This window comes from Lampris incognitus, chromosome 1, assembly GCF_029633865.1.
Source record: "Lampris incognitus isolate fLamInc1 chromosome 1, fLamInc1.hap2, whole genome shotgun sequence".
NCBI classification, from domain to species: domain Eukaryota; kingdom Metazoa; phylum Chordata; class Actinopteri; order Lampriformes; family Lampridae; genus Lampris; species Lampris incognitus.
The window spans coordinates 9792109-9912294 of NC_079211.1; the positions used below are offsets into that span (position 1 = coordinate 9792109).

Below are 120186 nucleotides of genomic sequence, written 5' to 3' on the forward strand. Positions count from 1 at the left end.
TAACTTAGAGGCCTGCTTGGCTACTGTGAAAAACTGGGTGTCACTTAACTTTCTGCTTTTAAATTCAGATAAAACCGGGATGCTGGTCATTGACCCTGCTAGACACAGACACCAATTTGATCAAGTAACGATAACAATTGACAACTCTGTGGTTTCACAAAGTGTGGCAGCCAAAACTCTTGGTGTTACGTTTGATCCCAGCCTTTCCTTTGATAAGCACATTAAAGAAATCACCAAGACTGCCTTTTTTCACTTACGTAACATAGCTAAAATTCGGTCTTTTCTCTCCATGGCTGACGCAGAGACTAATACATGCACTTGTTTCATCCAGACTTGATCACTGTAATGTTCTGTTCTGTTCTCAGGTCTGCCACATTCTAGTACTAAAGGTCTTCAGATGGTTCAGAATGCTGCTGCTAGAATCCTAACTAAAACTAGGAAATTTGACCATATTACACCAATTCTTGCCTCTCTTCATTGGCTTCCTATCCATGTTAGATCAAAATACAAGGTGCTTCTGCTGACTTATAAAAACCAAAATGGGCTTGCCCCATCTTACCTGTTTGATCTCCTTAAACCTTACATGCCATCTCGAGCTCTTCGTTCTCAAAATACAGGGCTCCTGTGTGTACCCAAAGTTAAAAAGAAGTCAGCTGGTGGCGGCAGGGCCTTTTCCTATCGGGCTCCATTGTTGTGGGATAACCTGCCTGCTGCCATCAGACAATCAGAGTCTGTTGAGTCCTTTAAATCCAAACTTAAAACTCATCTTTTTGCCTTAGCTTACAATTAGTTGCCTTTAAGTTGGGTGCTTCACAACCTGTACTGGATGGCGGGCTGGTTTTCTGTCTCAATGAATTTACCAACCACTGTTCTGCCGACGAGATTATCGAGTATAGACTACAGAGTATAGATTACAGACTAGTTGATGACTTAATTGATTATGACTAATGACTATTGCAAACTGTTCTCTTCTCTAACATGTCTTTTCTCTGTCTCTGAATTATGTATTCTCCTTTCTCTTTTTCTGTGTTTGAATGGTGTCATGTGAGTCTCTCTTGCATGCACGTGCAGTCGGTTCTCATCCCAGGTCTCCGTGGTGATGGTGGTCGCCATTTGGATGCTGCCTGCCCTTCCACTCCTCACATAAGTTTTTCTTTTATTATATGATGATGCTGGTCGCGTGGCTTGGGTCCCGGACTGCTCCGTTGGCATGTGGACACTGCTTGGCATCCTGTGCATCATGTTCTTCATAAATTTTATGTCCATTATAATTCTGTTATCCTCTTTCAATGTTGTGTTGTGTAAATTGCGTGAACACAACATCCATTGCACGCTGTCCGTCTTGGGAGAGAGATCCCTCCTCTGTTGCTCTCCCTGGGGTTTCTTCCTATTTTTTCTCCCTGTTAAAGGGTTTTATTAAGGAGTTGTTCCTTATCCGATGAGAGGGTCTAAGGACAGGATGTTGTGTTGCTGTTAAGCCCACTGAGGCACACTTGTAATTTGTGATATTGGGCTATACAAATAACATTGATTTGATTCTGAATGTGATACATGTGTTTATTTGTTGACAATCTGAATGTGATACATGTGTTCATTTGTTGACATTCTGAATGTGATACATGTGTTTATTTGTTGACATTCTGAATGTGATACATGTGTTTATTTGTTGACATTCTGAATGTGATACATGTGTTTATTTGTTGACATTCTGAATGTGATACATGTGTTTATTTGTTGACATTCTGAATGTGATACATGTGTTTATTTGTTGACATTCTGAATGTGATACATGTGTAAATTTGTTGACAATCTGAATGTGATACATGTGTTTATTTGTTGACATTCTGAATGTGATACGTGTGTTTCTGGGAGATCTGACAAAAGAGACAACAGTTTTTTACTTTAAAGGATTTTTACCAACACAATCCTGACACCGTTGTTTTTGTTTCATGACTACCGTAATTTGTATATTTGTGGTAACATTTTGGTCTTAAATACACCGGCATCAAAAAGCATAAAAATGCGTCCGGGTGGCGTGGCGGTCTATTCCATTGCCTACCAACACGGGGATCTCCGGTTCAAGTCCCCATGTTACCTCCTGCTTGGTCGGGCATCCCTACAGACACAACTGGCCGGATGTGGGTATGTGGCGTGGTAGTTGCCCTAGCGCCTCCTATGGTTGGTTGGGGCGCCTGTTCAGGGGGCAGGTGGAACTGGGGGAAACAGTTTGATCCTCCCATGTGCTACGCCCCCTGGTGAAACTCCTCACTGTCAGGGGAAAAGAAGCGGCTGGCGACTCCACATGTATCGGAGGAGGCATGTGGTAGCCTGCAGCCCTCCCCGGATCGGCAGAGAGGGTGGAGCAGTGACCGGGACGGCTTGGAAGAGTGGAGTAATTGGCCAAGTGCAATTCGGAGAAGGGGGGGTGGGGCATAAAAATTGATGTTTGTTTGGTTGTAAATGTTCAGGATTGTGGCTTTACAGGACTGCAGGGAACTGGACTGAAAAGACACCAGGTCCAGTAGGTTGTAAAGGGGTGGAGACAACACGTTTAGCTTATTATGCATTGTTACTTTACACTTTGCTGTTGGTTAAGCTAAAGCTCATCCAGCTGTTAACCTTAGACCTCAACTCCAGAGTTCAGCACCTCCTCTTCCTTTTCCTCCTCTCCCATCAGAACTACATCTCGTCCTCCGACAGGCCCAGAGAGGAGAGGGCCAGCCGGTTGAGGTCCAGGCCAAGGTAGAGGCGGCTCAGAGAACAGAGGATGCCCAGGCCGGAGAACCCGACCAGAGTCCAGAGGACCTGAGCAGAGAAGTACATGGGGCCGAGACTGGAGGAGGAGGAGACAGACAGACAGACAGAGGATGAAAGACAGGGTCAGGAATCAGGACCACTTTATTTGTCGAAACGAAGTATAATTTCCCCCAGCCCACAGCAGTGCAACACAACGACAAAAACACATATCCAAAACCTGCAAGAACTACAAGAACGCATATATCCAAACCAACACATACATCCAAATGAAACAAAAATCCCTGTCCAAGGGAACGAACGCCAGCCAGGATGACTGCCAGAACTGCCGGTCTGCATGGGCTAGCAGTTAGCTTAGCCTGCCCCGCTTCCGCGTCCTGTCAGACCGCCCTCAGTGTTACCTCCTCGGGCACAGCTCCAGACAGGGCCGTGGTCCCTGGGCCCACAGGACGCAACAGACCAAGCTCTCCCAGCCATCAAATGAAGACAAAACTTAAACGCAGACGTGGACAAAGACACTGCATGGACGGTACTGGGTGAGGCCGCTACAAACGTGAATTCGCACCGCCATCTTCCCACACCAGAAGTGGAATGATCCAGGTTATGGTGATGCAAAGATTGAGAGACTGTTGATATTTAAAAAAAGAAAAAGAAAAGAAAAAAGAGAGAGACAAAGACAGAGATGGAGAGGGACATGCAGAAACACAGACAGACAAACAGACGGATTCATACCGACTCTGTGATGACTGACAGTACCCTCTGAAGTAGAGGTAGCGTCCATATAAATACAGAAGGCCACAGAATGAGGACAGGCCTGGTGAAAGAACCGAGATTCAGTCCATTTAGAAAATAGTGACTCAGCATTCGAAAACAAACTCTCTGTTAAAGCAAAGTTCTGCTGCTGTTCATGATGACTCGTGTTTGCAGATCCAGTACCTTGGCTGAAGAAGAGGCCGGCTAGCCACAGCACGGTGATGAAGAGGGGGAAGTACTCGGAACAGTTTGCTCTGAACACAACAGCAGAAAAATACATAGTACGATAGTTCACATTTGATAACTTGATAACTGTTTTCATAAAGAAATTCAGAAATAAGCAATGACTAAGATTTTGAAAAACATACATACATCAGGTGTGTCCAAACGTCTGACTAGTACTGTATGTGTATACAGTGTGGGTAGCATAGTGGTCTATTCCGTTGCCTACCAACACGGGGCTCGCCAATTCAAATCCCTGTCTTACCTCCGGCTTGGTCAGGCGTCCCTACAGACACAATTGTCCGTGTCTGTGGGTGGGAAGCCAGATGTGGGCATGTGTCCTGGTCACTGCACTAGCACCTCCTCTGGTCAGTCGGGGCGCCTGTTCAGGGGGAAGGGGAACTGGAGGGAATAGCGTGATCCTCCCACCCGCTCCTCCCACCAGATGCAGCAGACCAGGCTCCCCCCAGCCGATCAAATGCCAGCTCTCCCAGCCAGACACCTTCGACACACCTCTCCATGCTCCACACGACGACAACAAAATCACAGTCAACGCCGGGCAAGACCGCCGCCAGACCGCCCTCGGTGTTGTCAGAATTGCTGGTCTGCATCGGCTAGCAATTAGCTTAGCCTGCCCCGCTTCCACGTCCTGTCAGACTGCCCTCTGTGTTTCCTCTTCAGGCGCAGCTCCAGGCAGGCTGGTGGTCTCTGGGCCCACAGGACGCAGCAGACCAAGCTCTCCCGTTAGATCCAGCGCCAGCTCTCCCAGCCATCAAACTTAGATGCAGATGCGGACAAAGACACTGCATGGACGGTACTGGGTGAGGCCGCCGCAAACGTGAATTTTTGCCGCCATCTTCCCACAACGGAAGCAGAAAATATTATATACACAGTATAGAAAAGTACACGACCCTAGTGGTTGAAGATGAATGAATGAATAGAAAAGCACACTACACAACAAAACACAACAATATAAGGTGCATATGTGTGCATCTTAATGATGTTTTGGGCTTTCCTTTTGCAGCGAGTGGTGTAAATATTATGAAGTTGTGGTAGTTCCATACCAATGATTGTTGCTGCTGACTTTACAGTCCTTTGAAGCAGTCTGCAGTCCTGAGCTGTCAGGTTGCCAAACCACACTGTGATACAGCCTGTCAACACACTCTCCATGGTACTGCCATAAAAGTTCTCAAGAGTTTTGGGTTGAGTACCCCGTTGTCATGCTGAAAGGTGAAATCCCTCTTCATCTTCGGATTTCTAGCAGATGCCTGAAGGTTTTGCGCCGATATCGACTGGTATTTGAAACTATTCATAATTCCCCCCCACCCTGACTAAAGCCCAGGCTACGGCTGAAGAAAAGCAGCCCCAGAGCCCGATGCTGCCTCCACCATGCTTCACCCTGGGTCTGGTGTTCTTCCGGTGTTCTTCTGGTGGTGTGCTGTGTTGTTTTTGAGCCAAACAGAACTTCTGGAATTACGGCCAAAAAGTCCAACCTTGGTCTCATCAGACAATAACACATATTTCCACATGGTTTTGGGAGACTGGGTGCATCTTTTTGCAAAATTTAGCCAGGCTTGGACGTTTTTTTACTTTTCCTGTGACAAGGCTTCCATCTTGCCATCCTACCCCATAGCCCAGACATATGAAGAATACAGGAGATTGGTGCCACATGTCATTATGTGGATTGACAAGACCATACCGGCTCGGTTGAGGCTCACCACCGGATCGGTCGAGGCCCGAGTTAACAACCACCGCCTTTGGTGCTGTGCCCTCGCAGGGTACCGATGGAAACTATAAAATCCACCGTGGCGACGCCAGGAACAGGGAACAAGCTGAAAGAAGAAGTTGTCACATGTAGGGAACGACCAGGACTTGCCAGAAATCCTCTTGGCAGCGTCCCTGACCAGTTTTCTCCTCATCTTCTCATCAGTTTTGGAGGGAGGTCCTGTTGCTGGTGATGTCCCAGTTGTGCCAGATTTTCTCCACTTGTTTATGGTTGTCTTCACTGTGTTCCATGGTATATCTAGTGCCTTGGAAATTATTTTGTACCCCTCTCCTTTCAACAACGAGAACATATATTTTCATTCTCACACACACATACACACATACATACATACACACACACACACACACACACACACACACACACACACACACACACACACACACACACACACACACACACATATGTGTGAGGTAAAATATATGAATATGAGAATAAAAATGTGTGGGTGTAAGAATGAAAATTAATTAATTTGAGAGTGAAAATATATGTGAGTATAAGGAGAATGTATTATGATGTGAGAGGGCAGGAATATATTATGACTTGTATGGCCCCCCGTATTATCCAAATATCCATCCATCCATCCATTATCCAAACCGCTTATCCTGCTCTCAGGGTCGCGGGGATGCTGGAGCCTATCCCAGCAGTCATTGGGCAGCAGGCGGGGAGACACCCTGGACAGGCTGCCAGGCTATCATAGGGCCCACCCCACCCACCCCACCCCACCCCACCCCACACACACACACACACACACACATTCACACCTTTTAGCATGGCCGAGTCAACTGACCTACATGTCTTTGGACTGTGGGAGGAAACCCACACAGACACGGGGAAAACATGCAAACTCCACACAGAGGACGACCCGGGACAGCCCCTAAGGTTGGACAACCCCGGGACTCGAACCCAGGACCTTCTTGCTGTGAAGTGACCACGCTAACCACTGCACCACCATGTAAAAACATGCTAATCATTTTGTTATTTTGAATAAGGAGAGTGATTTACGAGGTTTGATTTGAAAGAAGGGTTCAACCATAGTGGAAGATCAAATCTAAACCATCTTTTTCTATTAACAGGGCGGCACAGTGGCCCAGTGGTTACTGTTGTCGCCTCAGAGCAAGAAGGTCCGGGGTTCGAACCCGGGGTTGTCCAAACTTGGGGGTCGTCCTCTGCGTGGGGTTTGCACGTTCTCCCCGTGTCCGTGGCGGGGTTCCTCCGGGTGCTCCGGTTTCCTCCCACAGTCCAAAGACATGCATGTTAAGGTTAATACCCCTGTCTGTGCCCCTGAGCAAGGCAATGGAAAGAAGAACTGGAGTTGGTCCCCGGATGCTGCAGCTGCCCCCTGCTCCTAGCTGCACAGATCACAGCTAGGATGGGTTAATCTGCAGTCACTGAATTTCCCCAAGGGGATTAATGAAGGAAACTTAATTAATTCATAATTTTTTGAGCACTGGTTTGGTTTCTTCATTCACACATATAACAAAATTATAAAAAATACAATATATAATTTGAAAAGGAACGTGAAGGAGAGTTGCCTATAAAAAAACAACCCAGGGGCTTGGAAAGCAGCATTCTCCAGGCAGCGTACTGCAGGAAACAATTGCAGCAATGTGGTGCGCACAATTTGTGTGTCTCTATCAATAATTCCAGACATAGCACGAGACGGAGACACAGTTCAGCACAGCGCCCGACAACAATGCATCCCATCAACCCCCATGTTGCTGCAGTACAATGAATCAGTCATAGTCACAAGACACACACACATACACACACATCAAGAACACTCATTCATGATACATGCAAGTATACACAACACTATCGTTAACAGGCTAAAAACATACACTCGTGTGATATCGCTTAGAGTTTTCATAAGACAAGACAGATAAAGGAGGAAATAAACACAAATGGTCTGGCGGCCTGTCCAGGGTGTCTCCCCGCCTGCCGCCCAGTGACTGCTGGGATAGGCTCCAGCATCCTGCGACCCCGATTGGGATAACTGGCTTGGATAATGGATGGATATGTATATATATATATATATATATATTGGGCGGCAGGCGGGCCGCCAGAGGAGGCACTAGTGCAGTGACCAGGACACATACCCACATCCGGCTTCCCACCCGCAGACACAGCCAATTGTGTGTGTAGGGACGGCCGACCAAGCCGGAGATAACAGGGGGGATTCGAACCGCTGACCCCCATGTTGGTAGGCAACGGAACAGCCTGCCACGCCACCCGGACGCCCGAGATCACACACAAAACCGACAGTAATGGGTGCTTCTGTGTCAGTCGCCTCCCCGGCCCCTGAACAAAAGACGCTGGATGAACCTGAGTTTTGCAAATTCATTTTCCTTCATAGTGAAGCTCTTCTACCAGCTTGTTCCATCATATCTGCTTGTTAGACAGAACAATGCTGCTTCAGACTACAGGAGCCATATACCTGCCTTATTTTTAAACTACTGTGAAGATGTCAACGTTGTGTAACATGTCGTCTTGCCGGAGAGAGTTCAAGTTGACTGACACCATCGACACAAACAACAACCCGGACACTGGTTTGCATGATTGTGAGGTTCGTGAACTGAGCTATTGTCTTCAATATGGTAATGATGATGCTGAAGTATGAAGACGACATTTGTTTGCATGCAAATCTTCACAGTGCAGCTTTTCCAAGTCGGTCAGTGTAATGTTAACAAGTACAATATGCTTTTATCAGCCTGGACGGACAGAGAAGCAGGACTGCATGCAGAGACTTACTGAGCTCTGTAGACTCTCTCAAACTCTGCAGGTCCGGAGGTGGAGGGTGGCGCCACGGAGAACTTTCTCCTCGCAGAGATCACTTGGAGCGAGAAGTAGGCTGGAGTGCATATACACCAACACACATAAATGTATACACACATACTTATATGAATACACTTGTGCACACAAACGCATGCAACGCACCGATGCATTTCTCAAACTAAAGGCAAAGTGCAGCTATCAATAATCAGCGACTCCTCACTTTTGTCCGTAGCATATCATTGCAGATCTATAGCACGTCTACCCCACTCTCTCTCTCTCTCACACAAACACACACATGCACACAAAAGACATCTGCCACCTCCATAAAAGTTCTATTACTGCAGGTATACAACAGATCTCTAGCACATCTGATCAGAAGCCCCCCCCCCACACACACACACCCCTCACCTTGCTCCAGAACCCCGAGGAGAGAGACCGCCGCCAAGCAAACGGAGTGCTCCAGCATCTCTGTGTCAGGGTGGAGCATTTTTAAACACACACACACATGGGCACACCCACACCCACACACTACAGACCAGCATGTACGAGGTGTTCACAGGATAACTGACGTCACTATGACTTATAGGCAACAGAACGCCGCGGCTCTGGGAAATTATTAATCAACGTCTCCGTAAAAGGTCAGGACGGAATACAACACGGACCCCGCTCCAAGTTTAAGTACGAGTCGTTTTGTTCCATCCCTCCTGCGATGTGGGTCGACCCATAAAAAGGGTTAATGAACATGAAAAACAGAAAACGGAGAGGGAGGAGTCAAATCGGCTGGAACGCTATTAATTTTCTCCTGATAAGACAGGTTAAAATGACAGGCTGAGACCTACACGAGACAACAGACAGCCTTGCCGTTAACCGTTGAAGCAGGCCAGCATGTGTCAGACTGCCAGACGTGTCGCGTATGCAGAGACTGGTTAGAACGAGCTACGGGCTCTTCGGGTGAGACATTCAATAGCTTTATATTTCAATTTCCAGTTTCTATGCAGTTTTATAATCCCGTAGCACCACCCCGCAACCCCCATTTAATCTCTTGTAGAGACTGGAAACTCAGACGCCCTCGCAGCACACAGGCCGCCGTGCCACTTTGTGCCCACATCTGGCACATTTAGGCGGATGAAAGGCCGTGTGTTATGAATTACGGCCTACGCGGCCTTAAGAGAGGGTGTGTAGGCCGCAGTTCTCAGCTACACTCTCTCACACTATTTAGCCCCGTGACGGCCCGGCGGCCTGTCCAGGGTGTCTCCCCGCCTGCCGCCCAGTGACTGCTGGGATAGGCTCCAGCATCCCCGCGACCCTCAGTAAAGATAAGTGGTTTGGATAATGGATGGATGGATGGATGCTCATTTTCGTCGCAGCGAAGAGATCAGTAAAGAACAATTTAACTTCACTTGCTAAAAAAAAACCAATTAGTCCGAAGTATTTCTATTCTGAGAAGTGTAATTTTGAAAGCAAACGATAAAAATGAAAACGTGACTAGATGACCAAACAAGCATTTTCACACCGATCTGCTCCCACCACCTCAACGAGAGGCAGGACGGGATACAGGAACACATCACAGAGGACACGGCCAGTATAAAGTATAAAGACGTAGCCTTTGCAGAAGACGACATGCAGTCCAATTATAGTAAGAAAAATAATAAAAAGTGAATCTGTTTAAAGTTCCAAAGTCTACTTTTTTATGCTCGTAGTCCTCCGAGGAGGCCGAGCGTGGGGAGTTAGTCGGGTCAACATGTTAACTATGAATCAACTGTCAGCTTGGTGTTGTGTAGAACTGGATTAAGCGCACACACGCACACACGACAGAGGCCGCACCAGTTTCTAGAGAACTATATTTACATAATACTCTTGTTTTACAGAGAACCATATCAAAAGTATAAAATACTTACAAAAACTCCATTGCCATATATAAAAAATAACATCTATCTTCTCCAGGACATTAGGAAAGGCATACATACAAAAAAATAGATTTATAGACATTTACACAGATCCCCATTCACAACAGTCAGGCCCAAAAGAAACAAAAACAAAAACAAAACAACATAAAACATCTTCTAGTGGCTGGTAGCCAAAGCAGGGCCGTAGATTGGCAGCTAAGGAACAGGAGGGAAATATGAAACCAACCCCAAGCCATCTTATAATAATAATGCATTATTTATATATAAAAAAACATATTTGTAAAATACAAACGCATACGGTCCGGTTGATGTGACCAGCTCCTCAGAGAGTTCAGTAGACAGGAGGAGCTGCTCATCATTTAGACTAACAGAGGGCTGAGGGGTTTGGGGCCCTGCGTGGCCTCCTTACTGTTCCGCCGGCAGCCAGAGATGGAAGGAACAGGTAACCAGTGACAAACACAATTCATATAAACTTTATGAGGGCTACAGCTTCATCGCCACCACGCTGGCTGAGACTCGTGATTAAAAGAAAAGTGGCGGGTGTCCGGGTGGCGTAGCGGTCTACTCCCTTGCCTACTGACACAGGGATCGTCGGTTCGAATCCCCGTGTTACCTCCGGCTTGGTCAGGCATCTCTACAGACGCAATCGGCCGTGTGTTCGGGAGGGAAGCCGGATGTGGGTGTGTGTCCTAGTCGCTGCACTAGCGCCTCCTCTGGTCGGTCGGGGCGCCAGTTCAGGGAGGAGGGGGAACGGGGGGGGATAGCGTGATCCTCCCGCGTGCTACGACCCCCCTGGTGAAACTCCTGTCAGGTGAAAAGAAGCGGCTGGCGACTCCACATGTACTGGAGGAGACATGTGGTAGTGTGCAGCCCTCCCCGGATCAGCAGAGGGGGTGGAGCAGCGACCGGGATGGCTAAGAAAATAGGGTCATTGGTCAAGTACAATTGGGGGGGGGGGGGGGTAAAAGAAAAGTAAAACGTGGAGGAAATCGTTTCTGATCCTTCAACAACCACATAGTGTTGTTCAAAGAAGGTTGGATCAGTTCATCCGGACACAGCGTTTACTGACAGGAACGTTTCACCACCCAGCTCAGTGACCTGTTCGGTCTGAACCGGCTGCTGCAGGTGTCCCACCCTCATGAACCATATAGTCGCATAACGACCGAAACCAACCACCAGTTTCCTATGCAAATAAGGGCGTGGCCATTAACTAGTGTTTCTCAACCCAGTCCTCAAGGAGCCCCTATCCTGCAGATTTTCATTGTAACCCTGCATAGGTATTTCTGCTTGTAATTACTCGACCAATCATCTCGCAGCACTTAATTATGCAAGGTGTGCAACATCTGACAAAATTCATTGCTGATTGGTTGAATAACTACAAACAGGTACCTACTCAGGATTGCAAAGAAAATCTGCAGGATAGGGGGTCCTTGAGGACTGGGTTGAGAAACACTGAACTAGAGCATCAACGGCCATGTGTACTATTCACCAGAGGACTTGGGGTTGAACATGTGAATGGTGCCGTTTCCACGGCAACGTTGTCAACATAAACTAGCAAAACCGCTTCCTGCGGGAAACCCTGACGTCACGGTTCCACTTCGTAGCGGCGGGTCGCAGAGTCGTCTTCGTGCCGTCACCTCTGCTGAGTTTATCAACCCTCCTCCGGCGGAGTGTAGCTTTGCTGCTAAATGATCCGTTTTCGGGCGTACACTCGCCATCGTCCGTTTACGCGCAGCTGAGGAGAAAGCGTTTGTGCGCATGCGCGTGGTGTTACTGGGGGTCCACCGGAAGAGCTCGCTACTACAAAGGTTCACCGCCGACCACTGGCCTGGCGCGCGTACTACAGCGTTGTTTTGCGGATCTGTGCGCATGCGGATCGTATCCAAAACGATGTCGTCTGAACGCAAAACTTTCTGAAAACGCAAAGGAAAACTTTTCCGGTTTTAGCAAGAGCCCCCCCCCCCCCAGTTCAGGGATGGTCGTTCCCTCTTCACATAGATGGCCTCTTTGACTCCCCGTTCAAACCAGTGATCCTCCCTATTAAGGATGTGCACATCCCCATCCCTGAAAGAGCAGCCACCGGCCTGTAGATGGTGTAGACTGTGGAGTCCTGGCCTGACATGTTGGCTCTTCCGGGTTGTGCCATCCTCTTGACCAGCGTCTGCTTAGTTTCCCCAGTGTGCAAGTCACGGCAATCCTCCTGGCACTGGGAATGGCACAACATTGACAGGGAGGAACACTGGTTTGAACGGGGAGTCAAAGAGGCCATCTATGTGAAGAGGGAACGACCATCCTCTAACGGGGGGGTGTGGTGGGGGTCTAAGAGTACATCGGTCACCATCTTAAAATGCTGTGATTGCAAACATTCCCAAATCCTCTGTGAATAGTACACATGGCCATTGAAACTCCTAGTTCAGTGGTGGCTAACCATGTGCCATGGAGAGCCACATGTATGGAGGTTTCCGTTCCAGCTGAACTCCACACCAGGTGTTTTCACTGATACATGCTTCCTCTTTGGTTGAGGGGTTGCTAATCAGTGAAATCACCTGGTGTGGAGTCCGGCTGGAATGAAAGCCTGCATGGTACTCCATGGCACATGGTTAGCCACCCCTGCTCTAGTTAAACGGTCACACCTATATTTGCTCATGAAACTGGTCATTGGTTTCGGTCACTAGGCACCTGTATTGTACTGTATTGTTTATAAGGGTGGGGATACCTGCAGTCAGTTTACACTGAAGATGTCGCTTAGATGAGTGACGAAACATATCTTTCAATAAACGTATCCGGATGAACGAATTCAACCTCCGTGGATTTTCTTAACTGGATCACATTGTGTTGATTATTTTCTTTAATGCTATCTGGCAATCTTGTCATTTACGACCAAGTTGAGAAGACTGCCATCTTGTTTGGGAGAGCTGTCTGTCTGCACGCTCACCAACAATTCCTCTATTGTTTTCCTGCAGCCCTCCATTAGCACAGCTTTCACCACAGTAACAAGCACGCTGCTCACATTTGCATACGAGGACACAACGGCAAACAAAACCAGTTTGAAGACAGGGGGCAAACACCCCCCTCCCCACCCCCCAACTGTTGAAAGACATGTGCGTGTCTCTGTATGCTAGCACTTCCTGGATGTGTGTATTAGCAGTCTGTTTGTGGATTGGATCTCTGATAATTGGCCCAGTTAAGGAAGAAAACTAGTGACTGATGTGGGGTAGGAACTGTAAAACACCATTAAACGTTTATTATTAATTTCATATAAAATGAAAATGATTTTCTTTATGTTAGAGTCGCTTAAGATTCTGTGTCAAAACTAGTCACTTGCCTCTAAACACAAACATGTCCCTCTCAATTTACCCAATCCGAATCCCATGTAATGCTCGCCTCTTAGGGAAAAAAACCAAAAACAAACAAACAAATTAACAGGATTGTACCAACAGTCAATCAACGTGGTTTTCCGATAGCCAGCCTTAGGTGGCGTTATGAGGGCAGGTAAGTGGTTTAAAATGTGTTTTTAGTTGACTTCTTGTCTTATCACATGGACTCAACTGTAGATATTTTCTCCAATCATCAGCAACACCTCTTACTACATACATCTCCATACTCTTGGACACATCACAGAGTCCTCAGACGAAGCTAGCTCACCCCTACCTTTGTGTCAGCTCGTGGCCTGCAGTGGATTGTTAGCTCGTTGCATCTTTCCCTGCATCACCATCATCATCTCACATGATCAGGAAATGAACTCTAGATCCACCAGCCACTATGACTGTTGCAACCCACCTAGATGTTTATAGCAGAATGCTGGTTGGTTACCTGTTTTAAGTCAGACTGACTTCCAGACAAACATTTAGCAGCTAGTGTTTGGTGGTGATTATTCCCGTCTCTGTAGCTTCCTAAGAAACCCACAATTCTGACCAGTGTCTGGATGTAGGCTCTATCAGCCAAACTAAAAGCCTTACAGAAATTTCATTTTCAGGATGACCTCTTCAGAAAACAGACTGTAGCCCTATGTCCTCATGTCCAGCCCTTCAGTTGCACATGTTCTTCCACACAGATGGGACAGCAATGTGCTCAGTGGTGGCTGGCTAGCAGCTCATCCAGGTCGTCCATCCACTCCTGGGTACTCTGACCCTTTAGCAGGGAGTCCACAAGGTCACTCTCCCCAGGGAAGCTTGGGAGACCCCCACTCCCCGATGCCGTGCTGTAGGCAAACGACAACTGTTGTTGTTGCTGCTGCTGCTGACTCGTAGGTCGACTGACCTGGTAACCTTGGTTACACTGCATTCCCTGGCGACTGTTGTTCTGTGGTTGCCCGAACCCTGCCAGCTCAGGGTGGACCGCCTGGTTCTGGGCAGCTTGCTGCTGCTGTGTCTGCTGCTGGTTGGCTAATGTTTGGCCCAGGGCCTGGGGGTTAGCTGGTGCCCTCTGCTGAGCGGCAGCCATGTTGGCTTGCATCAACTGCTGCCCAGGATTCATGGCCCCCATTGGACGGCTGCCAGGGTTGGCAGCAAAGGGTGCTGTGCCTGGGGGCAGCTTGGGCATGCGGGGCTGCTGCATGTGGAAGGGGTTGGAGGGGTTGGAGAAGGCATTGGGGGGAAGACCTCCATTAGAGGAGGGGGGCTGGTTGTTCAGGGCCTGCTGCATGCTTTGCTGCTGCTGCTGCCAGGCCTGGCTCTGGGTACTCTGCATCCCCCCAGGCAGGGCACTGGGAATGGAACTGGGCATGTTAGCTCCAATGTTATTGGCCATGTTTCCAGGCAGCCGAGCGGCGGCCAGCTGTTGCTGCTTCAGCATGGCGGCATTGGGCTGGTTCTTCAGGTGCTGTTGCTGCGCCAGCAGATTGTGTCTGTAGGTGGCACTCATGGGGCCTAGTGTCTGTCTCTGCATGTTGCCCTGCTGAGAGGGGTGAGGAGGGTGATTGGGATGGGAGGGGTGCATGTTCATGTTGTTGAAGAGGACCTGCTGGACATCCATCCCTGCTCCACCTCCACAGGACGGAAGGCTCATCTCAGCCTGGCTGGCCACCGGGGGCGGAACCACACCACCAGAAGGCCCGCTCCCCTGACCCATGTTCATTCCCATCATGCCTTGGTTCTGAGAGAACATGCGCTGGGCTCCAGGTGCGGGGCCTCCCATGGAGCCCACATTGCCCATTGACTGAGAAGAGGCTGTGAAAGTAAACAAGATAAAGCACATCACAAAACAAGAATCAGTGAATTTCCAACAAGAAAAATTTATTAAAACTCAGGGATTTGACAGATACTGAAATTCCAGTTTTTTGATAATTATTCTCCATGATTTGAGAAAAAAAATATCCTGTTATATTCTGGGCTTCTTGAATCCATATCTGGGACATTATGAATAAAAGAAAACATTTTAATATCGTTGAAACACTGATATTCTAAGTCAATAGCCTGGTGAAGGTAAAATATAAACTGAACACAAGCAGAGTTGTGATCAGCCTTTCGTGGGAACAGGGAGAACTCACAAACCCAAACAGTTTTACCCAGAAACTCCTCGGGACTGCACCACTAGTTTGCCTTTCAAATCAGCGGTGAGGAACATTTACACTGAGGGGTGGCAGGTCCTCATTTAGTCCCTGATGAACAATAAACAGCTTGTTCTTAGCAGCATCACAACAACCGCCTGGTTCATAGCCAGTCCAAAGACAGCAGAGACCCAGAGTGAGAGCTACCCCCTTCTGACCTACGGCGACCGATGGGTTTGGTGTCGATGAACAGGTTTTGGTCTGTGGTCTAAGGGTTTAGAACTACAAACTGTCTTTGGGTAAAAGCAAAGCATGGTCACACAGAGGTCAGCAGTGTCTAAAATGAAACAACCTACGACGCTGCAATGTCTCTACAGGGATGAGTGAAGTCGATGTCATTTCATCTCAAGCTACTTCAATAGTGAAATGTGGCAAGTGTTTTGTTTCACCTGACAGTTTCACTTTTCACCTGACAGTTTCACTGATATGAGGGTCACTGTCAAAGAAAATCAGCCCCCATCACACTTGCTTGTTTCAGTGGTGACATTGGACACTTCACTAAATCTCACCAACCAGGTTGAACCACTCTTGGATGCTTAATCTCACTGGCATATGAATGCCCGAGTCCCTGGGCCCCCATGTGGCTGGCAGTGATGCTGAGACTTAGACTCACATCTTGGCCATCATTGTTAGGAGAGTGAGATAGTTTTCAGAATTTCAAAAGTCCTGTGGCTCCTTTACTTTTAAGCTTTTTAGCTTCTCTCTGGCCCACTCTCTCTCTCCTCGGAGTAAAAGAAGTGTCACTTATTTGGTTAATTCCTACTCTGCTCAATGACCTGGTACTGTTGACCTGACGCGAAGATGTCTTTACCAATCAACTGATGAGGGAGAACTGATTTTTTTTCTTCTTTTTGGATTTCCCCCCCTTTTTCTCCCCAGTTGCACTTGGCCAATTACCCCACTCTTCCGCGCCGTCCCGGTCGCTGCTCCACCCCCTCTGCTGGTCCGGGGAGGCCTGCAGACTACAACATGCCTCCTCCGATACATGTGGCGTCGCCAGCCACTTCTTTTCACCTGACAGTGAGGAGTTTCGCCAGGGAGACGTAGCGCATGGGAGGATTACGCTATTCCCCCCAGTTCCCCCTCCCCCCTGAAGAGGCGCCCTGACCAACCAGAGGAGGCGCTAGTGCAGCGACCAGGACACATACCCACATCCGGCTTCCCACTTGCAGACATGGCCAATTGTGTCTGTAGGGACGCCCGACCAAGCCGGACGTAACACAGGGATTCGAACCAGCGATCCCCATGTTGGTAGGCAACACAATAGACCACTACACTAACCGGACGCCCTAGAACTGGTTTTCTGATGTGACAAGGAGTGCTACTTTACAACAGACCAGACCTGGCACCAACAGCTTCAACAAATGATTCTTCGTGTTAAGTTTAATCCCATGAGCGAGGGTAAAATAACAAAAGCTGTCAATCGGAAAACTAGGTTAAATTTACTCCATAGGGCTACATTTTTTAGAACATTACTCAGTTTTTGTCCTGTATGGAGATTCCCAAACATCTGGCTCCTATGGAAGGTTAAAACAAATGACAACACCTATTTGGAGATTGTATGTGACTCAAGGCGCCATCCATGTCTTTACCTCATCAATCTGAAACGTTTTACAAACAATGTGATGTTATTATTATTCATCTGTTTTCTGTGTACTGTGATTGTCCCCCTTGACCTCTTTAGTGTTGGTTACTTATAGTGTTGGTGATCGAAACACTTAAGCTGTCATTGTGAGTCCGTCTGGTTAAGAGGGTGTCGGGTCATACCGGGGAACTGGTTGAGCTGCTGTTGAAAGTGGTTCTGGTTTGTTGGCTGACCCGGCTGGTCCTGGTACTGAGGAGGAGGACGGGTCAGATGTCTCTGCAACTGCTGGTCCTGCTGCTGCCGCTGCTTCTCCTGAACCCACCAACAGCGAGGCAGACGGACACATAAAGACAAAGACACAAATGGGACAGAAAGAGAGAGAGGGAGACAAAGAGAGACAGAATGCGGTAAAGGCAGAGAGACAGACAGAGATACACAGACAACCACACAGACAAAGACAAAACAAAAGAAGAGATTATAAGAGTTATAGTGGCTGGTACCAGTTAAAAAGAAAACAATTTAATTATGTAGGTTAATGGCGCCCTCTAGTTTGCCAGTTGAGAACTGAAGAGTAAGAAGGAAAGTGAGGACTGATTTGAGACAGGGCCAGAAGACTAGCTAACCCAAGCAGGTCTCAGAATTTTACTAGCCAAAAAAATTTACAATATTGCTGGAACTCCAAATGATGGCTGGTTACATGCTGAAGTGGTAGTTACAGCAGACTAAGCTGCCACATATACAAAACATTTAGCAGCATTACGGCTTGGGGTCATTTTTACCCAATTTCCCCTCGGGGATGAATAAAGTACTTGGATTCTGATTTTCTGCAAGTTACGAACGGCTAGTACGTTTTTAATCATCTGTCTGCCTGCCTGGGCTGGTTGTTTGTAGAACGACCCTGACGTTTAGCTGTGGATTATAAGAGTTGGTGTTTTACGTGTTGATATAATGGTAAGTATTTCTGCTACGTTTCAGATTGATGTCAGACAATGTTTTCTTCCTCTACTAAGCAGGGCTGTGACTAAATGAACATGACAGCTGGACAAAAGTGATGGGATATTTATGCAAAGTTTAGTCCCCGCAAATGTTTCTATTGTTCCCCGAGACATCTTGTAACCAAGCCGTGCTACCCAAAGAACTTTCTAGCAATGATACGACCATACTGAATCACTGAGGACATTTACATACAAACCAATACCCCGATTACTGGGAGTGATAGTTCAACGCAATATTTTGATTAAAACTTTTACATGGATGGATTAAAAAGAAAAAAAATAATCGCTATTTCTCTAATACCCAATTATACATGCTTTTTCATTCGCCTGCTTTATGTAAGCAATTGCTAACATGACATGCTCATCATATAATTGTCCAGAAACAAATTTCCCTCCTTCCATTTTTTTCTCTCCCCAATTGCACTTGGCCAATCACCCTGCTCTCCGAGCCATCCCGGTCTCTGCTCCACCCCCTCTGCCGATCCGGGGAGGGCTGCAGTCTACCACATGCCTCCGCCGATACATGTGGAGTCGCCAGCCGCTTCTTTTCACCCGACAGCGAGGAGTTTCGCCAGGGGGACGTAGCGTGTGGGAGGATCACGCTACTCCCCCCAGCTCCCCCCTCCCCCCAAACAGGTGCTCCGACCAACCAGAGGAGGCGCTAGTGCAACGACCAGGATACATATCCACGTCCGGCTTCCCACCCGCAGACACGACCAATTGTGTCTGCAGGCATACCCAACCAAGCTGGAGGTAACATGGGGATTCGAACCGGCGATCCCTCCATTTTAATACTTGCATTCTACAAACGTTCCAGAGCATTGCGTCTGGTGACTTTCCACGTATATGGTTTCCAAAAGACAGATCAACTGATCAACAAAATGAAAGACTGAGGGAAAACCTAGACACCTGAATTGTGATGCACTTACTCTGATTTTGAATTTAGCTCAATAGATATTCAGGTAAAGGTGTCTACACAGTTGTTTCTAAAAGAAAAAAGCCTTTATTTGTTTGTGATCGGATTAGTTTGCATGTAAGGGTACCTACTGAGAGCTGACCCCGACAGGCGTTAACACAATTCAATGGGGCGGGTTCTGTACCTGTTCAACCATCATCTGCTGTCTCTGACCAAGCAGGTACTGTTTCTGCTGCTCCAGCATCTGCAGCTGCTGCTGATGTTGTTGTTGTTGCTGATGCTGCTGTTGTTGATGCTGCTGCTGTTGTTTCAGTGCTGCAGCCACAGCTGCCTGGCTGCTCAGGTAAGCTGCATTTACATGATTACCTGCCATGGCGTTGGCCCCTGGCTGGGTCGCCATGGCGTTGCCTCCAGGCTGGGAAGCTATGGCATTGGCTTGGCCTGGGCCGTGTGGCGGGGCAGAGTACGCGTTCTGCTCCTGCAGGAAGTTGATAAGGAAATAATTATGATGTAGTTCATGTGTTTTTCCAGCAGGGAGCATGGTAGCTGGAATGAGGAGGGACTGGTCAGCATTTTGGTCCTTTAAAACAGGAAATAAAAATGTTGACAAAGGAGGGAGAAAAAGAAATACTGTCAAAGCTTTCAGCAGATCTAAGTGTTTATTAAGAAACTCGACATGGACCTCCCATTGCTATAGAAGGAGTCTCCTAGAGACCCGGTGCTCAATCATTTTAACAAATAGCAAAAACAAAAAATCATCTTCAACAGTTATTAAAATGGCAAGGTTAGCAAAGTTCGTTCAGATGACTCAGCACACTAACATAACAGCCTCTTCTCTCCGAGAGACTGACTGGTGAACGCATCGAAGAGGACGAGGAGTCAGGTTTCAATTATTTTACACTCAACTCAGTTATCTTACACACATCCTCCATTTTAAACATGCTTGCCTCACCAGCAAACCACCTATCCACAGGAAGGCCCGACTATGTTAGGACTCTGACAAGGTCAGGGGGGAGGAGGAGATGGGAGGGAGGGAGGAAGGAGGAGGGGGAGGGAGGGAGGAAGCGCGGGGGGGGGGGTTGGGGGTAGCAGGAGAGGAACAGAGTGTCCCTTCTCGCGAGAGAGGAAAAACCCATGAGGGTTAGCAATAGAAACAGCTATATTTAAATAGAGACAAGGGGGGTGGTGGAGGGGGGGGCTGCATAAAAATACACTTACCAGGACAGCTGTGTATGCATGTGTGTAAGAGAGAGAGAGAGAGAGTAGAGAAGGAAAGACAGAGGAAGTGTGTACGAGTGTGTGAGAGAAAAAGACTGAGTATGAGAGAAAGGGGTAGAAAGTTAAGAACAGCAGAGAGAAAGAGAGAGAGCAGAGTGGGGAAGCAGGAGAAACAGCAAGAGATGGGTAGAGAGAAAGAGCAGACAGATAAAGAGAGAGAGAGAGAGAGAGAGAGAGAGAGAGAGAGAGAGAGAGAGAGAGAGAGAGAGAGAGAGAGAGAGAGAGAGAGAGAGAGAGAGAAAAGACAGAAACAGAGAGGGAGTGTGCACCATGGAAGCAGAGAGGGAGAGGAGGTGGGTGAATGAAAGACTGCTTTGTCACTGTCTCCCCCGAACTACCTCAACCCCCACAACCCTGTGAGCCCACACGCCAACTCCTTAGCAACCAGCTGCTTGACCCAGACACACGCATGCGTGCGTGTGCACGCACGCGCACACACACACACACACACACACGAGATCGCTGAGAGCAGGGCCTGTGCCAGACGTGCAGAGCAGCGAGCTCGACAAGACAGTGGACTAAAACACGGCAGAACAAAAGGCCTCCATACAGCAGCCACTGGGCCCTTTTGGACTGGTTCTGCCCAAATTAACCCCAGATCTGGAGGGGAACGCTGCACACTGAGCATCGGAGACGTTCAACCCAACAGCCAACAGCAGTCCATTGGACGTAGGCCTACTTTATGTTAACAGTAGCAACCTGTAAATTCCACTACTTGTATTTGCTACTATTCTGTGCGACTTACTGTCATGCAATTGTAGCCTTTTTTTAAAAAAAAAACAAACAGTGCAGCAGTTGTTTTAAAACTGTCTCGGTACTTTTTTTGTTTAAAAACACTGATGCATCTTTTAAAACTGTTTTATGGTATTTATCATTACTTTGTTGACATTAAATGTTACTTGTATGTCATTTTAAGCTGCTCCATGTACTACCTTTAAATGCAATGTGGTTTTATGTGCAATGACAATAAAGGACCTATCTATCTATCTATATCTATCCATCCATCCATCCAATACCTGTAAGTTGTCCTGACCTCTATGGCCCAGAGTTGTGAATAACAGCAAATCAAACCAAGACAAACAAATTCAAACAGAAAGGTAGGACACACAGCTCATTTGTCAAAATCTGGCATTTCAAATTCCTTCAGTGGATATATTTCACTGGGACTGCTGTATTTAAGGAGGACTGCGAATTTGGGCCAGGTATTTTGAGGGTGGGGCATCAGACAACAAAAAAAATACTCAGCCATTCCAGCGCCAGTGTTTTTGAACGCAGAAATCTGGTCATCAGTCATTTATACTGCTTAAATCTCGACAACCCAGCAACCATAAATGATATTCATTAGTCATACTGCGTGTCAGGAAAACTGAAATATTACACATAGCACCTTTAATCCTACATCCTACCCATCCCATGTGCTTCACAGCTGTGGCCTCTCTCTTTTTCAGTTGTTTGTGATTTTGGCCGTCATTCTGGTGGCACGGAGCTCATCTGACATACGTTCCGGACTATAAAAGCTGGGAGAAGCAGGAAACACCAACCAGAACTGTAGCTTGTTCGGGCATAAGTGTTGGATCAGGGAGCAGCAGGTACATTTCACTGATGTGCCGACTTCAAATCGTGATCAGCTCTGCCCTCTCTCAATCTACCCTGTTAACAGTGAAGTCTAAGTTTCTCCATCCCCCCCCCCCCAGTTAAAATAAATTCTCTCTTCCGATGTAAAAATCAGACTTAACTTCCAACTAACGCCTCGCACTTGACCGAAAATGAGATCTCCCTCTCTCTCGCCATTTTGAAACTGGTTATGCCAGCAGGAGCTAGAGGACTCTTATTGTTCACCATTGTTTAGGTGGGTCACCGAAGTCCCTCATGCTCCAGTAGCAGAGTGTGTGCGTGTGTGTCTGTGTGTGTGCGCGTGCCTCAGGGAGACCGTTTTGTTGTGCTACTCCACTGTTCTTTCTGAGCTTTCTCTCTAGCTGTGTGTGTGTGTGTGTGTGTGTGTGTACTCAGTCTGGTCCTGGAATGTTCTTAAATTGTGAAAGCAGTGCTGTTTGCTGAAGGTGGTGAGAAGCCATGGTTGTTCCTTGTAGTTGCTAAATGAGGCTAACGCTAACTCCTGCAGCTTCTGCGTTTCCAGAAAGGCTAACCATTTAGCAGACTTTAAGTCAACAGCACAAGATTCATTTCCTCACTCGATTTAAAAACCTGGCGATTAGGCTTTGAATTATAAACAGCAAAATTCTTGTTGGGAGATGAGGGAACATAAGAATTGCTTTTAAAGGGTACAGGGCGATGGCTAAAATTAAAATCTCAATTTCTTCATTAATTTGATTACGCTTATTAATCACAATTTTAGGAAAAGATTAACCTTTTAGTTACTTTTGTTCTCGTATGTCAACATTTTGTCCATCTTCAACTCCAGTGGAGTGTGGCGATATGCAATTGCTGCGTGATTACTAAACATCTCAGTAGTTATGAAAACCTTAAAGCCTCTGGAAATTTGGCTTGAAATAGTAAAAATGCATATAAGTTGAGCATCTCATTAAGCATCCACAAAAATCTGAGTGAAAACAAATGTTCACAACTATTAGAAAACCTAAATCAAAAAACGGCTCATTTTGCTGTTCAGACCATTTCTCAAGACTGTTGTAGGCATGGCAGACATTTTGATTGACATCTCCCTCATTTTGATTGACATCTCCCTTCGCATCTCCCTTCACCCGAAAATCGGCCCGGCGTGCATGTAAGCAACCTCTTTTCTAGTCTGGACCTTGATCCCAACTGGGCTCGCACGGGTCCCCCCTGCTCCGGCGGCGCTACTAACGGCGTCAGTCGACGTGCACTCTGAGGGCAGCTGGGGTCCCCCTTCCAGTGCTTTCCGGGCTTGGTCCCCAAACAAAACTCTCGGAACCATGAACTCAAGTGCAGTGCGGGTTGACTCCGGGTTCCCGACTCGCCCCTCTCCTCTGGGGGAGGCGGCAGGGGGTTTAATGCCTCCCCGCGTTACGGCCCCTCCCAGAGCACGCTAGCTAACTGCAAAAGGCAAAGTAGAGGCGAGCTGGCTCCACGTCATTTGTTCCCACCCACTTGATGTGGATTTTTTAATGATTGGTTTGCAGAATTGCGTAACGTTTGTAATAAATACCCAAGCATAACCACACCCAATTTAAACCCAATATCAGGAAAGCTCACAAAAACTTAAATGACAATATTTCGAATTTGTATCGAAACTAATTTCTAATACTTTTTAGATGCTCACTGTTATGTACATAAGATCCTAAACTACATAGTTAGAAGGCTATTGTGGATTTAGGTTTTCAGTGGCTTCAACTATACAAGTCTAAACACAGTTACTTCTGCAGCCCAACTATATTACATATCTGGCACTCTAATACACATCTGTGGCGGATCTGATCACAAGTTAAAGTCCCATCACCATATGCAAATGTTAGCACTTGTTAATGGGATGGTAAACACACTGGATGTGGAGTGGAGTTGGTCGCTAACGTTAAACAGATGTTAACCGGAGTCTGAGGTGTTAACGGTCCCCTCCGTTTAATTAAATGTTGTCGGTTAACAAGCCAGGAAGCCGTTTTACAACAATCAGACAAACGCAGCTAAGATAATGATTTACTAATTTAAAGGAACAACTCCACAACATAATGCCCGCCACTGTGATGTGCAGAAAAATAAGGTTTTGTGTCCCCCCTCAGATCCTAACAATTCAGTAGGAAAGTGTAACATGACTGTGACCTTTGATTTGTTGTTTGTAATACCCGTCACCCAGGAAGTGACGCCTGCCCTTCCGTTGGTCTCAATGTTAAATTTACTGATATAAAGTATCAGCCATGTTATCTAAAATGGCTATTCTTCCTATTTTTTTCCCCTTTATTTTTTTTATTTTTTTAGGGAGTTGTTCCTTAGCCGATGCAACGGTCTAAGGACAGGATGTTGTGTTGCTGTAAAGCCCCTTGAGGCAAATCGTGACATTGGGCTATAACAAACAAAATTGACTTGACTTAAAATGTAATTATAATATTTGTGTTATATTTCACAGTGAGGCGTTTCTATGAGTTTTGTGTGTGGAAGGTGTGTTACCTGTGCGTGAGGCAGGTGTGGTCTGAAAGGCAGACCAGCCTTCTGCTTCATCTGTTGATGTCTAATAAGAGAGAGCAGGGCTGCCTTGTTCTGGCTTTGGGCATTCGGAGGCCCCCTTGGTGGTCCAGGCCCTGGTCCCCCAGCCTCAAAGTGGGACAGGGGTTTGGTGTTGTTATAGTTGAGTATGGAAGAAGGCGCTTGAGTTCCTGCTGAGGGTGGATGACTGAGAGGGGCCCCTGGACCCGGGTGGCTCAGCATGCTCGTGTGGCTTTGCATGTAACCCCCGGTCCCAGCCTTAGGCGAACCTTTGTTGGGTTGTCCAGATATCAGTAGCTGCTTGGGTGCATTTGGGTTGAAGTCCTGGGGGTAGAGGGAGGGGCTGCTGGGTTTGTCCATACCAAAGGCACCCCCTAGTGGGCTCTGGGAAGGGTTGGCAGTCTGGGGCCAAGATGGAGGGTGTGGGTGGAACTTAGCTGCCTGCTGCTGCTGTTGTTGTTGTTGTTTCTGCTGCAGCTGGTTGTGGATCTGTTGAGCTCTCTGCTGCTGGGCAGCCAGCTGCTGGAGCTGTTGGGCAGGAGAAAGGTCTTTGGAGACTTGGGGGCCAGGGGGGAGGAGGTGGTTGGGAGGCTGGAGCTGCCTAGAGGGAGGTGCCTGCTGAGGCTGCGGATGAGCAGGGGAAGAGGCAGAGGTGGCAGCCACAGGGGAGCTAGTGGGGAGAGGAGGAGGACCTGAGGAGGTGGGCCTGACATGGGGAGAAGCAGTGCGAGAGTCCTGCTCGAAGGCAGCCGAGGCCGGGGAGAATTCGGCCTTAATGTTGGCGAGATCAGGAGGAAGGAGGCTCTGAGAGGATTGGCTGGGAGGCACCTGGTGACTACCACCCCCACCTGCTCCAGAGGAGCTAACCACCCCACTGCCCCCAGCCCCACCGCCTGGGTTGGAGGCCAGGTCAGGAGAATCCTTACGGTCCTCAAAGCCGTCATTGAGGATGTCCTGGATGTCCTCATAGGCAACAGAGCGATTCAGCTCCTCCATCAGTTCTGTCCACTCCTGTTCATTCAGGTTGAGGTCAGGGAAAAGGCTGTTATTGGGTCCGCCCCCTGGGGGGAGCATGCAGGGGAGGATGTCATCAGGCTCCTGCTTCATCTCCTTCAGCCTGAACTCCTGCTCGGCAACCCCGCATTCCCCCCCAGGAGCGTGGTTGCCATTGGACACCAGGGAGTCCCCAATCCCGTGCTTGGACTCCAAGGGAGAATTGGGGGATAAGCTGCGATTGGCTGAACCGTTGTCCAGACAGGCCTTCTTGGTGGGGGGGAAGCCATCAGTGAAGCCGTTTACCTGCTCTCTGCCCAGTGGGGAGCTGGCACTCTCCAATTTCCTCTTCACAGTCTCCTGCAACTAGAGGGACAACAGTGACTTATTAGTCAGTTGTTACATTACAGCAAATCATTATTGCACCCAATTTCAGCCAGATAGGACCAGTCATTACTTTAACAACTGCAGCCCCAACCACACTACTAGCATGTCCCTGAGCAAGGGACTGAAACTCATTTCAGCTCCAGGGGTGCCATTCTGCTCCTGACCTTTGAGAAGGGGGACAATAGAAAATACTTAAATCAAATAAAAACACACACAAAAAAAAAAAAAAAAAAATTGAAACATAATAAAAAAAAAGAGATGAAGACAGGGAGATGCAAGCTACAGTTTTAGTGATCTCTAATGTTCCAGTAACAGTTTCAAAATCACCTCCAAAGGCAATGTATATTACATTTAAACTTTTCTATTTGGGGATGGGACATAGGAAAAGCTGCTAGATTTCCAGCAGCTCTCCTTAGGACTTGAAGCGGTTGCCTTCAATAGTACTCAGCTCGCAACGCACTTATGACGCAGACAAAGGCCTTCCTTATGCAAGCCGCCAGATCTGTGTCCTGCCTGCAGGCTACATCCCAGCACCCAGGCTGGACACATTACTGATCTTGTGATGTGAGCAGATCTCAGTCCTGAAGCGTGGGCCAGCATTGAGGAGCAGACTGACTCCATATCAGCCCCTAGCAATAAAATGGATAAAAAAGTAGAGCCCGCATAGCTGGGATTTTTTTTTTAACCAGCAACTGCGGTCTTTCAAAGTCTGAGTACGCAGGTGAATCCAAACAAAAGTTCAAATCACTTACTATTTCCATGCTTCAGCCATTGAGAATGGATGATGATGGTGGGGTGAGGGTTAAAGAGGGACTTTTAAAACCTGAAGATAGCTGAAATGTGAATTGTGTTGAATGGGGTGCATCTTAAGGATGGTGCTCATCTTTTTTCCCAGTCCATTTTTTTCTGCTCCAATACGCCGTCAAGGCCCTTTTAAAACATTCGGAACAGTTTAGCTAGCTTGAGTTGGTTTCAGATGTGTGGCCATTTTAATTTGGTGGGCAGTGGGACCTGAGTGAAATATCTAGCTTATGGTCAATGTAGATAGTGTAAGGCAGGGCTTATTGTACAGAGGGAAAGGTCATTCACATTTGCCAGTGTGAACAGACAAACCAAATGAAGATAATCACTTAAAATGTGATAATTGTTGACTTGGGAGAAGTTTGTATTCATCTTTCCTTCTCTGAAGCAGCCTAATCCTGACGAACAAGTATGACTAACGCCTATTTTCCACCAAACCAAGTGACTGACTGCCTTTTATCTTTGTAGAGCCAAGTTAAGTGTGTTATCCATCCTAGTGGGTCATAAAGACTTACACCGAGTCAATAAAAAAGTTACTGTGTCTAAATGGCTCGCATCCTTTGGAAGGCCCTGGAATGTCTGGCATTTGGGAAGGCTTTCAATCCAGAGTTCTATACAGTATCAGAGAAAAACACTAACTTGGGCCATTCTGGTTGGGAATAGAGACCTGAACCGAGGCAGTGTGAGGGCGACGCTCTATTCACTGAGCTACACAGAAGGCAGAACCCCAAATTCTGACAGGCTTAGTGTCATACTCTATTAAGCTGTCTTACAAGCCTTTTTAAATTGCTTAATGTTATTTAGCAGTAATCGCTTATTATACTGATGACATTTAACTACACCTAGCTTAAATCTGAACAGATTTAAACTGAACTTCAATCTGAATTTACATCTAAATCCATATTTAGTTAACACTCTCATCCATGGTTTGTATGACATTAAGGTGTAGATGTCTATCAATTAAATTAATAATAAAGACAAAAGATATATTTTACTGGAAAATTTAAAAAAAAGTCTCTCGCATCAGCTTTTGATCCATTAGGCCAATGGCATAATAGAGCCATTGTATTTAAGATAACACTTCATTATGGGCAATTTGGCAATTTTTCACCCTAGACGATATCTAATTATTTTTAGTTGTTGTGCCCGATCAGACTGATAATGAGAAAACAATAGTATCATTATTATCCTAACTACCACTGCTACAATTACTACATTATTATAGGCAAGAACAGGGTGGAATGAGTCTGAGGAGAGCTGACTGGGTGTGAACCTCTGACTGTGCGGTGGCAATCTGCACATGGATCGTTTATTCATGCCTGGTATACCTTCAGAACAATAACCCCCATCACACGTGCACACTCACACACAGCCTGTGTTTGATCTCGCTATAATCACACTAGTAGTGGCTCTTGCTTTATACTGACACAGAGAGAGACAGAGAGAGAGAGAAAGGCACTTTGTTCCTGACTGTTATATGAGGTAGCTCGAAGTAATGCAAAGATAAATACAGACAAACTGTCACAGAGGGACAGAGGTAAAGACAGAGCGTAGGCTGTGTGTGTGTGTGCGCACGTGGTACGTGTGTGTGTCGTCAGTCTATCCTCTCTTCTGCCCCCAGAGGAAAACATAACTCTAGTGACTCACCAGAACTTCATAGACCTGAAATACTGGTCTGTTTCCTGCCTGCTCCCCTCTCTCCTGCCTCACCTCCCACTGCCCCCCCCCTTCCTCTTCTCTCGCTCCAGAGCAATGCGCCGCCCACCACCACAGACCCTCATTAGCATGTGTATAGACTGGGGGAAAGGCAGGGTCCCTGCAACAAAGAACCTTGCACAGGACTCTGTGTGTGTGTGTGTGTGTGTGTGTGTGTGTGTGTGTGTGTGTGTGTGTGTGTGTGTGTGTTTTTGGGCTACAGAGAAGAACCAGCAGGTCCTCTTGAAAGCCTCCAGCCAGCACTTTCTAGGCTGTGTCACTGATGAGTAGAGCAAGATTTCATTCACTCCTTCAGGTCACCCTGAAGTCAGTTTTCACACAACCATTCAACAGCATGAAGTCACTCTCCACCAATCAGATCTAGTCTGTATTCTGCTCGACCAATCACAAGTAATGTAACACAAGCGATAGTTGTATGGTCGGCTCAACCAATCTGATGTATTAGCATGACAGTTAAATATAGACGTTATACTTTGATTCCAGATGGGAAAAATATTATTCCTCATTGCACCGGGACCTTTCAGCAGCTCAACATGGCGCTGAAAATGAAAAACTCCCTTCAGGAAGAAATTATTGAATAAAAAGAATGTCTGCACTGACATTTTTGTTCACAGTGCTGAGTGATGACTAGTACACCGTGAAACCCAACTGAGATTAATCTGTTCTTTTGGAAAAGAAAATGACCTTGATGTCCATTTTGGCTTCATCTAACCCGCCCCCCCCGGTCTCTGTCCAAGGACCACCCCATGATGGTTGGTTACCTGCCAAAGGGGCTGGTAGCAGAGTATAGCTTAGAGTAACAGACAGAATTAAGCAGCATTTGGACGTTGGTCGGTGGTTGTTAATGGAATATAAAGAAGAGCGATTGGAGAAGCTCACGGTGTTGACTGGCCCAGCCGAGCCCAGTCTGAATGATGAGTTAGTCGTTTCACACCAGTGCCATGCAGCCTTAGAGAGACAGCAAGACAGAGAGAGAAAATAAGCAGTTTCATTCACACATCAAATGTGCCTTTTTGCCGGTGGAATCCCATAAAGAAAAAAACGTTCCTTATGTTGTTGTTTTTTTTCTTGCCACATGAAAAATTCATCCTGAATAATCCTCCACAGCAACTTGCGAAATCAAGTTTTATAAGGTTTTGTGCGGATTACTTGCAGGGAACAGTGCTCAGAAGGGAACGGCCAGGACAACAGAGCTAGAATCTAATTTTATCAAAAGAATTCCATTTACTTGTGATAACATTTGACTGATACAGCGGTTTGCGTCCTGAAGAGGTAAACTCTGACATCAACAGCTGAAGGATTCCAGTCTGTCTTGGCCTTGTCCGGCAACATACATTTTCACGCAAAATACACAATATCTGTACTCTGTGGCGGGTGAGCGAGAGGGGCAGACATCTTGGTCACATTCTTGTAGTCTGCATACATACTTTAAGCATGACTACCTGTATAACCATGACTATCTGCACTACATTTTTTAAAATGAATTCCAATGAGTGACATCACTATGGATGTGTGTGTGTGTGTGTGTGTGTATATATATATATATATATATATATATATATATACATACACACTTATTTTTTGAGCACTTTCCCCCATTGAGTGTTAATTTTACCAAAGATGTATATATGTATATATATGAAACACTCAACGGCAGGGAAAGTGCTCCACAAATAAGGAGCAAACTAATTTACTTGACTCACTGGATTCTATAGCGTTTTTTTCTTCTTCCGGAAACTGTAAATGGTGTTGATAAAAGTGCTCAACAAATGAGGAGTGGAATATCAATATAGATGTAGAAAAAAGGGAAAAAAAGTATTGGCAGCTGATGAGCACGCGACGCACAAAACAAGCTTGTACTGCTATGTATTAAGGTTTTTTCATACATCTATATCAATATATATATATCAATATATATATATATAGAGGAGCCATTCCTGGTAGCTAGCTGGGTGAATGTGGACTGAAACAGAGACTGTCTCCAACTTCAGTCAATCATTGATCCAGATGGACCACCTACAGCCCTGTCCTCCACATAGTACACCCACAACAATGAAGTGTCAACACCTTCAGATGGAGAGCTGGTAGTTTCCTAAGACTTCACGCAAATGTACACATACACACACACTCACACAAACAAACACACTCAACTTGGCATGCTGATCTCGGCTCAGTGGAGTAAGTGATGAGTCAGCTCCATGGGCAGTCAGACCCCGGGGGTGGGTTTGGGTTTTTTTAGCAATACTAATGAGTCACCCTACGGGGATCCAGTCATATTGTCCTGGTGTGGCCAACCAGCCCATTTCCCCAAGGCCTCCAAGAGGCTAAAATTTTTAAGCGTACTGCCAAAACTGAGTCAATATAGTCTCCCTCCCTGGGAGGGAGTAGGTTCATTACAACCTATTAGTGATGGATGTCAATGCACTGAAATAAGAAACACCTATTTCACTGTAATTACACTTTCTCTGTGTCCCCACCAGAAGAGATGTTTAGTCTCTGAAAGCAGCAAGGTCACTCAGGGCAGAGACACACACACACACACACACACACAGAGAGGAAAATACCCCCTTACGTTAACACTGAACCACAAAGTTCAGTGGGTCTACAACAAGCTGAACTACAGACAACTTTGGATGCTTTCAATGTGCTGTGGACCAAAATGATACACCAGGCATTCTAAAATGTCACATCTATCTTTACATACTGATGAGAAGAAATGACAACAATTTGCAGCACTTTTAGAGGCATAGCAATGTTATGAATCCAGACTTTGGTTGAGAAAATTAGATTTTACAGTCTGAAGCCTCTAGACTGTAGAGACACCAATTGTTGAACTAAATGTCAAGATGTTTTGTTAAAAATGAGTCAGTGTTATGGACTAAAACACAGACCTTCTAGAGTCTTAGATGTTATCACACTCACATGTCCCAACGACAGAAAGGGCACTACGTCTCTCTGAGGATACTCTCTCAAGCCTGCGGCAGACTTGGATTGGATCTGACTATTTGCTCAGTTCTCAGCTGAACTGGTTTAGCCTACAGAACATTGAAGACAGAAAGACTTGAGTCTGGCCCTCTATTTCACATACTACTGCTTCACCTGCTGCCACATAACTGACAATAAACTGTTACTTAAAACAACTGCATGTTGGAAAAACTGCACTATGCACATTTATGTAAACATACCCATGTTCTATATACATTGTTCTAGCAGCGTGCAGTAAATGAAGCTCTCGTCAAACCACTTCAGGACAACAGAGGTCATGTGACTGCCATCAGGCAGCATGGCTACAAACATGCCTTCCACCGTCAATCACTGCAGCTCCACATATAATGCTGTGGTTTCATTTGTAGTAGTCTATGGCCCACCAGCTCATTGAAAAAAACATGAGCACATCTTTCAGAGTAAATAATAATAATAATAATCATTACATTTATATAGCACTTTTCTAGGCACCCAGAACGCTTCACATCGACGGGGGTAGGCAACTCACTTCAACCACCACCAATGTGTAGCACCCACCTGTAAAGTCCCTTAAGGGTGTTATTCTTAAGAGCTTTTGTGAAAAATCTTGAGTCGACAACCAACGCAGGGACGAGCGTCCTTTTAACCGTTCAACTTACCGCGATCAAAGTGCTGTTTCTGCTCTGCTCCCCGGGCGCGCCACTCTCACCCAGGTCGGCGTTGCTGCCCCCGGTCCCTGCCCCCCTCTGCGCCGCCTGGTCGCCGCTTGGCTGGGGCTGCCTGTGCTTGTTCGACCGCTTGGCTTTGGTCTGTAAGCAGCGCTGGTGCAGCGCGAAGGTCTGCTGCCGCTCCAGCTCCAGCCTCTCCAGCGCCGTGCTCTCGTAGCGGTTCTCGCAACCGCTGTGGTGCCGCCGGAAGAGCTCGATCCTCCGGCGGAGCCTCTCCATCACCGCGCTGTGTCGCGGTGCGACGAAATCCGCCATCATCAATAAAGGGGTTTTCGTGAACTCCGGCCTCAGGTCTCGTCCATAAAATGCCGAGTTCGCCTCCTCTTAAGTACGGGCGCCCTACAACCCCCCTTATCCTTTACAAAGAGCCCTCCGCTGGCTTCATAGAAGCCACCTTTGTCTTGCTAATGGCCTTTAGGCACAGCAGAAGTCTGAGGGTCAGCGCAGATTTCTGCAGCAATTCAAGCAGACGTCTGGTCCGGCCCAATTTTCAAATCGCCCCAACGACGGCGAGGCGCTCGAACCCCATCCCGAATCTTCTGCAACTCGCCGTGGCTCTACACGCTACGTTGAGGTCCGCCAGCAGGCTCCGAGCATCGCCTACGTCCGAGCATCGCCGACCCGACCTACAACCAAACAACAAGCACAGATTTTCTTTCTCCCCAGCGTGTTTTGTTGTTGAATATACGTGTAAACAACCGTAACGTTTTTACATAGTGTGTCAAACGCTAAACGCGTTGTAAGGGCAATAATTACATTGTCCTACTCCAGCCCCGAACCGCTGGAAGGTGGACCGGCGCATTCCTTTACACTCGAAAACAAAAAAAGTTGGGAGCGAAGCGTCGGGGGGGGGGAAAAAAGAGAAAAGCTCCCAACTTTTGGAGGCTGACAAAAGTTGTCGTGCGCCGGGCTGGCTCGATTAAAAGGATACCGCCGCCGTCCGCCGTATAGGCGGCAATGCCGGGACACCGCGAACGAAACAAAACGGCTGGGATCCGTCTCAACTGTCTCCAAGTTTGTTTCACGCAAGCGTTAGCAACGTTAGCCGACGACTAGCTAACGTCAAAACCGAGTCCGCCGCTGCGCCGTTAGTTAGCTTAGCTGCTAGCGTTAGCTAACCCCGGGGGTGAATTGGTCTCTCTGCGGCCAATTAGCTTGGGACGCTGAAAGCTAGCGAAGCTCGGCTATAACGTCGGTCGCTTTCTGTGCCGCACGACGGCTTAGCGTTAGCCGCTAGCGTTAGCCGGACTCGGCGAGCAGCGACACTCGCCTTCCTGGGGGGAAACTCGAGAGGGTAAAATCGAGCACCCAGACAAGCAGACCCTACCGACTAGAGCCGATGCTAAAAAAGGGACAGACGGCGACTAACCGATCCAGAAAGTGAAATCAGGCTCCAGGTTTGACTTACTGTGAACCAAGCGTCGCTGTCTTACGTTTCCACAGCATCTGTCAGGCGAACAGCTGTTTCCCCCTCCTCGGCGCTAACTAGCTCGAGCGGCTAGCGGCTAACCCCCCCCCCCCCCGAACGAGCCGCACTGGCGAGCTACGGATGTGGCTGACGCTAGCCAGGCTAGCCAGGCTAGCTAGCTAGCTAGCTTGGCAGCGTTTAAACAAAGCATGATGCTCAGACTTTTACGGCGCACTTCTTTTTTACACGTTATCCGCGTAGCCGAACCTGCCGGACCAACCCCGGGCCCGGGGTACCGGCGACTCGCGAGAGAAACCGAATCCGTCAACAGCGAACGAGTCAACTCTGTCCCCCCTGTTCGCCGTTTCTATTGTTTTCCAGTGGACCAGCAGGTCTCCGTCGCCATTTTGAAAGTTTTTTTTTCCTTTTTTCTTTTTTTTTTTCCAACACCGACAGGAGTCACGTCGCTGCGCCCCGCCTTCGCCGGTGAATGACAGCGGAGGTGGCCAATAGAAAAGAAGGAAAACTCTGGGGAATTTGTCACGCCCGCATTCCTCGCGACCCGCCATGTAACTTCGAATTTTTTCATGTTTCTTCCCACCTCGGATCCCACGTCAGGATCCCAGACCAAAATTAATAGTCCGGCGTGGCAAATCGCGTCGCGGGAATGTCAGAAATCCTGTGTGACTTGAAACCATGATGACGCTTCATCCCAGCCGCGAGGATGCTGTCCTTTTTAATATTCATGATGTAGGTCCACTTCTTTGATGCTGTACGTCTGCTCCCGGATACTCATTCATTTGAACGGCTGCTCTGACACCGACCCCCCCCCTCTCCCCCCCCCCCCTCAGAAAACGTATTGTAACGTGCATGGATTAGTAGACACGCTGGCCTCCTGCGATGCGGGCGATACGGGCTCGCTTCCCGGCCGCGGCACTTCCTGTGGCTGCGTTGTCCCCCCGAATTCGCTACAGTATCTTAATATAATCCAGATCATGTAGGCTAGTGCTAAGGTCAGCTCATGTGTTGACGTCATATTTCTCAGGACAGAGGGTGGTAGGTGGAAAAAAAAATATGCAGGTAACTATTATCCACAGGCCATGGTGGCCAGTGTTACCCCAACATTCACAGTCACCAGACAGCTGTTTTGGAAGGGAACCGGGCCCTGAACTAATGGTTGGGTCGCCACAAAGCTGGGAGAAATGAGTAACTCAAAACATTCAGCAGCACTTGACGTGACGTCAATCCCGCTCTCTCTCTGATACAAACTCGACTGTTTTCCCTATGGTTGCCTTGCTGTTTGAGGGTTTTAACATGACCCCGTTTTTAGGTGTCCTAAACCCAAAGGAATACAGACATGCGTTTGCTAGTGTCGGCTCGCTTCTCAGGGCAGCGGAAGTGATCTAATTTGGTTCGGACCGGATGTGAGTTTGGCACGTGTACGCTTCTGACAAAGCAATGATTTGGAATCTCAAAACTCACACTGGAGACTCGCAGCTCTTCTCTAGACTCCTCTCCAGCTATGAAGCCGGACTCTTTCAAACCTACGCGCTCTGGATTGGTGTTATTGTTAAGTGTCGATACTCTTCAATGTATCTGAATGCATTTGCCTTGAATGCTTGCCTACATGTTCTTCGCTCATCGTTACAGATCAACCAGTTTTCTCTTCTTCCTCTGTGGTGTTTGATCCATTTAACCCATCCATGGGGGTTGGGCTCCGTGACGCTACTTTAGATTTACATGGGGTTTCTTGAAATCCCCACTGAATGACAACTGGGTCAACAAATAATTGTTACATTTTTCAATGACGGGACATCTAATCTAATCAGTTTGAGAAGAAAACTGCCTATGGTGCACCCTCACGGTAGTTTTTCAAAACACAGACAGTGACGACGAGGAAAAAAGTCTCCATTAGGCCTTTTTATTCATCAAAACAAATGGCATCATTCAGAGATGACTGCGTAGCAACACCTGCTACGCAGTGGCTACGCAACACAACTCTTCGGGATCAGCACAGTGTCTCTAAACGCCACCATTCGACTCAAAGTTAGACCTGTCCATCACAATGACTCCTCTCGCTCTCTCTCTAGTGTGTGGGGTTAATCAGAGACCAGGCCAGGTGAACCATTTTTCAGTTCAAACACAAAAAAAAAAAACTGCAGTTATAGATTCATGTGATGTTTCACCATCAGATACAGTGCACTATTCAGTCTAGAAGGCTGTTATCTAGGCAGCTTTCGGACGACACATCTAAAAGATAAACAAAAAATAAAAAACTTAAGTTGATACCAACAGGGGGTGGGGGCCCAAAAAGGATGTTCAAAATGTTCATGATTCACTTCTGCTGAATGTTTCATCTGACTGTCTCTCATGGGATGGTTGGTGGCTTGCTCAGTTTCAAAACCTTGCCAAAAGCAGAGCTCGGCCCCCACTTGGCCCCAAAGACACAACCGTAGTACAGAAAGACTAATCTCAATTTAAAGTGAAAACCTAGTAACTTGTATTCACCCTATGAGAAAAGGTTAAAGGTCACTGACATTGAAATAAAGACCACCCATACCCTGCCGGCTGCTTCTGCACTCAGCATCTTGTTTGAAGGTGATCGGCCATTTGTGGTCACAGGAAAGCATGACAGCAACAGACAAAACACCTCTAATCGCTCCGATCTTAAACAAAATCTAATTTTTCTTGTCACTACTAACATGATTTTAAAGTTCTTGTGTCTCTTCCGCCCACAGCATGGAGATATCATCTGTTTGTTATGTGACCGCCCATGCTCATTCACCACACAGCTTGCTAGTCAAATGTGGATCTGAATGATGAGTATGTAGCCTTTCGAAATATGACTAGAAACCTGTTTGACAGCTACACCCTTAAATCCCCCAAATGTTTTTTTTTCTTTTTCTTTATTTCATCAGCCAACTACAGCTCCTCTCCCGAATGGTGGTTGGTCACCTGTTAAAACGACCTACTGCACTGCAAAAAATTAAATCTTATCAAGTGCAAATATCTTGTATTTGGTACAATAAGTCCCATATTTTGCTTATTTCCAGTTTTTTCTTGATTTTCGTCAATTTAATCTTGTTTTAAACAAATGTTAATCTTGTTTTCTTAAAACAAGATCAAATTGACCACAATCAGGGGAAAAAAACCAAAAACAAAACTTGAAATAAGCAAAATTATCTGCCAGTGGAATAAGATAATTCAAGGTAATTCTACATAATATTGGACTTACTGTACTAAATACGAGATATTTTCACTTTTTAAGATTTCATTTTTTGCAGTGTGGAGCAGGCGAACTTGCCAACCACAAACAAACAGTTAGCAGCCAGCGGGTGGCGGTAGAGTCCCAACTCCACGTGTTCACTATGCTTGCCTGTTACCGTAACACGTGCCAACTCTTTAGATGTGGGTGCTTAGAGGTGGTGTAATGGAGGGGGTGGGCATAATACATTGGTGTCTATGCTACCACCCAGCCAACTCATTACCCTGACAGGAAGAGCATCAAGTTGGTGACATGACAGCTAGATTTCGTTTTTTAGTTTAAAATCGTGGGCTGGTGCTGAGCAACAACGGAGGTCTGACAAACATGAACTTTCACCCAGAAGCCCGCTAGCGTTAACCATCAATCACCTTCCACCACTGGACTGACTGTCTGTGGCTGTCTCCCTCCCGGTACAACCAGAAAATACTCAACATTCCTACACAAATTGTTTGTCACATACATAACCCTACGAAGTACATCATGAGAAGAAAATACAGCATCAATAGAATTTTAGAAAGTTAGAAAACAAACAAAAACTCCTTGTACACAGTATTAAAAAAAAAAGTCAAAAACCTGGCTCTCGTGGACCATGTAAAGCAGTGTACGAATCTTGACCTCTGACCCCTTTCCATCATGGCATCACAGCATTAAATAGCAGAACAAAAACACGGACGAGACTCAAATCTGCACACCCGTTAAGAGCAGCGTCTACAACAACAAGAACACCGATTTTTTTGGAATGAAACTTCAGTATCCATGCTACATGTAGCTATCCCCTCTCTCTCTGACTCTGAAATAGAAGAAGGGAGAGAGAAAGAGGCAAATAATGAGACTGAGAAAGACGGAGAGAGAGAGAGAGAGAGAGAGAGAGAGAGAGAGGGAGAGAGAGAGAGAGAGAGAGAGAGAGAATAAAGAGGATGAAGGATGTGGCTAAAGCTACAAGCTGTAGTGTTGGCCTTCAGCTGTTTTGTTTTTGTCTTTTTTTTTACCAGGGAGCTGAGCGACTGCTAGCGCTCTGTAGCCGACAGCTGGTCAGGATTGCTAGCGAGGTGGTTGGTCAGGTTCGGGTTGTTACAGGCGAGCTCTGGGTGGGTATGGAGCAGATGGTGGGCAGTTCGGGATGGGGGTTGGGGTGGGGTGGGGAGGGCAAAACGGTACCATGGGTTTGAGTCTGCTCACAGGCTACGGAATGATGCGGGAAGTACGTCTTTTGAGAAAGCCCTTTAACTTTGCCAACTCATTCTTCTTCATACTGGAATCATCATTATCATCATCATCATCATCACCAGTCTTTCTTTCATGTTGGTCTGACGAGACTTTCACTGCTTCCATGGCTCCATGGAGGGTGGTTGCCTTTCGGGGAGGTGAGGAGGATGACAGGGATGGGGAGAGGTGTAGAGCTTGGAGCTCAGGAGGAGTGAGTGGTGGTGGAAGTTGAGGGTTGTTGAGGAGAGGTTAGGTTAGTTTAGGAGAAAGGCTTAGGGGCGGGGGTTGAGATCAAGACTGTCGGTTTTGGGTGCGGGGTTTAGGGCAGGGTTGAGTTCAGGACTTGTTGCAGACACCTGGAGTCCAGAGCCTCGTCAGTCCTTCCTGACTCTCCTGTTTCTGGGAGATCTCCTCAGGATGTCGTCATCTAGCTTCTAAACAATGAAACAGAGGAATACAACAGCTTACTCCCAATCATCCGTTCAGAGCCCTGGATCATACTGCACATCATCCTCAAAAAGCCTTCTCCCATTTACATGCAGGTCAACAGTGAGCTCCACAGTAAGTAGTATTACACGGTCGCACACATCAGACAGACCAATCCAATAAAAAGATACGATATCAGTTTAGCCGAGCCTACAACATATGCATGAAATACACAACTAGAAAGCCTTGAAAAAACTACAAAGCAAAATGTACTTTGCTTGTATGAGGTCTGTGCTGGGTTTGGAAAACATCTGATGACTTTAAAAGAAGCAGTATGCTTGCTGTATGAGCCCATATTCATTCAACCCCTGCCGACATAAAAAAAAATAAATGTTTGTAAAACTGTCCACAATTCATGTCAACATGGTTGAGGTTGTTTTTCTTTCACTAATCAGTTTAAGATTTTTACAATACTGCTCATTCTCCTGTGACAGTGCTAGCTACAACTGTGAGTGACAGCCTGTTTATTCTGTGGAGTCCAGTACTTTTCACCGGGAACGCCGCTGATGTGAGCCACGGTTTCAGAGAAGCACTGGTATTTGACGCTCCGCCCTGGGTTAGACAAGGAAATTAATAACCCCCCTCACCTCTTCCGCCGTCATTTCCTTCTCTTCTTCCTTTTCTGCTTCCTCTCCCTCATTCGCTGCAGGGCTGTCCTCTCCATCACTCTTCTCTGCAGCTAAAAAACAAAGTTTAAACCGATTAAGGTGACGGGATACGGAGGCAAATACTTACACACAATCTTTAACGCACATGAAAACCGTACTAATAAAAGTGTAACAGTTTGGTGCAGGGAGCAGGTTATTAATTCAGATACCTCCCATTACAAAGGCATAAAAACAGGAGGAAAGTGGATTGATTAAAAAAAAAAAAAAAAACAGGAGGTCAGACCTGGACTACTCTTCTCCTCCTCCGGAGCCTTCTTCTCCTCCTCCTCCTCTTCCTCCTCCTGCTGCTCCTGCTGCTTCTCCTCTTCCTCCTCCTCCTCCTCCTCCTTCACGTCTGGCTGAGGTTCATCTGTCTTTTTGTACTCTGCTGCTGTCGTGGCTGGAGCCTTCTTCTGTTGAACACAGAGATTTCCTCCGGTTAAGATTCACCCAGAGAAATAACATTCCTATGAATACATCCATGTGGTCCACAGGAGACCTTCTTTAGGGAAACCGAATGAGCGCCGGAGGCAAGCACTTGATTAGCATTGTGCAAAAAAAAACACAGATGCTGAGCTGTGGGGCCGTCCAAATAAAAACATTCCTCCACACTCCCTATATTGAGACTATGATCGTCCACAGATGTCACGTCAAGCAGACAGGGTTTTTCTGTTGTCTACACTATGAACAGATTCATTTTCATTCATTTCTTTGTGTTTCTCCTTTCTGCTCTGATAAAGTAGGCCTAGCTTTCATTTCCTCCCTTGTCCCGCCTCTCATTCATCCTCATCGGTTGGTTAACACTCCTGCCTAAAACAACCATGGGCGGTCAAAATGACCGCTGGTTTTTAAACTCTATATTCTGTCAAGATTAATACCCCAACTGCGATACTAATGCATTGCATATGTTCGTGTGTCTGTTAAGAAACGACTGACACCAAAATTAACATTTGAACAAATTTAATACTATTTTTAAACAATTTAAAATGGCCGCCATCCAACGCTTGTAAATCCTGCAACACCTCGGTGGTAGTCATGGTGCGTCTGAAATGGCGTCTGTAACCAGACATGTTGGAAATAATCACAAATCAAGTCGCACTGGAGAACCGCTAGTGTGCTTCAGAGCAATGAACTTTGCGAAGGAAATGACGCGACCAACACGTCATAAATAGTGACATGACGCACAAATTACAAGTGGACATTTTGACTGCTCATGGTCGTTTTAGGTAGAGCTTATCATAATTTTTGTGTGTGTGTGTGTGCATTTGATCTAAAACTAATTTTAATGCAAATATATGCCATTTTAGGAATATTCGGGGGGGCGGCAGGTCTGTATCTTATTTCACAAAGTTATTAAACTTTGAAAATCCAAAACGGACATAATGGCCGTCTTGGTCGTTCTCATGTTAAACTAGAAGAGATATTGAAGTTGAAGTGCTGTATGTTTTGCACAAGTTGAAATTGTCATTAAAATTCATGCTCAGAGTACGACCCATCACAAGAACACAGCTATCGCTTCATTAAAGGTCTCTGGTGGGCACTGAGCCTGAGACCACCTTTAATACAAAGAGGGCCTAATCACATTTTTTAACCAACTTGTCATTGTAGGAGGAGATATTTAACAGTTTGACCTCTGTGAGTTTAGCATTTACTGAGCTGCAGAGAGCTCTGGAGAGGACACAAAGCTGGCCGACCTGCTAACCCAACAGCAAACTGAGAAAATACCAGACACACAGGTCAACCTGCTGATAAACATGGAAGATCTGATTCAAGATCTGTTTTCTGAATTGGGGGGAAAATGCTGTCACATGGAGACCTGGTATCTCCAGTGTGAGGGTTTCTCCTGCTGCTAAGCTGGTCTCATGGCAGACCAAACACAGGAGGCGCTCTTTCTGAAGAGAATTTCCTCAGCAGTGAAGAAGTTAGAGGTAAAACTTACAGCAGTATTTCCCAACTCAATCCTCAAGGACCCCCTATCCTGCAGATTTTCATTGTAACCCTGCATAGGTAGCCCAGCTTATACTTACTCAACCAACCATCTCATAGCACTTAATTATGCAAGGTGTGCAACATCTGACATTAATTGGTTGAATAACCACAAATAGGCAGCTATTCAGGGTTGCAAAGAAAATCTGCTGGACAGGGGGGTCCTTGAAAACTGGGTTGGGAAACACTGACTTACAGGATTGCCAACATGAGTTCAGTGTCTAACGGTTCCTCTAAAGTGGCGGACACATGCAACACAAATGTAAAAAAAAAAAAAAAAAATGAAAAAAAATTATCTGAGAAGTCAAGATGATTACTCAGCTTCCTGGTTGCCAAAAGACCTGACAAATCAAGGACTGCGTTGCTTTTGAGACTCCTCAGCAGTTTGAACACTTTTGTGGACAACCATCAATCAATGAACCCCTGGACCAGGGTTACTGTTCTGTAGGTGACCATGACCTCTGACCTTCCTGTGAAAGAATTTCCCGACGGCTATCAACTTTCTTTTTTTTTTCTTTCCATGACATCATTCATTTGAGCAACACAACGTAGGGAAATACAAGGTTTCCAGAGGACAGCATTGTTAAAGTCAACTGGTTCATGGGGTCGAAGGTCACTGGTCGAGGGTCAGCATCTATTTTTTTTTTTTTTTACCTGTGCTGTCGGCAGCCTTGGCATACAACACAGGGAGTTCGTATGCCAATGTGTCCTAGAAAGACTTACTATAGTGCCTCCAGACAGCAGACCATAGCAGACCGACCACAGGCCCCGCAGTCATGCAGACACCCCATGACTATGGCAATAGCCAGAGCCCAAAGCATTGCCAACAACAGAGGACCGCCGAGCCAACAGGGGGGCAAGGAACCCGCAGAGCAACAGCCCCTCATGCCCCCGAGGAGTACAAGTCAGTCCCCAAAGGCAGAGGCTGGGCCTGCACCCTGACGCGCACCCCCATCACCAACCCCCAGGCCCAGACACAGGGCGCATCCGCTGGCACGGGACCTGAGCCGTGGACAGCAAGCACAGACCTCTGGCCTAGAGCTGGTCCCCATGACTAACCCGACGCATCACCGGGACCGCCCCATGCCCATCCACACCCAATGTAAAGGCGAGGCCTGTTGTGCCGCCACCACGTAGACACACACTCCCGCCCACCCCGCACGCACTGAGCACACACCCATGTCACCCGGCCGACGTCACCCAACAGCTGATGATGACCCCCCCCTCCCCCACCGGGGCGGACAGGGTCCCGCCAGCATCTGCACAAAGCCAGACATGCGGCCCCTGTCCTGCCCTGGTAGTGTGTGTTGTTTGGAGTATGTTTTGTGTGAATGTGTGTGTATACTAAGCTAGTGTGTTTGGGATTAAAATTACAGGATATTGTCGTGGTGCACGCCGGGGTAGGAGCATCGCGGGCAACATGTCAACCATCCACCTCACCTCCACCCAATGGCTCGCACCTCATCCGTCCCGCAAACCCTGGCCCTATCGTTAAGTGTGTGTGCTGCGTATGTGTCCCAGAACTGGGAGAAGGGCGAGACGCAGCAAGACTGATGCGTGAGTGCCGACGCCCCCGGGCCCAGCCTGGGAGCAGGAGCCAACCCCCCCCATAAGCCCGGGATACCCCCCGCAGCCAGAGCACTGGCACCCAGGATAACGTCCATAGCCACAGAACACCCATCCAACCCTAGGGACCTGGCGCAGCCCGGAAGCCCCCAACCTGCCCGAGACCCAAAACATCGACCCGGATCAGAAAAACCTATGTGTGTCAATGGATGGTGCCAAGACACTGACAAAAGTAGCCCACATGTCATTAAATCAATCCACTTCCTTTTTGGATGATGCCACAAGTCTTCCCATTGAGATATATTCTGTTCACAGGTGTAACCACTGGAACGTGGCGAGATTCTTTCTCCAACTCCAATTCCACAAAAGTTGGAACAATACGGAAAATGGTAATAAAAACGAGAAGGAGTGATTTGTGAATTCTGTTCACCCTGTACTATACTGAAAACGCTACAACAACACATTTGATGCTTCATCTTGGGAATAAAAAAAAAAAAAATTGCCAACACTTTCTATCAAGCTTGCATCTGTAACGCCCTATAAGCATCTATAACGCCCTATAAGTGTAGCTATAAGTCATTGTAAGATTTATTATAACCATGTGTACGCCCTCACAACACCTCATAACCACCTTTATGATACATGGTGTCAATTTAAAACGGATCTATGCATTATAAATATGTCATCATTAGCCTGTTTATCTGTCAAATGTCATAATGCATCACAGCCAACTTCTTTGGCTGAGATGCATAATGAGACTTCAGTGCTATTTCACAGTCTTCAGCCATAGCCGTTAGTCATTGTAATACACATTATAGGAAAGTATGTGCGTTATAGATGCAATAGATGCTTACAGGGCGTTAAAGATGCTTATAGGGCGTTATAGATGCTTATAGGTGCAAGCTTCATAGAAAGTGTCACCAAATTTATTTTTTTAAATGTACACTAATTTCAGACCTGAAATCAGACATTCCAAAAGAAGCTGGGACAGTCAAGCTTTTGCTGCTGTGTAACATCACCACTTCTATCAAGCATCTGGGCACTAAGACACCAGCTGGTTAAGTTTAGCAAGCGGAATTTCCCCCCCATTTCATCCATTATGCAGGTCTTCAGCTGTGTCATTGCACGGGGGCTTCGTTGCCGTATTTTGCACCCCATAACGTGCCACACATCCTCAACTGGACACAGTTCAGGACCGCAGGCAGGCCAATCTAGCACCCGCACTCTGCTTACACAGCCATGCACTTGTAACCCGGGCAGTATGTGGTTTGGCGTTGTCCTGCTAGGAAATGCAGGGATGTCACTGGAAAAGACGGAGTCTGGACAGCAGCATATGTTGCTCCAAAATGTGTACACATCTTTCTGTATTAATGATGCCCTCACAGATGTGCAAGTTGCCCATGCCATGGGCACTAACACACCCTGATAGCATGACAGATGCTGGCTTTCGGACCTGTCGCTGATAACAGCTTGGATGGTCCATTTCCTCTTTGGCCCAGAGAACATGATGGTTAGTTTTTTCCAAAAACCATCTGAAATGTTGACTTGACGGACCACCAAACATGACTCCATCGTGCTACTTTCCAAGTCAGATGAGACGGGGCCCAGGGAAGTCAGCGGTGCTTCTGGACAGTGTTGACGTATGGCTTCTGCTCTGCATGGTAAAGCCATTAACTTTCATCTGTGGACGCAGCGGCGAATGACGTTGACTGACAAAGGCGTACCGAGTATTCCCGAGCCCATGTCCATCCATCTATCCATTATCTGAACCGCTTATCCTGCTCTCGGGGTTGCTGGAGCCTATCCCAGCAGTCACTGGGCGGCAGGCGTGGAGACACCCTGGACAGGCCGCCAGGCCATCACAGGGCCCCCCTCCCCACCCCCCACACATTCATACCTAGGGACAATTTAGTATGGCCGATTCACCTGACCTACATGGCTTTCGACTGTGGGAGAAAACCGGAGCACCCGGAGGAAACCCACGCAGACACGGGGAGGACATGTAAACTCCACACAGAGGACGACCCAACAAGGTTGGACTACCCCGGGGCTCGAACCCAGGACCTTCTCGCTGTGAGGCAACCGCGCTAACCACTATGCCACCATGCCGCCTCAAGCCCATGTCATGATATCCAAGTTCAAGTTCAACTTTACTGACAAGCGTATTAGAATACAATGAAGTTCTTGTGCTCTGGGTCTCTCTGCCTTCACAAAAGGGACACAAGGACAATGAACGCAAAAAGAGAACACTACAGACCTACATAGACACAGTGAATTCATACATTATACACACAATAACACAACAATGTAAGGTATTGATGGGTGTGTCAGCTGTTCAGCAGCCTGACTGCCTGGGAAAGAAACTATTACTGAGACGGGTGGTTTGTGATTTGATGCTCCGGTAACATTTTTAGATGGGAAGAGCGAGAACAGAACATGAGCGGGGTGGCTGGTGTCCTTACTGATGTTCTGGGCTTTCCTTTTGCAACGAGTGGTGTAAATATTATGAAGTTGTGGTAGTTCCATGCCAATTATTTTTTTTGTTATTACCCCCCCCCCCCAAAAAATTGTATCCGGCCAATTACCCCACTCTTCCTGGGCCGTACCGGTCGCTGTTCCACCCTCTCTGCCGAGCCGGGGAGGGCTGCAGACTACCACATGCCTCTTCCAATACGTGTGGAGTCGCCAGCCACTTCTTTTCACCTGACAGAGAGGAGTTTCGCCAGGGGGATGTAGTGCGTGGGAGGATCATGCTATTCCCCCCAGTACCCCCCCCCCCCAAATAGGTGCCCTGACCAACCAGAGGAGGCGTTAGTGCAGCAACCAGGACACATACCCACATCCGGCTTCCCACCCGCAGACACAGCCAATTGTATCTGTAGGAATGCCTGACCAAGCTGGAGGCAACACGGGACCATCCCACTGAGTTTTGCTGCTGTCTTTTCAGTCCTTTGAAGCAGTCTGCAGTCCTGGGCAGTCAGGTTGACAAACCACACTGTGATACAGCCTGTCAACACACTCTCTCCATGGTACTGCCATAAAAGTTCCTCATGCCTCAGAAACTAGTCTCTGCTGTGCCTTCTTGAGGATGCAGTTGGTGTTGAGAGACCATGTGAGGGTGTCTGTGATGTGTAAACTGAGAAATCTAAAACTGGCAACAATTTCAACAGATGACCCATTGATGGAAATAGGAATGTGATTTCCTCTCATCTTTCTGAAGTCAATGATTTCTTTTGTCTTACTGACAGAGAGAGAGGTTGTTATCATGGCACCATATGGTTAAATCTTCCACGTCCCTCCTATAGGCCCTCTCATCACTGTCACTTATTAGTCCAATCACTGTGGTGTCATCTGCGAATGTAATGACGCTGTTGTTGTCATCACGGACGCATGACGGTTTTATGACAGCGACGCCTGAGGGATCGGAGATCATGCACATTCAGAAGTGGCTTTCGGCCTTGCCCTTTAAACACAGAGATCTGACCAGATTCCTTAAATGCTTTAATCATATTTTGCACTCTAGAGGGTGAAATGCCCCAAATCCTACCGATCTGTCTTTGGGGAACATTGTTCTCAAAGTTCTGGATTATTCACTGACGTACCTGTTGGCAAATTGGTGAGCCTCGACCCGCCCTTCCTTTTTTGGAGGCTCCTTATACACTATAACATGACTGCCTCACCTGTTTAACATCACCTGTTTCACATCACCATATTATTTCAACTTGGCACATTGTTATTAGCCCGAAACTGCCGTTGTCCCCACTTTTTTGGAACGTGTTGCAGGCACCAATTTCAGAATAAACGTATATCTTCACAAAACAATGCAGTCGATAAGGTAAAACATTGAATTCCTTGTCTTTATACTGTCTTTGTTTGAATACAAGTCAAATTAAATTTACAGATCACTCCATTTTATTTTTATTGGCATTTTCCATACTGTCCCAACTTTACTGGAATTGGGGTTGGACTTTTCCAATTGAGTAGAACTGTTTTCTTGGCAAGTGTTAAGGCCATCAAAACAGGTTGCTGGAGTTTGGGGATGTTTTCACCGAGAGATCTCCGAGAAGACAAACCGATGGGCAAACTGGAATGCTGTGGCCCAGGAGAGAGGAGAGGGTCAGCATCGAAACTGGATCAAACCCAATCGGACCTTCCAAAATTGAGGAAACCGGCATACTAATACACCATTTGACCTTTAACCTCGGTTTCACAGGAGCGCTGGATCTGAAAGACTGTATGTTTGGTGTCTACACTACAGCACAGCCACAGCAGCCACAACTCCAGCCAACAGGACGAGGACAGAGCCAATAACTATTCTGGAAGTGGGAATCTCGGCTAACAGTCACCAGGCTGGAGCCTGGGAGGGGGTTTTGGCAGCTGGATCCTTTAAGCTTCTCCTGTTCGTCAGGCTCAACACACTGAGTTCTGTTTGCAAACCTTTGCGGACGTCCATAAATACCACTCGGTTGGGTCAACACTGCCATCTAGTGGTCTGAGTGTGCTTATGTGTGCGTGAACAAGAAAGGTTTTTATGGTTAATGTGACAAAGAGAGATGGTGATAGTTTTTATATCTGAATGCTGTGCACGGGTAACATTTACCATCTGGTGTGTAAACATATTTGTTTTAAGTAGAGCTGGGTAATTATGGACAATCTGGGATTTTGGCTGCCATAATATATATAACTTATAATTTCTATAACTTCATTGTTGTCATTCCCTGGTGTTAAAGGCTGCATTATAGTACATTTTCTGAACTTATTCGACTGTTTTAGTGGAATGAACAATGACTGTCTCGACCTGCTTAGTCCTCATATCCACATTACTAATGATCGTTTATCAACATTTTGTGCTGTGAATCTTGTGAAAACACCAACAGTCATCCCAAAAATATGGTGACATCACAGACATCAAGGTATTAGGTCAAAAATATGATGACAATTTTGTTGATACCGCCCTGGTCTAGTTGGAGGTGTGTGTCTGACCTTGCCGGTGCAGCAGAAGACGATGATCAACACGAGGGGCAGGGCGATGGTGAGGACGTACACAACCCAGAGCCAGGGACGCTCTTCAGCAGCGCTTAGCATCTGTGCAGCGAGGCCGGGCTGAAAAACACACAAACACACACCGTCAGAACCTGGACTCACCATACTGCTAGTCACACATGTGCAGGACATGATATATCCCACACATGTTCAACATTATTCACTTTTGGTATATCCGTCATTTTTATCTGCATCAAGTTCAATGTCTCTCCTTCTCACAAAAGCATATTAGCTAACATCAGGGTCTCCACTCTGATTTATGAAGCATGCCAGGTAATCTTTCTCTCAGTGGAAAGCAACTGAGTTGACACCCAGAAGTGCCATAGCTCTAATCTTGAGAAACCTCACCTTATTTTCCGAGCTGTCCCGGTCGCTGCTCCACCCCCTCTGCCCATCCCGGGAGGGCTGCAAACTCCCCCCTGAACAGGCGCCCCGACCGACCAGAGGAGGTGCTAGTGCAGCGACCAGGACACATACCCACATCCGGCTTCCCACCCGCAGACACGGCCAATTGTGTCTGTAGGGACGCCCGACCAAGCTGGCGGTAACACGGGGACTCGAACCGGCGATCCCCGTGTTGGTAGGTAACGGAATAGAACACTACACTACCCGGACACCCCTCAAGTTCGGACTTTTGAATGAACTTGCATTTAAAGATGACATGACTCCGGATAAATGACCCCCAGTCAATGCCACACAGTCTCAACAGCCTCACGTTGACTGTACCGCGAAGTGAACACTGGTTCCGAGCAGAGGTGTCTGTGAGAGTTCGACTAACTTACCAGACACACACAAACATCTACTTGCTTAAAGAATTCAGCAGTATGGTGACATTGATTCTACACAAAACTTAAACTGACGTGATGAGTGTAGTCAGGATGACAGTGAGCATAGGAAAAAAAGAGGAAGTGTTGGGGGAGGGGGATGTGTTACTATAGAGACAGACAACCACACATCTATCTTTGGACACCTGATGTCCTCCTGAGCTTGTGTCATTAACCCACAGAGAGCATCTGTACGGCGCTGGAGCCTTGTTTCTTCTGCGAAAACACCACAGATTCAAGCCCTCACTGGATGAATGTACACCAGACGTCACGAACTAGTAAACGCAGACACATTTTGTACTCAGATTACATTAATCCGACACTTCGACCAGGATCACTCATGAGTGTGACTGTAGAATAAGTTTCAGCGACCAGACCAACAAGCCAAAGGAAGAGTTCATACACTTTTTCGACAATGCTTTTCATCAACTTCTCCATGATTTCTCCATAACTTTTAGTTTAAGTTCCATGGCCAAAGGAAACTTTTTTTTATAACTGCCGCTGAAAAGGTGTGTTTTAACACAAATATACAGTGTGAAAGTCAGCCAATATTTAAAATACTGTATATCAGCAACTCTGCTCTCCCCAGTTTTTCGAGCCAAACGTTGCCGTTATCCAGCTGAAGCTAGCTGACAGGCTAGTTAACTAGCTGATATGAAAGCTAAGCTAGCCAGCGCAGGCACGTGTTAGCATCATGAGAAACGGTTCCACAAACAGAAATAATGAAGCCCTGCTGCAATGGTTTCACATGCCATTACATTTTTTTTGTTCCTAACTGGTAAATCGATCTTGAACAGAGCTTATTTTAGTCAGATTCCTGACTTTACCAGAACTTATACAAAATTATAATTTTTCATAACTTTTCCAGGAACTGGGAACATTCAAGTTTATTGACCAAGTACCTCTTGAGGGAGTTTCTAAATCAAACTTTCCCCACCCATATTTTTTTCCACCTGTCCGAGATCGCCGTCCTCTCCCCGTCCCCTTCTCGCCACTCACCTCGGCGGCGCCCTCTGCTGCCTTCTTAAGCGCCCAGCCGTCATTGGCCCAGCGGTCAGCTGTGTTGCGGTCGTTGGTGATGAAGAAATTGTCGAAGAAGATGTCAAAGGACATGGACCAGAGCTCCAGACCCACAGCATTGAACGCGCTCATCCTGAATGGATGCAGGTCCTCGAAGAAGGCCGGGTTGGGGATCTTCCTGGGCTTCCAGACACCCTAGAGAGAGTGAGGGGGAGGAGAGAGACGCACACCCACACGATTGATTTATTCATATTTTTATGTATGATATATTATCATACATCTATGCCATAATGTAGCGCTATTCAACAATATACACTACCGTTCAAAAGTTTGGGATCACCCAAACAATTTTGTGTTTTCCATGAAAAGTCACACTTATTCACCACCATATGTTGTGAAATGAATAGAAAATAGAGTCAAGACATTGACAAGGTTAGAAATAATGATTTGTATTTGAAATAAGATTTTTTTTACATCAAACTTTGCTTTCGTCAAAGAATCCTCCATTTGCAGCAATTACAGCATTGCAGACCTTTGGCATTCTAGCTGTTAATTTGTTGAGGTAATCTGGAGAAATTGCACCCCACGCTTCCAGAAGCAGCTCCCACAAGTTGGATTGGTTGGATGGGCACTTCTTTGAGCAGATTGAGTTTCTGGAGCATCACATTTGTGGGGTCAATTAAACGCTCAAAATGGCCAGAAAAAGAGAACTTTCATCTGAAACTCGACAGTCTATTCTTGTTCTTAGAAATGAAGGCTATTCCATGCGAGAAATTGCTAAGAAATTGAAGATTTCCTACACCGGTGTGTACTACTCCCTTCAGAGGACAGCACAAACAGGCTCTAACCAGAGTAGAAAAAGAAGTGGGAGGCCGCGTTGCACAACTGAGCAAGAAGATAAGTACATTAGAGTCTCTAGTTTGAGAAACAGACGCCTCACAGGTCCCCAACTGGCATCTTCATTAAATAGTACCTGTTAGAGCCTGTTTGTGCTGTCCTCTGAAGGGAGTAGTACACACTGGTGTAGGAAATCTTCAATTTCTTAGCAATTTCTCGCATGGAATAGCCTTCATTTCTAAGAACAAGAATAGACTATCGAGTTTCAGATGAAAGTTCTCTTTTTCTGGCCATTTTGAGCGTTTAGTTGACCCCACAAATGTGATGCTCCAGAAACTCAATCTGCTCAAAGAAGTGCCCATCCAACCAATCCAACTTGTGGGAGCTGCTTCTGGAAGCGTGGGGTGCAATTTCTCCAGATTACCTCAACAAATTAACAGCTAGAATGCCAAAGGTCTGCAATGCTGTAATTGCTGCAAATGGAGGATTCTTTGACGAAAGCAAAGTTTGATGTAAAAAAAATCTTATTTCAAATACAAATCATTATTTCTAACCTTGTCAATGTCTTGACTCTATTTTCTATTCATTTCACAACATATGGTGGTGAATAAGTGTGACTTTTCATGGAAAACACGAAATTGTTTGGGTGATCCCAAACTTTTGAACGGTAGTGTATGTCAAATGTTTACGACATTTGTTCAACCTTGTATTTCTTCTCTTTACTGAAAAATAAATGTTTCAGTGTTTATTGAGTCATTGTGCACTTGTGGGTACGAAACAAAACAAGAGAAAATGTTACAGCAGAAAATGGTCTGGGTGTTGTGCTTTTGTTGCTTTTCTCTGAGAAGCCTTTTCACTTCCCCTAAAATCCCCTGATCACATCCCATTTCAAGGAAGCGAGGATTTTCGAGAGTTCCCCGTGTTCCGCCCCGATGTTCTGTTTTGACCAGATATGCATTCAAGTACAGAAGGAAAATGCTCTCGAAAATTCATTTCAGTTCGTCTTAAGCCCATAATCACATAATCCTTCCAAACACACAGACATTTTGAAACACTGTCTCTGCAACAGATTTTGCAGCCAAAACAGGGCGTGGTACCTGGTAGTTGGGGTTGTCAATCATGGGTGGCTTCCACTTGCCCTTGTGGTTGGGGTTGTCAATCATGGGCCGTTGCCAGGTGCCACAGCCCGGGGCGGACTCGCAGGCGGGGTTAGGAACCTGAGGGGCCTCCCATTCGCCATCCATGTCCTCATCCCTGACAGACAGAAAGAAAGACAGGGAGAGAGAGCAGCAGGGTTGTGACCTCAGAGATATTTATCGGGATATATTCTGTATCCTCTCTGGATATCTTTTTTTTTTAATTCTGTTGTATTTTGCTCTCATTTTATTGTTGTTGTTGTTCCATTTCTCTTTTCTTGCAATTTTGGAGTTTGAAAAATTCAATTCACCGCTTATTGTCCAGGAAGGTTGTGACAAATAAATCTTTGAATCTAATGACAACAACAGCATCAATAATATTACATGCACAAACATGTGTATAAACACACACACACACATGCACCCACACACACACACACACACACACACACACACACACACACACACACACACACACACACACACACACACACACACACACACACACACATACCAGTCTTCAGGTTTGACAGCATCAGGGTCGCTAATGTATTCCGGCTCGTCATCAAGCCAACCGTCTGGCTTCACTGCCTCCTCATCAGGAATCTGAGCTGGAGCATCCTCATCCCTAGCACGCACACACCACACACACACAAGTTTTTTTATTTCAGCTGCTTAAGTGAAATTTACCACCAGAAACATGGAAGAAAAACAGACTTTTATAGATAAACTGGATGTTTGCGATAGAGAATCTACTTTATCTGATAAAAAGCCAGATAGCGTTTTTTCTTCGAATAGCCAGCCTTTTTCCACCAGCAGTCTATAAATCAAGCCTGTTCCATCTCAAGACAACCCATCACAGTGCCCCCCCCCCCAACACATACACACACACACACACACACAAACACACACAAACCTCTTGGTAACATTCTGTAATAGACTTTTTTAAGGCCATCTAGCATGTAAATTAAGCCTAATGTACATTTCCATCTCTTTAATTGAATAAATTCAACAATATAATCATGCTATTTTCAACACGTTATTGTTCTGGATTACTTTTCTAAAGAGTTATTGTCCTATTTCAGTCACTGCAGGTGTTCATGTGTTCATTTCCCAGACAAACTGTATTTTGCAGTAATGCACAAATGCCACAAGATGACATTTATATATTATATAGCTACATTTGAAGTACCGTATGGGAGCCGCGTAACTCGCTGAGTTTTCCACAACCCGTTCTCGCAAGTGTTTCACAATAAAAGCCTTGTCAGGAAATGAAGGGATTCTGTCCACTGAAACGTTAAAGGGCTTTTAATTTGAAAGGGATACATTAGTTAACAGCATAATGCTGTAACTTACGGTAATATTACCGTACATTCTCCAATTCTGTAGTTATTTTTCAGTGACAGCAAAAACGACATTTTATTTAACAAGCTAGATTAGCACACCCACATAATTGCAATCATGTTCATTTAGGCTACATAAATTTATCTGTCTAGATATCATTCACGTAGGCACATAGTCTATCTAACTTAATGCCTGCCCCGTTTACCTCGTCTGCTTTTCTTTCCCTTGGAAAATATCTAAGTGAACTCATTTTCCTAAAAATTGTGTCGTTAACGTGTAAGAAGAACTGACTGGATTTTGCTGACATGGAATATTCCACCCCTTTTCCATGTTTCAATATTTTCATTGAGCCGCTGGTCACACTCAATTGTGATAATGTGTTGTGTTTTTCTCTATCCGTTGAACGTATGCACTGACGATTGCTCTGCAGGAATTAATAACTTCAAATTAACTGAGCTGTGTTTGTTGCCCTCACTACCCAGAATGCCACACTCACCAGTCTACAGGTTTGACTGCGTCAGGGTCTTGGATCTTTGGCCTCTCATCCCAGTCCTCTGGTTTATGGTCATCAGGGTCCTCGATCTCAGCAGCGGGGTTGACTGGTGGAGTCACGTCAGTCAGCAGGTTGCCACTGTTCACAACAGTCTGGTCCACCAGCATCTCAAAACTGTTATCAGGATTCACCACTAGGGGGAGACACAAAACCGACCAGCCATGAAGAGACAGACTAACCTCGGAGAGAGAACGTTTTGAGTATGTGTGTGTGAGCGTTTCTGTGTATGTTGCTGTGTGCTCGCGTGCGGGCATTTTACCTAGGGTGTACAGGTGAGTCTTCTTGTCCGTGTAGTACGTGCGGAGGTCCACGTCAGGTTTCTTGGCGTGTTTCTCCTCGAACTCTCCTGTCTTTGGGTTTTTGTGTCTGAAGATGAAGTGCAGTTTGTAGTCCTCTCCACACTTGTCAGGTCCAAACATGATGGTGTAGGGAGTCTTATCTACAAAGTGGTCCTGCAGAGGACACAAAAACACAGAATAACTCCTCCGATGTCAACCTCTCCTCCTGTGTGCTTCCAAACCGAAGGGAGGAAGGCCTACAGTCCAAACTTCAAGGTCTCACTATCAACCAGTCATTATCCACTGTTGCCCCACATCAGCATACCTAAACATAATTTGTTTAAGAGTTGGTTTTGAACATGTCTGAGATTCAAGTACAAGAATCCCACTCCTCTATGACCAGAGTGTCTCTGGCATGGCAATACCGTTGTCAGTGTGACGCTGAATGGTTGCTGTAGCATCCCAGCAGTCAGAGCACTGACATGACCGTGCTACGTGGGTTAGCTGACAGGCTGGCTTGGTGTTGGTATGAAATCAGGAAACTTGGCTTTAGACACACTATTATTGATGAAAAGGGTGTTTATTGAGACAACTGTTTTAAGTAAAAGGTGATCAAATGTTTTCTTTGGGGGGGGGGGGGGTCCCTATTTCCTCCCCAATTGTATCCGGTCAATTACCCTACTCTTTTGAGTCATCCTGATCGCTGCTCCACCCCCTCTGCTGATCCAGGAGGGCTGCAAACTGCCACGTCTCCTCCGGTACATGTGGAGTCGCCAGCTGCTTCTTTTCACCTGACAGTGAGGAGTTTCGCCAGGGGGACGTAGCGCGTGGGAGGATCACACTATTCCCCCCAGTCCCCCCCCCCCCGAACAGGCGCCCCAACCGACCAGAGGAGGCGCTAGTGCAGCGACCAGGACACATACCCACATCCGGCTTTCCACCCGCAAATACGGCCAATTGCGTCTATAGGGATGCCCGACCAAGCCAGAGGTAACACGAAGATTCGATCCGGCGATCCCCGTGTTGGTAGGCAACAGAATAGACCACTAGACTACCCAGACGCCCGATCAAAGGTTTTCTTAGCAATAGAAGTTTGATTATAATATTCCAATATCCAAACTGCTTATCCTGCTCGCGGGGATACTGGAGCCTAACCAAGCAGTCATTGGGTGGCAGACACCCTGGACAGGCCGCCAGGCCATCACAAGGCCAACACACACACACACACACCTAGGGACAATTTAATACGACTGATTCACCTAACTTACATGTCTTTTGACTGGAGGAGGAAACCGGAGGAAAGCCACGCAGACACGGGAAGAACATGCAAACTCCACACAGAGGACGACCCCCAAGGTTGGACTACCCAGGGACTCAAACCCAGGTCCTTGTTGCTGTGAGGCAACCGCGCTAAGCACTGCGCCGCCGCGCTGCCTGATTATAATATTTTCTAGAAGATTAATTTTCATCTAATAAAACTTTGCGATGCATTCATTTTATGAGTCATTTTGATTAACTGAAAAAAAATGGTGTGTTCAGCTCTGAGCCTGTGAGGACTGTTTTCAGGTAACTAGCTTGGCTTGACCACCTCTGAGGTAACCAGTCTGCAGTGCAGATTCACTGACAGAGTTCTTACCAGGTCAAGGTCCGGAGTCTGAGTCAACAGCTTGACGTAGGCACCACCACAGTCTATGCCTGTCTGGAAATTTACCTCATACCTAGAGTATGGGAGAGAGAGACGAAGAGAGATGAAATCATAGAGACACAGACAGGGAGAAACAGAAACAAGTCAGAAACAGCCTTAAGTATAAATAAAGACCTCAGAGAGAGTGTGAGTCTTACTGGACAATGAGTGGTTTGATGTCAAAGATGAAGGGTCTGAGGAGCTGGGCGGAGATGGCGTGGTGTTTGGCACGAGACTTCAGGACCAGACCTTTGTCTCCGGGGAGTTTAGTGTCCTTCATCTCTTCCACTGCCCATTTACCTGCAGAGACAAAAATAACTGCTTACTAATCGCTGTTTATTTACTTTACAAACACAACCCAAGCGTTAGCTACGATGCTTACATGGTCGGTTTACATCAGAATCAGTATCATGTTTATTGGCCATGTAGCTTTGCACATACATGGAATTTGACTCTGGTTTCGTGGCTCAGTACACCTCTCGGTGTACTTAACATAGAATAATGACACTACAACACAATAATCTTCAGATATATACACAAGGATTGACTTATACAGGCAAAATAAGAGGTGATAAAGTGCAATGGTGCAGAGAATATATCAGAGATGCTGAAACAGATGTTAGCAGGTTACTCACATATACATGCCTGAGGTAGATGGACATGACAGAGTGTACTAGTACGTGTACAATGTGCAGTACAGTTTAATACAAAATGGCTGGATTTATTTGATAGTGTTAAACATTCATTTGAATGACAGCCTGCAGAAAGAAACTGTTTTTATATCTGGTTGTTTTGGGGTACAGTGCTCTGTATCGCCTACCAGACGGGAGGAGTTGGAACAGGTTGTGACCAGGGTGTGATGGGTCTGCAGTGATATTGCCTGCCTGTTTCCTGGTTTTTGAGGTGTATAAGTCCTGAATGGAGGACAGGTTGGCACCAATGATTGTCTCTGCAGACTTAACTCTCCATTGTAGTCTGTTCCTGTCCTGTTTGGCAGCAGATCCAAACCAGACAGTGATGGATGTGCAGAGGACAGACTGAATTATTGCAGCATAGAACTGAATCAACAGTTCCTGAGGCAGGTTGAATTTTTTGAGCTGGCAGAGAAAGTACATCCTCTGCTGGGCCTTTTTGATGATTGTGTTTATGTTGGATGCCCACTTTAGGTCCTGGAAAATTGTGAAACCCAGAAATCTGTAAGTTTTCACTGAAGACACTGTGCTGCTGAGTATGGTGAAGGGGGGCAGTGTTGGGGGACTCCTCCTGAAGTCCACTGTCATCTCCACTGTTTCGAGCGTGTTCAAATCCAGGTTATTACAGCCGCACCAGAGGGCCAGCTGATCAACCTCCTGTCTATACGCAAACTCGTCACCATCCCGGATAAGGCCAATGATGGTTGCGTCATCCAAAAACTTCAGGAGTTTAACAGACGGGTCACCTGAGGTGCAGTAATTTGTGTAGAGGGTGAAAAGTAGAGGGGAAAGCAAGGTGCAGTAATTTGTGTAGAGGGTGAAAAGTAGAGGGGAAAGCACACATCCCTGGGGGGGCGCCCCTGCTTATTGTCCAGGTGTTGGATGTGATTTTCCCCAGTCTCACTAGCTGCCTCCTGTCTGTCAGGAAGTTTTTAATCCACTGGCAGATGGGGGTTGGTACAGTGAGCCAGATAAGTTTGGAGTTGAGGATATCTGGGACGATGGTGTTGAACGCTGAGCTGAAGTCTAAAAACAGGACCCTTGGGTATGTCCCTGGGGAGTCGAAGTGTCGGAAGATATAGTGCAATCCCTCGTTGAATGCATCATCCACTGACCCGTTTGCTTGGTAGGCAAACTGCAAGGGGTCGAGCAGGGGGTCTGTGATTTCCTTCGGGTGGGCCAACACCAGTATCTCAAAGGATTTCATGACCATAGACATTAGGACAATGGGCCTGTAGTCATTTAATCCCGTGACACAGGGTTTGGGGACTGGGATAGTGGAGCTCTTGAAGCAGGAGGGGACTTCACACAGTGCTAGTGATCTGTTGAAGATCTGTGTGAACATGGGAGCCAGCTGGTCAGCACAAACTTTAAGACAGGGGGGTGACACGCCATCGGGGCCTTGTGCCTTTCTGGTCTTCCGTCTCTGGAAGAGCTGGCGCACATCCTCAACACAGATCCTGAGTGCGAGTGGGGGTTTGGTGGGGAGGGTAGAGTGGCTGACAGGGAGTGCAGTTGGTTATGTAATGTGGCTGGAGAGGGTGAGGGGTGTGAAAGTTTGCTTTTCAAACCTGCAGTAAAACCCAATTAGGTCATCAGCCAGTTGATAGTTTCCTAGAGTCTGGAGGGATGGTCTCCTGTAGTTGGTGTCTTTCAAACCACTCCAGACTGATGAGTCGTTGGCAGAAAAGCTGTTTTTCAACTTTTCAGAGTAGCACCTTTTTGCCACTCCAATCTCCTTTGTGAGTGCATTTCTGGTTTTGTTATACCGGATCCTATCTTCACTCCTATAGGCTTCCTCTTTAGCCTGATGAAGCTGTCTGGAGTTTTGCTGTGAACCAGGTCTTATTGGTTAAAGGTACAGAAGGTTTTTGGTGGGCACACACGTCCTCAAAAGCTGATGTAAGTTCATCCAGGTCTGTAGATACAGCCTCAAAAATACTCAAGTCAGTGCAGTCGAGGCAGGCCTGGAGCTCCAGTTTTGAAAACATGTGACATTACCGGAAGGAAGTCACAGTAGCCGATTCATTTGAAAGGTACACCAGTTTTTCTCACCATTCTACCAGCCAGCTAGATGTTTACCACACAACAGGACCAAGAAATGATGCTCAGTTACTTGTTTTACTGTCTCCTTGAGTGCCCTGACATGACAGCCACAGATCGTCTTTGGGTCTTGCGGCCATTTCCCACCTTAGTGGCATCCTGTGCTGTGTCTACCCAATAGGAAAATCACGGCAATTCACATGAATTGACATGCTATGATTCTAAGGTCGACATGATGTAGGTCTCTGTGTTAATCAATACAGTGGGGATCTATACCTACCATCGTATTTGGCAATGTCTTCATCAGCACCTTCCTTCTTGGCACTGGACAGCACCCAGCTGGAGCCAAACAGAGGAAAGGAAACAGACACCAGTCATTACAGGGTATTCTTTACTGTCACTATGGTTATGCAGTTAGGGTGACATGTCTTATGCAATCCAGTAAAGATAATTTTCAATGATATCACAGACTTTGAGCAACAGTTACAAACATGTCTGAAGATCTAAAACGTTTTCTTCAAAGTCGGGACATACAAAAGAAAAGAAAACCTTGTGTTTCTTATGTTCTTATGGCTGTCAATCAATTGAAAAAAAAAGTAATCGCACAATTTGCTGTGATTAATCACGATTGCTTTTTTTCTTAAGGATGAAGCTTGTAATAATGTATATCATCATCATCATTATTTTGTGCCGCTTATCCGGGACCAGGCCGCAGTGGTAGCAGGTTGAGGAGGGCTGCCCAGATATTCCCTTCCCCGGCCACATCCACCAGGTCCTCCTGGGGGATCCCAAGGTGTTCCCAGGGCAGCCGGGATATATAATCCCTCCAACGTGTCCTGGGTCTGCACCAAGGTCTCTGCCCAGTTGGTCGTGCTCAGAATACCTCCACAGGGCGGCGCCTAGGAGGCCTCCTAACTAGATGCCCGAACCACTTCAACTGGCTCCTTTCAATGTGAAGGAGCAGCGGCTCTACTCCAAGCCCCTTCTAAATGTATGAGCTCCTCGCCCTATCCCTAAGGGTGTGCCCAGCCACCTGGCGGAGGAAACTCATTTCCGCCATTTGTATCTGCCATGTCATTCTTTTGATACTTGAATTGCTCCACTTGAGGCTGTAACTCACTCCCTACCTGGATATACTCCCAATGATGGATATTGAAAAGTAAAAATCACAAAAGGAATGTAGAATCAACACAAAGGACGTATTTTTAAATTCAAACACTATTGTTTAATAGCATCTTTTTGACTTTGAACACAGATTCTCCAAGCGTGAACTACAGATTACCAATAAAACCATCAAGGCCATCAAAATTGACTGTCAACTTGAAAGGCACATTTCTTTTTCTAATTATTTTTCCACCTTTTTCTCCCCAATTGTACTTAGCCAATTACCCCATCCCTCTGAGCCATCCTGGTTGCTGCTCCACCCCCCTCTGTCGATCCGGGAGGGCTGCAGACTACCACATGCCTCCTCCGATACATGTGGAGTCACCAGCGCTAGTGCAGCGACCAGGACACATACCCACATCTGGCTTCCCACCCGCAGGCATGGACAACTGTGTCCACAGGGACGCCCGACCAAGCCGGAGGCAACACAGGGATTCGAACTGGCGATACGTGTGTTGGTAGGCAATGGAACAGACCGCCATGTCACCCGGACATGGTGGCATAGGCATATTTCTTATATGCACTAACAGAAATGACAAAACCCAAGGCTTATATGTTCACGTGCCAGTTGAATTTCAAAACACCGAGACTATTAAAATTAGATAACAGTTGAGAAGGCAATAATTTCTTGCATGCACTAATATAAATGATAATTAACAACAAAAAATCTGTTCCATGTTCAAGTGCAAGTGGAATTTCAAGTGTCATAAATTCACGACGTTCATTACGTGTTCATAATGATGCCTCACAGAACCCCATATGCACCCCAATGGCACAGCATAGTAGAATATCTAATATTGTCCATGGGGGTATGAGGGCTGGGAACAAATATAACCTACTGCTGTGAGAAGGCGGAGATGAAGGTTACACACTGAAACAGTCCAGCGAGGAGCAGACTGCACCGACAAGCAGGAGGAAAGAGCGCACAACCGAATCCCCCGGTACAACTGTGGCACCGCCTCGCACAGCCACCACAGGAAGTCAACGAAATACAGCTGCGCTTCTTGCGTTAATTTTTATTACCGCATTAAATATTTCAACTTCGGCACAAAAAATTGACACGCTAATTTTGACAGCAATAATTATTTAAAATGTAAAACAAATTGAATAAAATTCAAAAGACATGATGTTAACTGATGTACAAAGGACAGTACAACTCACCATTAAGCTATAAAGCAAGAGTTGAGCCAATATATTCTGGGGAAGACAAGGTTCCTACACATTTCCCATGTCACTCTCCAGACTCATCCAAACTGGATTTGAATACTGTGGTCAGTGTTACATGGAATCTACACTGACAATGACAGAGTAATACGACTGTCACACTAGACCATATCACTCTGTAGCTGAATATTACTCTGTACTACAAATATGACCGTAAATTTAGACAACTGAAGTAAGGGTTGCAGTACTAGAAGATGGACCCAGCGTAATGACTGGGACTTGACTTGGCATCAGATGATGCGATGTGGACTTGGGATCTTCTTTTTTTTTTTTAAGGCTGGTCAAGTCCAGGACTAAATTTTTCATCTTGAAAAATAATATCAAACGTCCCTTGAGGAGATCAATAAAATGCAGTCTAATCTGTTTCTTTATTATTTTTCAATTACATCTGAAATTTTAGAAAATTAGAATCTGAAACATTCCTTCCTTGGCAGAGGAAAAAAAAGCCTAATTAAATATTACAGTGCAGTGAAATTTGGACTTTTCAGTCAGTGCTGGTGTTCTGGTGTCAGCCTTTATGCAAATTTTAGCCCCAATGGTCTTGAATCGGACTCGCCACCTTAAAAGTCTCGGACTTGACTTGGACTCAATCCGCTAAAGACTTGGTCTGGCCTTGGTTTCACCTTGGGTGGTCTTGACAACAAGGCTAATTAAAAGGTTTCTGGGCAAGACACTAAAGCACTATATGAACACTATTAAAAGACAGCATGGGTAAAAGCGCCACCTATAAGCCTTGAGTGCAAATGCAGGACGACAGTGTCTCAACAGCTAAAGGAAATGTATTGTCATATCAGATCTAGATATCACTTACTGTTTTGTATACATTTCTCAACAACCTATGGCCTCACAGACATTTTATTTATTTACCCCCTCCACCCCCGTTTTTCTCCCCAATCGTACCTGTCCAATTACCCCACTCTTCCGAGCCTTCCCGGTCGTTGTCCACCCCCTCTGCCGATCCGGGGAGGGCTGCAGACTACCACATGCCTCCTCCGACACATGTGGAGTCGTCTGCCGCTTCTTTTCACCTGACAGTGAGGAGTTTCAAAAAGGGGTGGTAGCGCGTGGGTGGATCATGCTATTCCCCCCAGTCCCCCCTGAACAGGCACCCCGACCGACCAGAGGAGGCGCTAGTGCAGCCACCAGGACACATACCCACATCCGGCTTCCCACCCACAGACACGGCCAATTGTGTCTGTAGGGACGCCCGACCAAGCCGGAGGTAACACAGGGATTCCAACCGGAGATCCCTGTGGTGGCAGGCAACGGAATAGACTGCCACGCTACCCGGATGCCCCGTTTGTTTACTTATTAACCAGACCCCTGGGAAAACGTGGGCTCACCTGTCTAGCGTCCCCCGGTCAAAGGACTCAGCGAAGAAATGTTCCCCAACTGGCTCCGGTGCTTTGTAGATCACCTGGACAGATGGACAGGAAGAGAGAGTTGACGCCGTACCTGGGTTTACGATGGTCCTACAGAAATCAACTTGGGAATTAAAATGTCCCGTTTATGAAGATAAACAAATTCTATCTTATCCTTCAGACAAGGAATTAAATTGGTCAGAGACATGTTCCAACTGTGCAGCAACTTCCCATAATGCACTAGTCTATCCGTGTGCAGGTCAGTGGATCAGTTTCCACTCTCAGCCCAGTCTCCTGATAGCAACCGCTTAATCACCGTCTGACCTGCCGTCACTAAACACACGTGCAATGGGGTTCACTTTAACGCTGTTTATTTACATTGCAAGTGCGCAATTCTGTGTTTGAACTAGCGATGAACTATTGATTAGTTGATTATTTGATTAACGGAAAAATCAAATGATAATTTTGGTAATTGATTGATCATTTTAGTCATATGTGAAGCAAAAATACCACACATCTGCTGGTTACATCTTCACAAGTGCTATAGTGAAGGCAAGACTCTGCTCGTCTTCCTCTGATTCATATTACTATAAAACTGATACTGAAGGACTTTTCTGGCTGCAATTCAGACTACGTAAACAGTTTTAAGACATTACTTTGGGCTTTGTGAACTTGTGAAGGGTATTTGTCATCATTTTAGACATTTTAAAGACAAAATGATGACTCGATTTATTGACGAAATAATCGATATATTAATTCAAAAGAAAAATAATCATTAGTCTCAACCCTGGTTTTAACTAAGTTGGATGAGGTTGTAAAAGAATTTCACAACACAATATTCCTGTGCAGGTTAATGTCTATCAGACTGGGTCATTGTATCTGTGCATCACTAGGGGATGGGCCACGCCTAAAAGAGTGGACCAGTGGTATCCGACATACTTACTTTGGGGGTGGGGGGTGCTTCGGGAGCAGTTGAAACCTCCTCCCACTCTCTCTCCCTTTCAAGGTCCTCCTCTTCAGCGTCACCTGCTCCTGTCAGGCCCAGGTCCAGGTCATCCTCCACGTCCATGTCATCGTCCAGGATGTCTTCTACTAGGTCCTCAGCCTGGGCTTGAGCCACAGCAGGTATTCTGAGACAGAAGAGGCTCACAGCGAGCAGAGCAGCAACACACAGCCCCACCTTCTGCTCCATAATCTGCAGAGAACACACACACACACACACACACACACACACACACACACACACACACACACACACACACACACACACACACAGGGGTCATAACTTGAACAACTGATGAGTGACTTGTGACTTTCAGTACGTCTTGTGAACTTAGTTGTGTTTCTGACCAAATCTGAATTTTAATCAGAGGAAGAACTGTGACATTATCTGATTATCAGAGGAAGAGGATATGTGTGTGTGTGTGGTTTTTTTGTTTGTGTTTTTTTTTGGGGGGGGGGGGGTTTAGGGGTAAAGAGAGGGCCAGGCGCCGAGACAGAAAGAATATTGTGAACACATCTTTACTGAACTTTATCATGATGGGGATTATTAAATTGATCATTTTAGGGACACCAATATGTCCATCACTAATCAATATCGGGGCTATATTCTTGTACAGCGGGTGTTGGCATGACATGGTTGAATAAATTCCAGGTGAATCAGTCCCCGCTCAACCATCTACTCTGTTTGACCATCTGTTCGGTTCCACGGCACCTTTCTGACCGTTCACCACCAAACAGGACGCAGTTCATCCGTTAGACCAGATTGAGGGCTACTGACAACACATGGTGGTCTTGTTTGGCTCAGAAATGAGGAACAGACTATGATTGCTTCATATTTCTTGCCCTGCAACCCAGAACACAGCTGCTCATTTCAGACCAGCACACAGAAGCCGAGGCTGGGGGGCATCCCATAATCCACCACTGGCTAGCTAGCGGTACTACTTTACCGGCCAGCTTCGTTAAAATACTACCTTCAAATAATGGTTACCTGCAACAGCGGTGGGTAGAGAACACTAAAGCACCACCCACACACACCATTTAACCCCATGTGTTTGGTCACTTCCTGGGGTGACTGGGTTCACAGAGACACACGAACAAATCGTGGCGTTCATCTCTTATAGTCTTCCCGCCCAAATCATCATCATGCAATTTCTTTTCATGTATTTTCTGACAAAAAACCACTGCCAAATTCAAAAATGTAGTTAAAGCTGAAATGGGGTGAACATTGTCGCATACAGAAAAGGAAGGAAGCTGGATGTAATGATGGGTGCTGTTTGCTGGGCTGGGTCTGTACAGTTCGGACCAGCGGTGATGGACGCTGTACATGTGGCCTCCTGCCTCTGTTGCCACGGCCACCGTCACCGGGTGCTAACCAGGGTTTTTTCCTGCACGCCTATTGTCATAGCGACAAACAAACACCCGGAGGACATGCAGCCTCAGCTTTTTACTCTTAATGAGATTAAACCCCGTGAGATTACACTGCTGCACCCCCAGAACACACACACACACACACACACACACACACACACACACAATTCACTGGGAGTTCATTCACCATATAATCACTCACAACTACAGGTTACTCATTACACCGACACACTAAGCCACATAAAAGGACTGGGCTGTACTTACTTACATACAGCCATTGGGGAGGTGGTGGTGGAACTGGTCGTGGGGGCTCATATAAGGCCTTTATTACCAGATAACCCCCAAGTTCCTCTCATAAAACTAACCAGCATTTTGGCTCAGGTCTCAGCGTTTACATTAACCTGCTACGCATATCACACACAAAGCAGACTGTGAACTAATAAGATTAACTTCCAGGGGATTAGCATTCCTAGACGGCTCAACAGGCTAACACCCCCCATAGCTCTGCAGAGTAAGGATGACAAGCACTAAATATCTATTTAGCATTCAGCTGCCTGGCCAATGACCGCTGACTTAATGGTTACTTCCGTTTTTTTTCTCCCCAATTGTACCCGGCCAATTACCCCACTCTTCCGACCCGTCCCGGTCGCTGCTCCACCCCCTCTGCCGATCCGGAGAGGGCTGCAGACTACCACATGCCTCCTCCCGATACATGTGGAGTCGCCAGCCGCCTCGTTTCACCTGATAGTGAGGAGTTTCGCCAGGGGGACGTAGCACGTGGGAGGATCACACTATTCCCCCCAGTTCCCCCTCCCCCCTGAACAGTCATACAATGTCATATAAAGCCAAAACTGGTTCTCAAAGAGTACGCCCTCAAATATTTCAGAACTCATTTTGGGAGAAATCTCAAGTAACAGATTCTCATTATCTATATATTGTATTAATTTAGACAAAGAAATTGTGAATCAAAATATAATCGCCTCATTTCATACCACAAAGAAATTAAAGCACGATATTGAATCATTGCCCAGCTCCAACTACCAGCCACCGTGACAGCAAACCAACCCCAATTTACAGGACCGATCCCAACTGCACCAGCTCTCTTTTGAAGGGTGGAAGTATCAAAATGGTTGGCTGGTGAATTTGGGGGCTGCCAAGGCAGGCTGGTGATACTGCGTGGCCTCGGGGAACAGGGTGTGTGTACTGGCACCGAATATAACACCAAGAATAGTGATCACACTCATGACAAGATGTCCCTGCTAACAAGAACGCTATATCCCACACCAACGGATATGAGGCCACCTAATCTCATCCCTGCACCCTCTGCCAATAAAACCCCCATCGTCACTGTGTGGCCCAAGGGAGCCAAATGGAGGAGACAGACTCAGTAAGTCTGGACAGAGATTGGCTGACCCAGGCTGCAACTGACAACTGATAAATCCTCAGTGAGTATGTTTACATTGGTAAGGCTCAAACTAGGGATGCACAGTTAATAACGTTAAAAAATCCTGATCTCTGCGTCGAGGTACCGTAGCGGTCTATTCCGTTGCCTACCAACACGGGGATCACCAGTTCGAATCCCCATGTTATCTCCGGCTTGGTCGGGCATCCCTACAGACACAATTGGCAATGTCTGCAGACGGGAAGCCGGATTTGGGCATGTGTCCTGGTCGCTGCACTAGCCCCTCCTCTGGTCAGTCAGGGTGCCTGGCGACTCCACATGTATCGGAGGAGGCATGTGGTAGCCTGCAGCCCTCCCCGGATCGGCAGACGGGGTGGAGCAGCGACTGGGACGGTTCGGAAGAGTGGGGTAATTGGACGGGTACAATTGGGGAGAAAAGGGGGGGGGGGGTCCTAAAAATAAAATTCTGGATCTCGATTCATTTCTCAAAGCACTTCTAATTTTAGGTTGCAGGGATTCTGCAGCATGTGCATATGGAAAACCTGTACGTAAAACCAAGCGCCCCCTTATTCGCTGTGACCAATGACTGTGTGCCACATAATCACAAGCATGCAGCATGTTGAAAAAAACAAGCAGACGAGGAAGAGTCTCCAAAGGCATTCTCTCAGAAACTACATGACTGGCGAGGCCTGGCGATTCTCATCCTCAGTGAGCCACGTTCAAATAACACAACTTGAAAATGGCCTGCAATGCATACACAAGTCTATTTTCACACAGCAGGGATGGCAACTACAGCGGTTAAGTTTAGGGTAAAGGTCAGGTAGGAGTTCAAGTTACTGTTTCAGAACGGACATCTTTAAATAAATATATATATGTATGTGTGTGTGTGTGTGCGTGCGCGCGCGCACGCACGCGCGCAAGGATGTGCAAAAAATGCAATATAAAACAAATTAGGGCCATTAGTCACATCAGACTAAAACTTAGGCTAAAACTATTATTGCTCAATAGAAAACAAAATCTAGCCAGGTCCTCTTTTTTATGACAACTCTTGAAGAAGAATGCTCTAGCACATCTGACAAATAATATAATTCAGTCTGATTTCATGACTTCTTGGACAACTACCTTATTTCCCACCTAAAACCACCCTAATCCTTGCTAGTAACAATGTTTTTGCAAATAAAGCTTTTACAGTTAAAAGCTGAGGACATCAGTGAGCAGGGAAGCAGCAGCCTGAGGGGGTCCTGAGGTTTGTACTACTATTTTGACTAAGTCAGGCCTTTATTTTAGATTGCAGCTGGTATTCTGAACATTAACGACTCTGGACGCAGGCCTATATTCATGTCTTCTTCTGTCATGGCAAACCGTATCAAACAAATCTACAAAAAGTTTGCCTGGCGAAGCAGCAACCACGCCACCGGACTGTAATGGCGCTAATCTACCACCAGACCTGGACAAACTCCGCTCGGTATTGACCACCGACCTGACCAGTACTCTAACTTAAGACGCTTAAAACAACTATCGATGAGGAACTGAAGCCTCTTTCCGCCACACTGGAGGAGACTGTGTCCACCACCGAGTCCCATACCCAGAAGCTGGCAGATGTGGACACAGTGCTGTCAGATCACAGGCGGGTTGGGCCACATATCAAAATTTTCCTACCGGCCACCACCGTCAGCCAACAATCAGCGAGTGACACCCCCCCCCCCCCCTCAGCTTGCTAAGCAATAGGCTGTGAAGACAGGCTGAACAGCTGTCTGACACGATTTACAAAATAATAAAAAAAATTGAAAAAGTCTGATGGCGACAGAGAAGGACACGTTCGCTTGCAGCCTCCAAATAAACGAACAGGTGGGGAAAACACAACGATGCTATTAAATGATCAGGGTGCACAACTGTGCATGCAGTTTTTGGTCTAGTTCTCAAATGTGATTTATGAAGCGATGTTGCCTTTCAGCACCAATTGATCGCACAGCAACCACTAAAGATGGCTTAATTGTCATTTAGTCAAAGTGTGCGAGTTAAAATTTCACGTGCTCACGTTTGTGTAAGTGGCAGACATTACACTGCCAAATCTGCCAAATCTAGCAACAATCCATTTAGCGGTTACTGTGTTCCAAAAATGAAGTGGTCTATAGATGATTATTTTAAAACCAAAATGAGGGGAGGTGTAGGAGGCTGGTGGGGAGGGAGAGCCAATGAGAGGTTCCAACTCAGACACCAACTGATGATGAAAGTGCAGGCAGGGAGAGACCGACTGAGCCAGTGAAGATGAAAAGTGCTACTTTCAACCACATTGGCTAACGTGGTACCCGTGGTTGTGGTACAAGGGAAAGCTATGCTGTGTGTGTATTATAAGCATTGTGGCCTGTCTGTTGCAGGCAACTCTCAACTTGTTACTTGGTATACACAGTTTAAGCTTGAAACTTTGAAGTTCAACAACAACAATAATTAACTAATTTCCCTGCAAGGGACAATAAAGATACTTTGACAGTAAGGAACAAAATCTGCAGGTACCGATGCATGACCCGAAACACTGAGCCCTCCTGACTACTTTTCAGCAGTTAGATGAGAGTAATCGCTCAGTGGAGGAGAACGAAATGGTCATCAAGTTCAACACCGCATATAACAGTGAAAGAAGAACTCCTGTTCACAAAATTAAAATCTTAATATCAAATTTAAACTTAATATTCACATTAAAATATTGTGCAAGTATCAAGTCGGGTCACTGTCAATCTTTACATCAATGCAAAACTAGGGTATGCAAATTAATACAACTATTCATCAGTATGCAAAGTTATTGATATTGAATTATATCACGCTGTACAAGAAAGAAAAAAAAAGTGCGAGCCAATCATGTGCTGGTGTGACCAACTGAGAAGGTTGGTAGCGGAAAAGTTTGTCTGGAGCCCTGTCAGGGGTCAAAATATTTCTCACTCCGCCAACCTAACCAGACGGCATAAGGATGGAAAAAAAAAAATCACTCACCGATATGCCACAAATCCTCGCCCTGAGCTGTATAAGGAACGCATGACCCTGCAAACTGAATTTGATTTACTCTCAACTAAATGAGCAGAGAGCGTATGCTTTTACAGTCTCGTGGGAACTAATATGGTGGTAAGGCAGCTCGTCTGCTTGCACACCAGCTGAAACGTCAAGCTGTTTCACATCTGATCCCTCAAATTAGAGACTCCTCTGGTAACCTGCTGTCTGACCCCGCTGATGTCAATGTAACGTTTAAATCCGTGCTACTCAACATGCGGCCCAAGGTTAATATTATTGCGGCCCTTGGTTGCATTCTTATTGTCATAGCAACTGCCAATAAAAATCTGATATTCTCATTTCAATGAACACAAACCATTTCTAAACTAAATTCTTACTGACCACAAGAGGGCGATCATGCATACTGTGCTTATTTAGCAATCGTGGGCTCAACAAAGAAGATAAGACAACCGCTAACTGTGCAAGAAGTCTATAATATGATACTAACACTAAGATGAATATCACTTTTTGAATGAAGCTTTTCATGACTCTTGTTTGTGCTTGTCTTTTACTGTATTACAGGCCTGGATGAATAGCAGCTCGCCAGTCAAGCCATGCAGTTGAGGTCAGCTGATGTCCTTTTTCAGTTTATCTGTGAAAAACACTTAAATATTTGTATTTTATTTTTCCATTTGTTCCAAGAGAATAAACTTATCTGATACTCAGGCCTGATTTCAATTTAGTAGGCATATTTATTTTATTAACCATTGAATTTTATTGCAAAAGCAATCTAAAACTTACATTTAATGAATAAAACCTACTTATTTTATCATTTGATATCCATGTGGCTTGAAAACACGACAAAATAGTTCATTACCAAATTAGGGTTGCGGCCCTTTGACAAAGCTGTATCTTGCGGTATGGCCCCTGAGCTATGTAAAGTTGAGTAGCCCTGGTCTAAATCATTCAACTCTACTATTCTCAAATCAGATTCTCCTACCCAAACAATTACTCCAGACTGATTTTTTGACAATTTGGCAACACCCACCATTGACCCTGCAACTGCAGGTGATTTGGACTCATCACAGGAGCTAGATGAAGTAACAAGAGCAACTAAGTCAATGCAGAGTAATAAACCCCCAGGCCTGGATGGCTATCCAAATGTGTTTATTAAGAAATTCTGCAATAAACTAGCCCCACTTCTTTTGGATATGTACAATGAGTCAATGGAACACCAACCACTTTCGTTCAAGCATCAATCTCACTGCTACTTAAAAAGGACCCCACTTCCTGTGGATCCAACATACCCTTGTCCCTTCTAAACGTGAATGTCAAGGTGTTAGCAAAGGTGTTGGTAAGTCGTCTGGATGTGATCCTCCCTGTATTCGTCTTGGAGGAAGAGAAAGGATTTATTGGAGGTCACTACTCTTTCTTCAACATATGCACCCTTATGAATAGCCTTTACTCTGGGCAAACCTCAAAACGTCCTGCACTTGTTAAATCGTTAGAAGCAGAAAAGGCATTCATTAGAATAGCGTGGGAATATCTCTTTGCTGCTCTTAAAAACACTTGGCTTTGGTGACCATTTCACCTCATGGATCCGTCTTCTATATACTAACTCCTATATACTATATACTAACTCCTCTGCATTAATGATATGCGATCTGATTATTTTGCACTGTCATGTGGGACTCATCAAGGTGGCCCTTTAAGTCCCCTTTTATTCGCTTTAGCGATAGAGCCCCTTTAAGTAGCCGTGCGTTCCTCCCCCCTATTCCATGGAGATTTTTAAGATTACTTTTTTGGCATTTTCCGCCTTTATTTGATAGCGATAGTCGAGAGAGAGACAGGAAAGGCAGGGGAGAGAGAGGGGATGTCATGCAACAAAGGGGCCGAACCCAGGCCACTGTGGTAAGGATTCAACCTTGTGTGGTACACACTCTACTAGGTGATCCACCGGGGTGCACCCATCGGGTATCTTTTTATGCAGATGACCTGTTACTTTACGTTACGAACCCTGCAGCTGCTATTCCCACTATAGTTGATGAATTTGGCTCTTTTTATGGTTATAAGTCAAATCCTCAGTAAAGTTAATGTTTTCCCATTAATATAACTGCTTCACAGCACCAGCAGTCAAACTTGCCTTAACGCATAAGCCAATCAGGGTTCAAATATCTTGGGGTTAATATTACTTGCTCTCAGGGAGCTCTTTTTTCTGCAAAATTCACTCCCCAACTTTCTCAAACAAAATCTGACTTTCAGAGATGGAATAACCTCCCTTTGACTCTAGTCGGCACAATTAATGTAAAAATTACTATTTCATCAAAATGTCAATTTCAATCCATCCCGCAATGTTTACCAAAGTCATTTTTTTCCATTCTTTAAATAAATTCATCACATTTTTTTTAGGCAGGGAAACTTCCTAGAATTAGTATAAGTGTACTACAGGAAAGTACATTTGGGGGTGGCCTTGCCCTGACAAATTTCTGGTACTGTTACTTGGGAGCGAGCATCAAAAACTTTTTATTCTGGTTTCATGTAGCTGACACCTGACCTGACAATCAAGGCCATCATGCATGCCAACATCTCTCCCTGTGCTACTATGTTCCTCATACCCTGTTTCTCTATCCCAGTACACAACAAATACAGTTGTGTTGACCTCCCTAAAAACCTGGTATCAGCTCCAGTGTCGATTCAAATTCACAGCTGCTTCGACTTTAGGTCCCATCACTAATAATCACCTATCCCCCCCTTGTTTTGGACTCCTGTTATCCTTGTGGAAATGAAATGGAATTACCGGCTTTCAAGACCTTTATCATACTTTCTCTGGCTTTGTATCCCTGTCGAGCAAACAAGATTTGCCATGCTCTCATCTTCTCTGTTATTATGTATCCCCTCATTTTCCCTCATTTCCTTCACCACCAACTCTGTTGCCTTGGGAGGAACTGCCCACATTTAGGCGCAGCCAGAAATCATTAATCTCTCGGATTTATCTCTGCCTTATGTCATTTAACAATAAATCAGTTGTCAAAGCTAAAGCTGCTTGGGTGAAAGACATGAATGTTGAGCTTTCCAACAACTGATGGGGTGAGGCAATTAAAAGGGTAAACTCTACTACTTCATGTGCACTACCGGGTCTTATACAGTTTAACATCCTTCATAGGATCCAATAGTCCAAGGCCAAATTAGCAAAAATAGACCCAAATGTGAATAGCAGATGTAACTGTTGTAGCCAAGCCCCTGCAGACCTTAGCCATAGGTTTTACTTTTGTCTAAAATTACAAAGATTTTGGGGCATCATTTTTAAAACTTTATCTAATATTCTGAACTGACTCTGCAGTCATGTCCCTTGATTGCCATCTTTGGGGTCCCTGCAGACACGGCAACCTTACGTCCCAATCAGGCAGATGTAATTGCATTGTTTTCCCTCCTCGCACAAAGGAGGATTCTACTCTTGTGGAAATCATCTAGACCTCCATTAGCATCTTCCCGGTTGGGGGACATGATGTTATTTCTCAAACTTGAGAAAATCAAATTTACACTGAAGAGGCCCAGTTGAGAAATTTAATGTCAGGTAAAAACCCTTAATATCACATTTCAGCAAGCTAAAGGGAAAAAAAGCTTCTGATTGATCAGCCATAACCATCTTACCAGTATAATGTTCCAAGGATTACTTTTAATCCCAAGTAACTTTTTTTTTCTCATTATTTCCAGTTTATCTTTTTATTTATTTTGCCCCTTTTTTGTCCTTGTCATTTTGTTTATTTACCGCTAGTTTGATGTCCCCATAATGGCTTTTTGCACATCTGTTGAGTCATATAAAGATCCATGTCATATATACATATATATTTTCTTCTTCTTTCAGCTTATTCCATTTCTCAGGGGTCAAGAGAGTGGATTTTAGTTTCCATCGTTCCATCATAGTGTGCGTGTGCTAAATCTTGTGTCCTACATGTATGCAACTTAAGTAGCCTGTGTATGTTCTTCCACTTCTCTATATTTTTCACATCTCTTATCATTCTGTATTTGTTATAATTCTAGTCAACTTTACTAATAGCTATTTGATCCTATGTATGCCCTGTAAGTTACTTGTATTTAGTTTGGTTTATTAATATTATTTCCAATGAAGACCCAAGGATTGTTTGGGGTGGGTGGGGGGTGATGTTCCCACCCTCCCCCTCTATATGAGGGGGAGGGTGGGAAGGAGGGAGTGGGGTAAGAGTGATGAGGATTACTGTTAATGTAATTCACCGTTAATGTAATTGTATTAAAATTCCATAAAAAATTTTAAAAGTAGCATATCTGGTGAAATTGTGTAGCTCTTTAATTCATTAATATAGTAATACATATCACAAAAATCATAAATACACAATGCAGATTTTTTCCAATATTGCTCAGCCCTAATTCAGGTACTAATTTATATAGATATTTTTTTAAATAATTTTGTTTATATTTCATATCAATGAATTCCTATTATGCACACACTGCATGCTGTACAAAATAATGCATTAAATAAACGTGTCTTTACAAAATTAGTGTGTCTAAGCATCCTGATTTCAACTCCAAGGCAAAAAAAATTGTGTTTCGCTTCTAATTGAAAGACATGCAGCCGCCCAGTAGCTCAAACAAAGTGGCTGCTGTATTTGGATCATTTTTTGTTTTGCTTTGAGCAATGTAAAACTGTTTTTCCACCACGTTCTTGTTATCAGCGTAGCTGCTTTTCTTCTCGATTAGGGGCGAGAGGGTCTAAGACTCACAGCAGATTAAATCCTTAACCCTTCTTTCATTTCTATCGTTTTGTTTCCTTGTTTTTCCAGGCGTACCTGAACTAAACTAGACAGAGACCAGGAATGGAGGCCTCCAGCAGCCCCAGATATCTGAGGGAACGCTGGGACTGAGAGACTGATCAGCCCATACTCAGCTCTCTGGTTAGGGGAAAAGGATTGGAAGAGTGCCTGACGCCTGGAGGCTAAAACAGGCAGTTTATGCGTTGGAGGGGTGGGGAGAGAGAGGGTAAGAGGGACCGGTGGATGAGAGGAGGAGGCGCCATATTTCACTCTCTCCCTACAGAACACAAGACAAACCCTCATCACATACTCCCTCCCCCATTTCCCATTATGACTCAGTGGGCCACATGTACTCAAGAAAGGGATGTGTAAATGAGGACGGAAGGGCCTATCCACCTGTCAATCTTTGACTATTCAACCCATAATACTCCTTGGTGCCTCCATCAATGCATCAACTGGCACAAGGAACCAGATGACCCAGTGCTAAAGCTGTAAATCTATAAACATATCTACCAGCCAGCCTTCACAATGTCCTCTCGGATGAGATTACTACATCAGCACGGACATTTTCTTTAACACACCCATTACGTGTGTGTGTGTGTTTAGAAGATGGCAGGAACTATCCTATCTCTGAGGTCTATCCTCTAGCCACAGATTCCAGATTAGATACTAAGAATCCCAGTGGGGTCATCGAATTGGTGCAGCAACTGGGCATACCAATAGTCTCAAGATCTAACCTCTGAAAGTTTTACGACTATCCAATGAAACTAGCACTGTAAGTGACATGTGTATTCATGCTGGAGGCTCAAATTCCAAGTCAATGTGTTACATGCAAACATGGAAAACGAGAAAGCATAGGAGCGAGGTGAGCAAGTTACTATTTAAATACTTGTAACCAGTAACTACCCTGTTTCTTCTGTTCACTGACCTACAAGGATATAAACGCCTCAAATGCTAAATACATTTCGGTCACATCCATTTCTGATGTCCACTCACTGACAACAATGCCTGAAGGTTTCCAGTCTAAATGACAGGAGCTGAACCCAAAGAGATGGAACCGAACGGCTTTTGGCTAACACGTTACATGAAATTCTGCTGTGTCTGAGAAAAGAGGGGGGGGGGGAAACATGCTGGGTAACTCCTTGCCATACCTGCAAAACTTGTTCCTGCAAAACACAAGTTGATATGTGTTTAAACTGAGGGGGCAGGGAGAAAGCTCCAGATTCACCCGAGCAGAATATGAATATTGTAACACTCAAGAGCCACAAAAAAAAAAAATTCTGCCTTAAGTGATGTAAAATCTTTTCATTGAAATTTAGACACTACCCATGCTTTCAGGAGATGTGACAAGAGTGGATTCTTTACAGATGTCAGTCATCTTTTTTCTGCCATAGTTAACTGCCAGGAAGCCTGGGTCCAAACCAAAGATCATAAACCGGTTAAGAGGTATCAGACAGCATGGGCGTCTTTCTGCCTGCAACCCCAGCAGCATACTTTTGGCTACCAGGTTACGTTAAAATTAGGGGGGGTTTTTTGTTTGTTTTTTTAAAGTTGGTTACATTGACTAGCACATTATGAGTTACAGCATAAACACTATCTTGATTCTTCTATTCACCTCCTCACGAGGATCTGGTGCACTTCCACTGAATGCACTCGGCATGAATCAAATGCACCACTGACCACGACATGGTTACTATGTAGCAAATGTGCAACAAGTGCCACTCCACACAGAACTATAATGATTACTAGTGCTTGTACAACCACTCCTTCATATGACACTACCATAATTAATGTGCAACAACTGCGCTACCACTACTTGAAATAGCAAAACTATATGATCATGTAGGGAAAGAACGACTACTCCTTCGTGTAGTGCAACTAAGATATGATGACTATTTAGCCAACATACTGCTGCTACCTCTTCACAAATTATTGCAATGACATGGCTAATGTGTAGCGCTCTGCGATGCACTCGGATTCATGCGCCAATTTCGTGCTCTCTGCTGAGTCGCCCCGGATAAGGGCGTCTGCCGAACGAGCTGAAACATAAATGAAAGTTTCAGTGCATTAATTCAGAGTCGTCGAGATAACCGTGAGACGAACAGCCCCGCAACAGGCAGCCAAGGTTGACCGCCTAACTAGCTAAGCCTGGTCGGCCTCTGCTGATTAGCCGCCGTTAGCCAGACGGTCCAAGCGTGTCTTGAGTTGGCAGAGGCGTAAGCGCGTCTTCCGGGACGCCATATACAACGGAAACCCAGCGGACAGAAGGGTGCGAACGGCGGGGAAAGGGACGTCACCTTTCAATCAAACGCCATCTGAAACGTGAACGTGAATTAAGAAATGACATTAGCGCGCCGTTGACTTACCTCCGCTTCTCCGACGCGACCACCTGGAACTACAGGCAGATCACGTGTCGCTTTTGGGGGGCAGGCGCCTCGGGCGACCGGGGCCCGCCTTCTTTTGCCGCCGATTGGTCAGCACGGCGGTCGTTTCCGCGTTTCCCCGTCCGCCGTCGGCAGATTATTGGGTGGGTAAAATGTTCGTCGACATGAATGGTTTCCGCCTCCGATGTGCACCTCGTGGACGGCGGTGGTTGGTCCAGCGGTAGGCGGAAGTGTGTGCTCATTAGCGGGAGGAAACAATATGGAGGGCGGGCTGAGCCCTGTCGGTTGAGCCGTCTTCCCAGCGTGTGGTCAAGATACGTCCGATTTGATATTTTACCGGGTTTTTTTTTTTAATCTTTAAACTCAGCGGCGATGAAAAAAATATACGTGAAAAAAATACCTGTGATCTTTTCAAAATTACCTCACGCTCAAAGCAAAACTGTTGGACGCCGTACAAGAGCGTTTTGCAGAGGACCCGTATTTAAAAGATCTCAAAGAAACCAGCATCTGTTTCTGAACGATCGGGATTTCACCCCTACCTAAAAAGACCCCGGGCCCGGTTTTTAAACTCTACATGTTGTCAAGATAAACACCCAGTTGAGATACTAGTGCCTTACATGTTGCAGCGAATTCGGGGGGGGCAACGCAACTACAGAAAGCTGCCGCGGACGGGAAGCGAACCCGTAACCCCCGCACCGCAGGAGACAGCGCTAACCGCTCGACTAAAGGCTCAGATCTTCTTATTCATGCACGCTACGATATGTTACGTTTACACTGTGTATGTTCTACACTGTTGATAGAGAGACACTGTGGAAAGTGCTAGACGCAGGGGTGTCAAACTCCAGGCCTCGAGGGCCGCAGTGTCTGCAGGTATTTGTTGCAACCGTGCACTACACCACCTGATTTAACTAATTAGCTCACTTCCTGGATCAAAGAGGGAAAGGAACTAGTTTGATCAGGTTGTGTAGTGCACGGTTGCAACAAATACCTGCAGACACTGCGGCCCTCGAGGCCTGGAGTTTGACACCCCTGTGCTAGAGACTTATGGCTGCCCCCAGAAACTGATCAGCATCATCAGACTTTTCCACGTTGATATGACAGGGAAAGTATTGCAACCGGTTATTTTCTCGCCCGGTTGCGGGATTCGATACGAGGTGTACTGCACCACAAGGCGACATCACTAACCGCTCGGCTAAAGGGTCAGACCCGTTAGCTAGGGGCTAACGTGTCTTATTAGTAGTTTACAGTATCAATTGGAGGAGACCTCAGCGATGCTTTCAACATCAAGCATGGAGTGAAGCAGGGGTGTGTGCTTGCGCCGACCCTATTCGCGTTATATCTCGCTGCAGTCCTAGAAACAATGTCAGCCAACTTGAGGGGTGGCTTGTACATCAGGACCCGAACAGATGGAAACCGCTACAGTCTTGCGAGACTCAAGGCGTCTACCAAAACAACAGAACTCTGTGTTCGAGAGCTTCTCTGTGTAGATGACTCAGCTCTGGTTGCCAGTGGTCCTGGAGAAATGCAAGAAATAGTAGACCGCTTCTCTTCAGCAGCTACCCTCTGCGGCCTGAAAATCAACATCTCCAGACAGAGCTTCTGTACCAGCCTCTCCCTCAGAAAAGCCCCGAAGAAGGTCAGCCCAGTATTTTGGTTGATGGAGCAACTCTGAAGACCACTGAGTGCTTTACCTACCTGGGCAGTGCTGTGACAGATATAAACTCCTCTGACTTAGAAGTGGACAGAAGAATCCAAGCGGCCGCAAACGACTTTGGTCCCACCATGACAGGCTGACAACAAAGATCAAGGTCTACAACACAGATGTTCTCCCGTCTCTATTATACTCCACCGAATGGATGACCCTGTATCGCAAGCACATCAAGAAGCTCACCACCATACAGCTCCGTCATCTGCTGTGAATCAAATGGGAAGACAAGGTGCAGCATATCAGCTCCCTCACGCCTCTGGGCGCACTCACTTCCGATGGCCTCACGGTCTCTCCATCCCACTTCTGACACCAATGCAGCGAATTAATTTCCGCCCGCTGCGGGATTCGATCACGCGTTGTACTGCACCACGAGGCGACATCGCTAACCGCTCGACTAAAGGGGGCCGATCCCTTGGCGTTCGGCCAATAAGTCGTCTTGTACAGTAGTCACCTCCTCCTATTCCCGCGCTCTGAAGAGACTTAGGAGGATCTGCAGGGCTCCGGACACTTTCGGATCCCACCGCTGCCACCAATGTAACCGAGCAAATTTGGGGACAGCCGGGAACCGCCACAAGCCGGGACGCGAACCCGTGTTTTCTGCACCGCGGGCGACTACGTTAACCAGTCGACCAAAGGGTCCGACCCGTTAGCCAAGGGCTAGCGAGTCTATTTACCCGTGCATGTTACAATACATTTTATTTGTGGGCGCCTTTCGGAGCACTCAAGGACACCTTACAGAACAGTTAACAAAAACCAAGCAGCCCTGTATCAGACAGCATAAGATCAACACAAAGCAGGGTATACAATAAAAAGTAAATGCAGCAGATAAGTATAAAATCCTCTTCAGCACGGATTTGAAGGTTGAAAGAGAGTCATGGTGCGTCTGTAACAGCATCTGTAACCAGGCATGTTGGCAATAATCAAAAATCCAGTTTAGACCGTTACTCTGCACTGGAGGACGCTAGTGTAAACTACTAATAAGACACGTTAGCCCCCTAGCTAACGGGTCTGACCCTTTAGCCGAGCGGTTAGCGATGTTCGCCTTGTGGTGCAGTACACCCCGTATCGAATCCCGCACCGGGCAAGAAAATAACCGGTTACACTGTTGTTTTTTTTGGACAATGAACTTCGCGAAGGAAATGATGCGACCAACACACGTCATAAATAGTGACATGACGCGCACGATCACGCGCAAATTACGAGACGGTCATGTTGACCGTCCATGGTCGTTTTAGGTAGATCTTATCGTAACTTCTTCTTTTTTTGTGTGTGCGATTGATCCAAAACTCATTTTAATGCAAATATGTGCAATTTTAGGAGGATTCAGGGAGCGGCAGGTCTGTGTCTTTTCTTTTCTTTTTTTCGCAGTTATTAAACTTTTGAAAACCCCAAACGGCCATAATGACCGTCTTGGTCGTTAAAGCAGTAAAAACATTTATCTAACTGCTATTGTATGTAGGTTTAATGACTAATTAGACTTAATGTCAGTCATGAAGGTGGTCCGTGGTTGTAGGCATGTGGGCAATCTGAATGAATGAATCCTTTGTTCCCTCAGCCCTGCATGTGGGTTAGCTATCGGATAGGTGAGCCATCGGTTAAGTCCATCCATCCACCCATCCATTATCCAACCTGCTTATCCTAATTATGGTCGCGGGATGCTGGAGCCTATCCCAGCAGTCATTGGGCGGCAGGCGAGGAAACACCCTGGGCAGGCAGCCAGTCCATCACAGGGCCCACACACATTCACACCTGGGGACAATTTAGTACGGCTGATTCACCTTTGGACAACCCCGGGGTTCGAACCCAGGACCTTCTTGCTGTGAGGTGACTGCGCTAAGTCAGTTTTATTTGTGTAACCGGTTATTTTCTTGCCCGGTGCGGGATTCGATACGGGGTGTACTGCACCACAAGGCGACATCCCTAACCGCTCGGCTAAAGGGTCAGACCCGTTAGCTAGGGGGCTAACGTGTCTTATTAGTAGTTTACATTTGTATGGCCCAATATCACAGATTCAAAATTTACCACAGGGGGCTTTACACTAATACAACATCCTGTCTTTAGACCCTCGCATCAGATAAGGAGCAACTCTAAAAAACAAAAACAAAAATTGGAGAAAAACAGGAAGAAACTTCAGGGAGGGCAACAGAAGAGGGGGGGGGGATCTCTCGCCCAAGACAGACAGACGTGCAATGGATGTTGTGTGTACACAACTGACAAAATACACTGAAAAAGGATCATCGAATTATGATGGAATTGTAAGATGTATGATGAGAAGCAGGCCAAGCAGTGTCCAGATGCCACCGGAACGGCCTAAAGTGAGGTTGAGGTTGGGGTTAGGTAGAGGTTAAGTCAGGTTAGGTTAAGTTTAGGTAGGTTCAGTGAAATAGGGTCGAGGGAGGGCACGTGGACACGCTCCCATCTGAATATGTGCCATATGACAGGCATCTTGGCTCTTTGCATTAAGTCAGATCATGGTGTAGTGGGCCTTAGTCATCTTTCAGTAGCCTCCAACCATTGTCAGTAATATGGTTTATGCACATCGCTCAGGCCGTGCTCTTTCCAATAACCAAAATCACGTAACAGCATTTGTCCATGAGAAACAGTTGATTCTACATGCAGTTGTACATGGGAGGACAAACCATTCTCCATATTAGTAAACGCCTGTCCTTCTGCAACTTTTATTACATGTGACAGATTAAAATACAATTTGGGGCGGGGGCTATTAAAGTTTAAAATATTCATTTGCAAAACTAGTGAGAGGTTATTAAGAATTAAAATGTCCCTTTGCAGGAAAAAAAAAATCATTAAATATCATGTATTGCTGTGAAGGTATTAAGCAGGATCCTGTGCAAGGGGCGTCGTTCCGGCTACGCGGGTTCGATTCCCGGCTGCCCCTGAATTCGCCGCAAACGCAAATCCAATTACACGCGGGAGGGAGCCAAAACTCATGATGGGCTTGACCATAAATTGGTATTGTAACGTGCATGGATGAGAAGACACGCTGGCCGCTGGCCGGCGGGTCCGACCCTTTAGTCAAGCGGTTAGCGAGGTCTCCTGCGGTGCGGGCGATACGGGTTCGCGTCCCGGCCGTGGCAGTTCCTGTGGTTGCCCCCGAATTCGCTACAGTATTAACAACGAAGTCAAACGCCCGAGGGGGACGTACAAGAAAAGGAAGGGGGAAGCTTTGGGGTGAGCAGGTCCACCCTCGCCCTCCGTCTTCTCTCTTCCCCCATCGAGGTCTCCTTCCTACCGCCGGCCATTCATGGCTCGCGGGAAAAACCGGCTCCATCCTTTGTTCGGATTCGGATCTTTGTTCCCCGTAAGCTTAGTGATCTACCCCTCCATTGACGCACGGTATCATGACGACACGCTGAACCGAGCTGGCTTGAACCGAGGTGAACTCGACTGGAGATGAAGGTTGTTCTGCTGCGGGGCTTCGCCGTCGGATGCCCCGGGACGAGCCTGTCGGATCCTGTAAATATTTAAAAACGTTTAAAAGCGTGCAACACTTTAAATCTCTCGAGGGTTTGGACGTGTTTCCTCTCGCATCTCTCCATATTAAGTAGGCCAGCAGGGAGCCACCCCCTCCGGGCTGCGGAGGTATGCAGAATATGCGAGACCCTGACCCACGTGACCGGGGACCGCCAGGACGAGCCTCCTGAAGCCCAGCCTTCCCTGCTGCTGTACACAACCGTGTGCAGCTACTTACCTACTGGCACGGAGGACCTTGTGGTTCTCATGTTGACACAGAAGACCTCACAGCGACTTTTCTGTGCAGTGATTCTCTAACCGAACCTCGGGTCACTCACGTCGAAGGAAACGCTGGACTTTCTTCGAAATGAGCAGCTGTGGGAAAACAACTGAACCCTTTGAAAAAACCGCCTTTGTCAACATGCAATCAAAGATTTAGAAGTTTGTTAACAGTTGCATGGAACCAGCTGACGTAATCCCCCCCCACACCCTTTTCCTCCCTAATTGTACTTGGTCAATTACCCCACCCCACCCCCACCCCCTCCGGGGAGGGCTGCAGACTACCACATGCCTCCTCCGATGAGTCGCCAGCCGCTTCTTTTCACCTGACAGTGAAGAGTTTCACCAGGGGGATGTAGCACGTGGGAGGATCACGCTACCCCCCCCAGTCTTCCCTCCCATCCGAACAGGCGCCCCCGACCGACCAGAGGAGGCGCTAGTGCAGCGGCCAGGATACATACCCACATCCGGCTTCTCACCCGGAGACACGGCCAATTGCGTCCGTAGGGACGCCCGACCAAGCCGGAGGTAACACGGGGATTCGAACCGGCGAGCCCCGTTGCTTTCAAAATCAACAAATGGATAATTTCTGTATTTAGCCATGTTTTCAAATTCTCGCTGACATCTGATGTCACTCTATTTGTCTCCTCTTCAGCAGACTTCCCATTTGAGCTTAGAGGTTTCTAGAAGCTCCACTGGGTTTGAGTAACTCTCCTGCAGCGTTCGGGGGGGAGGGGGGGTCTCCTTTTTTTCCCAATTTGCATCAGTTAAAAGTGCAAATGGTCAGGCCCTTAACATTGCCCAAAACAAGTTCACATGCCCAGCTTGTTCTAACATGTTGCCTAATCTCGGTGTTTGGTTGTATCCAGCGATGAATCCCGTTTGCCTTTGTGGAGAAAGGGGAGCTCGGAGCTTCGGGCGTCAGTTTCAGCCTCCGCGTGTGAGGCCAGTTCGCAGACGAGCGCTGAGAGCAACTGCGGCTCGGTGTGGTCCAGCCGTGCAAAACCGCTGGTTCAAACATGACAACCGCTCTGCAGGACTCCATTTCAAATTTCTGGCTTTATTACAATTCACAGATTGGATAGAAGGTAACATCATTAAATATAGTTTATCTAAAGGATACAAAATACAACACAAGATAATAGCAATGCATTCCAGTGCATCAAACAAGAAAGAAACCTCCGGATGTTTCCTGGTTTAGGCAGCTTGGGGAACGGTCCGTCTGTCGGCCTACAGTTCGTCGGGTCTGGGGGCTGGCGGGGGGGGGTTGGGTTGGGGTATCTGGTACTGTTCCATTTACCCAGGACGGGTTTGCAAACACGCCAGCCGCCTCCGCTGAGGCTCCGGGTCTAGCACGGCGTTTGGCACAACCCCCCCAGTTTGGACTGGTCCGAGTTGGGCGAGCTCTGCTCACGCGACCGGAAGGGGGAGCCACCGGACCGGTGCCAAAGTGAATTCAGTGACGGGCTTTTAGGGTTTTGTGCTATCAGCCGGGTCCCCGTCACCCACCCGCCCTGACCGGAAGCCGAACCCAGCGAGGGTTCGCGCTGACCGGCGGAGGCTCGAAGCGGCGTCCGTCTGACAAACAAAACAACGAAGTTGAGAGAACGAGCCACCAAAGCATGTGGAGGGGAGGGACAGAAAGAAAAATAAACAAAAAACCCAAAACTGATCAGTTATGTAGATTTTAATTTAATGTGTTCAACGTGCGGGCTTTCCCGCCGGCCCCCGCCGGATTTGGGAAGCCGTACTGCGGTCAGTCAGCCAAGCTCCTCCTCTTCCGGTTCCGGGCGGCCGCAGACCGACGTTCGAACGACGTCTTCCGGCAGCAAGACTCGGTGAAAAGTTGAGCAGGAAAACCAAAAAAAAAAATCAAAAAATCAACCAAGATCATCACGCCACCTTCATTTCTCAGTAGTTTCAACCCATGATGACCGACAGGCGACGCTCTCAAAAAGGGGTCAGAGGTCACAGCGTAGGATTGTTCTACGTTAACGGCTGTCGCTACATTTTATTTTGTTTGATCAATCTCTTGATTAAGCTGGCGGGGCGGCCGCCAGCCTGCCGGCCAGACAGGAAACAGATTTGAGAAAACGTTCAGATTGATGTTTCCCGCCCCTCTGCGGAGCCCCGGGTCCTCCGGGGGCGTCTGCCTCCCATCTGCTCCGAGCGCACGTGGGCCTCCGCCGGCTAACCGAGTTTCCCCCTGTCACATTAAGGCAGATTGCTAGCTGATGCTGAGGGGAAACTACGTTAGCACAAAAAAAAACAACAAAAAAAACCCCATCCAGCATATCTCTGACCGGAACAGACATTTTATAACCAGATTGTCCAGGGGTCCAGCCTTTCCCTGCGGCGGCTAACTTCTTTTTATTTCAAACCGACAACTGCGTACTTCCTGGTGTAACACGTGTACTTCTCCCAGAACAACTGCAGCGTTCCTGACTGGCTGGACTGTTCTTGTATGTACAGAGCAACACACCGAGAGAGAGAGAGAGGGGGGGGGAGGGGGGGAGAGGGAGGGGGAGGGAGGGGGGGAGAGAGGGAGAGAGATGGGGGTAGAGAGACGGAGAGATAGTGAGAGGGGGGATGGGGGGCACTGTACTATCTGTAAAGATCAACACACCGAGAGAGAGAGTGAGAGAGAGAGGGGGGGGGGGCTAGAGAGACAGAGGGATAGTGAGAGAGGGGATGGGGGGGACTGTACTATCTGTACAGATCAACACACCGAGGGAGAGAGAGGGGGGGGAGAGAGAGGGAGGGAGAGAGAGGGGGGGGGAGAGACAGAGGTATAGTGAGAGAGGGGATGGGGGGACTGTACTGTGTACAGATCAACAGACCGAGAGAGAGAGAGAGCAAGAGAGAGAGGGGGGGGGGTAGAGAGACAGAGGGATAGTGAGAGAGGGGATGGGGGGGACTGTACTGTCTGTACAGATCAACACACCAAGAGAGAGAGGGGGGGGGGAGAGGGGGGGGTAGAGAGACAGAGGGATAGTGAGAGAGGGGATGGGGGGGACTGTACTGTCTGTACAGATCAACACACCGAGAGAGAGAGGGAGAGAGAGAGGGGGGGGGAGAGAGAGGGGGGCTAGAGAGACAGAGGGATAGTGAGAGAGGGGATGGGGGGGACTGTACTATCTGTACAGATCAACACACCGAGGGAGAGAGAGGGGGGGGGAGAGAGAGGGAGGGAGAGAGAGGGGGGGGGAGAGACAGAGGTATAGTGAGAGAGGGGATGGGGGGACTGTACTGTGTACAGATCAACAGACCGAGAGAGAGAGAGAGCAAGAGAGAGAGGGGGGGGGGTAGAGAGACAGAGGGATAGTGAGAGAGGGGATGGGGGGGACTGTACTGTCTGTACAGATCAACACACCAAGAGAGAGAGGGGGGGGGAGAGGGGGGGTAGAGAGACAGAGGGATAGTGAGAGAGGGGATGGGGGGGACTGTACTGTCTGTACAGATCAACACACCGAGAGAGAGAGGGAGAGAGAGAGGGGGGGGGAGAGAGAGGGGGGCTAGAGAGACAGAGGGATAGTGAGAGAGGGGATGGGGGGGACTGTACTGTCTGTACAGATCAACACACCGAGAGAGAGAGAGAGAGAGAGAGAGGGAGAGAGAGAGAGAGAAGAGATCATCCATATGATTGTGTGTACATTTAAATGCATATATCCACATACACGGGTTATCGTGAGAGTATATTTGTGGGGTAATTTGCCGGCGCGTTGTCTTTTTCCACGCGGAGGGGGTCGGTCAGCTCGCCGAGGACTGTATGAGGCCGAGTCCTCGATTTAAAGAACGGCGATTTCATTCTCAGAAATTGATCCCAAAAAAAGAAAAGAAAAGAAGGCGGCAATCTTGTCACAGCCAGTTGACAATTACCAGTGTTTTCAACATACACCTTATGTACACATAAATACAGATTTATTCTTTTTACTAAATACAGCATTCTGTCTAAAGTTATTATCTCTGTGTCGTTTTTCTTCTTCGTCTCCTTCGTCTTCTTCTTCTTCTCGCACGCGCTCCAGGCGTGTTGTTGGGAGAGCTCCCCGGGCCGGCTGCTCTAGATATCTGGGAGCACCCCGTCTTTGTGTCCCTCTCACGTTTGTCCGTCTTTTCCAACCCTGCAGTAGCGAGGTTTGCCCAGCGGAAGGAGTCCTCGTACCGCGGTGGGAGATAGTCGTCAGCAGACAGGCCGGGGGGTGTGGGGGGGGGGGGGGGTGAGAGTCTGGCCGGCTGCTGTCAAGGCTCCGTTCGGCAGAGCAGAACGGTCTGTGGCTATCTGAGGTATTGCTTTGGGTGGGTGGGTTAGTCGGGTTGGGGGCGGGGGTGGCGGAGGAGGGGTCACTCCGCTTTCTTGATGAAGATCTGCAGGAGAGAGGGGCGGAGTCAGTGTGGGGCGATGGTGTCGGCATACAAGAGATGAGGAAAAAACAGGAAACACTTTCTTTGCCAACACACTATGTGACCGTGAGCTGCACAGGCGGGAATCGGAGCTTTCCTCCGTGTCACTGACACACAACGTCCACACACACACACACAAACACACACACACAGGGGACATGCACATGGCACAAGAGATGTATAGGACACAACGCTACACAGGACAAAATGGAATAACATCAAATTAAACAGTGCAGACAATATTAGGTAGGTATGCATTAGGACTAGGAATTGGCAGGCACCCGCTGATTCAATATACTTTCACTCTCACACACTTTATTACCCCACCCCCCCACCCCCCACCCCCCACGGGGGAACTGTTGTTGCATATGCAGAAAGTATGCAAAAAGACACTACACCGCTTACAGTGCATGCAAAAAAAAATAAAATTTTGGGGGGCGGATTTTTCTCCCCAATTGTACTTGGCCAATTACCCCACTCTTCCGAGCCCGTCCCGGTCGCTGCTCCACCCTCTCTTCCGATCCGGGGAGGGCTGCAGACTACCACATGCCTCCTCCCATACATGTAGAGGCACCGGCCGCTTCTTTTCACCTGACAGTGAGGAGTTTCACTGGGGGGGACGTAGCGCGTGGGAGGATCACGCTACCCCCCCCCCCGTTCCCCCTCCCCCCTGAAGAGGCGCCTCGATCGACCAGAGGAGGCGCTAGTGCAGTGACCTGGACACATACCCACATCCGGCTTCCCACCCACAGACATCCCTCCTCGGATCGGCAGAGGGGGTGGAGCAGCGACCAGGACAGCTCGGAAGAGTACAAATATAATTGGGAAGAAAAAGGGGGGGGGGGGGCATCAGCACCAAAACACCGCAGCTGCCCGCCGTCCTTAGCACGGGGTCACCGGAAATGCTGCTTAATCAAATAAAGTTGTCGCTTCGGACATAAATATAGTGAGATAAGTTTATCAGCCCTCTCAAAATAGACCAGATGGTCCAACCCGCGGCAGTGTTAGCACGGTACTGGAGGTTAGCGGTCCGGCTCCCCGGGATCCAGTGATCGATGCCGGTTTAATTATTTACATGGTGTTGAAAGAGAAACCCAGGAGAAGGGTGGATCCTGGCAGGACCGCCAGACTGACTCACCTCACTGAGGATAACCCAAACCGGCGAGTCCGTCATCACCGAGAGACGAAGGGCCTCCAGGGGCCCGAAGGTAGGGTCCACCTCCCCCTCCGCTATCCCGTTTTGGAACGTTCCTGGAAGACAGGGGACACGGGAGTGGCATTAATACGACCGGTGAACCGAGGAGCTCTGACCTGGACGCTGGACGAGTGGAGACCACCGACATTACAGCTCTTTGGTTTTGTTTGTTTTTTCTCATTTCCATTGTGCGTTGGAAATGCGAGGTGTGCTTAGTGAAGGATCTTCACCGTGACTGTTCATCTGCCCGCGGTCTGACTGACGCTCATTGTCATTCCACTCGCACCCGCACGACGAGGAACAAATCAGCCCAGGAGAGCCGCCAGGGAGGCTCGGCCGTGTACCTGTTTTATCAGGGGGACGGTCTCCCACCAGGGTCAGACCCCCCCCCACCCCCTTACCCGTTATCCTGGCCTGGGTCTGGGTCCATCAGTACCCTCACATGAATTACTCCTTACCCTGTCCAAGGTCCTTATTCGCCCTTTATTTTATTTTTTACATGTGAAGCACCTCATGAACCTTGTTTCTACGTCACTCACAAACTGACACGCAGTCGGCGTTCACCACCTGAGCAGATTCGGGGTGTCGGAGGGTGACCCCCCCCCCTCTGAAAATGATTGAGTGAGTGCATCTGAAAACATATGCTGTTGCAAAACATTAAAGATTTTGCATTTTTTCAATTCACATATAATATAATATAATCCAATTATAATTCAATTATAATAATTATAATTGTCAATGACAATTTTTCCTGCCCACCCCCCCCCTACTATTCTCTCTTAGCCTCGCTCTCGTATTCTGATATGGTCCACGTGGTTTCATTCCAGGTAGGATTTCACAGAAACACCATCGACTGAGATGCAAGTAACCCGCCCCCTATCACCTTTAACATGCTTGAACAAATCAGTCTCTAGATATAAGTTTTTAAGTGGTTCTGATGTGTCGGCCCTGTGACGGACTGGCGACCTGTCCAGGGTGTCAGAAGGCGGGGAGACTGGGACAGGCTCCAGCATCCCGCGACCCTGATTACGACAAGCGGCTCGGAAGATGGACGGATGATGTGTCGGCTTTGCTTTTCTGTGATGTCGGTTAGCTTAAAAAAACAAGATTCGCATAAGCTAGCTTTAGCTCTGCTGAGCTGGTGCAAAAGCATCTATTTTACAATGTTAATGTTAAGCATGGCCCTGTTATGGACTGGTGGGCCTGTCCAGGGTGTCTCCCCGCCTGCCGCCCAGTGACTGCTGGGATAGGCTCCAGCATCCCTGTGACCCTGAGAGTAGGATAAGCGGTTTGGATAACGGATGGAAGCATCGGTCAGGATATGATGTCAATAATATTATAACGCTGGGTATAGCTTCTTGTGATGTGTGTTGCTTTGCAGTGATTTAATTGGGGGAGGTGTCCACCGTAGTGGGTAATTAGCTGAGAAGTTGTTCGGGGTGGGTAAAAGAGGGGGGGCGTGTAAACCGCAACATTTTCACAGAGGATGACTGAGACTTGAGGAGAGAGAAGACAGCAGATTGTGCTATGGCGAGTTTGCTAATAGGGAGTTCAAGTAACAGGGAGAGCCGGCGGGTTAGCCACCCTGTTAGGCTGTTTTTACCGGGGTCACCACAGCCTCCGGTGAGCTGTTGCTGCGGCAAGGGAACAAATCTGGGCTCCGTTGAGCTAGCAAACAAGAACACCGTCTCTTCGCCATTCTTCCTCCATCTGCCTAGCTAGCTAGCCCGTAACGCTACAACATGTTAGATACTCAACTGAAAATGTGAAGCCAAAACTAGACCTTCGGGCGTCCGGGTAGCATAGCGGTCTATTCTGTTGCCTACCAACACAGGGATCGCTGGTTCAAATCCCCATGTTACCTCCGGCTTGGTCAGGCGTCCCTACAGACACAATTGGCCGTGTCTGCGGGCGGGAAGCCGGATGTGGGTCTGTGTCCTGGTCGCAGCACCAGCGCCTCCTCTGGTCGGTCATGGCGCCTGTTCAGGGGGGGTAGTGTGATCCTCCCACGCGCTACGTCCCCCTGGGAAATCCGTTCTCATGTAAAGTGTGTTGCATTACTTTTTTTATGCACAAATTATACGATATAAAAAAGTTTAATCGATCGATCGACCGACCGATTAAAGCCTTGAATCGTCCTGATAACCTTCCCCCCCCCCAGAATCCCACGTTCTCGTTCTGTGCTTCCAAGTGAAGCCACCAGTATCAAGGCGTTCCGGTCGGTGTTCATCCGAGTCCACAACATGGAGGGTTGACGGAGGCCGGGAGAGGAGGAGAAGCTGCTGTCTGACTTCACGGGGCAGCAGGACGAAACCATCAAATACCATAAAGTAATAACGCCAAATTTAATACGTCAATAAATTGTCTACCGAAGTGATGTTGTGTCAGATTGCTACCGATTCTGCCAAGTCGTTATGAACCCTTTACGGACGAGATAAAGCTTTATTCATAATTCATCATGTCAGTTTAGTAGAAATCAGATGTAGAGGACAGAACATCCATCCCTTCTTCTCTACTTCCTTCCGTCCCTCCCTCCCTCCCAGCAGTCAGTCTGGCGCTCCTCTCAACTTATGAAGGATCGCTGGTCGAAAGGAAGGGATCGATTTGAATTCAGTATGGGGTCGATATGAACCAGAGGGAGCAAACAGTTTTGAAACGTTTAGAATATTTTCTGCACGTGTAAACACAATTTCCCCCTCGGCGAGTGGTGTTTATACAGCGGTTACCGTCACCGTCATTACTTTCTCTGAATGACGGCGCTTTTCAAGGTCTTTTCCAGCACTGCATCACGGCAACACCTTTGGGAACACCGTCTACCAACCAGCCACAGGTCTTGTCAGACATCATCATAGACATCATCATCATCAGCGAGGCCGGAGGAAGATGTGGGTTGAAAATGTCCGACGGAGCCGCTGAAGGCGATTTGATGGGCTGAGAAACTTTGAAACAATCTGTTTCAAAGTCAAACTGGTGGGGGGCAGGCGAGGTGGGGGGGGTGTGTGATATATATGAATAACCCAAACCGAATGACCTTGAAGTCACAAGACCACTTCTCTATCCTTCTGGGGAGAAGTGCCCCCCCCCACCCCTCCCCACTTAAATCTCCCTTATCTGTACGGCCTCCAGTCATCATCCGCACACAGGGGCTGCAGATAATCCCAGTGTACTGAATGGTCTGCTGATAGAGCTGTGCTGGCGGAAGAGGGGTGTATGTGTGTGTGTGGGTGGGTGGTGTTCTATGCATGAATGTTTCCATTATGTGTGTTTTTATATATGTGTGAGCTTGTGTGTGTGTGTGTGTGTGTGTGTAAGCTGGCTCTGTGTTGCATAGCAGAAAACAAAAGAGAAAGAATGTTGGCTGCAGATTATGGCCTAGATGCTAAAAGGGAGCGAAATCACTGCGGCGAGTTCCATTCACCAGCATCGTGTATGAAGCCACACCTCATGTGAACGTACTGGCATCCTTTAAAGCTCTTTTCACCATATACTCTTGTCTGTAGTGTGTTGTGATAAAGTGATATGTCATTCAAATTATTTATAACATTTCCTTCACTATTACGTTTTAAAATATGCTGGATCCTGTTGTTTGTGTACCACTTGTGTCAGTATGTATTCCCTTTGCTTGGTGATCGGCAGATGGCAGCGCAAACTCACGTTTGCAGCGGCCTCACCCAGTACCATCCATGCTAGTGTCTCGGTCCATGTCTGTGTCTAAGTTTGTGTCTTTGTTTAATGGCTGGGAGAGCTGACGTTGAATTGACTGGGGGAGCTTGGTCTGCCGCGTCCGGTGGGCCCAGGGACCACTGCCCTGCCTAGATCTGTGGCCAAGGAGGAGGCACCGAGGGCGGTCTGACAGGAGATGGAAACGGGGCAGGCTAAGCTAACTGCTAGCCCATGCAGACCAGCAGTTCAGACAGTCATCCTGGTTGGCATTTGTTCGCTTGGACAGTGATTCTTTTTTCTTGCTTAGTTTGGATATATGTGTTCTTAGTTTGAATATATGTGTTCTAGCTTGGATATACGTGTTCTTAGTTTGGATGTATGTGTTCTTAGTTTGGATATATGTGTTCTTAGTTTGGATATATGTGTTCTTAGTTTGGATGTATGTGTTCTAGTTTGGATGTATGTGTTCTTAGTTTGGATATATGTGTTCTTAGTTTGGATATATGTGTTCTTAGTTTGGATATATGTGTTCTTAGTTTGGATGTATGTGTTCTAGTTTGGATATACGTGTTCTAGTTTGAATACGTGTTCTTAGTTTGGATATATGTGTTCTTAGTGTGGATATATGTGTTCTAGCTTGGATATATGTGTTCTAGTTTGAATACGTGTTCTTAGTTTGGATATATGTGTTCTTAGTGTGGATATATGTGTTCTAGTTTGGATACATGTGTTCTTAGTTAGGACATATGCGTTCTAGTTTGGATATATATGTTCTAGTTTGGATATATGCGTTCTTAGTTTAGATATATGTGTTCTTAGTTTGGATATACGTGTTCTTAGTTTGGATATATGTGTTCTTAGTTTGGATATATGTGTTCTTAGTTTGGATATACGTGTTCTTAGTTTGAATATATGTGTTCTAGTTTGGATATATGCGTTCTAGTTTGGATACATGTGTTCTTAGTTTGGATATATGTGTTCTTAGTTTGGATATACGTGTTCTTAGTTTGGATATATGTGTTCTTAGTTTGGATATACGTGTTCTTAGTTTGGATATATGTGTTCTTAGTTTGGATATACGTGTTCTTAGTTTGGATACATGTGTTCTAGTTTGGATATATGTATGTGTTCTTAGTTTGAATATATGAGTTCTTAGTTTGGATAAATGTGTTCTTAGTTTGGATACATGTGTTCTAGTTTGGATATATGTATGTGTTCTTAGTTTGAATATATGAGTTCATAGTTTGGATAAATGTGTTCTTAGTTTGGATACATGTGTTCTTAGTTTGGATATATGTGTTCTTAGTTTGGATACATGTGTTCTTAGTTTGGATATGTGTTCTAGTTTAGATATATGTGTTCTTAGTTTGGATATATGTGTTCTAGTTTAGATATATGTGTTCTTAGTTTGGATATATGTGTTCTTAGTTTGAATATATGTGTTCTAGTTTGGATACATGTGTTCTAGTTTGGATACATGTGTTCTTAGTTTGGATATATGTGTTCTAAGTTTGGATACATGCGTTCTTAGTTTGGATATATGCGTTCTAGTTTGGATATATGCGTTCTTAGTTTGGATATACGTGTTCTTAGTTTGAATATATGTGTTCTTAGTTTGGATATATGTGTTCTTAGTTCGGATATACGTGTTCTAGTTTGGATATATGCGTTCTAGTTTGGATACATGTGTTCTTAGTTTGGACATACGTGTTCTTAGTTTGGATATACGTGTTCTTAGTTTGAATATATGTGTTCTAGTTTGGATATATGTGTTCTAGTTTGGATACATGTGTTCTTAGTTTGGATATATGTGTTCTTAGTTTGGATATATGTGTTCTTAGTTTGGATATATGTGTTCTTAGTTTGGATATATGTGTTCTTAGTTTGGATGTATGTGTTCTAGTTTGGATATACGTGTTCTAGTTTGAATACGTGTTCTTAGTTTGGATATATGTGTTCTTAGTGTGGATATATGTGTTCTAGCTTGGATATATGTGTTCTAGTTTGAATACGTGTTCTTAGTTTGGATATATGTGTTCTTAGTGTGGATATATGTGTTCTAGTTTGGATACATGTGTTCTTAGTTAGGACATATGCGTTCTAGTTTGGATATATATGTTCTAGTTTGGATATATGCGTTCTTAGTTTAGATATATGTGTTCTTAGTTTGGATATACGTGTTCTTAGTTTGGATATATGTGTTCTTAGTTTGGATATATGTGTTCTTAGTTTGGATATACGTGTTCTTAGTTTGAATATATGTGTTCTAGTTTGGATATATGCGTTCTAGTTTGGATACATGTGTTCTTAGTTTGGATATATGTGTTCTTAGTTTGGATATACGTGTTCTTAGTTTGGATATATGTGTTCTTAGTTTGGATATACGTGTTCTTAGTTTGGATATATGTGTTCTTAGTTTGGATATACGTGTTCTTAGTTTGGATACATGTGTTCTAGTTTGGATATATGTATGTGTTCTTAGTTTGAATATATGAGTTCTTAGTTTGGATAAATGTGTTCTTAGTTTGGATACATGTGTTCTAGTTTGGATATATGTATGTGTTCTTAGTTTGAATATATGAGTTCATAGTTTGGATAAATGTGTTCTTAGTTTGGATACATGTGTTCTTAGTTTGGATATATGTGTTCTTAGTTTGGATACATGTGTTCTTAGTTTGGATATGTGTTCTAGTTTAGATATATGTGTTCTTAGTTTGGATATATGTGTTCTAGTTTAGATATATGTGTTCTTAGTTTGGATATATGTGTTCTTAGTTTGAATATATGTGTTCTAGTTTGGATACATGTGTTCTAGTTTGGATACATGTGTTCTTAGTTTGGATATATGTGTTCTAAGTTTGGATACATGTGTTCTTAGTTTGGATATATGCGTTCTAGTTTGGATATATGCGTTCTTAGTTTGGATATACGTGTTCTTAGTTTGAATATATGTGTTCTTAGTTTGGATATATGTGTTCTTAGTTCGGATATACGTGTTCTAGTTTGGATATATGCGTTCTAGTTTGGATACATGTGTTCTTAGTTTGGACATACGTGTTCTTAGTTTGGATATACGTGTTCTTAGTTTGAATATATGTGTTCTAGTTTGGATATATGTGTTCTAGTTTGGATACATGTGTTCTTAGTTTGGATATATGTGTTCTTAGTTTGGATACATGTGTTTTAGTTTGGATATATGTATGTGTTCTTAGTTTGAATATATAAGTTCTTAGTTTGGATAAATGTGTTCTTAGTTTGGATATATGTGTTCTTAGTTTGGATACATGTGTTCTTAGTTTGGATATATGTGTTCTTAGTTTGGATATGTGTGTTCTAGTTTGGATATATGTGTTCTTAGTTTGGATATATGTGTTCTTAGCTTGGATATATGTGTTCTTAGTTTGGATATATGTGTTCTAGTTTGGATACAAGTGTTCTTAGTTTGGATATATGTGTTCTAGTTTAGATATATGTGTTCTTAGTTTGGATATATGTGTTCTTAGTTTGGATATATGTGTTCTTAGTTTGAATATATGTGTTCTAGTTTGGATATATGTGTTCTAGTTTGGATACATGTGTTCTTAGTTTGGATACATGTGTTCTTAGTCTGGACATATGTGTTCTAGTTTGGATATATGTGTTCTTAGTTTGGATATATGTGTTCTTAGTTTGAATATATGTGTTCTAGTTTGGATATATGTGTTCTAGTTTGGATACATGTGTTCTTAGTTTGGATACATGTGTTCTTAGTCTGGACATATGTGTTCTAGTTTGGATATATGTGTTCTTAGTTTGGATATATGTGTTCTAGTTTGGATATATGTGTTCCTGTAGTTTTTGGATATGTGTTTTTGTCTTTGTGTTGCACTGCTGTGAGCTGGGGGAAACGATATTTCATTTAACTTCTTGTACACAAGTTCATTAAGTGAAATGACAAATAAAGTGTTCCTGATTCCTGATGTAGATTTAACCTCTGACCTTCTGTCGTGTCTCATTTCACCTCCCAGCGCTGTTTGGAAAGCGCCATGTCGTTCTCCGACTCATAACTTACCGATTCTGATGAAGCCGTCCTCTGTTCGGTGGTAGTGGGGGGTTTTCTCCCGTCCCTCTCTCAAGGCCTCTTTCTCGCCCTGGATATTCTGTAGAGCACACCCACACACACACACACACACACACACACACACACACACACGATCAAATGGATGGCTGAAGTGCTTGAGGCAAAAAACAGTTCACTCCAGGACAAGTTGGGGTTGCGTGTCTCGTGTTAGAAAATGCCCCCCCCCCATGAATAACAGTGACCACAGGGTCAAATGACCTCTGACCTCTCACACAGAGAATCTTTTTTTGTTGTTTTTGTTTGTTTTGTTGTTCTGGCCTGGTTTTCGGTGTTCAGTCGGTCCTAGCCCGTGTGTCCAGCAGAGAGCTCTTTCATACGGCCACCAGCAGTGCTGCAGGGGAAGTGCTCGCACAGCGCCGGGCGAAAAGCAGGTGCCGGGCGCCGTCGTCCACAGATGTGATGTCAAATAAACAGCGTTTCTTTTGCGGTCAACTCGATTTATTGATTCATTTTCCTACGTTTGTTTTCATTCCTCCGCCCTGTTTTGACTGAGTAGATCTAATTCATTTGTCTCCCCTCTGGCCCCGCCCCTGCTTCATCCTCATTGGTCAGAGGGACCGGGAGTGACACCGACGAGCTGTGTACTTCAGCAAGAGTTGAAATCAGACCGGCATCTTTGGGAGCCCGGGTGAGACGGGTTGATTACGTCGCCTGCTCCCACAGCGGAAATCTCCCATCAACCCCTCTGTTTCCCGGCGGCTCAAAGACACTGTGTTTTACTCCAACATGCCGTTCCATTATCCAAACCGCTTATCCTGCTGTCAGGGTCGCTGTGATGCTGGAGCCTATCCCAGCAGTCACTGGGCCGCAGGCGGGGAGACACCCTGGACAGGCCGCCAGGCCATCACAGCCCCCCCCCACCCCCCCACACACACACCCATTCACACCTAGGGACAATTTAGTACGGCAGATTCATCTGACCTACACGTCATGTGGGAGGAAACCGCTCAAACATGAGAACATGAAATATGCAATGAGAGGACATACTGATAAGCTTTTTCACAAATGGCAACCCTTTTTATCACCTTTTACTGACTTGCGGGTCCTGCCGGACTAAGGGCTGGTTTTTTAAATTCTGGTCTGTGGACGTGTACCCTTCACTCTAAACGAGTCGGGGGGGCTATGCGACTGTCGGTGTGGTTCGGTTCGTAGGGTTTTGTATTTTTGTTTTCTTTTATAATAATAATAATAAATGTTATGCGGGCGCCTTTCACAGCACTCAAGGACACCTTACAGAACACAGTTCAAAACAAGCAGCGCTGCATCGGGCAGCATGAAATCCAAACAAAGCAGGGTAGACAATAAAAAGTCAACACAGCAGATAAGAATAAAATCATCTGCACAAAACCCAGTGAAGCGTGGATCAGACTGAATATGCCAGTTTGAAAAGGTGGGTTTTGAGACGGGATGTGGCGGTTGAAAGAGAGTCATGTTGCCAGTGTCTTGTGGGAGAGCGGTCCATAGGCGGGGGGCAGAATGACTGAAGGCTCTAGACCACATGGTAGCGAAGCGGGCCGATGGTGTAGTGAGCAGAAGAGGATCTGAGAGGGCGTGTGGATATGAAGGAGTTCAGAAAGGTACGAAGGAGCTAGGTTATTAAGGGCCTTAAAGGTGAGGAGCAGGATCTTGAAGTCAATACGGTATTTAACAGGGAGCCTGCTGAGGAACAGGAGTGATGTGATCTACGGAAGGAGTTCTGGTGATGATACGGGCAGCTGAATTCTGGACCAGTTGAAGTTTATGAAGACACTAATGCCCCTTTTCCACTGCATGGTACCGGCTCGACTCGACTCAACTCTACTCGGATTTTTTGGTTCCCCATTGGGCACAAGTTAGGGATAGTACCTGGTACCAGGTACTTGTTTTGGTACCACCTCCATCGAGGTTCCGAGTGAGCTGAGCCGATACTAAAAGGTGACATGAAAATACCACCATGAATAAATAAAATAAAATAAAATAACTAAAATCCAAATATAAACATATGTATATTTATTTAAATATAAATAACATCTTAAAAAAAACCAAACTAGTCAACACGCCCAGAAATGACCGGCGGGGCTTCGCCGTGAGGGGATACTACCTGCAGTGGAAAACGAAATCCCAAAAAGTAAAGCGAGTAGAGTCGAACAGCGTAGAGTCGAGTTGAGCCAGTACCATGCAGTGGAAAAGGGGCACAATAGTACACTTTACGTGTACTACTTGAGTGGTACTACCACTTTTCTTTTCTATGGTAATTTTTAAAAAATGTAAATCTGAATGCTGCTTGTTATGTCATCTGATACTGTTTTCAATAAAAATATTTTTGCAAAAAAAAAAGAAAAGCTGAAATTGTTGAAACTTTGGAAAGAGGAAGTGCACTCATGGCACCAGGCTCTAAAGAGGTCTGGTCCATGCAGTGGGTAGAGAGTGCTTTTTGATAGAAAACAATTCCAAAATACGGGAAGTGATTTTTTCTTTTCTTTACAGGTCTCTGGTGGACCCACTTCCTCGTCGTCTCCTACCTCCTTGTACCCTCCCCCCTAGCATCCCCTCCTCTCCTCCGACTTGGTAGTCTGGGAAGATGTTCTCACCTCTCTTATCAGTCTGTTTGTATGTCTTTATGTCTGTCCAGTTTTCTGCCTGTCTGCCTGTCCACCTGCCCTGCCTGCCGTCCTATCTGTTTCTGTCTGTCTGTCTGTCTGTCTGTCACTCATCTGTGTTTCCTTGTCCAGTAAATTACCTGTCAGAGTGCAGACAGCATCCACTGTTTTCTGCAGATCAAGTATCTACACTGCGTGTGTGTGTGCGTGTGGGCGTGCATGTGTGTGCGTGGTTGCATGTGCGCGCACATGTGGTTGTGCGTGCATGTGTGTGTGTGGGTATGTGCATGTGGTTGTGTGTGCATGCGCATGTGGTTGTGTGGGTATATGCGTGTGGTTGTGGGTGCATGTGTGTGTGGAGGGTATGTGCGTGTGGTTGTGCGTGCATGTGTGTGTGGGGGTATGTGCATGTGGTTGTGTGTGGGTATGTGCATGTGGTTGTGTAAGTACGTGCATGTGGTTGTGCGTGCATGTGTGTGTGTGGGTATGTGCATATGGTTGTGCGTGCATGTGTGTGTATGTGCATGTGGTTGTGCGTGCATGTGTGTGTGGGTATGTGCATGTGGTTGTGCGTGCATGTGTGTGTGGGTATGTGCATGTGGTTGTGCGTGCATGTGTGTGTGGGTATGTGCATGTGGTTGTGCATGCATGTGTGTGTGGATGTGAGCATGTGGTTGTGTGTGCATGTGTGTGAGCGTGTGGTTGTGTGTGCATGTGTGTGTGGGCGTGCATGTGCGTGGTGTGTGTGTGTGTGTGTGTTGACAGGAGGAGGCTGGTCCCCACAGGCAGCAGTCTCCCTCTTTCTCCACGTCTGCCTCTCCTCAGTAGATAATTCCGCTCCTCTTTGATTCCTCTCTTCTTTTCGCCTCCTCCTCCCCCCCCCCCCTCTGCTCCCCATCTCTCCGCCACAGGTGTCCTCCCCTGTGCGGCGCCACACTGAGGCTTTAACACAGCGGTGGTCCGCTTCAACTCTCCCCCCGCTGGGAGGTGACACAGAGATCTACGCTACACTTGCCAGATTTGCTGTGACTGGAATATGGAGACGAGGAGAGGGGAAAGGAGCAGAGAGGAGATCCATATTTGACGGTCCCTGGGTTTGGGGGTTTTTATGAAGCAGCTCTCTTTGAAATGAAGGAGCCGAGCGTGTTTTTGGCACAAAACCAGAGGAGGCAGGTGGACAGCGGATTATTGATCCGTAGTTTCATATCTAACATCATGCTTTTTATATGAGGCTGTAAAACTGTATTATACTGGTTTTTTTTTTATTGTTTTCGACCTGAGTTTTATGAGACAAACAGAGAGCTAACAGGACATTGGAGTTTGTACATTATCAGCTGCTTTCTTCTGGTTCACTGGGATGAGATTCGTTGGTCAGGGTGAAAGACCGAAACCTGGTACCTGATTTATTAAAGCTGAAATCTGCAATTTTCTCCATCAATAAGTCATTGCTGCTATCCATTTTGATAATTGTGATGTGGTGGCTGTGTTGGACAGACAGTCAGTCTTCCAGCAGAACAGTGTTGTGATGTAGTTTACAGCAGTAAACAGTTCCCACCCTTGTAGAAATGGATCCTGGGTTGGGGATCGAATCCCCATGTCACCTCCGGCTTGGTCGGACGTCCCCACAGACACAACTGGCCGTGTCTGCGGGTGGGAAGCCGGATGTGGGTATGCAGCCTGGTCGCTGCATTAGCACCTCCTCTGGTCGGTCGGGGCACCTGTTCGGGGGGGGGGGGCTGCGGGAATAGCATGATCTCCCACGTGCTACATCCCCCTGGTGAAACTCCTCACTGTCAGGTGAAAAGAAGCGGCTGGCGACTCCACATGTATCGGAGGAGGTCTGTGGTAGTCTGCAGCCCTCCCTAGATCGGCTGAGGGGTTGGAGCAGCGACCGGGACAGCTTGGAAGAGTGGGGTAATTGGTAATTGGGGAGAAAAAGGTGGAAAAATACCCCCCACCCCCCCCAAAAAAAGGAACCTGGGACCAAAGCTAACACAAACTACATCACACTATATGGGAACACTGTTGTCTGGTCATAGTGATTGTCATGGCCACATTGGCATCACGTTTCAGTCTTTTTCCTGTTTAAGTAGGAACATTTTTGCTGCTTACCCGGTCAGGACATTTCACCAGTGGTATATGGACACTGGAGAGTGTCTCCAACCATGGTAGATACCAGTTAGTGTCATGCAATCTGGTTCCATGGTCCAGACGGATGAGATATATTTTTATTGCTGGAGAAGAATCATGGATTTCAGCCTTAACAACCTGACATAACTGCAGTTAATCTGACCGGGGACCAGCGGGGGAAACTCACGTCGAACGGCAGGACCTCCACAGACGTGTTAAAGAGCTTATCCCCTGGATGCTCGATGTTCCCGCTCCTGAAGAAATACCTGAAAAACCGACAAATGATGCACATTAACGCTCCAGCCCACAGCACCCAGGACAGAAAACGCCTGGAGGAAAAGCTAGAATTTATTTGTCATTTAGAAAATTGTTCTTATTCACGTTGCTTTTTCCATTTATTTTATTTATGAAGTGATGGGAAAAGAGTTCTTCTTTGCAAGTTTAACAGCCCCTCGTATCTCCTGACACAGCTCTGCTTTAGCCCACTGGACACAGTAGTTACGAACCCGCCAGACTCGCTGTCACATTCTGTCGGTCTGGGGCTCAAACGCTCAGACAATATACATCAGAGAGGAAAATCTCCTCAACCCAAGAACTCAGTGAGTGAAAAAAACACCCCCTGATATTCAGCGAGACACAAACAAGCTGAACTGAACTGACTGGACAGCTTTACTTGAAAAGAAAGTCAAGCGATGTCAAGTGGACTGGAGCAGGACGATAGTGGACTAAATGGCCTGTTAAAGCTGCCACAAGGGGCTTGTCATTGACGATTTATCAGTCTCAACTTAATTCTGATGTCTCTGTATGACTGACATAACCAGAAGAGACCATCAGCAGGAAGATTAGAAATCGCTGTGCAACGATTTCAAATGCTTGTCTCCAGGTAAGATCTCCTGGGAAATCTAACAAAAACTACATGAGGCACACAGATGGGCTGCACATCCACAATTAGAGATAAATTGCCTCATGGCTGTAAATCTTACAAACTGCTGTTTTTGCGAAACACTACTACATCTTCAACCAAATGCAGCAACTATCACAGACTGAACGGAGATCTTTGCAACAAAAGGCAACGCTTATGTGAAATGGAGCCGTTCCTCTGCGTAACATTACCGCTTTTGTCCACAAGGGTGCACAAAGTCAACAAAAATCCCAAACTCCCAATAGCAGCTTTACAATGGACTTCTACACCAGGCCATTAGAATGGACCGCACCGTAACACTAGACCTCCACGGGACCACGCTGTCACCCTGCACACCCACCTCCCGATCCGGACCGGGGTGAAGAAGCGTATCCGTATGAAGTCTCCTGCCACGGGGGTGAAGGCCCAGAAAAAGTCCTCCCCCAGGTAAGCCTTCTCCAGGGTGAAGTGCTGGTATGTCTTCAGGCTGGTCGTCACCTCTGCCAGGGGGTTGGCGTGGCCTTTATGGAGTGTCTGTTTCCCGAAGTCCTTGTCCTGGAATGCACCATCATGCACAGACCACCATTAAATCACCTCAACATGAAAACATCTCAACATGACATCGTTAAAATACCACATCATCCCAACATGACATCAGAGCATTACATCATTACATAGGGCATATACCAAGGTGATGCGCTGTCCCAGCTGCTGTTCTGCATAGGCCTGAACCCCCTCAGCCAGATCATCGCAGAGTGGATATGAATACAAGTTCAGAAGTGTGGTAACCATCAGTCATCTCCTCTACATGGATGACATCAAGCTGTATGCCAAGAGTGAACGAGAGATCGATTCACTGATCCACCCCACCAGAATATACAGCGATGACATTGGGATGCCATTCGGACCGGAAAAGTTTGGCTGAATGATGCCAAAGAGAGGGAAGGTGATCATGATTGAAGAGGTGCAGCTACCAGAAGGCAGGATTGCAGACATACATGTTATAGGTATCTTGGTATCCCACAGGCCAATGGGAGCCATGGCGTAAAAGCAAGGGGGTCAGCCACAGCCAAATAGCTTCAGAGAGTAAGACAGGTCCTGAGAAACCAGCTCAATGGTAGGAATGAGATCCAAGCCATCAACGTGTACGCCCTACCAGTCATCAAGATACCCAACTGGGATAATAAGCTGGCCACAGGAGGAATTAGAGGCCACAGATATCAGTGCCAAAGGTGGTTGAGAATGGCAGGGCTAAGATCCTGTAGGAATTCAATTTGCAGACTGACAAGCAGGTACTGGCTAACCAACCAGACATTGTGGTGGTCGACAAGGAACAGAAGACAGCAGTCGTGATCGATGAAGCAATCCTGAGCGACGGCAACGTCAGGAAGAAAGCGCACGAGAAGCTAGAGAAATACCAAGAGCTGAGGGAACAACTAGATCGGATGTGGAAGGTGAAATCCACAGTAGTCCCAGTGGTAATAGGAGCACCTGAGGTCTCTGTCCAGAAGAGTGCAGTCCTAGGAACAGCTAAGATACTGTGCAGAACCCTCAAACTCCCAAGCCTCTGGTAGAGGACCCGAACTTGAGGAAGACACACACCACCTGAAAAAGGTGAGAGGGCTACCTATATATGGACTGGCGGCCTGTCCAGGTTGTCTCCCCACCTGCTGCCCACTGACTGCTGGGATAGGCTCCAGCAGCCCGTGACCCTAACTGGGATGAGCGGCTTGGATAATGGATGGACATATATATATATATATATATATATATATATATATATATATATATATATATATCCAGCCAGTATCTCTGGAGAGGTTACACACACACACACACACACAGAGTTATCACCACTGTCGACAGACGACAACATGACGTGAAATGTGATTCATTCATGACTGCCAGCAGTGACAGAAGATACACTTACTATTCTTTATGACCATCACCGCTTGTGTCACAGAAATATGTCTTTAAACACATTCACCGGCCAAGAAAACCCATGAAAATAACATCTGAGTATGCCTGCACCAAAGAGCCCTTGATTATTATTCATATCCTCTGATGTGTGGCTCTACAGTCTGAATGAAACGGCGGAGGTTTCAACGGTACGAAGTCACAGGAACATTTAACGATCCATTCTAACGAAATGCTGTTGGGATGAATACGGCCCATTTCTGCTCCGCTAATTTCAGTCCCAATTTATTTTTTTCGGGGCCAGGACTTTTCTGACATGCAAAAAACCCCAACGGCCAGACTGTCTGCAGTCTGGCAGGTTAGCAGAATTAAGGCTTTATCCAAAGAAGGGCTCCTCGGAGCACGGGCTCCTACGGTTTAATGTCTACATGGAGGAAGCAGCGGAGCGGCACAGCCCGATCAATAGCCAATTGATTGAGCTAGATTGCAGAACCAGTCAGCCGGGCTAATATCCATTGCTCTTAACACAGCAATAAGAGGCATTAAGCCTCAGCGCTGCAGGCCGGGTGGCAGGCTGCAGAATCCTCCATCTGTAGTCTGAGTGGAGCGAGACAGCCGGGAGACTGGGCCAGCTTCGCCTCTCATTTCTCCACAGGAGACACGCTGCCGCCTCACATTCGCACAGCTCCACACATACATTCACCCCCGAGAGACGGCGGTCTTCGAGAGTAAACGTGTGCACGGCGTCTTGCTCGAGGGCACCCTGGATGTTGGTAGTTTAGGGAAAGAGAAGTATTATCCACTCATACCACAGCTTTGCAGCACACACACACGTGCACACACACACTCTACCTTGAGTTTCTGGATCTTTCCGGCAAGCGAGGAGTGGGTGCCAACATGTTGGAACAGAGACGGCTTGAAGCGGATCCTCAGGTTGGCTTTCTGTCTGTCACAATGTTTCTGTTGGATAAAGAGAGACGGTGAGAGGGAGAGAGAGAGAGAGAGAAACTGATGTTTGGATTATTTCCCCTCAATATTTGGACACTTGCTTTGGCAATATGTACACTATTACATCATGGCAATAAAGCCATTTCAATTTGAATTTGAAAGAAAGAGAGACAGATAGATAGATAGATAGATAGATAGATAGATAGATAGATAGATAGATAGATAGATAGATAGATAGATAGATAGATAGATAGATAGATAGATAGATAGATAGATAGATAGATACACAGAGAGAGAGATCGAGAGATAGCTAGATGATAGAGAAAGAAAGAGAGACAGATAGATAGATAGACAGACAGACAGACAGACAGACAGACAGACAGACAGACAGACAGACAGACAGACAGACAGACAGACAGACAGACAGACAGACAGACAGACAGACAGACAGACAGACAGACAGACAGATAGATAGATAGATAGATAGATAGATAGATAGATAGATAGATAGATAGATAGACAGACAGATGGATAGATACACAGAGAGAGAGATCGAGAGAGAGAGATAGCTAGATGATAGAGAAAGAAAGAGACAGATAGATAGATAGTTAGATAGATAGATACAGATACAGAGAGAGAGAGAGAGAGAGAGAGAGAGAGAGAGAGAGAGAGAGAGAGAGAGAGATAGCTAGATGATAGAGAAAGAAAGAGAGCTAGATAGATAGATAGAGAGAGACATTTTGTTTGTCTTTCACAATACTTTTTGCTTCATGGACAGAAAGAAAGAAAGAGAGAGAGAGAGAAAGAGACTGTGGATGCTTTGCCAACCATCTAGTCATGGTCAGTACTGATGCCAACAGGGTCTGGTCTGGTGTGTTTAGCAGCAGCAGACGGGCTGCGAGACTGCGGGAGGAAATAAAAACCTGCTCAGGTCATGACGCGCCTCCTGACTGAAGGAGAGACCGTTTTCCCCCGCACCGCTCGCCGAGCCGAGCCCAACACTCGTGTTCAGCTCGTTCTGTCAAAGCCAAGGGCAAAGTTCACCAGCCTACGCCAGACAGAAGCTTGCTGCTGTGCTTTCCTTTAGCATAGAAGGAAAGAATAACCCCGCAAGAGCCTTCCTGCCGGCGGCCGTGAAAATGTACGACCCCCCCCCCCATAACACTGACCCCAGCGATCCGGGAGGATGTATATCTTCTACAGCACCGCTATACATTCATTTATTACTTAATTATATGTGATATACGTCTGTCGCCCAATGACTGCTGGGAGAGGCTCCAGCATCCCCGCGACCCGGAGTGAGGATAAGGATAAACGGGTTGGATAATGGATGAATACATCTGTCGGCTTGCTATTACCTGCAATATACAACGTCCAATAACTGTGAATAACTTTTTTTCTCCCCAATTGTACTTGGCCAATTACCCCGCTCTTCCGAGCCGTCCCGGTCGCTGCTCCACCCCCTCTGCCGATCCGGGGAGGGCTGCAGACTACCACATGCCTCCTCCCATACGTGTGGAGTCGCCGGCCGCTTCTTTTCACCTGACAGTGAGGAGTTTCACCAGGGGGGACGTAGCACATGGGAGGACTACGCTACCCCCCCCCCCAGTTATCCCTCCCCCCTGAACATGGCGCTCCGACTGACCAGAGGAGGCGCTAGTGCAGCGTCCAGGACACATACCCACATCTGACTTCCCACCCGCAAACACGGCCAATTGTGTCTGTAGGGACGCCTGACCAAGCCGGAGGCAACACGGGGATTCGAACTAGCGATCCCCGTGTTTGTAGGTAAGGGAATAGACCGCTACGCTATCGTGAGGCGTAAATAACTTTACTCTGTGCAATAACTGAACATGTGGACATGCTGCTGCATATTTTTCTAAATGTGCATCTACTATATATATATATATATATATATATATATATATATATATATATATATATATATATATATATAAAAAACCTACATCTCTTTTGTATATAAATATAACCTACATCTCTTTTTTATATATAAATATAACCTACATGTCTTTTTAATATATAAATATAACCTACATCTCCTTTTCATATATAAAGATAACCTACATGTCTTTTTATATATGGATATAACCTACATCTATTTTTTATATTTGAATATAACTTACATCTCTTTTTTATATATAAATATAACCTACATCTCTTTTTTATATATAAATATAACCTACATCTCTTTTTTATATATAAATATAACCTAAATCTTTTTTATATATAACTATAACCTACATCTCTTTTTTATATATAAATATAACCTACATCTCTTTTATATATAAATATAACCTACATCTCTTTTTATATATAAATATAACCTACAACTCTTTTTTATATATAAATATAACCTACATCTCTTTTTTATATATAAATATAACCTACATGTCTTTTTATATATATAAATATATCCTACATCTCTTTTTTATATATAAATATAACCTGCATCTATTTTTATATTTGAATATAACTTACATCTGTTTTATTTATAAATATAACCTACATGTCTTTTTTATATATAAATATAACCTACATGTATTTTTTATATATAAATATAACCTACATGTCTTTTTATATATATAAATATATCCTACATGTCTTTTTTATATATAAATATAACCTGCATCTATTTTTTATATTTGAATATAACTTACATCTTTTTTATATATAAATATAACCTACATGTCTTTTTATATATAAATATAACCTACATGTCTTTTTTATATATAAATATAACCTACATGTCTTTTTATATATATAAATATATCCTACATCTCTTTTTTATACATAAATATAACCTACGTCTATTTTTTTATTTGAATATAACTTACATCTCTTTTTTATATATAAATATAACCTACATCTTTTTTATATATAAATATAACCTACATCTCTTTTTTATATATAAATATAACCTACATCTCTTTTTTATATATAAATATAACCTACATCTCTTTTTTATATATAAATATAACCTACAACTCTTTTTTATATAAAAATATAAACTACATCTCTTTTTCATATATAAATATAACCTACATCTCTTTTATATATAAATATAACCTACAACTATTTTTTATATATAAATATAACCTACATCTCTTTTTTATATAAAAATATAAACTACATCTCTTTTTCATATATAAATATAACCTACATCTCTTTTATATATAAATATAACCTACATCTTTTTCATATATAAATATAACCTACATCTTTTTTATATATAAATATAACCTACAACTCTTTTTTATATATAAATATAACCTACATCTCTTTTTATATATAAATATAACCTACATCTTTTTTATATATAAATATAACCTACATCTCTTTTTTATATATAAATATAACCTACATCTCTTTTTCATATATAAATATAACCTACATCTCTTTTTCATATATAAATATAACCTACATCTCTTTTTTTATATATACATATAACCTACATCTCTTTTTCATATGTAAATATAACCTACATCTCTTTTTCATATATATAAATATAACCTACATCTCTTTACTTGGGGCCAAGCAGCAAAGCTGCGCAGGCACCTTGTTGCTACCTTTTCTTATCACGCAACTTCTTCTTCTGGCTAGGGTGTATGGAGGATGGCCCCTAGAACGGTATGGTAAAAAGCTGTGAAGTTCGGCAAACTTACTGGGGACTGTCCCATGATTAATTTTCAACAAGTTTCATGTCTGCACCTCAAGTGCTTTAGCGCCACCAAAGGGTCAACGTTGGATGTACATTTATGCATGTAACTTTTGAACGGTATGCCCAAGTTCCAAAAATGAGGTACTCTTTTATTCCCCCAAATTTGTTACAGTTGATCTTCAGACAAAGCCTCACCAAAAGCGATTACATGGATTTTTAATTTTTGAAACCGTGTGACCTTTACAGCCGATCAAAATCGGCGGTGAAGCCGGCAAACAAAACGTGAGGTCATATCTCAGCAACTGTTTGACGTATTGACACCAAACTTGGTATATGGACTCAGGACCCCTACCTGAGGTTGTGGTGGTGGTGGGGGGGATGCATCATTTGACCTCTGGGGGGCACTGTAATAACCAAAAACGCATTGTCTCTATTAACTTCTGATGAGTTTGCCTTAAGAAAGTATTTCTTGTATCAACTCAAACCTCTGGGTCCTACTCGGGTTGCAATTACTTTGTGGAAGGATTCGGCTGGCAGTTTTCCTGGTATTCCCGTTATAGAATTTCGCCGAAGAGGTTTCCTGTGGGAATTTAAAGTGCGTAGGACAGATCTGCACTTCTGCACTTCTGCCAAAAGGACGTCTAACTCACTGCTGCAAGAGCAGTTTTCGACACACGTGCACAAGAAATACGTCAAAACGTAGGAAAACTTGTGGAGTCGCTCACGAGGGAAACATGTTGGACCTGAAGTTTGTCATTTTTGTGATACGAGCATTTGCTTGGAGGGTGCGTGCCCCATAGTCGAACATTACACGACGTGATCTCTAAATGCCACAACACAATCTTCCAAATTTCCACCATTTTAAAATCGCTATAAATGCTAAATGCACGCTCTATTTGGACACAATGTTCACCGGCTTCTTGTGACGCCCACAACGTAAACATCTGAGCTGCATGAGATATAGTTTCGGAGACATGAGCGTTTGCTCGGAGGGTGCGCCTCCATAGAACATGTATTGACACCAAGCCATTCTGATCAACGCACACAAACAGATGAACAAATATGGCGCACTGTAACGCCCTCAATTCTCACTCGATCCGGACACTTGATGCGGCAAACTATCTGCCGGCTTCTTGTCGCTCACCATGTCAAAATCTATGCTGTGCGACTTCGAGCATTAGTTCGGTGGGGACACGCCAATAGAAAATGTAGTGATTATGCTACATTAGCCCTACATGATGTGTGACTGACACTAGAGAAGGAGCTCAGTCCTAAAGTCCAAGCCCCCTCCCATGGGTGACTTGGGTTTGATTCCTGTTCAATCATGAATTTTTTTTTTTAGGGAGCAATTTAAGACACGATTATAGTTAGTTATTAATTTAACAATTAAATAATAACATTAAAATAAATGACACATTGACGTGATTGTTCTGAAATGAACAGCGGGAACCATTTTGATTTATTGGGGGCCAATCAGCGAAACTCTGTCTGGGATTTTATGAAAAAGTTTACAAATTTTTCACAGACCACACACCCATCCATCCATCCATCCATCCATTATCCAAACCGCTTATCCTGCTCTCAGGGTCGCGGGGATGCCGGAGCCTATCCCAGCAGTCATTCAGGGGTAGGTGGGGAGACACCCTGGACAGGCGTCAGGCCATCACAGGGCCCTCACTGGTTCGGTTAACCCTGACCCATAAACAACCGAACCCTAACCTCCTCTGTGACGTGGGCAGAAATGTCCTGAATTTTGTCTCTGTTGGGAGGAGAGAGACCAGGCAGAGCTTCTTATCCTGTGTAGGTCGGTGAACTTCATGGTAGACCCACGACTATTGCATGGAAAAGGTTAGCAGGCGGCGCTACTTACTGCGTCCTTCTCCGGATTGCACACCTTGACCCACATGATGTGATCCAGCAGCCAGTCGATGGGCTTGTCTTTGTAGAACATTAACATGAACTCAACGATGAGCGACAGGTCCAAGGACTTGAACATTTTACCTGCAAAGAAAGAGAAGAATTTGTGTTGAGTTTAGCACGGTCTAGTCACCTTAATCCCATCTGGTCTCAATTTAATTTTGTTTTTGGAGCAATTTGGTCCAATATCGTGGAGTTTAGTTTCGCTCTGATCAGATCTACTTTCAGTTTTGTGGATGAGTCGAAGCCGAGCCGAGCGACGCCACGGTAGACGTTCTGCATCCCAGGCTGCAATCACATCACCTCCCACTAAGAGGCAACGGTGGACTATAGGTTTGTATGTGGCATTGATCAAAGGGTTGCCAGTTCAAATCCCAGGATCAGTGGGAGAACCCGGGCAGGGAAAGCGATGCTCTGTCATACGGCGCCTCTGAGTGGTCACATCACCTTTTTTTTTCTTTCTTCTAGTTTGTGCGCTCGTCTTACTAAATCACTCGTCCTTCGAGTTCGGTAAAGTTTGAAATATCTTCACGGATTCGAACTTCCCGGATCAATAACACATCAGTGAAATGCAAAAAAAAATAAAAATAATAATAATTAGAATCAGAATCTACTTTACTGGCCAAGCATACCTATGCACATGAGGAATCCCCCCCCCCCTTTTCTCCCAGTTGTACCCATCCAATTACTCCACCCTTTCCGAGCCGTCCCGGTCGCTGCTCCACCCCCTCTGCCGATCCGGGTAGGGCTGCAGACTACCATATGCCTCCTCCCATATATGTGGAGTCGCCAGCCGCTTCTTTTCACCTGCCAGTGAGGAGTTTCACCAGGGGGATGTAGCGCGTGAGAGGATCACGCTATTCCCCCCAGTTCCCCCCCCCGGACAGGTGCCCCCACCGACCAGAGGAGGCGCTAGTGCAGTGACCAGGACACATACCCACATCCGGCTTCCCACCTGCAGACACGGCCAGTCGTGTCTGTAGGGACGCCCGACCAAGCCAGAGGTAACACGGGGATTCGAACCAGCGATCCCTGTGTTGGTAGGCAACGGAATAGACCGCCACGCCACCCGGACGGAATGTGACTCCAGGTCACAGCAGCTTGCATACACCACTCATAATAAAACCAAAAAAACAGAAGAAATGACTGGAACAACAGCACATTGGAGGGAAACATTATGTCAATACTACACAGCGTCGGGTCACGGTTGAACAGACAGAGCGACATGCGTCTTTAAGAACTGTGTTATTTCCTCTGGTGGGGCCAATTAATATGCTGCGTGTGTTTGGGTAGTTCGCGGTTTAATTTTGCTCCGTTATGAAGTCCCCGAGGACAACGGAAAGTGAATCCGTGTCTTTTTGTTCCGAGCCGGTAATCCGGTCAGCCGGGGTTTGCAGTGTGCCACTCACGCCGGCCTGGGGTGGGATGTAAACGCCAACCAGGACCAAGGATGAAAACTCCCACGGCGAGTAAAACGGCTCACCGTTTTTGAACAGTGAGTCCAAGTCTGGGCTGCAGTATTCACTTAAGACCGTGACATCCCTACTCTCCACCCTTCGTTCATGTAGCAGCACATTGCTCCACCCTTCACTCACGTAGCAGCACTTTTCTCCGCCCTTCACTCACGTAGCGGCACTTTTCTCTGCCCTTCATTCCCGTAGCAGCACATTTCTCCACCCTTCATTCATGTAGCAGCACATTTCTCCACCCTTCGGTCACATAGCAGCACATTTCTCCACCCTTCATTCACGTAGCAGCACATTTCTCCGCCCTTCACTCACGTAGCAGTACTTTTCTCCACCCTTCGTTCACGTAGCAGCACATTTCTCCACCCTTCGTTCACGTAGTAGCACATTTCTCCGCCCTTCACTCACGTAGCAGTACTTTTCTCTGCCCTTCATTCACGTAGCAGCACATTTCTCCACCCTTCACTCACGTAGCAGTACTTTTCTCCACCCTTCGTTCACGTAGCAGCACATTTCTCCGCCCTTCGTTCACGTAGCAGCACATTTCTCCACCCTTCACTCACGTAGCAGTACTTTTCTGCGCCCTTCTTTCACGTAGCAGCACATTTCTCCGCCCTTCGTTCACGTAGCAGCACATTTCTCCACCCTTCACTCACGTAGCAGTACTTTTCTGCGCCCTTCTTTCACGTAGCAGCACATTTCTCCACCCTTCACTCACGTAGCAGTACTTTCTCTGCCCTTCACTCACGTAGCAGCACATTTCTCCGCCCTTCATTCACGTAGCAGCACATTTCTCCACCTTGCACTCACGTAGCAGTACTTTTCTCCGCCCTTCGTTCACGTAGCAGCACATTTCTCCACCCTTCGTTCACGTAGCAGCACATTTCTCCACCCTTCACTCACGTAGCAGCACATTTCTCCGCCCTTCACTCACGTAGCAGCACATTTCTCCGCCCTTCGTTCATGTAGCAGCACATTTCTCCACCCTTCACTCACGTAGCAGTACTTTTCTCCACCCTTCTTTCACGTAGCAGCACATTTCTCCACCCTTCGTTCACGTAGCAGCACATTTCTCCACCCATCACTCACGTAGCAGCACTTTTCTGCGCCCTTCTTTCACATAGCAGCACGTTTCTCCACCCTTCACTCACGTAGCAGCACATATCTCCGCCCTTCACTCACGTAGTAGCACATTTCTCCGCCCTTCGTTCACATTGCAGCACATTTCTCCACCCTCCGCTTTCCCCACCGGCACCGTTACGCGGTCCATTTAGTGTGGGTGGAGAGCTGGCAGATGTAGCCTGCCGATGGGGGCGGCTTCGCCGAGCCAGGTTTCAGTGAAACCAGGGGCAGGAGAACAGGCCAAGTCCCCGGTCGTCCCGTTGACACGCAGCCGGTGGATTCCGCTGGGCACCGGGCGGGGATTCGCCAGGCGAGCGCGGATCACAATCCCCCGCCGTCGGAGCCTCACCGGCACACTGGCCCGCTTCCCCCGTTCCGGGTTTGGGAAAACCGATGAGAAACTGATCTGGGGTTAACTGGCTGATGTTCAGCAGCTCTCTCCCCTGGTGAACGTGACCGGGTTTGAGTAACCGGACACACAGAGAACCAGCCAACAGAAAGAGAGCGCTAGAGAGCGCTGTACCGAGGCCGCCATCTTGTATGTCACTGACAAATACATGGAAATACGGTTTCGAACTCAGGCACACACACACACACACACACACACACACACACACACAAACGAAGGTGCACATGCACACAGGTCGCCAATGGCATGCGTCCTCGGGGGGGGTCCGGGCAGCATGGCGGTCTATTCCGTTGCCTACCAACATGCGGGTGGGGAGGCGGATGTGGGTATGTGTCCTGGTCGCTGTGCTAGCGCCTCCTCTGGTCAGTTTGGGGGCGCCTGTTCAGGAGGGAGGGGGAACTGGGGCGGGGAGGGGGGGGGGGATAGCGTGATCCTCCCACGTGCTACATCCCCCGGGTGAAACTCCTCGCTGTCAGGTGAGAAGAAGCGGCTGGCGACTCCACCTGTATGGGAGGAGGCATGTGGTAGTCTGCAGCCCTCCCCGGATCGGCAGAGGGGGGGGGGGGGGAGCAGCGACCGGGACGGCTCGGAAGAGCGGGGTAATTGGCCGGATACAACTGGGGAGATAAAGGGAGAAACGAAAGGATCGTCTCGCTCGAAATGAATTTAATTGTAAGTCACGTTCGCGGCCCGGCCCAGCGTGAAGTCAGCACATCTCCGAGGACGGACATAATGACTAACGGACCCAAAAACGGCGTAATTGATCGTTCTCCGCAGCGTTTGACGTGATCAATAACTCCCGCCGAGATATTTTATTTCTTCAGATGAACCAACCGATAAATAATAAATAACCGTTTCTCCAGACAAAGACGTCTCTGAGCCCATTACCACGGTGATGGGCCCCTTCATCTCTGCTGCTGCCCACTGTGGAAAACGTCACAGCCCTGCAGAAAGCCTGGCGGAAAGACACGGCACCGATTCCCTCGGGGTGGAGTACCCATCCAATTACCCCACTCTTCCAAGCCGTCCTGGTCGCTGCTCCACCCCCCTCTGCCGGTCCAGGGAGGGCCGCAGGCTACCACGTGCCTCCTCCCATACACGTGGAGTCGCCAGCCGCTTCTTTTCACCTGACAGTGAGGAGTTTCACCGGGGGTCGTAGCACGCGGGAGGATCACGCTATTCCCCCCCAGTTCCCCCTCCGCCCTAAACAGGTGCCCCGACCGACCAGAGGAGGCGCTAATGCAGCGACCAGGACACACAACCACATCCGGCTTCCCACCCGCAGACACGGCCATTTGTGTACCGTAGGGACGCCCGACCGAGCCGGAGGTAACACGGGGATTCGAACCGGCGATCCCCATGTTGGTAGGCGACGGAATAGACCGCCACGCCACCTGGACGCCCCACACACACACCTTTCTAACATGGCTCCATCAAAGCAATGTGGGGTGGATTCTCCCGCAGCCCTGCTTGCATTTATGTCAGTGGTCGGGGTGGCGGGGTTCCTCATCATGAGGTCACATCCTGCCATTTGGTGGAGGCGATGGACCGTCCTAACTTAACGCTTCACAGGGAACGGAGCCCTCAACCCTGGCTCTGTTAACGCCTTGTTCAACCCACTGAGCTGCAGAGGCCTTCCTGCAAAAGAGCGCCATCTAGTGAGGGACATTCTCCAGTTCTGGATTAGTCTAGCCTAACGAGGCGGTCACATTAGCAGGAAAGTATGCAGTTTCACTGCGAGTACAATTCACTTCCACTCAAAAACGTGCGAAGGGTGAAGACGTATCATCAATACTGCACTTCACCTTCACACAGAGTTCATGATGAACTTTCACCCGCGAATTTGCACCATCAGCCAATGGCAAGACTTTCTTGAATGACCTCAACAACATTCCAATATGGAGGACTCTCTTGTGGCTACCTAGCTAGCAAGTTATGGCTAACTAACGTTCAGTCATGTGTCACAGCAGTGATCCACCACGCACTTAATGAGGTGCAAAAGCAGAGAGCAAAGCAAACGTTCGCACAATTTTCCACTACTGTGACCTATCCTTAAACAGATGTGACAAACTCATGTAGCGCTCTGGTTGGTGCCAACCACATCTGGTCGGACACATCCTGCCCTTCCCCCTCACAGCTCCTTGTACTACATTTTTCAACTAATCCCTACGAATGGTTGCATTTCAGCAAGGATAACTACGACGGAGAATTCGGTCACACTCCCTTCAAGGCCTGTTTGACTAACTTTGTCGGCTTTGTCAAAGATTTCCTCGGAATATGTCTTTAACACTTCATTCTGAGCCTTTGTTCCTCGCCTGTTTACCAGCTGGCTACGGTAAAAGCCTGGTTTTCCCGACTACGACTCTCCGTCTGGAGGGAGTTAGCAAAGGCCAAGTGCATCACTAGCTCTGATGGGGCCCCTAAGTTCTTCCAAATCTGAAACACATTGCAGTTTCATGGTAGCATTAAACGGATTGTGCTCATTCCTAATCTATTTAATGACCACAACGGCAAATTCGGTAAACGTCAACATGTTTTGATGGTGTTTTGACAGGTTCTCCATTGCTGACACACCCAAACCACCAACATGTTGCTCACAAGTTCAGGTTCCACTTAAAGAGTTTGCCACTCGACGCACCGTCACATGAAGTCCCGCCTACCAGAACAGTGATTGGTCTCTTTGAAACAAGACCGCCCTGTCTGTTTCGACGCCCCCCCCCGCTTTTTCTCCCGAATTGTGTCTGGCCAATTACCTCGCTCATCTAAACCATCTCGGTTGCTGCTCCACCCCCTCTGCCGACCCGGGGAGGGCTGCAGACTACCACATGCCTCCTCCAATACACGTGGAGTCGCCAGCCGCTTCTTTTCACCTGACAGTGAGGAGTTTCACCAGGGGGACGTAGTGATCCGGGGAGGGCTGCAGACTACCACATGCCTCCTCCAATACACGTGGAGTCGCCAGCCGCTTCTTTTCACCTGACAGTGAGGAGTTTCACCAGGGGGACGTAGTGATCCGGGGAGGGCTGCAGACTACCACATGCCTCCTCCAATACACGTGGAGTCGCCAGCCGCTTCTTTTCACCTGACAGTGAGGAGTTTCACCAGGGGGACATAGTGATCCGGGGAGGGCTGCAGACTACCACACGCCTCCTCCCATACATGTGGAGTCGCCAGCCGCTTCTTTTCACCTGACAGTGAGGAATTTCACCAGGGGGACGTAGTGATCCGGGGAGGGCTGCAGACCACCACATGCCTCCTCCCATACATGTGGAGTCGCCAGCCACTTCTTTTCACCTGACAGTGAGGAGTTTCACCAGGGGGACGTAGTGCGTGGGAGGATCACGCCATTCCCCCCAGTTCCTCCTCCCCACCGAACAGGCGCACCGACTGACCAGGGGAGGCGCTAGTGCAGCGACCAGGGCAGTTGGGCAGCCACACGAGTCTCTCGACACCTTACGCTGAAACTACCTTTCCACTCTCGTTTTATCGCAAGCCGATTAGATTTATATTCTTCCTCAAAGGTGAGATTTCTCCCAAACCTGCACCTACTACCGCCTCACACACACACACACACACACACCCCCCCTCGTCTCCGGGTAGCAGCTCTCGGCCGTGTTCAGCACATTAAATCACGCGCTCCTGATGAAGATGGAGGGAGCTGCCTGCCGACGAAGCACCCGCGGGGGAACTTGTTCCCGATGCAGCCGTGAATCACGCCGTTAAAGCCGCACCGGCTAACTTTTTTTTTTTTTGCTTTAACACATCATCATTACATTCATTTCGGTGGCAGGGCGTGGTGGCCGGGGGGGGGGAAACGACACCGCCGCCATTCACATCAGTTTCCTCGAGGCCAGCCCTCCCAGGAACTAGAGGAACTGCTTTATGACACGAACATAAGTGCAGCAATATCCCTTCACCTCGCCTGTGAGGGCCTTTTCTGCTGCGATAGGGCTTTTTGAGCTATGGCTTGTAAATAAAAGCGCATATCTTCATGCCGTGTGATGAAGAGGAGGGGGGGGGGAGCCTCTTGTGGTTTAAAAAACCCTCGGAAATCCCCAAAAGGTTCCCTCGTGGTACTTTAAGATGATTACGATGGTGTGTTTTTGCTCAGGCTGATCCTGAAATGGAGGGGGGGGGGGTGTTATTACGGTGTGCCAGTGATGAGGATCATCCTGCTGGATAATGAGGTTGATTGTAATCGTGTTGTGATTTCTCTGGTGTAAATCGTCATGACGGCGACGGCGCGGCAGCGGGGGCGCGGCCCGCTGACCGAGCCTGTTTTTCTCCCTCTTCCGAGCTGTCCCGGTTGCCGCTCCACCCCCCCCCCCCCTCCGGGCAGGGCTGCGGACTACCACATGCCTCCTCTGATGCATTTGGAGTCGCCAGCCGCCTCTTTTCACCCGACAGTGAGGAGTTTCGCCAGGGGGACGTAGCGCGTGGGAGGATCACGCTAGTCCCCCTCCCCCCTGAACAGGTGCCCCGACCGACCAGAGGAGGCGCTAATGCAGCGACCCGGACACGTATCCACATCCGGTTTCCCACCCGCGGACACAGCCGATTGTGTCTGTAGGGACGTCCGGACCAAGCCGGAGGTAACGCGGGGATTCGAACCGCCGATCCGCGTGTTGGTAGGCAACTGAATAGACCGCCGCGCCACCCGGACGCCCTTAGGTTCGTTTTTTTTACACTCTGGAAGCTAGATTAACATTAATGCATGTACCGTATGGCCTTAGATCTCAACCTGGGCTCCCGACCCTCATGGGGGTCTCATGTGTCCATGTGGGTCATCGTGGAAGCAATGACCCAAAATGGAGTCAAACATCAAATGATCAGCATCTCGTACCGTCTCGCTTGTTTTGTTCCAAAAACTGCCTGAAAAGGCAGCACTAAAAGTGCTTATGTGGGCTTGGAGACTCTTCAGGACGTTTGGGGCAGTTACGGGGGGGGGGGGTTGGGGCTTGGGGGTGTTTTGAGAGGAGGGTGAAGCCAGTTTACCCGCGTTGTGGACCTGGACCTTCTAACCTCCCTAATCCCTCTTGAAGGGACCCGAAAACCTACTTCACCATGACCCGGCACCTTTAAATCCCTCCTTAAACACGTCAGCACTGGAACACACCAACAACACCAGGCTCAGCACAATGTGTGTGTGTGTCTGTGTGTGTGTGCGCACTTTCAAACCTCACATACATACAGCTTAGATTGTGCCTTTGAGCAAGGCACTGAGAGCCATTCTGCTTGTTTAAGATGATTGCAGGGATCCCACATATTTTCCATGCTGATTTTTATCCCCAACTGTACCCGGCCAATTACCCCACTCTTCTGAGCCGTGGCTGCTCCGCCCCCTCTGCCGCTCCGGGGAGGGCTGCAGACTACCACAGGCCTCCTCCCATACATGTGGAGTCACCAGCCGCTTCTTTTCACCTGACAGTGAGGAGTTTCGCCAGGGGGACGTAGCGCATGGGAGGATCACGCTATTCCCACCAGTCCCCCCCCCCAAACAGGCGCCCCGACCGACCAGAGGAGGCGCTAGTGCAGCGACTAGGACACATACCCACATCCGGCTTCCCACCTGCAGACACGGCCAATGTGTCTGTAGGGACGCCCAACGAAGCCGGAGGTAACACGGGGATTCGAACCGCCGATCTGCATGTTGGTAGGCAACAGAATAGACCGCCACGTTACCCGGACGCCCCAGTAAAATAAATGTTTGACTGATTCAGCCATCGTTCTACGTGTAAAAGTTCCTTGATTGGAGGCTGGAACAACAGGTACCACTGGTACCTGAGGACCTGATTGAGAACTCCTGAACTAGTCCATATCAACCATAACAATGTTATTCTACAACTAAGATCCCAATATGTGAAATATAGGATCTACTGATACATAAAAAGTAGACTTTCAAAGACAGAAATAGAGGGTGGAAGGGAGACAGAGAGATACAGAGAGAGAGACTGATAGAAAGAGAGAGTGACAGAAAGAGAGAGGATAGAAAGAGAGCGATAGAGAAGCTTGGAGATAAAGACAGCGTTTATAATAAGTGGCGGGCATGATGTTGTGAAGTTGACGTTAAACTGACTCATGACACACTAATCTGAACCCAAAGAAAGACAAGCGAGACGAGCGAGAGGCACAGAGAGAGACACAGACAGAGAAAGAGAGAGACACAGAGAGAGAGAGACAGAGAGACAGAGAGAGAGAGCTAGAGAGACAGAGAGAGAGAGCTAGAGAGAGAGACCGAGAGACAGAGAGAGAGAGAGCTAGAGAGAGAGACCGAGAGACAGAGAGAGAGAGACATAAAGAGAGAGAGAGAGAGACAGAGAGAGAGAGCTAGAGAGAGAGACAGAGAGAGGGAGAGAGACAGAGACAGAGAGAGAGAGCTAGAGAGAGAGACAGAGAGAGGGAGAGACAGAGACAGAAAGAAAGAGAGAGAGAGACAGAGACAGAAAGAGAGAGAGAGAGACAGAGACAGAAAGAGAGAGAGAGAGACAGAGACAGAAAGAGAGAGAGAGACAGAGACAGAAAGAGAGAGAGAGAGAGAGAGACAGAGACAGAAAGAGAGAGAGAGACAGAGAGAGGGAGAGACAGAGACAGAAAGAAAGAGAGAGAGAGACAGAGACAGAAAGAGAGAGAGAGAGAGACAGAGACAGAAAGAGAGAGAGAGAGAGAGAGAGAGACAGAGACAGAAAGAGAGAGAGAGACAGAGACAGAAAGAGAGAGAGAGAGAGAGACAGAGACAGAAAGAGAGAGAGAGAGAGACAGAAAGAGAGAGAGAGAGAGAGACAGAGACAGAAAGAGAGAGAGACAGAGACAGAAAGAGAGAGAGACAGAGACAGAGACAGAAAGAGAGAGAGAGTCAGAGAGAGGGAGAGAGAGACAGAGACAGAAAGAGAGAGAGAGAGACAGAGAGGGAGAAAGAGACAGAGACAGAAAGAGAGAGAGAGAGAGAGAGACAGAGACAGAAAGAGAGAGAGACAGAGACAGAAAGAGAGAGAGAGAGTCAGAGAGAGGGAGAGAGAGACAGAGACAGAAAGAGAGAGAGAGACAGAGAGAGGGAGAAAGAGACAGAGACAGAAAGAGAGAGAGAGAGAGACAGAGAGAGGGAGAGAGACAGAGACAGAGAGAGAGCGACAGAGAGAGGGAGAGAGAGACAGAGACGTAGCTGACGTAGCTGTGTAGGTTGTGTTATTGCATGTGTTGGTGTATATATGTTCTGTATTCGTGCACTCTCATTGTCCTTTATGTGAAAATGCTTTGCAATAGAAATGTATATTTGTCATGCTAATAAAGGCACATTTGAATTTGAATTTGATAGAGAGAGAGAGAGAGAGAGAGAGAGAGACAGAGACAGAGAAAGAGAGAGGGTAGAGAGACAGAGGGATAGCCAGAGGGGGGATGGAGGGGGGACTGTACTGTCATATGTGGTAGGTCTTCAACAGACCTGTCATACATAAGTATCTCTGAACGCCTCCCTGCCCTTACTGAAACAAGTACCCATCTTACAGCCCTCCATCCTGCAGACGATAACAACCCCCCCCCACACACACACACACACACACACCCGCACACACACACACACACGACAGGGATTTAAGTGATGAGCAAAGGGCTTGTGTGTGTGTGTGAGTGTGTGTGTGTGTGTGTGTGCGGGTGCATGCATAAGAGAAAGAGAGTACACAGTAATGAAAACCATCACACACACACACACACACACACTCTCTCTCACACACACACACACACACACACACACACATCAAAAATACAGAGGGAGGAAGAGGAGGAACGATTGGAAAAGAGAAAGAACGACCAAAAGAAAAACGGAAACAGAAAAAAAGACAGGCGACTTTTAGGAGCGGCTTCATTATAAAACATCGAGGGAAAGGAAAATAATTCCACCATCAGCTGGCGAGTGTGTCAAGGGGAGAGAGAGAGAGAGAGAGAGAGAGAGAGAGAGAGAGAGAGAGAGAGAGAGAGAGAGAGAGAGAGAGAGAGAGAGTAATGGAGTGATAGAAACTAAGTGATGAAGAGAGGGAGAAGAGCTACAGACAAACAGGAGGGGTGAGATGAAAGGGAGAGGGGGAGGGGTGGTGCTGCGGGGGTTCGGGCGGGGGGGGGAACAGGCATCAGTCTCTAGATAAGTCGGGCCCCTGGTGGCGCTCAGGGACCTATTACAGCCAAGTGGAGCAGCAGAGGCTCATGGGAAGACAGACGGTGGCACTGTAATTTTTTGAGAGAGTGCGTGATTATGAGAGAGAGAGAGTGTGTGTGTGCATGTGTGTGAATGTGTGTGTGTGAGTGAGAGTGTGTGTGTGAGTGTGTGTGTGAGAGTGTATGTGTGTGTATGTGTGAGTGAGAG

The 120186-nt window shown here is 46.6% G+C and overlaps 4 protein-coding genes across 9 annotated transcripts in view; all 4 read right to left on the reverse strand.

Annotated features, from left to right (window-relative positions):
* Nucleotides 1–1541: 1541 nt before the first annotated feature.
* On the reverse strand, nt 1542–8906 carry ltc4s (leukotriene C4 synthase). 2 transcript variants are annotated; one of them, XM_056290764.1, is made up of 5 exons: nt 8696–8906; nt 8264–8363; nt 3691–3761; nt 3487–3568; nt 1542–2833 (listed from the first exon to the last, which is right to left on the reverse strand). In XM_056290764.1, exons 1-5 carry the CDS (start codon nt 8772–8774, stop codon nt 2680–2682), a joined length of 486 nt encoding a protein of 161 aa, XP_056146739.1. In that variant the 5' UTR covers nt 8775–8906; the 3' UTR covers nt 1542–2679. The 2 variants fall into 2 exon arrangements, with proteins under 2 accessions (XP_056146739.1, XP_056146729.1); XM_056290754.1 differs by lacking the exon at nt 1542–2833 and having other exon boundaries at nt 3227–3568.
* A 3983-nt stretch (nt 8907–12889) lies between these two features.
* maml1 (mastermind-like transcriptional coactivator 1) lies at nt 12890–34081 on the reverse strand. 4 transcript variants are annotated; one of them, XM_056293871.1, is made up of 6 exons: nt 33648–34081; nt 32171–32865; nt 24615–26009; nt 19423–19818; nt 17510–17639; nt 12890–15362 (listed from the first exon to the last, which is right to left on the reverse strand). In XM_056293871.1, the coding sequence occupies exons 2-6, from the start codon at nt 32495–32497 to the stop codon at nt 14266–14268; spliced, it is 3345 nt and encodes a 1114-aa protein (XP_056149846.1). In that variant the 5' UTR covers nt 32498–32865; nt 33648–34081; the 3' UTR covers nt 12890–14265. The 4 variants fall into 4 exon arrangements, with proteins under 4 accessions (XP_056149846.1, XP_056149839.1, XP_056149854.1 ...); XM_056293864.1 differs by having other exon boundaries at nt 32996–34081; XM_056293879.1 differs by having other exon boundaries at nt 19423–19716; nt 32171–34081.
* A 1471-nt stretch (nt 34082–35552) lies between these two features.
* Nucleotides 35553–75946, reverse strand: canx (calnexin). 2 transcript variants are annotated; one of them, XM_056273912.1, is made up of 15 exons: nt 75911–75946; nt 62950–63201; nt 61989–62062; nt 58538–58596; nt 55681–55822; nt 55475–55556; nt 53820–54012; nt 53504–53693; nt 52178–52291; nt 51625–51781; nt 49670–49885; nt 47787–47906; nt 39496–39664; nt 39192–39283; nt 35553–38552 (listed from the first exon to the last, which is right to left on the reverse strand). In XM_056273912.1, the coding sequence occupies exons 2-15, from the start codon at nt 63196–63198 to the stop codon at nt 38493–38495; spliced, it is 1917 nt and encodes a 638-aa protein (XP_056129887.1). In that variant the 5' UTR covers nt 63199–63201; nt 75911–75946; the 3' UTR covers nt 35553–38492. The 2 variants fall into 2 exon arrangements, with proteins under 2 accessions (XP_056129887.1, XP_056129806.1); XM_056273831.1 differs by having other exon boundaries at nt 53504–54012.
* A 9104-nt stretch (nt 75947–85050) lies between these two features.
* Nucleotides 85051–120186, reverse strand: part of mgat4b (alpha-1,3-mannosyl-glycoprotein 4-beta-N-acetylglucosaminyltransferase B) — a 190981-nt gene continuing 155845 nt past the window's right edge. Inside the window, exons 9-15 of the mRNA XM_056285668.1 lie at nt 108790–108920; nt 103145–103252; nt 100737–100930; nt 99662–99740; nt 94697–94784; nt 86926–87038; nt 85051–85751 (exon numbers count right to left, since the gene is read on the reverse strand). Of these exons, the coding sequence (XP_056141643.1) occupies nt 85728–85751; nt 86926–87038; nt 94697–94784; nt 99662–99740; nt 100737–100930; nt 103145–103252; nt 108790–108920 (737 nt within the window). The 3' untranslated portion in view covers nt 85051–85727. The remainder of the gene's footprint in view (nt 85752–86925; nt 87039–94696; nt 94785–99661; nt 99741–100736; nt 100931–103144; nt 103253–108789; nt 108921–120186) is intronic.

Bases quoted from the DNA above. Each gene is read 5' to 3' on its own strand.
- ltc4s (XM_056290754.1), bottom strand. From the start codon at position 8,774: ATGCTCCACCCTGACACAGAGATGCTGGAGCACTCCGTTTGCTTGGCG. The intron at 8,364-8,695 runs GTGAGGGGTGTG...TATGCACTCCAG, and splicing joins CCTCGGGGTTCTGGAGCAAG to CCTACTTCTCGCTCCAAGTG. The intron at 3,762-8,263 runs GTAAGTCTCTGC...TGTTGTGTTCAG, and splicing joins GAGAGAGTCTACAGAGCTCA to AGCAAACTGTTCCGAGTACT.
- canx (XM_056273831.1), bottom strand. From the start codon at position 63,198: ATGGAGCAGAAGGTGGGGCTGTGTGTTGCTGCTCTGCTCGCTGTGAGC. The intron at 55,557-55,680 runs GTAAGACTCACA...CCCATACTCTAG, and splicing joins ATCAAACCACTCATTGTCCA to GTATGAGGTAAATTTCCAGA. The intron at 54,013-55,474 runs GTAAGAACTCTG...TGTCCTCTGCAG, and splicing joins AGACTCCGGACCTTGACCTG to GACCACTTTGTAGATAAGAC.
- maml1 (XM_056293871.1), bottom strand. From the start codon at position 32,497: ATGATGGCGGATTTCGTCGCACCGCGACACAGCGCGGTGATGGAGAGG. The intron at 26,010-32,170 runs GTAAGTTGAACG...TTGTCCCTCTAG, and splicing joins GAAACAGCACTTTGATCGCG to TTGCAGGAGACTGTGAAGAG. The intron at 17,640-19,422 runs GTACAGAACCCG...TGGTGGGTTCAG, and splicing joins AGCAGATGATGGTTGAACAG to GAGAAGCAGCGGCAGCAGCA.